General features: G+C 30.9%; 2 protein-coding genes across 2 annotated transcripts; one reads left to right on the forward strand and one right to left on the reverse strand.

Annotated features, from left to right (window-relative positions):
• Nucleotides 1-2,695: 2,695 nt before the first annotated feature.
• On the forward strand, nt 2,696-89,395 carry LOC107162724 (uncharacterized). Its single transcript, XM_015509736.2, has 4 exons — nt 2,696-3,364; nt 23,860-24,440; nt 86,253-87,419; nt 87,526-89,395. The coding sequence occupies exons 1-4, from the start codon at nt 3,276-3,278 to the stop codon at nt 88,326-88,328; spliced, it is 2,640 nt and encodes an 879-aa protein (XP_015365222.2). The 5' UTR covers nt 2,696-3,275; the 3' UTR covers nt 88,329-89,395.
• A 13,072-nt stretch (nt 89,396-102,467) lies between these two features.
• LOC107162744 (putative multidrug resistance-associated protein lethal(2)03659) lies at nt 102,468-126,174 on the reverse strand. The gene is made up of 27 exons (XM_089222221.1): nt 126,135-126,174; nt 125,814-125,884; nt 116,886-116,969; nt 114,294-114,404; nt 114,089-114,223; nt 112,641-112,854; nt 111,312-111,534; nt 111,087-111,243; nt 110,856-110,994; nt 110,637-110,747; nt 110,228-110,509; nt 109,993-110,157; nt 109,682-109,803; nt 109,527-109,624; nt 109,374-109,459; nt 106,893-107,275; nt 106,542-106,831; nt 106,373-106,452; nt 105,494-105,644; nt 105,305-105,411; nt 104,142-104,265; nt 103,891-104,061; nt 103,672-103,799; nt 103,357-103,602; nt 103,053-103,225; nt 102,726-102,966; nt 102,468-102,659 (listed from the first exon to the last, which is right to left on the reverse strand). Exons 4-27 carry the CDS (start codon nt 114,398-114,400, stop codon nt 102,636-102,638), a joined length of 3,957 nt encoding a protein of 1,318 aa, XP_089078347.1. The 5' UTR covers nt 114,401-114,404; nt 116,886-116,969; nt 125,814-125,884; nt 126,135-126,174; the 3' UTR covers nt 102,468-102,635.
• Between the last annotated feature and the right edge of the window lie 5,113 nt (nt 126,175-131,287).

Consider the following 131,287-nt stretch of genomic DNA (forward strand, 5'->3'; position numbering starts at 1 on the left):
CAGTCCGTTTCATAACAATTAATTTTTTTTTTTTTTTTGCTTTACGCGCCATTTAGGCGCTTCGCAGCTTCTACCAAAGTTCTCCAAAGTTCTCGATCTTCTGCATCCACAATACTTGCTCCATTGCTTAATCTCTTCAGGTCGTCTTTTACTCGGTCCAACCACCGTTGTCTTGGCCTTCCTACAGGTCGTTTTTTATTTGGTTTCATAACAATTAATACCTATATTAATACTTCTAATATAGATTGTAATATACTTAAAATCACCCATTTAACCTGCAATTCTTAATGACTCTAAAATTCACAATATACGCTGTATGAAAAAAATATAACAGCTGGTTTAAGTCTCTTAGATATTATATGACGTGGGTATATATATTTTGTTTTTATTTTTAGTTTTGGCATTAGACATCTTGATTACACAAAATAGTAAAAAAATATTATGTTTCTATAATATCTATACTTACAAATATTGTATACTAGAATATTTCATAGCAAAATAATTTGCATAAAACATTCTAAAAATTGTATTGTTAATGAAGTCTATAATACAGCATTACATTTTTAAAACGTCGATTTATAGTAATGAGATATGATTTAGTATAAAAATCGTTTTTAAAATATAAGTTCTTGCTTATACTATAGGTAAATATTACATATACGTTCTACATATTATTTTGTTGAAATTAAACTGAATAACGAGTAGTGAATTTCTAGAGCTTGGGAACTAAAAACTGAGTACACAATGGTCAATGTATACCAACTAGATACAATATATCCCACATCATGTTTTATTTTCCATTAATTATAATTTATTACATACAAATTAAAAATAATTTACTTTCAACATTAATACCTAATAAAAATAAATCATTCACTAAATTCATAAACAGGACTTTTAATAATAATATCTAGTTGATTAAATATTGATAAATATATTTGAATGAAAACTCAATATAAGTATTTATTTTAATAGGTTTATAGATTTTACTTACAATAATCAGCTAATATCAAATATTCAAATCTGTTTTTGAAAAATTTATTGTAATATAAATAATATTTCTAGTTATAGAATAATATTTAAATGTTAATAGTTCAAAATTACTTTTTGGAAAACTAAGTAATATTTTCATTTATTGAGTATTGACTGCAGAGTTCGTATTCTACATATGGGATCTTAGCTGGTTGGATATAGACTAATCAGAGCTGTAAAGCATATATTTCATAGACATCAACCTTAAATATGTTTCTAATAAAACCATTAAAGTTGTCAATTGTATAACCAGAATTCCAATAATTAGATTTTTCTATAAGAGGATATCCTTTAAAATATATTAATAAATTGTTTATCAAATAAAATTTATATTATATATCGAGATTTAACATGACACATTTTCATGTATATGATATTCTATAATTTTAAGACAAAAAGTTAATCACTAGTAAATTTTGTAAAAGTGATAATAAAAATTATGTTCTTAAATTGAAGCAAATATACAATATCTTTTAGTCGTTCGAAAAAAAATTAGAAAATCTCACATTTCAATGAATTCTCGGACGCCATACGGGCTTTGTTTTCTCCGTCTTCCAAATGTGCAACATGGCAAATTTACGTTCTCAATAATACATTTTACTCTGTTATTTTTAAAATTAGATAGAATTTACCTTGTATAAAATTTAAAGGCAAGAATATTATCTGGGGTATCTCGAAGGGGTTTATTGATATTATTTCTAAGTAAGTTATGTACGTTTTAAAATGTACAAAAAAAATTTTAAATGGTCATAAGTTACTTAAAATTAATAATATCAATTAAATACTTCGAGACACCGTTGGTGATATTCTTGTCTTTAAATTTTAGAAGAGGTAAATTCACACTAATTTTAGAAATTGCAGAGTAAAACGTATTATTATGAACGTAAAATATGCCATGTTGTACGTTTGTAAGACGGAGACAACAAATACCCGTGTGGCACAATACGAATTAAGATATATAGATATATCTTAATTCGTGTGCACAACTAAACCAATGTAAAGCCATCTAATAAATATTAATATTAGGTTATGTGATTTACCTCTTACAACTATCTGAACTATCTGCACAAAGGCTGATGGATGATCACCGAAACACGGAGTATTCCAAAACGAGTAGATAAAAATATCCGATTATTCTGTCGTCTGTTATACTGTTTTTAATACGCATGCGCATCTAAAGTCTAAACCATAAATAATAACAATTAACATAATTATATAATCAAATATCAGTAATAGCAAAATTATTCTATTATTTTAATAAATACCTTTAGTCAATATATTTGGTTTGTTATAATTTTTCTACAGTCTTCACTGAGTATAGATATACGTAGAACGTGCGTACGCGTAGTAGTATTAAAAATGTACATTTTTTTGCGTTCGTAAGTCGTAATTCTGCCCCGATTGGCCACGGTCGTTTCGGTACAAAACATTATTACCTACCTACCTAAAATTATTATTACTACTATGATTACCGGGAGAAGAGTTCGCAATACCACGCAACCGTGCTACAGGTATATACCAGGTATATACCATATTACCAAACACTACATACATTACAATATTATACTGCGGTGGCGGCACATCACTAGCGCAGCGCGCGGCGCACGAAGGCCAGGTAACACGCATAGGTGCCGGTTATTCCCTATGGCCGTCCTGCGCACACCGCGCGCTGACCGAAACCGATTCAGTACGCCATAACTCGTCCGGCTGTTCAAGTTGTTCGTTCTTGCGCGCGCAAACGAAAACGCACACACGTTGAATCTGCTCACCCGCGCTCACGTAACGTCGTTCGGCCGTCGGTTTTTTAAATTTTTTTCGTTAGTTTGTTTCGGAGTTTTGCCATCAACAAGAAAGTGTAAAAAAAAAATTATAAGACGTCGCATCGCCAACGATTCGTGGGACGAAAATTCGCGAGTGCGCTACATGTTTGCTCTCGATAGTGGTTGGATAGACGAAAGATAGTTAATTGAATTTATTCAATCGAATTCCATCGTGACTTCGTTGTCACCGTGCCGTTTAGGAAAATAATAATAATACTGTGGTAAGAACTTTTGTCTCATAGTTTTAGCCGCAGTCGGAAACATAATATTATACCCGATACCGTTCCCGCGGTTTTCCGTCACATATCGGGTCGTTTTCGATTTCGTTTCACGGGGTTTTCCTTTTTGATTTTTTTCTCACCGTTTTCGCGTAAGACATGTCGTTGACATGACCGCGTTCCCACAAGATTTTCGCCATCAACAATGTCTTCTTCGTCTGGTGTCGCCGATCCCGAGCCGGACACTATGATACAGGACAACATCGCCGCGGCGTACGCGCCGTCCGGTTACTCGTAAGTTTTTTCATCTTTTATCTAGTCATTTTTACCAGCCACTTTATAAGCTGTACTCTCTGCACCAAAACATAGGTACCCTTTACTATGGCTTTAGAAAAATAAAAAAGGAACGTTATCGCCCGACTTCTCGAAGTTCAACGCCTGACCACTCCCTTCACACTAAAAGTTTTTTTATAAAACGCGTTACCATTACCGCCATCATATCGATAGAAGTTTTAAGTTAGGTAGGTTATTAGTAGTAGGTTGTCAATTAATAATATTATAATATTAAGTACCTACGGATTTCAATTTATGATCATCGCAGAGGATACTATGATTTTTTAGGCAATCAAATATTATTATTTTCCTATTGCAACTACTGTTTGTTTATCCCATGAAGAAATTATGGATTTCGTACGCGTCTCATGGAATGCCGGTGGACAGGAAATTTAGGGTTGACTTTTTTGTATAGAACATTATTTTTACATCATCAGTTGTGAGTGTTGTGACTAACAATCAATATTATACGTACCTACTTGTTATATTTAACAACAGGTGCGGTATTAAATTTATTTACTGTTTCGTTGCTATAATTGATTCGCTTATCAATTCGAATGAGACTGATACCTATAGAGCTGGGTCGTGTAGTAAAATTCCTTCTGATCTTAATGATGGCCAATGTAGTCCAACGGTGAAGTTATGTTTTTTTTATTTGTATGCATTAACGTTTAAGTCGTTAAACTCATCAAAAAAACAACACCGACGAAACGTTTATAATTACATACAAGATACTATCATCCATAATCTTATAAATAAAAAAACAAAATGAAACAAGCATTTATCACAGATTAAGGAACTCGGTGAAAGGAAGAGTGTTAATGTGTTGTGTATAATAAGTATGTGGCATTTGTGTACATGTTCTCTTCAAGAACGAAATTCCCGATGACCTATGATTTCCATTAAGACGTCGTAGGTATACTAAGCACAAATAATTTTTTCTGGGTCAGTATTGTAACTTGTAAAATACTCAAATGTTAATGTCATTGGAATATTCATAGGTTTATTTTATCAAATATATATAACGTATGTATTTTAATCAAGAAACTATCGCTCGCCGTGTGTAATACATAAACATAAAAATTATAATAAGTAAATGTACATACTATTAAAATGTTTGTCTCCCATTATTTGTATCATGTAAAACGTAAATTTATAAATTTTATCTCAACTTGGCGTACAGTCGGTACTTCTTTTAGCTGAAAATTTTGTCACGAAACTATTTTTAAGCATACCCGCCAAGGCCAAGTCTATACCAGAACTAATTAACCTAACATGAAACTTTTATCTTGTAACGATGTAACGCCGTTAAAAGTGCAGTTCTTTCCAACGTAAAATATAATTCCACAAGAACAACCATAAGGTGTTGGTTTTTTTTATTGCTGCCGTAAAGATAATTTTATTCGGAATCATAAAACCGGCAACCAGCCAATCGTCACACGACGCAGCTTCCATTGGCCCGTGTTGTATAATTTAATCAAAACTCGTGAAAATATACAAATCTTGATTGATGCATACCTAATTGTTTGTCGGACGAATGCATATGCTCAACTATAGTTATGCTCGAAAATAAAAATTGCTTTATTCATATTTACATAATATATCAATGCTAACATATTATTATATTATTATTATTATTAAATACACTCTCAAGCTCTTTCTCAAAATTGTAACTATTCGCAAAGTCACTATCAGTAATTGTTAAATGGTGCATTATAATATTAAGTGTATATACAGTATGCCTATATATAGTGTATACACCTTTAAATATTGGGAAACTGTTCGATATCATTAGTTTAGTTACATCCCATATTCAAACAAGTACAGACAACAGTACCTACTTATAAACTAATTCCATTTATACGATTTTCATCACGTGTGTAAAATACATTTTTTAACAGTGATGATTCGAACCAACCGGTGTACCTATAAATAATATATACAAACGAGATGATTTCAATATTTCTCAATCTATATACAGTGTAAACACAAAAGTAGTATGTATGGTGTATACCTACGCTTAGCCCTAAACTCTATATATTGTGTATACTGATTACTGGGGTTTATACTCATAATTTATCGCAACCACTGTGTGTAGTATAAATTTCACTTTAAACATGCATTCGATGTTTTTTCTTTTATCATTAAAACAGCGCCACATACACTTTCGTCATCGATATGTTCTTTCGAGCCAGCGAGAATGCGTAGGTAACGCGTTATCACATTTTCGAATAAAAAATAAAAAATATAAAAACAAACAATATCACACTTCCTGTAAACATGCGTCTATCTTTGGTTAATACCTTATTGACCATGTTTTCATAGAACATGATATTATTATATTCTACTTTTTATAATAATGTAGTAATACTACATTACATAAATATTCATTTATTGCTTAACATTATAGATTATAATATTATATCCTCCTATTTATAAATCACGGTTGAACATAACTGCAGTGTCTATCAAGCGACAACAATAACATGCACGATGCGCCCATGTATTACTCTATTAGTATAATATACGGAGTGTTCCATTTAACGTAAGACACTTATTATTTCAGAAAACACTATAATTTTTGAAAATATTTTGTTTATATAGTTTTCAATAGTAATAACTCATAAATAAAATAACATTTGAAGGAAAAAATTATATATTTTTATTAGTGGTCGGGTTATTAGTTATTTTACTCCATTGAATGATAAATTGATAAGTGATGAACTGATGACATACATTTATTTTCCTATTCCAAAGCTAGATCCTAGATCTTTTGAAATTAGAGTATTCCGATCTTTAAAATCAAATTTTGGAAAAATGCTTTTAGTTTCGAATGCTTAAAATATTTTTGAGCTGAATAGTCGACCAACATTTTGCAGGGTATAAGTACTTTTGTATTGTGCACACCATTCCATTCCGCGTATCAAAACTATAAATATTTTTAACATCCATGAAATACTTGCCTGAAATTGTATTTTTATGCATCGAAGTACTTCAAAAAAAATATGCTCCTTTGTAATTAAAAATTAACATCACATGTTGTAATTTAAAAATAAAAATAAAACAATAACGATAAAAATGGTAAAACAAATATTTTCTAAAACTATTAGTTTTTATGAAACAATTAATTCGTCTTACGTTAAATGAATTATCCCGTACAGGTATTGTCTTCTGAAAAAATTGCCCAACCACCACACATGTATAATACACTTTTTTTTGTTAATCTTACAATAAGAATAAATATGACGGGAGTATTGGCCTGACTCTTGACCTCTATTATTAATCTCGAAAAAAAATACCTGATAAGTATCTAGTAATTATGCCGTATTATCCAATGTAGGCCTTTTCGTATACCCTTTCACTCATTCCCGTGCAGTTGTTATCTTCACATCGAGTTGCGTCATTGGGAAAATAAATCATTACACTTTTAAGTAACATTAATTGTATTAATAGGAAAAGGATCAGTAGGAATCGTAAAATTTGAGCAACATTATATGTAATTAAGATGCATAGCCGCATGTATTAGATTCTGCTATTTTAATTTGTTTTAATAATTTAAGCAATGAGTTCCCACAGAATTTTTATTTCTAAAATTATTTGCTTTTATTTAGTTGCAAAAAAGGAAGAAAAAAATAGTTGTTATTCTGATCAGTTTTCAATAATCAAAGAAGTAAGCGGATTTCGATCTGGGAGCGTGACGCGTGAGCGAAATAGTTAGGAAAATTATAACATACGTATTTTATATTTGTATTACGTTCCTACTAAAATTACTTTCTTGCGTATAAGTGAAAACAATATTTGTATTATTTTAATATTTATATTAAAACATATTTTTAAATATTCTATCTTTTGCTGTAGACTGTGGTAATTATTTTTTTTTATTAATCATTATTTAGTGTTGATAATTTGTATTTTGTAGTCAAGTTTTTTTTGTTTTTACTTTTGACTTATGTGTTCCCTAATATAATATGGTCTATGGATACATCAATACCTAATCATTATGATAATTTATTATTATATAATTATATAATATAAATCATTTTATTTAATTTCATTTCAATACAGTCCGTGGCCAAAGTATAGATAACAATTTTACAAAATTAGGTTTATGCAATTTAAAATGCATTATAGGTAACATAATTCAAATTCGTCAATAATAGTCTTCAATATTCTTATTCTTATTTTAGACGATAAATGATAATATTAAATTTAGTTGTTAGTTATAGGTTATAATTATTATTAAGATATTATTTACTTTTTAAACTATTAAAATTAATGAATTTAAAATATAAATAAGATCATGTATGCTAGTAAAAATGCTTATAAGCAATATTTTTATAACAATATAGTATTATTATGTATTTGATTTTGATATCACTCAGCTGTTTATCAACTGTTTTATCTAAATTGCCATTATTCGAAACGCTCGCATTTAATCGAACACTAGCTCACTTGTTAACGATGTCATATGCAACATTATAAAGCTATTATAGATGGAACAAGTTGTGTCTTTTTTATATATTTTTTAGTTGTAAAAATTTTCTATGTACAAATAATTTTTTAAAACATCCAGTCATAAACATGGGTGTGTAATTTTTCCCAGTGAAATTGCTACACGGGTATGATGTAGTGATTATAATATGATTCTATAAAATAAAATAATTTAGGGACATCTGCGATGTTTAATAAAGGACTACTGTTTCAATAGTAAAGTTGTGTTTAATTGCTTTTTACAAGTTAAGCTCTGCAAATTGGTTTTCATTTAATGGATTTGTGTGCTAATATCGGCAATAATTATAGATAAGTCGCAACACTACACATATTGGAGCGAAAATGTGTAATTTTCATTGCTTATTAAATTATGTAAATGCATGATAATTGCGTTTTGTTCACGGACACGAAGTACATATTTCCACGCATTTTAGCACTCAGTTTATAGTGTTTTTCGCAGTCCATACTGATTTAAAATAAAAATAATAATTTATGAAAATAATCATAAAAATGTCGAAAAAACCATATACCTACGTATTATTATTTTTATTATAATAATAATACCTCAATGAAAAAAAAAACAGTTTGTCACAATGTGTGTGTGTAATGTGTATGCTGTAGTTATCGTCGGCGTGTACCCATATAGATGTATGTGCCACACGATTCGACTATCTGTTACGCACCGTCGAGCGTACTAAGTAAAACGAAATGTATAAAAATTAGACTAAAAAAAATATAAATAAAAAACGAGTAAAAATTTAAATCTCGTTGTAACTTAAATTAACGTTAATTACCATCGGGATCCCGTGTCTAAAGAAAGTGGCTCCAATGTAAAACGCTTCGTTAAAGTAATGTGGATTTTTTTCTTTTCATTCTTCCTGATCTAATCATCTGAATCTTTCATTAATTTCAATCATTCTAAAAAAAATTTGTTTTCACCTTCCGTTAATCCGACGAGACAAAAAGAAAAAAAAATGCAAATCTAGGGAGAAAAAAATACTCAGAAATTGTTCGTATCTGTGACTTTATCAAGAATACAATTATATTATATTTAGTGTTTCAAACTGTCATGCATGCAGACTTATTAAGGTGGTATATGTGTGCATAAATTTAATATCAATATTTACAGTGCGCTTTTTTGATTTAAATACAAAATACAATATATCCATATTCCATATACATCTATTAGATATTCAATGTAACATTAGTAAATTATTTTGAATCCCATGTGATGGGGCTAATTATTTGAACACTATTTACTCATATCACATGCAGAGCTAGATAAAAAAATATTATAAGTCTAAAGTTAGAATTTATATTGTCAGTGATTACAACAGTGTGTACTATACTACTATTATACACCAATATCGTCAAATACACATGTATCAAAATTATAAAAATATGAAAAAATAAATATTTTTTATGAAAATTAATGTTAATCCGGGTCTTATATAACTATTACATTATATCGTAAAATACCACCGTTGGTGAGAGCAAACCTCAGCATAAACAAAATAATATAATATATCATACCTATTATAAAATTACATTGACCAAAACCGTATAGATTGTTTGGTGCGCAGGCAGCAGAAATGCCGACAGTAATGATGAATGAAATAATAATGCGACAATGATAAATCGAATTTGATGATTATTCGTATTCCCGCGACCCCGTTCACGGTGGATTTCGATCCAATTTTCGTCTCGGACGCGTCTCAGAGACGTGTCGCACGTGTCAATCACATAGTCGAGATTATCGACGGCTTGTAGTATAATATGCTCGTACGCTAACACACACACACGGCATATTATTATATAAATTTAGTATTAATATATCCTCTTGAACATTGCACAACTTCTCGAGTGTCACATAAGCATAATAACCCATATTATATTATATGGTCGCCGACGACTAAAACACGAAGTACTGCACGTATTGTATTCGCTGGTACAACAGCTGATGTAGATGAGTACCTGTTGTACCTGCATGATTTCGCGATGTCCACAGGCATGCTCAGTGTTTAATACTCAATCGTAGTGCACACTACACAGACAGTTAGTGGTCATCGTCGTTGGATGATATACGATATATAATATATATATATATATATATGTATTATATTGTATTAGGATATATTGGATATAATCATGTAATTTTTATCGTCGATAACGACCACCGCATAGTGTAAGTGTCAAGTGCTAGGGTATCGCATGACTTAGTTATATTGTTATGATTACAACATTAAAACCTAACGTTTACAAACGAAATTTATAATTTGGGTAGGATAATTTTAAATTTGTAACCTATACCTACTAAATTTAGAATTTTAAACAAACAGTTCAATAAATATGCTCCGTATACCATGAATACTCTTCAAACTTGAATCAAATATTAAGTATTAACTACATTAAGATTCAATATAATTTGAAAACTCGTGAAATATATACTCGCATATAGGTATATCATATATGTAGGTATGTACTTCTTTCTCGGGCTGTGCTGGTAGAAAAAAATTAACAAAATAACGTAGACCACATAATAATAGTAATATCGTCTAGGACACGCACATGGCCGTACACACGCACACTATGCAGTGTATAAACTAAAATACACATCGTGTATGTATGTATGCGTATGACGATGACAGCTACCATGTAACACAGGCGGACATGTCCTCTCGGTGGTCATCGCACCAACACACATACTCACACAGACACACCATATAATAATATATAGCATACCATGTGTAACCATGCAGAACCATTACGCATGCACCGTAAAAATGACACCCTCCTCCCTCCTCCACTCATAACTATCTCCCCCCGCGACCTACAACCCGTTTGACCGTTCACTAGTATACTGAGTGTGGATAAGACCGTTAAATTGCCGATGGTTGAAGATTTCATAAAAGTTTTTTAACGAATCGCATGTATATTGTATAAATAATATTGATTATATGATTATATCCAATATATCCTAATACAATATTCTACATTAGGTATAGTCTATATTTTATTTCTAGCAAAAAATCCAGTCATAATTTTTAAATTTGAAGTGCACGCTAGTCACAGAAGTACAAGACTGGCATTTATTTTACGTTAGTTTATTTATTTTTGACCATATAAAAATCGTACTCTGAAATTGAGAAATATTTTTAGAATAAACTAAAAATATATAAATTTAAAGTATATCATTGCATTGATATTTTGATTTTTGTTTTTCACAATTAAAACAAAAAAGTTCGGCTATCGTTGCATAATACAAAATAAACTATTAAAGTAGGTATGAATATATGAGTATGCTTGTAAAAATTTAAAATGTTATAGTTACATCAGAAGATATAAATGTACAGGGTGTTCCACAGAGATCTGACATTCTGACAAATGAAATAACTTTTGTTCTAATCAATATTTTTTAAAAATTTCTTTTAAATATAATCCATAGACATTTGCGCTACATTTTTAGAATACATTTTTTTTTTTTTTTTTTAATACTGAAAATAAAAAACATAAAAATTGGTACAATATTTTTTCGAAATATTCAATATAGCCAATTTGTAAATTTGATTTTAAGAAAAATTCATATGGTAAAAACACTTATTTAAGTCAAAAGGCTGATTTTTTAAAAATTTTTAAATATCAATATTTTCGTTAGGTAAATGTATTATAGTAATTTATAGTTTATACATCACATATTATTAAAATAAATACAATAAAAAAAAAAAATTAGATTTTAACATGCACTTATTTAAAAATGTTCTTATAAAATATTTTTAAAATACTTTATTATTATTTGAAATTACAAGGTTTCTAACATGAACTAGATCGTAATTTACTTACGAAAATATTGATATTTAAAAAATTTTTAAAAAAATCAGCCATTTGACTTAAATAAGTGTTTTTACCATATACATTTTTCTAAAAATCAGATTTATAAATTGACTATATTGAATATTTCGAAAAAAATTTTTATCAATTTTTAAGTTTTTTATTTTCAGTATTAAAAAATAAAAAATAAAAAATGTATTCTAAAAATGTAGCGCAAGTGTCTATGAATTATATTTAAAAGAATTTTTTTTTAAATATTGATTAAAACAAAAGTTATTTCATTTGTCAGAATGTCAGATCTCTGTGGACACCCTGTATATTATTTAATTTTTATACCATATCATGAAATTATCCAATTATAGGTAGTGTATACTACCTACACATATTGTTAATTATCGTATAGGTAATACAATTTAAAACAAATTACGTAAAACATCCAAATTATGAGTTCACCGGTGACTTTTGAAACACAATTATATCATGCCCGTAGCCCATGTTACGCAATCATATACTTTAACTAGTTTAACTGATGGGCTTATCATTTTACATGGAATAGGTACAGTACGAGATGTTTAAAAAGTTCTAGAATCTATTAAGTTTAATAAATAATTCCATCATTTATTTAAGTATACGTACGAATGTTTAAATTATATTATTATAAGATATAATGGAACTTGGTTAAATGCTACGCTTTTTTATCCAAATAAATTTGGAAAATTTAAAAATGTGTTATTAGAGTTATTATATTGAGAAATATTATGTACTTTGTCCAGCGAGAGTATGCGCCATGGATCGACCACAATTGGTTTTTCTGCGCATCCACACGTGACATCCTGCAGCCATAGGAATCTGTATTGTTAGGGAGTTTAAATAAGCGGTGGATGCGCAGAATCAGCGCGTTCTCTCGCTGCACAGAGTATATATATACCTATAAAGTATAGTATTGTTTAAACGATTCCCTTCCCTTTGACTTTGTCAATATGTTACGACGTTTTCTAGCCAATTTTCCACTAAATCTACTGTTTAACATCATCGTGTCACTTACTCACTCTACATTTTATTTTATGCCAGCAGTGCGGTATAAAATTTAACTATACTGGAGAAATGTATTTTAGATTTCTTGCTATTGGGAAACAATATGACTTATACGCGGAGCAAAGTCAATAGTTCATGGTAGGAACGTAGGTATATTACATTGTACGCGTATGTTAAATATCATATACGATTCGTGCGTATGAACGCTAATATGCCGTAACATACCAGAAAATATTCTTGGAAAAAAATTTTTAATCTTCGGAAATGGAAAATGATGAAAATTTTAATAAAAAGTAATTTCGTGATGTATTGATATAATACCTATACATTGTCTTATGATTAATAATATTTAATAACTATATCTAAGTACCTTATAGGTAAGGTATATTAGTTATTAACAGAACTTGTCAACAAACCACTAAATCCATATCGCTTAAAAATAGATAAAATATGAAGGTCGATGTGTCGCGGTGAATTTCGTAGGTGACCTCAAATTTATGGCATGATCAATATTTTCCAATGGGCAATACCAACTATTTGAGATTTTTCTATCAACATAATTACGGCATCCGATCTTCCTCGGTTAATCATTCTTCCTTCTAATTTCTTGTATGCTTCAGCAAGAAATAGATTTAAATATTAATACTGAATAGGGACAAAAAAATGAAATAGCTATAGTAAATTATCGAGCGGGAATAATTTTTGTTTGTTACTCATAATTTTCTCGTAAATTATAAATAAAATATAAATAGTATGGGTACTTGAATATTTATTATATTATACGCGGGTATAAACATATAACACTTGAAAATGCATACATTTAATTTTTTTTTATCAATATTTCTGTATTCTGTTCACTTGTTATTAGTATGGTTGTATACCTAGTTATATTTATTCATGAATATTAATTAAAAATATCAAGTTTGATGGAATAATGTACGTACACCCTTACCCTATCACTTTTTGCAAAGTTAATTTTAACTGATGAAAATATTTGATAATTTATTCACTCTATTATTTTTATCATAAAATGTTTTATTCGAAAATTTTACATTTTTATACCTATTTTATTAATGTTACTCCAATCAAATAATTTATATATTATACGTGTTTAATAGACGTTTTTATTACGTTTGATTTAAATCTTTACAATTGTTGCAGTAAATTTATTTGGATTAAGGTAATAATAACAGGTTGTAAAAACGTTATATACGAATATATTATTATTGCTAACTATATTAACAACTAAATCCTGACTGGTATCCCCATAGGTAATACCTTTTAATCGTTTATTTATAACAATATCTTTTTATACTAATTACCCATTATAATTTCTATCGATAGGTACAGTATTATATAGGATTTAGTGCACGTGTTGTTTTTTTTTAACTATATATAATATATATATTATAATGGCACACTTCTCTAATCTTCATTAAAAATTTTTTTATTAATATTTTTATTTAATAGTGTCAACATAGATACTTAGTGCTTTTACAATGTTACAGTAAAAATATTAAAAAGTAAATAACACATACAGAAATATCTTCTTTTTAAGTTGTCTAGTTTGTCTTCGTGGTTTTATCTTAAAATAGTATATAATATTATATAGCTTTAATCCGGATTCGGAGGGTTTTCATTGATTTTGAAGTGAGAGCTCCTTTGGTTTTATTTAGTCTTTCATGAAAATTATTAAATGTTTTTGTTATCTATATTGGATATTGATAGGTATAGAGTAATTCTGAGACGTTAATTAAGAGGCTTTTAATACTATTCTTAGGAATTTATTTTGGAGAGTTTTTAGCTTTTAAATTTTTGTTTGGAAATAAGAATAATAAAACGTACTTCTCAAAGTCTCTTGTTTTCTAATTATCGTGTTGAATTTCACTATTGATTCACTATGGTTTTAAGAAAAACAGCGAAATTTAGATAGAGCAGCAAACTTGTATTCCGTAAACGGCTTAATTCGTTAAAATGTCCTGATGTAGATGTCTTGACAGTTTACACAGTGTTTGAGATCATTTTTATTTAGAGTACCTATGTTCGTATATTATGATAGTATTTTAGACGACGCACTTGGACGTAATATACTTTTATCGTATTATAATACGCGTATATATTATTATAATGTATGCGCGGGAAGAAGTAGAAGAAGGGGGTAGGTATAAAGTACGTTAACAACAAAAGCAACAAGCCGTAAAAACAATATTATATATATATATTAAAATAATATACTATTGCGATAATATAAACATAATAATATTAATATTATTATTAGTAGTATTGTTTTTAATTGTCCATATTTTGCACCGTGTTAATATATACGTTCGTAATCGGCGTAACGCGCATGTAAAACTGTAAAAGATAACAATAGGTACGCGATAGCCCGACCGGATAAACGTATTATTATAACCCGTGTATATGTAAAAAAATAATAATAACAAAATAACAAATAAAAACTTAGGTAACCGTAAAACCCTTCACATATGAATAATTTTATATTATATTATGTGTGCCGTATCGAACGACGGTAAAAAAGCGAAAATTATATTTTTAAGAAAAAACCATTAAATTGGATTCTTTTCAATCATTAGAGATAGATCGCTATAATATCGCATAATCTTATTAGTTTTGTTATCGCGCATGTAGGTACTTATATATTATACATCATATATATCATATCACGTTATATATAGGTAGGTATACGAGTCGAAATTTCAAGAAGTAAGTTTTAAAAATTTCTATGGCCTTTTATAATTTATTGTTGTCAATAATAAAACAAACATACTGTATCATACAATATTTCCCAATGTATGATACTTTTTGAATGACAAGACTGTTTTTCGAGTCCGATTCAGAAAACTGTTCTTATTACAAGACCACGTGTAGCAGGTATACTTTTTATGTACTATATATTAATATCTATATATGATATTATATAACTAAAAATAATAATATATTATAGTGCTGCGTGTGTGTGTGTATATGTACAGGCTCGCATACGCGTGTGAGCGTGTGTATACCTTGTTGATAAGACGCCCGTGTGTAAATCGTAAAGTGCACTATGAGCGAAACGAGTTTATCGCTAAAATAATAATTATTAAATGATAAGCTTTTTTTTTTCGAGGATTGAATGTCAAACGTGACCCGTCGGAAGCGTTGGCGATAAGAAAAGAAAGAACATTATTATTGTTATCGTTTTTTTTTTTTTTGGACAAAATTCGTGGGCAAAAAAATACGTTGTATATAAACGCTGCTATTTACGTAATAATACATAAACATCATTCTATATATATATGAACGATATAAAACTGCGAATTCTAACGAAACTTACGAAACTCGTGAAATTGGTCAGTTGACAAGCATAGTGACCAATGGCCAATGGGTGATTACCTACCAAATACTAATGAGACGATTTTTTTTTTGCTGAATTGTTTGAATCGATCGTTTTGTTATACGCATTTATTCGTTTTACTCGAGTCTATTGTTATTATGCGTATTCTGGGTACCATATTTAAAACGCCTCTACAATGTCACGATTTAATGAAATATATTCTATTTTAATATTAAAGTAGTTGGATACTTGAACGTGCTACCTTACATATAGGTACTTATGTGTTGTGTTTTTGTACAACGAAATTGTCTTGTTTTGTATCAGCTATATTTAACAATTTTAATAATTTACAAAAAAGTTAATCTTAATCAGCTAATTTTTATTAGCTAATTGTATTATATTTACACGTTCATTGTCATTTAAATTCTCACTTTCAATTTTTATTCTTGTTATCAAACAATTAGTTAAAAAAAGCTACTTTAATGATTTATGAGAGCTTCAAATGTACCTATACACATCATATATAATTTGTGTTTGTAGATCAGTATAATGCAGCATATTTAACATTCTATACTAACGGATGTATAATAGGTCTTCTCTGTTAATCTAATATTGTATATTTTGATATTTAACAAAGTTTTACCTTATAAATCTTCCATACTTTACGTTGCATATAATGTTCTCAATGATCGAATCGGCTTTATATTGGTAAAATATTGAACTAGGTAATACACTTATACATATACTGTAATATACACTTTTATTGTGTTTTAATGCAGCAAAATGACACGTGCACACTTTTTGTCAAAATAATTGTAAAAAAAAAAACATTGATTTTGCGTAATCGTACACCATAGGTTATACCTCTCTGTCCTTTTGCTCTATCTCCCTACCTCTATATATATATGTATATAATATTATGTATATTATATATTGTCTGCTGGAACATTTTACCCAAGTCATCGGCGTGACAAATATTAAATGGCCGCGTTCCGCACTGTTCGCATTGGCTGGCCTTCGTGTTGTGTTGGTGAGCGGACGCTATTGGACAAATATCACGTAAACGGAAAAATCAGTCAAAATCGAAGGGCTGAAGTGACCGGATCGAGTGTGTTATTCAATAGGTATAAATGTACAATACAACAGGAAAATTTGTGTTTATTATATTTAGTAGAGATATCGAAAGGCAACAAGAAATCGACTATTATTACAAGCGAATATTATATATTTATATGATATACAAATTATTGGAGAACCTATATCGTATTATAGTGTTAACATTTTTTAGTTAGACATTGCGTGCGTTATATACCTATATTAAATGACTTAATGGATGATTTTTTTAGTAGTATGTATGATACAAATGAGAAAAAGTCATAGACAAAAGAGAAAATGCCAAGTCAAAGTCCATGAAACAAAATTTAAAAATTGCTAATTTATAATTTTCATGTTGATTGTAATTATCACATAACTCAAAGAATGGTTGAAATGAGCTAGTGATTTTTAAAGGCGTTTAGACGTTAAGATTCATTAAGCGTGCGTATAGTCTGTGGAATTTCTAGATTTCACGTTATAAGACTCGTAAAGCCTAAAAATAATGTCATTTAATCTAACCGCCATCGTTTTATACGAGTTACGATAATATACGCACGCAAAATAACTTATCGAGACAATTTTGAGATTGACGGTTACATGACTGGTTCAGCTGGTAATCGAGGACACGGCGATTACAAAACAATTTTGATCTTGTCGAATAATAATTATCAACCGCTATATTATTGTAATAAGTGTATTATATAGTAGTATTGGTTATAAACTTATAAACGTATAACTGAGTATATTTTCATATACATATAGGTACTTTTAAAACACGAAATTTGTTAAAAAAGATTAGGTCTTATTTTTGTGACTTATTGATATAGAAATTTTCCAACGTATGTGTATACCAATAACAAATAGATTTATACAAACGAAATTTAGTTTCGAAAAATGTTGTACATTTTCATCTTTTGCAGACATTTAACTTTGCTCACAAGTAATAATATAATATAATATAATATGGACATTTTTATAGAATAATCGACCGAAAACTATTTGATTCCAAAATTCCCAAAATACATTAAAATCTATTTTTCATTGATTATTTTTAGTATTATAATATTCCAGTTATATACTGGAGTAGTGGAGTCTGATATTATCATGGTACTTTAAAGAAGTTGTTCGAATTCGTGACATGTTATAAATATTGACAAGATATATTTTATTGATTAATTTTAATTTTAATTTATTTAAGGGGCAATACTTTATAACGCATTTACCTATATAGATAATCAACGTACAGTTTGTAATTTAGTGGTATTTTTTAATTATTATTACTTATAAGATGAATAAGCTTCAACAACACAGGTTTTTAACCTTCATTTTATTAAATTTGGTGGTATTTACGCTAAATATTAGACTTAGAGAATAATAATTTATCATTATGTCCTTGGCGCGTTTTTGCTGTTATTTAAACTGTGTACGTTTCGCACAGAAAATATCAATTATATAGGATTAAATACTCACCTAATAACGATTGTGCATGCTGTACCTATACAACATGCACAAGAATATATTGTTGCTCTATTTTTCATATATTCAATATCTATTCTAATTTATGATACACTCGGTACCAATAATAGCAATATTGCACCCGTGTCTAGCGCGGAGACAGTGTTGTTATTATTTAGAATGAATGCGAACGCTTTGTCTACGGGTATTTATGCAATGTTAATGAGATGCCAATATTATATACCTATAATTACAGTTTGTGCAGCGGTAGGTACAGACAAATAATAATGAAATAATATGACAATGGTAGAGGTTAATTTTACTGATAAGAAAGTAGTTTTCGGTATAGACCGCATTGTAGGTATAATATTATATAGGAATTAAGTATAATATTATATAGGAGGCCCCATCGGTAATAGGACGTTAGTCGTTAGGTAGGTATATAATATGAGATATATATATATATATATATATATATATATATATATATATATATATATATATATATGTGTGTGTATGTGTGTATTTATATATAGTAAACGTAAATTTTAATACACTTACTGACAGTAGTACTTATTAGTTATTACATACAAAATATAAAAATATATATACTATCGACTTTTAATAGAATGCTGTTCAGTCTTCAGCATAAATAAGTATATAACGTGCGTTGTTATTCGTATAATATTATTATCCCCAATGCTGTTATATTAACTAAACTATTGCACGTGACTCATAAATTTTTTTAAACATTAAATCATGCTTAACAATGCGTCAGTTATATTAGAAACATTTCGAAAGCCACTCTTGAATTGATCTACAGTTGAACAGTTCATTGGACATCAGAATTTTACCATACATAATATATACAATAAATAATTAGCAAAAAACGAGTTGTACCTAATGGCTAATGATGAAATCATTTTACGTCACCTCACGCGTTATAACGTTTCCTCTGTTATTCCAGGGTACATAGTATTATAATATGATATTATTATTTGTGTGTTGTACTGATGTGTTTGTATATCGTTAAACTTAAATAAAATATAGGTATAGGTAGGTTGATTAATGATTATAATACCGAGGACATTAACTTACTTATCAATGGTTTGCGCCACGTTGGTTAATAGAAGTTCAATGTACATAATATTGTACATACATCTTTGACTTTCTGATTTACTTATTTAATTATTTTTATACAAATAGTCAAATCACTATTCTTCGGACCTTACTGAATTTACTGTAACGATAAAAACGTTGTGATTAATAATGTACTATGCACATTGTATATATTTTAGATTCTGAGCGGAGCGATGAATGTATTGATTTTACCATGATGTGTGTTTTTTTTTTTTTTGTGTCTGTCATCACGTTTTGGGGCAGTAAAAATGCTTCGATTTTTGACTTCAGTACCTCGTTCGATCAGAAAGTGAATCTAGTTGGTACTTTGGGGGGTCAAAAGTAAAAAATTCTTAATACTTTTCTAAATAATTGACACATAATAAAACAAACTAAAAATTAAGGGAAAAACGGGAAATTTTACGCACACTCATTTTTCGACAAAATCGATTTTGGTTTTTGATGTAACTTTAAAACAAATGACCATAGATACATGAAATTTTCACCTAATGTTTATATAAGTATATTATATCCACCATGCAATTTTCAAAAAATTTCGACTTAAGTTGAATCATTATTAGTTTTTTTTAAATTAATATCGATAAAAATTTATTTGTTGGGCAGAAAAGCTTGAAAATTTAATACAACGCTCTTAACATATTGTTACAATAGCAGTTGAAAAATAAAAGAAATTCGTAGTCAACATTTTTTTATAAGCATTCAAAGTTTGAATTTTGACAAAATACGTAAAAATCACGAAAATTCACAAATTATTTTAAGCTAGAAATTCATAAAAGTGTTTCTTTTTAAATCTAAGATTTGCAAATTTAATACAAGGTTCCTTACAAATTTGTCAATATTTATCACAAGAAAAATGTCCGCCGGAAATTCAAATTAAATTTTTATGAGCATTTGAAATTTAAATTTTTACAACATTGGATTTTCACTTTTAGCGATTTCCTTATTTTGGTGTAACTCTAAAACAAATTACCACAGATACTTGAAATTTTGACTGAATATTTATATAGGCGTGTTATATATTTGATAAAATTTTCAAAATATTTAGATTTGTTTAGAGCTCTTTACTGACATTTTAATTTTTCAACTTTATTAGTTTTTTTTTCTAAAAATATCGATAAAAATTTATTTGTTCGGTAGAAAAGCTTGAAAATTTATTACAAGGCTTCTAACACATTGTAACAATAGAAGTTAAAAAATATTAAAAATTCGTGGGCACAATTTTTTTTTATAAGCATTTAAAGTTCAAATTTTGACTAAATACGTAAAAATTACGGCAATGTTCAAATTATCTTAGATAGAAATTCATAATAGTTTTTCTTTTTAATTCTAAGATTTGAAAATTTAATACAAGGCTCCTAACATATTTTTACAATAGAAGTTGAAAAATAAAAGAAATACATAGTCACAATTTTTTTTTATAAGCATTCAAAGTTTGAATTTTGACAACATATGTAAAAATTACGAAAATTCGCAAATTATTTCAAACTAGAAATTCATAAAAATTTTTCTTTTTAAAACTAAGATTTGAAAATGTTTAATAATCTATAATATATCCTAGACAGATAAACCGTCTTCGTTCAGAATCATTTTTCGTATACAATGATATAATATCATTGGATTCAAATTTAATTCCATCCATTACAGTAACCCACTTGTAACCTACTGTACAGCAGAGCGACATACGCGACTTACCCGCTTTTTTACTATATTATTACGTTTGATGCATTGTTTTTAAATAATTGGGGCAATAATATTAATCTTTAAGCTTAGCAATTTATTGTTTGGTAGTACTTGACTTACAATGATAGTATCATATAAATATATTACTATACGAATGACAATTAAAAAAAATAATCAATACCTAGATTAATATTAATATAGCAAAATATGTTACGTACAGACACTATTCTGTCAAATGACAAATAAAATACGTTCGTCTCACATATAGGTATCTGTGCATTATTCGAACGGATTTAGCAACGGGCATAACATTATATAGTATTATGCGTCATTTGACAGATTGGTGATTAATAATAGGTACTACAAAGCAGAGTGTAAGTCAAAAAAACTAGAAAATATTTTTTACGCGTAGTTAAAAATCACAATATTGGTAATCTAAACAATCTAATCAAAATATTTTCTAATAACTGTATTTTTTGAGTAATATTTGAGTTTATATATTAATAAAAAATATTTGGTGTATATAAAAAAACATTCGCGTGGTTCTATATGAAAGTCGATTTATTGTATGCAAACATTTCATAGTTTCCTAACGAAAAAATAAGAGGTAGATTAATCGTTCACAATATATTCTTAACCTACCTATTCATTTGGTTTAATCTATAGTAAATCTGGTTGGTGCGTTTGGGAGTTCAAAAGTGCCAGAAAAACAAAAGGAGAAATTTATATTAATATTGTTTATTATGCTTCCTACATTTTAAAGTATTTTGACTTATCTTGAGTTATTTATAAGCATATTAAATTTGTAAATTTGTAAATTAATAATATTATAGGTTATTTTTAGTTTTTTTTTTTAAAAATAAATGTTGATAACATTTTTTGCTTGCTTAAAAAACGAAAATTAATGCAAGGTTCTTTGTAAGTTGTTAGTAGAAATTTAAAAAAAAGTTGAGCTTAAATTCACAATACATTTTTATGAGCATCTAATTAATTTCGAATTTTGACAAACTATGTAAAAATCACGAAAATTTGCAATTAATTTTGAGTTCAAAATTCAAAAACCTTTATTTTTCTATCCAAGATTTTAAAATTTAACTCAAGATTCCTCATAATTCTGTCCATCTTAATAAAATAAAAAATATCTACAGGAAAGTCAAATTAAATATTTATGAACGTTTGAATTTCAAATTTAAACAACATTGGATATTCACATAAAACAATTTTCCTGTTTTCCTGTAATTAATTAAAAAATAACTGCAGATACTTGAAATTTACACCTAATATTTATTTTATTATTTCCTGTATTTGATAAAAATTTTACTTATATTGATATGTTAACAGATATCTTAACCGATGTTTTCAGCTTTAAATTTTGCTGATACATTATTTCAACAGTAATTTAAAATTATTAAAAACTCATGGGGACGATTTATACTTTATAGGCATTTAAAATTTAAATTTTCAAAAAAATGTGACAAATTGATAAGTAACAAACTATTTTTTAGATAAAAATATATTCTATATTCAATTTTTATACCTAGATTAGAAATTTAAATCAAGGTTGCACGTTAGTAGTTGGTTCTGTAACCAAATGTTATGAAGACAGTTTATTTTTATAGTTATTTCGAATTCAAATTTGGACCAAATTGCATATTAAATAACCAATAATTATGATTTTAATTATATCATTATAATTTAAAAATATAATTCGTGGGTACTTGAAGTTTTTATAGTATATTTTATACAAACATATGATAGTATGCAAATAATAGTAATCCAAGCTATTGACTACAGTAATAATATTATAATAACAATAATATATAAATATGATATAAAATATCCCAGGCAGACAAACCATCTTCGCTCAGAATCTTTTTCCGTATACAATGAATACCATTCATTACAGTGACTCATTTGTAACATACTATACAACAGAACGTCATTCCCTTATCAGTGTTATTTTTAATTATGTACTAATATTTAGTGTTTTATGTCCATTATAATGTTCTTTTAAACAGCAGGTACCTAAAATATATTTTTAACTGATTACCCGGAAGTAAAATATTTTTTTTTTGAAAATGTTATCAAAATGAATAAGTTTAATTTTGTTTATCAATATAAAATGAAAAATGTAAATAAAACGTAGGTAGTAGTTTTGAATATTAATTAAAGTCTAGTAAATGTACCGATACCTATATTATATTCCTCAAAATCATAGCTCGGGTATGATAACAATACAAACAAACATCTATAGCTATATCGATCGGTATTCATTGGCAGCACTTTGTGTTAATAAATGTATAAGTTAGGTAATTACTAATTACTACCTATGACTAATAAATTGATGGTCGATATAATCTGATAGTATTAATACGTTTCTCTTTGTTTCCCTCTGTAGGATAACTGAAGACTTTAAGTTACAAACCCATGGTCTGGACTCACCGCATCATCAGGGCTTGTACGGAGGCCTTGGTCACTCACCCACTTCCGGTTCACCTTGCTCTGTGTACGCTTACCAGCCGTACCACCGAAACTACGTCGCCGGCCAGTTCCATCAGTCGACGGCCGTCGAAATCCAACAGCAGCAACAGCAGCAGATACCAGTAACCCAAATGGTGGTACCACCTTCGCTGTCAGCGCAAAAGTCTCCGGACGATGCGGCTTGTTGGCTGCAGCATAATGGAGGTGGATCGGCTTTCGAACACCACCTGCACCACCAACAGCAGCTGTCATCGGCGTACCAATCTCATCATCAGCAGCGGCAGCAGGATACCAACGGTATGACTGGAAGCAGCCAACAGCAGCAGCAGCAACAACAACAGACGTCTAAGATGACGCAGCAACAGCAACAGAAGGCGGTCAAAGAGCAACGGATCCGGAGACCCATGAACGCGTTCATGGTATGGGCAAAGGTGGAGCGGAAAAAGTTAGCTGACGAAAATCCTGACTTGCATAACGCTGATCTCAGCAAGATGCTCGGTGAGTACCTTAAAATTACATTCGGTAGTTGTAGGTTGTAGGTTGTAGGTTGTTAAGGAGTGAAAAAATGATATAATATAATTCATTAGTATATCGTTCTATGTTATCTTCAGTGACGTTGAAGTTGTGAGGCTACTGTGCTACTGTGAACCCATAACAGCACGTTTTCTTAGAGACCACCAATGATCAATATCCCTAATAATCATAATATTATTATAGGGTCGTGCATTTAGTTATATACCTAAAGATTTCATATTGGCTATATAGTAGTGACTCGTCGCCTATATAATAATTGTAGTTGTATTAATATTTATGACTTATACAAATACGTCATGACGCAAAATAATGGATGGTCATGTTATTATTTTATAATAATATTATATTGTATTTTCGCAGTTGGGTGTCAAGTAAACTGCTATAAAGTCATTAAGAATGCATCTTTAGGGTTAAGTTAGTGAGTTCATAAAATATATTATAATAATTAATAAATAATATAGTTTATATTATATCCTATTATTGTAGTAGCGAAACCTCGTCGCATATTAGTTAGTTACGCAAAGCATATTACAAGCATTCGGTGTGTGTAACAATCTCAAATTCTTGTCATCATGATTTCTGCGTGTATTTTATTTTGTTGTTTGAATTATGTATTATAAATATTAATTCAATATACTTTCTGTCCAGAAAAACTATCTTTCGTTTATGTTACTTTACATACGAAAGGCAAGTCATATATCTTGGGGATAATGAGAATATATATTTTAGACTCTATATTTACAATAAATAAAAAAGTGAAAACGTGCATGTTTAAGACCACGTATATACTGAGTGTCTCTCGTGGATCTGACATACCTATTTATATATAATTTAAACATAGGTACATCGAAGGACTATATAATATTTCGATTGCATCCGGTCGTCGTCAATCAACTGTATATACCAATATTTTATCGAAAATTCGTTCACCTGCTTCACACAACGGTAATTTTTTTTCCTAAAATTCACTTCGCCCCCACACGGCATTTTAGGTAGGTAACTATTGCGACCCGTGTATAACAACAGTTCCGTCGCAGCTGTTTTCGGCCGCAGCGGTGCTATAATATATACGCGCGCGGATAACATCGACGCACACCTGTTACAATATTTTTCGCCGGTAGGTAGCCACCTAGCCGAGAATTGCTGAATAATATAGGTCCTCGTGCTATACGCGTGGCCAAAACAATAGGGTAGTAAGTCGCTAAAAGTTGCGCAAATAAAAAAAAATATAAATAAATAATAACAAACACACGGACTCGTATATACGACCCGTCACGCATACACATATGCACATGCGTCATTATAGGTACATAGTGTGTACACATTGTCTTTGTCCTCTATTATTTGTACAAAGGCGATATATATATATATATATCATATACCTATACGTATATTTTTACTGAGCAACACGAGCTCGGTATCTTATTGCGCGCGCCAAACCCGACATATCCATATAAGGGCCAAATGCATTAACCTCGCGACGACGGCAGAACAAATAGAACAAAACGCCCCTGTTTGTATTTAAATCGTGTATCCCTTTTTCTTTATTATTATTACTATTTTTATTTTCTTATCTAACTTCACTTTTTATTTTTAATACGCTCGCCCTTCACTCGTGCCGAACTCTTCTGCCTGCACTACTGCCGCCGCCGCCACCTCGTCTGTGCCGTTCGTTTAAACGTAATATCTATATAATATATAATATAATATAGTTTATAATATAATATATAATATAGTTTTATATTTTATTAGAACGTGCCGTACGACGACTTTGCTAATGTCAATTAAATGTGCGGAAATTCGTATAATCACTGCAATATTATTTACATTTACAGTCAAACCGGTTGGTTACCTTAGAAAATTCGATATATCGCACTGCCACCGACGTTGTCGTCCTCATATCTAATCCTTGCACAAAGTCGTTTTTATTTTTTAACGCAATACCTATATGATCACCCTCACGTATATATATCACGTACAATGATAAAACGCCGTCGTTTATGACTTATAAGTATAATTATATGTATAAAAAATAAAAACAAACACAATTCACGATTACACTCTGTGAACATAATGTACACAATCGTTATTTTTTTTTTTATTGAAATGTGTCCTACACAAATGTTTATTTTTAAGTTATCTAACACGTGATTCGATTGGTAAGTTAAAACTGTTTAATAACTGTATCGTACTTCTGTAGCTAATACTTGTTACAATAATATAATTGTTGAGAGTAAAATTATGTTATTAATTCGTGTCTTGTATAAATATTCAGAATATTTTAAAAACCAAGCGGATGTCTAATAACACAATAGATGGTAATCAAAATATCTCTTGTTCGACTGTGCTATTTGCTCGTTTCAATTAAAAGCCATACGCATTAATAATATTGATAAGATCTTCAACAGTAATCGTTGTCCGCTAACATAAAAAACACACTACCGAATACAATAAAAAGTGATATATTCATTGATATAGTATAACACACTTTTTTTTTTAAACTATCGTACAAGCGATTGGCTTTGAAATGCATCTGGATGTACATATAATGAAGTTCGATTTAAATATATTATTATGCAATTGGAAACTCGATTTTACAAAATATATAATTAAATAAATGTCTGCTAACAGTTATATATTCTTAAATAATAATAATATAAACTTGTTTGCATACTGGTGAATTTATTTCGTTATTCGATTTTTTGATTGGTGGACTTACGTGAAGGATTTCAATATCATACATGACTTACAGTTTAGTTTAAAAGGCTCAGACTTAAATGGTATTCCGTTCCAATGCAGAACTTTACTTAGGTCTGTATTATATATGTAGTTACACATTATAGTTTCTTCGAATTTTAACTCGAATTCCCAAACAAACCGATTGTTCTTACGTTGAAAATATATAGCAAATGTGAATATTTTGTAGTACCTAGTACCTTCATAGTTATTAATGATATTATGTATAGTAGCAGACTTATGTATCGATGATTTAGTATAGGTAGTATCTAATTTTGAGTACATCGATTTAGTCAATCACAACGTTTGTGGCATTAGTATAGTCATGTTATGTATATTAAATTTAATTTTTGACAACAATTGCTGGTACTGAATTATCGTACATTCGTATGTAACATAGCGCGTTAACAAAAAAAGGTATTTCCTCATATATTGTTTTTTATTCAACGAGATATGAACGCGATTCAACACGTTCAGCCTGTCCAAGACTCCTCGAAAATAACCGTCGCCGTAGTGGGACAATGATCGTGTAATGACGTGTACATTATTGTTTTACCGTTTAGACGTTTAGACGTTCTACTGTTTTTACGAGCTGACTATATATATAATATATTATGTATTAATATGTACAAAATGAATATTCGAAACGCACCGAAATGTCAATCGGCTCGTCGACGTCATCACCACGCAGTCTCATGATTTCGTTTTGTTTTTTACCCTGTTCCCTTAATCGTTTCGACCGAAATGTAGTTTTTATTTTCGGCACACGGAGGAAACTCGTAAAAATATTGTAATAATATCGTAACTATAATCTATATGTAGGTATACGCGTAATATCTACGTATAATATAACCTATATTATATGATTTCGGCCAGCTGTGAAAATAATAAATAAAAATGAAAAAACGCTTTCCGAACGCGTTAGACGTAAAAGTCCACCGCCGCCACCACATAAAAAGATAAGGAGGCGGTTGAGCTGTTTTTTACCATATATATTATATATTATAGTTTATAATATAGGTATATAATATGCTACATATTATACATATATAATATATAGTAAGAGGCGTTGGCCGAGGCACACACGATGCGTATGCTCCAACAGACCGACATTGGAGTTCATAGGTCACCTCGACTCGTTATGTTTTATGGTTCTGGTTACATTTTGCGTTGTTTTTTTATCTTAATCCTTTTTCGCGCGCGCTTTGACCGCAACTCTGGTAATGTTATTAGGTATATATAAGAATAGGCTTAAACGCGTCTTTTACTTTCGCCCCACTACCAACACTCAACGAACACATTTTCACACACATACATACAGGTATGCTCAGCTGTGGCTTCTTCGGAGTGGGTTTTTATTTATTTTTTTCAATTTGAATGTTCGCGCTTCTCACTTGACTACCAAACGCTGCCGCCACAGCCCCCCGCGGGGCATATATAGGACCCGTGGGCGCGACTCCTGCTGGTGACAACAAGCCTTCCGGCATGTCCTTTATTTTATGGCTCGAAAATGGTTGTTGTTTCTTTATTTTATACTTTCAGTAAATTTTTATTTCGTTTTTTCCCCCAATATTATCGCAGTTCGAATCGGAACATATTTAACCGTCTTACAAATCCGTCGTACATAAGTTCAGTAGACAACATAATAATTTTGTCCAAACTTGTTTTTCTCGAATTTTTATCAATTTTTCTTAAATAAAATCACGGAGTTCGTGTGGTTTATTAAATCTCGTATCTCAAATGCGACAACAAAAAGTTCGGATCACAAATATTTGAAACGACACGCGGTCGAGATACCCATCTAGCATCGACTTACAGACTTACAGATCTCATATTATACATAAAATAACTCGCTTTTTTTCTGTAAATACCTGCCATCAGTTCGTTTATTTTTTACACGGAAATTGTTGTTTTAAAATACTCTCGCGGTGATGACGACGGCCATGTTGAAAAGCAAGAAGTATCATTAGATTTATTTGGAATTTATTTTTTTGAAGCTCTCGCACAAATCATATTTATTAGTTTTAAACACGTGTTCGGTGTTATAGCAGTATACGTATAAAATTGTGTAATATTAATATTTTAACTTGATATAGAACCGAAATTAAATTTTTACTCTTGCACTTTACCTACTGTTGTGTACTATTGTTAAGTCATGCAACAGTATTACGAATCGTTTTGCTATGTAATAAAATAGTAGATATACAATATCGTGAATACCCAATAATAATGTCTGCAGGTATAGGCCATCGGCAACTAAAGGAGTACACTCTCAAGGTCCGAGATTAATTAAGACGCCCGGCTGAATCGGTTCGGTTGGATAGCGCAAGGTTATAGACGAGTTACACAACCATAATATTATAATATATGGACCCGCCGTGGTATAAATGTATACATACCTAAGTATTTTTTCTCCTCTTTTACGTCAAAAATTGATTACAAAAGACTTGAAAACAAAAAATATTAAACCCCGACAGTAGTGTGACGGCCGTTGGCGACGTTTATATTTTTATTTTCATTGGCGTTATTCTTATCATTGGAAATAATAATAATAATAATTATTATTATTATTATTTTATTTTTATGACAATCATAATATTTTACATTATTTTTATATTTTTATATTATAATATCATAATGTATTAAATTATAAATACATATACCTATCGTCGTCGTAGTAGACTATATTAAATTATTATGATACCGTCGTCGCCGAAAGGCCCAGCGCGTACGGCTCCTGTCCCGGACATAAACACCGACGAATGTGTGTACTAATAATCTATTAGTAAGTCTGGTGTAGTAATAACTGAAGATTTACCGGTGACGATAATGTATACAAAGAAACCGCTATTGTGTCCGGAGCCACTGCGTAATTTATGGTTTTAAAATGGGTTCTATCTAGAAGCCGGTATATATGTGAGATGAGATTTATAATATATAAACATACCTACAAACACACACACTCACACACAACACACACAACTACACAAGAGAAGAAACTGAACCAGAATAAGGTACCGTTTGCCGCCAGCATGTGTTGGGGTGTGTGTGCGCGTGCGCGCACGCGCTTGTATATATACCAACTCTAACATGACAATATCGCTGACAGACCGCCAGAGGCATGGATTCGGCGGCAGCGGTCGCGCGGCATATATGTATACGGTTTTCTTTTCATGTATATGATAATAATATTTGTAATTTAAATCAGCATTATAGTATAAAAAGATCTGGTTTGTGTGCGCAAAAAAAAAAAAATAACAATATGGGTATACACATTATTTTATAATATATACCTATAACCCAGCTGAACCTCTCGCCACGCAGCAGTAGTATCGAAAGAAAGATAGTCTTGCTGGAATAAAAATGTCAATGTATGACAGTCTCTGGCCATTTGTTCGCCGATCGTGTACATTGTGTATGTATAATATGTGTTTGTGCCTGTGCATTTTTTCTATTCCGTTTGTATAATCTAATAAAGTTAAATAAACGGTCGTCTCTTGTTATTCGATTAATCGTAAACGTATTTGTATAAAATGTATGTGCTTATATTATAGATACCTTTTATAGATTATTCAGATTTTTTTTTAGGCATTTAGATCGTCTGTTTTATAATACAGTTATGTATATGTATAATATGTACTTTATCTCTTATTTAACGTTCGGCTCATCGTACTTTTAATTACATTTAATATTTCAAATGATTCTTTGAATATTAAATATTTGGGATTTTCAATGCATATCGGACATATTTCAATGATAATAACCTATATGACTATTGTATTGGGTTTATATATGCGATTGTAATAAGAAGTACGAGTTTATATATTAATAATAAACTAGTAAAGATCTTATTTGATTACAATATATATTACCAACTATACCTACCTATAATATAATTGATTGTGCGGCTTGGTGAGGCGCGGTCGTACGCTCAATCTGCGGAAACGCACTGAGCGTACGTACCGGCCGCAGTTGCTAGCTCCCGGATGGGTGACCACCCGGTATTTTTAGCAACATATCCTTTCCACACATACACAAACACGTGTTACAACCCTACCCTCTTAAAAACCTACAAAAATAACCCCTACCGTACCACCCCACACCCAATGACCTATGTTGTCGCGGGTTCTCTTAAAAAAAAATATATATAATTGAACATGACGTTAATAAGTTAGAATTATACGAGTGTATGGTACTTTTGGGATTTTTTTTCAACAGGGTATTGAGAACCGAGGGAGGGACTGCTATTGGCATCATGTCTTTCATCGGATTTCACTTGCAGGCTAAATCAATTGTCCAATTTATATTTTTAATTTAAAATGATGAATATTATACGTGTTATACCTTTAATCTATGTATATATTTTATTATGAATAAAATATTAATTGAACCAAATTAAATTCAGTACATAATGTTGAAATTATCTAGATACAAAAACATATTTGCATTAATTTGAATGATGTTAATAAAATTAGAGCATTATTGAGTCGTGGATACTAAATTAATAATCGTATAATCATCGCAAAACTTAACTACATACATATATTTATTATTTTTAAAAGGATATGCATGCACTTGTTTTGAATACAGAATAGCTATACATCGACTACAACGTCCTTATATATTCTTCGGTTCACAGGTTAACGAAAAATAAACCTGTGCGATATTCATCATGTACCTATAATTTTATATTATTTTTGTTACCGTCGTTATATTTGTATGAAAATCTCACGTTATCTCAGTTCGTTTCGATTCCGGATAATTGTAGATACTTGTATACTAAGACTTATATTTTAAATCGATTTCAGTGTAAACGATTTGTGGTCGAACGCGTTCAGTTGACATTTGTCATTTTTTATTTTGAATCAATGCGTGATATTCTGTTGTGTGATTTTTTACTGAATGCAAAAATACTTAACCGTTGTTATTGGTGAACAGAGATGACCATTCTAAAATGTAAAAAATAAAAAGTCTAGAGCACGCGTGTACGAATCTTCCACTGCAGACGGTTAGCCGCCGGGCACTCCACTTGTTGCGCGCCACCTGTGCCTTTACAACTCTATATACACGTCACGTTTATTGTGATTGACGCCGAGTACGCGGCATTCCCATCGTTCAGTTTTACAGACCCCTTTCGGATTCTTTGTTATTACTCATTTGATCATTATAATAAATACGAAATATGCGGTGATGGCGATGGCAGCGTTGGATTGTGCAGCATATTATCGATTGGTGATTTACGATTATTTTAGATGAAATAACACCTCTCGGCAAAAGGTTCAAAGTGAAATCCCACCGCAAGTACCTCTTTTACGAGCATCAACTACTTCTGCCCCTCTCTCGATTTTTCGAAAACTCATGAATTCCTACAGTAATTTACCTAACTCAGTTAAACGTTTCACGCTGATTTTCTTAACATTTTCGATCATTTTAGAATAAATCCGCGTACCTATCATCAGTGCATTGCGTATATTGTACCGCCCATACATAGTTTCACAGAACGTTATCGCTTTTTAAAATTCGTAAAGACTCAATAATGGTTTTTGTGTTGTTGCCGTCGTTGTGGACGAACATGAGTGGGTGCTATTTTTACAGTATAATCTAATAGTGCAGCGTAACTACAATTGAGTAATGTCGCACATTGGCGACAGACTAACAAATTAATCCGAATAAATGACTATAGATTAACGTTTACGACTATATGAGTACCTCTACATCATTATCGATGGCAAAACAAAAAACAATTTACATTTACGTATTGTCCTGCTTAAAATCATTACTGTCAAGGTTTTTTCATGCCGTGAGATGTAAATATATATCATATTATATATTATATTGTAGCTTTGAGTGCGAGAGTATGTGTAGGCTTATGAGATTATGTTTATTGTTTTCGAGGGACTTATATAATGTTGTATATAATAATATTAACAATGGTATTCTAATACCCACTAAATTATTTTAAGATTGAGATTTAGTGGCAATTTTTTTTATAGATCACTTAAACTTCTAATACACAATATTATGCAGTAATACGTTGTAATTTGTAGTATACATATATAATTATTTTAAAACATGGACGTCACATTTAATATAACGTCGATTAAAATTGTATTATTGTACTGAAAAATTATTTGATGGAATTTATCTTTTTTCAAAATATTAAAAAAAATTTACAGAAACCTTTTTTAATAATTAATATATAAATATATAACCTATGTAACATATATAAATGTACACAATTGCTTGATTTCTATTAATTTTCAATATATACTTATTTCTAAGGACTATATAGGTTATATTTCTTGAAAAATTGCAGCTTAAAATGATTCTAAATTTCCGAAGTTAAGATTATCATCGTATTTAATTTAAATGTATGCATATATTATAGTATATTGCATGCAGAGTGTAGTTTTATTTAAAATATAATTTTAATACATGGTATTGTAGTTAGGTATATACCTAACTACCTAAGTCTTGTATCAGCATATAAATTTCAACAATACCTATACGCATTAAACAATATCTGAAATCAAATAGTTTATTTAAGTAAACCTTAATATTAGATAGAATTTTTAGAACGAACTAATTTTCAAGTAATTAAAATACCTACCTAATAAATGTACTCGCGTATACGTTATTTGGTACGTACTATATACCTACTATACAATACTAATGCCTTTTAGAACCAAAATCGTGTCAGGAAAGTGTTTAAGAAGGTACATTTTCGGAGCATTGTACCTATACCGATTAATTCAAAAAACACGTAAACAATAGAAGTAGCTGCGGTGTAAGTATAGGTATTATACAAAACCAAATTATTTAATTCTTTAATATTTACTTGCACCATGGCATAATAAATTGTATCTGCTTGATTCACCAATGGATAAAACTATAAACGCAATACGCATTCACAAACAACGAAAATGTGAAAATTTGAGAATTGGACAATGGAGACGGTGTGGAGAAAACTACTCCGACAAATGTTATTTTATCTGACCAACGGAAACTATCGAGATATTCGATCTCCCCGAGAATTGTATACAATATAATATTACGTCAATAGCCAAGGCGACAGTGTAGCATGCTTACTGCAATACTGCAATCGAACCACGCAGGCTTAAAACCTCACCGGAAATAGGCAATAGTTTTCCATTTGCGTCGTTTCGCGGATCACATCGTGTGGATGTTTATAAGCCTACGGTCTTCGCTATGCTGAAAACCTCGATAAAATTAGTCGAGGCGATCGTTGTCCAAATCGTTGTACACGATATATCTACTCGTTCATTCCGGTTTTGCATTATTTCCCATTGGTTATCAAAATTATATGAGAATAATGGTTGAACGCTTTTGGCGTCGCTATTTTTGAGTAAGTGTGAATGTGTGTATTGTGTATGTGTATGTAGTGTTGTGCATTGTGACCAAAACTACGAAACGAAATGCACGTTTACAGAGTGTAACAAAAAATTGAAATAAAAATAATATGGATTTTATATCACAAATGACACAAACTACTTCTATATTATGCATTTGTTTCCCGTCGTATAGGAATAATGACAATAATTACATGCGACGTTTATTTAGAATTTATTGTATATATTTATGTAATTACGCGTATAATCTGACTAGGTACTTGAGTAGATATTATTGTAAAGGTTTGCAAAATCTAAGTAAAACCTTGATAAAATAATTATAATAAAATAAGCGTAAATATAGTAGTGTACACCCATATATACATATATTATTTAGTTTAATTGTGCAATTTTGAATTTTATAATCGCTTCGTTTATTATTCATAAATTATACTTAGTGATGTGGATTCTCTTTATTATTATAAGAAAATACAGAATTGGGTTCCCGGGACAAAATAGAATGTTCAAATTGGTTTCCATTATAATATATGACTTACCATCATATCATTCAACTCATATGATGGGCAAATAAAAAATATCGTTAAATCTTCTGACTGTCACTGTCCATCAAAAATGTAAGCAGAATTTCCATCTAACTCAGAACAAACTACATATTATTAATGCGAATCATTTGATGAAAACTCTATCCAAAACTGTATTTTATTCCCCCTCTCTGAAATACATTTTTGTTATTTGAAAAAAAAATCCAATATAAAACATACCAAACTAAAGTTAAGAAAAACAATTGAAAATTTTTGTGAAAACCGTATGTATTGTAAATCTCAATATTTCATACCTTATAAATTATTTTAATAGTTATTAATTTGAATTAACTTCGACTATTATTATATAAATATTTTATTATTATTTTATATTATGTCGACCATTTGGTATGTATTTAGGTATTAAGGTAAAACTTAATGCTTATAATATCTATGTATACACTATATAGATTGACTTGCAACGCAAACGTTTTAACCACAATTGTAGTTGAAAAAGTTAATTTTATTATATAAACATATTATATAGTTTAAAATAAAGTTTTATCATGATTGTGGTTTATAAGGTTACAGCGTGAATTCTGAGAGGCTTAGGAATTGAAGACGAAAGTTCTCATAAATAGTACGTTTTAGTCTTTAGATAACAGTGTATGTAAACTATTATACCTAATATATTATTATTTGTTTGTATAGTAGTACAAACATAGCTTTTTATCGATATTAATGTAGTTTGTATGATTAGGTAATTCGGTGCTTGTGTTATAATCAGTACTCAGCGTCTCAGCTGGTATACTACATTTAAAAACTGACTACCGAGTTATATATTATAACAATAGGATTGCTTATAAATAATAATAACTATTGATAATTATAAACACATATTAAATATTATAAATTAACAATTGTATGAATATGATGATTTGCCTGCAATTATTTAATATTGTTCCAAACAGGTAGGTTACAATAATTGTCCTAAACACCTACGCAATTTATTACTATTGATCAAATAGGCAATAGCGTACTTTGTCTTATTTCATTATATGCTTATTAATTATATCTAGTAATAAACTTAAACTGCAAAGATGATTTAATACTGATTGTATCGATGTTACGTTTACATTATATTAAATAGGTATTAAATACGTACCTAACACTACTTATACTATATACCTATATGTTTATAAGGAATAAAAAAAATTCAACGGGCACAATTTACACTTATAGTGGATAAATATACGTGCGTAAAAATAAACTCAACAAGTGTCGTCTGCGTGGCATGGCTTTTGTAACAACTTGTATAATATATGACTGTACCCGACACTCGTATAATATATATTTACGTAAATTGCTTGCCGACAAAGGAAGGGATGTCTGTGGTCATTCGCGCGGTTATAAACCCCGTCGGCGTATGATTATTATAATATATTGTAAATGTAGGTATAGTATGCTGTTTTATAATGTTTTAATTATTTTAATTGTGCTGATTTCCATATAAAGCCATATATATATATATATGCAATATATGTATAGGCATATATATTATATACATTATACCTATTATACCTTCCTATAATATTTTCCTCTATTATATCATTGCAGCCGCTGTATCTTTATAGGCATCGACTCGACTCTTTTCCGTCGAATCGCCTATGTATAATATAATTATATAATAATATTAGTAACACAAACCCCAAGGTGACGGCGGCGTCGGCGATGATGATAATAATATAACGTTTTTGTATATCGGCTCGATGCACTGCCGCCGTCGTCGTTCCATACTTAGACTTTGGCGACTATTATATATTATATATACGACGTGCGTGTAGACGTTTAGTTTGTTTGTGTGTGTGTGTGTACACTGCTCGCGCGATGAATATTTATAAGGGATATATTACGATTTGCATATTATACGTTTGGAAAAAAAAAGTAACCGTCCATCTGTCCTTGGTTGCGATTGGTCATTTGAATAAAATTTCCACAGTACACTATTTTTTTCCGTTCTCAATTTATTTCACCTTACCGACGCCGCCGCCACCGCTTCTCTTCGGGTCGCCTGCAGTCAGCCCTATACAGCGTGCACCAAGTTCGCAGATTATAATAATAATAATATGTCGCCACCGCCACCGACGGTTTACTGGGTTCGCATTTATTTATTATTTTTTTTATTATAATTTTTTTCTTCTTGCGTTCTCCGCTCGAATGGTATCCGTCGGACCCGTCGACAGACTCCGCCGCGTAACCGGTTACACGGACGCCGCCGCCGCCGATATTTGTGCGTGATTCCGTATAGGCGGAGCTTGGGGGACGGGTTATGCGCAGCGTTTTTCCCCTACCCGGTTCGGCGGACGACCTCCTCTCTTCGGCAGTGGTGGCTGTCGCCTCAGCGGCCTACGAAATCTTGCCGCAAGCGCACGTGCACACCGCCAAACCGATATCATTATTATTATATAATTAAAATATATTAATATTCCTATTTATTATTTGATTGCATCTGTACCTATATAATACAATATAATATATATTATTATTCGCGTCATATGTGCCCCGTATACTGCAGCCTACAATCGTTGAATCTTTTAACCACTCCCGGAGAGCCGTGCAGGCCAATAATAATTATGATTCCTCGTATAATATACCCTTCGAAACTCGATAGTAGGTCTAAAATAATAGGTATATACCGAAATCGACATAGATTTTCTGATAAAAATTAATATGATAACGGTTTATCAGTTGTCACGATTTGATATAATTCGTTAAATGGTTGATTAATAAAGCATATTGATCGCTTTATTTTTGAATTTAGCTATAATAGGTATACAAATTTTTCTATATAGGTATATAAAACTATAAGTTCTTACGCTTTTATATGATATTATAGATACAATAACAAAAATTAATTATGATGGGGATTAAGTTAATACAACTTTTTTTTAATCATTGAAGTTATAATACTTGATATTACCCATCTCTTTATTTAGGTATACGGATATAGATTATTTTAATTTAAACAGTTTTAATATCATCTATATATAATACATAGCTTAGATATATACGGTATACTTTATATTATGTATCTTCTAAGAATCAGTCTTCTTTAGTCCTTCAGTATTTGTATAATATGCATTTTTGCTGCCAAGTTCCTTGATTTACTATTATCAAATATTGGTGAACTGTTTTTATTTCATTAAAATATATTCGCCATACATGACGAGTAACTCTATAATATATTATTATTATATATAATATAGGTACGCCCGTTTATCCATATATATCTTTAAATGCACGCACTTATTTTATACGTAAAAATAGCCGTCGTACCTATTCGTTACAATATTCGTTTTCGACATAATTCCTGCAATTGCATGTCTGTCCACGTTTGTATATGTAAATTATATTTTGTTAATAACCGTGTGCAGCTGACCGTGTAGTATAAAATTGCTTTAACCATAACCTTCGGACCGATTCGGCGCGTTTTAAAGCTATGTAAAGTTATGTAATATGTATATCCCTATAACTATTGCTGCTTCTACCTGTAAATGTTTATAGATTAAGTATACACTTAATTTTCACCATATTATATATCTTTTGAATTTCTTCTTTACGCGTGATTTTAACAATATTAAATTATAATACTTAATGTCTGATAATATTTAATAATTCTTGACAATTTCGCCATTTCATGAGATAGTCTTAGTTGACTTAGTATGATTCGCATGATGCTATAATTCTGATTTTACGGTAGTAGTATTTTATAGTAGCAGTGCTTATATTCTAAGCTATATTTAGCAAAAATGTATGTATTATCCTTTCAAACGACGATACGACTTTTAGATTACATTTAAGAATAAAATAAAATATTTAAATGGTATAGGTAGGTATAGAATATATTATTTAGCTTAAACGATGTATTATTAAAATTTTATCAATGAGAATTACGTAATATTATATGTTGATAATTATTCAGTCATTTTCCTATCCAAACTTGACCTCAGTTATCTTATAGGTACGTGTTTATGGTTTTTATTTACTTATATGACTGAGTTTAAGTTGTTTAATCATTTTCCACAAGTATATTGTATGGATAATACAATATAATATACTACTACAGGTACAACGTATATAAGTTGTATAACTATTATAATTTGAGTCCCTTAAAACATTATTTTCGTATTTATATACATATATCGTATATATAGCAATATGTATTATTCAAAAACCAAAAGACTTTATAACAGTATCGATATACAGGTATAATAAACATGTACCCGGGAATCAACTCCTATACTGCAAACTACCTTAATTTACTTCACTTGATTGTTTACGTATACTTAAAACAATATTATTCCGATTGTTAATTTATTCGTTTTTTGCGTTAGCCTATTAATATTATAACTACATTATCATATTATTTTATAGGTAAAACCATTGATTATAAATACTAGTAATAGTATTTATAATCAATGGTAAAACCTATAATCCATAAGTAATATGACTGCTATGACGCTACGAGTGCATATTAAATTATTTTATATCCAAAAGTATTGTTATAGCTGCGTACTTTTTTCAAATAAAATTATAAAATTGTTTTTAAATTACTTTTAATGGCCGATTTGGTTGATTAAATCCTACGCGCAAGCTTTTCTCTGAAAAAAAGTAGATAGCCCATAATTAAGTTGATTTAACAAATAACGGTATACACGGTATTTATCTATAGATTTGTAAATTATTATTCCTTTTAGGTTCTGAGTGGAGCGAGAAATGTATTGATTTTACCATGAAGTGTGTTTTTTATTTTTATTTTTTTTTTTTTGTGTCTGTTATCACGATTTGGGACAGTATAAATGCTTATATTTTCGGCTTTAGTACCTATTGTTAGATCAGAAAGGGAATCTAGTTAGTACTTTGGGGGGTCAAAAGTAAAAAAATTCTCAATATTTTTCTAAATAATCGGGATAAACAAACTAAAAATTAAGGGAAAACTGAAAATTTTACGCACAATCAGTTTTCGACAAAATCGATTTTGGTTTTTGATGTAACTTTAAAACAAATTACGATATAGATACATTTATAGGCATATGCAATTTTCGATCATTATTAGTTTTTTTTTAAAATTAATATCGATAAAACTTTATTTGTTGAATAGAAATGTTTGAAAATTTAATTTAAGACACTTAACACATTGCTACAATAGCAGTTAATAAATAAAAGAAATTCATAGTCACAATTCTTTTTTATATAAGCATTCAAAGTTTGAATTTTGACAAAACACGTAAAAATCACGAAAATTCACAAATTGTAAAAAATCAGCCATTTGACTTAAATAAGTGTTTTTACCATATACATTTTTCTAAAAATCAGATTTACAAATTGGCTATATTGAATATTTCGAAAATTTTTTTTATCAATGTTTAAGTTTTTATTTTCAATATTACAAAATAAAAATTAAAAAATGTATTCTAAAAATGTAGCGCAAGTGTCTATGGATTATATTTAAAAGAAATTTAAAAAAAAATATTGATTATAACAAAAGTTATTTCATTTGTCAGAATGTCAGATCTCTTTGGGACACTCTGTATAGCGCACAGTACTGATTAGTTTGCTCCGTATTATTTAATTTTTTTTCTTGTGTAATAGTTATCCATTTTTTGTGATTTTTATTTCATTACAACAATAATAGTGAGCTTACAGACTTGTGTTGTTGTCGAGTCAGTCTGTCCAAAATCTCTTCCCTTTCAGTTTTCTTCGACACTTAAAGGTACAGTTTCAGTTATTTTATTTCTTATCTTCCAATTACAGTTCGTGTTATCGTACTGGTGCGTGTTATCACATTTTTTTTTTATAAGTATTCAAAGTTTGAATTTTGACAACATACGTAAAAATCACGAAAATTCATAAATTATTTTATGCTAGAAATTCATAAAAAATGTCTTTTTAAATCTAAGATTTGAAAATTTTTAATAATCTATAATATATCCTAGATAGATAAATTGCCTCCGCTCAAAATCGTTTTTCGTATATAACAATAATATAATTATATCATTGGACTCAAATTAAGTTCTATACATTACAGTAACCCACTGTACATTAGAGCGACATCCACGACTTTTTTTTAAATTAAATTAATTTTTTTGTTTTTCTTCAAGCACCGTAAATTGCTATTTTTTTTCTATGTTGTTTCAAATTTTAAAAATAATACATGGACCAACGTACCGATCTCTTTTTTTTGTTTCTTTCATCGTGTTCATCGCGTTTTCCGTTCAGCTGACCACGTACGTGTCAAACGTCCGTCGCGCGAGATGACATTACATTATATAATAGATATACACTTATACCTACATATTATACGGGGCGGTGCGGCGGCGGTGGTGGTCATTATGAATTACGACGGTATAAAAATGTCATAAAGGTGTGATCGGAGGAAGGGCGACGCGGGGTCGGATGCACACGCGCTGCAGACAACGGACGAGATGAATAAGAGAAGAAAAAAGGAAAAATTCGTAACGGTCGAAATTACCCCGATAATTATTGGCGTGGGGTATAAAGGTGAGTGCGTGTAATAACTACAACGACAGAGACCGTGCGCGCGGTGCAGAGCACGTGACAAAAACGACCCGGACGATTTGTATGCAAAACTGTGGGTGCTTATAATACACACAAACATACATATTATCTATTATATAGTAAAATAATAATAATCGTAATCATCACGAATCCCGAAAAAAATAACTCATAGATCCCGAGAACAATAGACGATCGCAATTAGCTGTTTAAACGTCCGTTTAGAGCCGCGTGGATCACGACTTGGAGTTTTATGTACACGCGCATGTAAAGCATTAAGGAAGTCGTGGAATAACGAAAATGAAAAATTTAATACACTATAATATTATTATAATAATCGATTTATACGTTTATTATACACACGCGCGCGTATACTATATAGTCGTATTATGTATATGATGCGTATGCGTTTTCTTACTCGCTGGACGAGGTGCGCTCCTTAACCCACTCGGTCGGCATGTACATATAAATTATTATTATTATTATACACATATACATGTATATATATATATATATATATATATGTTCATATATACCCCTTGTGTCGTATATATATATATATGTATATCATGTGTCGCTAGCCGCTATATCCCGATATTAGTGATTTCGTCATTCCGACCACGAATCCGACAGGAAACGCCTTTCGTCGCGCCCAACAAGCTCTCTGTGGCGGCGACGGCGGCGACGGGCGCATCATGAGCAATATATAATAATATTATATCTACGGAATAAATTATATAATATACACAACGAGTGCGGCCAAATATTATATATATTATATTTATGTTTTATTAATACTGTATATCATTATACGCGTATATCGTTATGTATGCCTATCGGTTTTTTTAAAATTTTGTTTATATTTCTTATAATTTTTCCGATGTAAAAATAATTTTGTAATTCTCGCACATATGCCATGTTATATGGTATGACGGCGGCGGTGAATCAAGAGAGAATATAAAATAGTATTCTATACCAATGTGTGTGCGTAAAGGAATAGCAGTGCGCGTATTACCGTATAGGTGGAATGTCGTATTGAATTTATCGGCATGGAAAATGATTTTGACACTTATCTGTTCCTATAATGGGGATATAAAAAAAAAATCGATACGCCGTTCCGCGATCAATGGGCCTTCACGGCCGGACTTTATGGAAATTCAATTGACTTATTAGATAATATCTTACCGATAGTTGTCATTATACCTATATTGGTAACATTATTACTAATGGCGTCAATGCGTCATGAGTTTTTTTTTTAAATTAATTTATTATGTTTGTGTAATAATATATTATGTACACATACTACTATTAGGATTTTTCATTTGATTTCATAAGGTCGCGCGTCGTAATAAAATAGTTGATAATTGTTTAAATAAGGTGGAATATGAACACGTATTATAAACGTTTTATCAACATTCAACATTTACAATTATAGTTTGTTTTTAGTTTTATATTTTCGTTTTAAAACTTCATACTTACATATGACGATCTTTTCGATATTTTTGCGCATATCAATTTCAGACATAGTTTTCTAATAGTCATCTAAAATAGCTATGTGTGTATAATATTATATTTATATACTATATACATTTTAAACGTGCGATTTGGCATTGTTTTGTATTTTAGGTGTTCTTAATGAAATTGATTACTTATAACTTATAAGTATGATATACATACAATTTATAATGTAATTTTACTTCCTTCTAATAGTACCTGATGGTAAAGAATAATACAAAATAATAATGATAAAAATATCAACTTGCAGGCTACTGGGTACTTTATATTTAATAAACGCAGCGTATACGCGTCCACTATACGTGACTCTACGCCACATAAGCCCGAGGCCGTGTCACTGTGTATAGTTATATATATATATATATATATATATATATATATATATATATATATTTATGCGATGACGTCCTGCCATGTGTCTTTTCATTCTATCTCACTCTATCTGTCATATATGAACGACCAGGAATTCTGCTGGTGCCGCCACCGACCCAGTGGAAATTTGTCCTACGGATAGGAAAAAAAAAAAATTCCACTGTAGCGCCGCCGCCTCGCGTCCGCCACACGTTTGATACCTACCTTACGTGTGGAATAAGTGACGATGAGCGATCAGAATGTTCGAGTTTTTTATTTTAGGTTTCCTTTAACATAAAAATTAAGATTTATATAGAATCCAACAGCGTGTATTTTAAAATCTATCTAAATGTATCTATTTAAATTATAGTATTTAATTTATAAATTTATAATTTTGATATTATATGCACAACGTACGTAATAATAATATTTTTCGTACGATTACAAATCTTGATGAATTTGAACACTAATGTTTTTACTTGAAATTAATTGAACATAAGTGAAGCAATTACAATACTTTCGAGTTACGCGCCGGTTAATGTTATGGCCATATACCTAGATTTATTTTAAAACAAACGTGATCGTATTTGATGAATCATCAAAAATTAAGAGTTAATGGCTACGTTATGCTTGTGATCATCGTATAAATGCATTTATGACGATATTTTTTGTGTTATGATAATTTCGTAATTGTTTTATCTGTTCAATTATCACATACTTTTTAAACTTTACTTCATACTTAAAAACAGTTTATTAATTAGTGAAAATATTCTATACATTGTATTAAAAATAATATTCAAAGATCAAACTTAATACCTACTACAGAAAATTGATGAATAATATTATAAAAATAAAAATCTTTGAACTCGTATAATAATAATTAGGTTATGAATTGATAATAAATAATAATTAATTTAAATTGTTTCTTATACTTAAACATTTTCATCATACACGTTATGTAAATCTAAAAAGACGTGTGTATTTTTAAATAATTATTTATTGTAAAAGCAAAAATTGTTTAATTTATTTATTTTTAAACTATTAAAATATGTTACCTACATAGAATATGTACATATAGTTAAAAATTGCAAAAAAAAAAAATTTCTTATGTATATAATTAAAGACATAGATAACTGTGATAATCAAGGTTATTCAGATAGGACCTTATATTTAGTGTACCTATATACGGCTATACCTATCTTTTTAACATTAAATATTTATTTATTTTTTCAAATATGTATCTTAATAATTTTAATAAACCCATTCATTGTTTATACCATGAATCTTTATTCTCCGTGTGGGTTGACTGGAGGCTATCAGAAGATTTCAAATCATTATAAAGGATACCTAACCTGCAATGATTCAATGGTGTAACTTCCAAAACCTAAGTCGGGAGTATATATTTTTCCGGGACTTATACAATATTAATTAAAGACATAAATTATGAAAGATTAAGTAAATAACATTTTAAAGTTTTAAACAGTTCAATATTAACTCTTACATCACATTTATTTTATTCAATAAAATGATACTACATGAATTCATGTTTACCATTAATGTTAATCACAAACGTCGCACACATTTTATAAAAACAAATAAAAATATTTATTAGAATTTAATAATTTATAACTATTGACTAAAATGTGTATGATTGGTCGAATGATCAAAAAATAAAATATTATTTAGGTGTAATTAAAATACCTATTGACTGCGTGATGATTTTTGAGATATTTTGTAATCACCGGTTTAAAACCATATTTCACGATGGATTTATTATTATTTAGTTAATTAAAATACATTGCATTATTATATCCTAATAATACAAATTATATATTTTTTATATTAGTTTTATACACCTTATGGCTACATAGCTTTAGGTCATGATATCGTTTTGTATTGTGGTGCGTAACACCAGTAGACAGCCGCAGCGGACGGCCATCTCGAACCGGCCCAATAATAATGGTCGTTATCAATCATATTAATATTATACCTATACAATTTCGGTGTGCATGTATTATTATTATTATTATTATTATTATATGTATACGTATACGTTGTATTTCGGAAACCGGTAGCACAGGCACGTGGGGAAACGATCGGCGCGCTAGACGACTATAATAATAAGAGACGACGTCCATTAACACACGCGTGCGCGTGTTCTCTCAATGTGTATCTTTCTCACTCACCTCTCACTTCCCTCTCTCTCCCTCGGAGTCATGAATGGGAAGTAAAAAAAAACCTAATAATAGTAATAATAATAAATAAATAAATAAATATACACACTAGCCGAGAAGCGTATATCCCGCGAAAGGTAGAAACCGAAATCGTGTAGGAGGACCGACGCGGTTACACTGTATCTATAACTATATATACATCATACACATTATACGTTGCATCGAAGACGATAATAATTATTATTGTCGGGGTGACCCGTAGCCGTCGAGTGATTCTCCTTGAGACAATAGACCGTTATAGAGAAATAATAATAATGATAATAATAATAATGTTATAATATTATGTCCTGCGTGATTTTTCGGAGGGGAACGAGGGGCGCCGCCCGACAGCGGTGCCCTATTATTATTATAACGCGAGCGCCGTTGCCAAACTTCGGATTCGAAACGCATCGCGGACTGTCGCGTGCGCGCGAATCAAGTTGTGTATGGGAATATAGGTAATAAAATTATAATCTACCCTGAAGCACGATAATAATATTATTGTTATTATCATTCCACACTGAAACATTATAACCCATCTTTATAAATATCGTTGTAAACAATTATTCATGCATATTTTTTTAACTTTCTGTAACTAATGGCCTTTGCTGTCGATGTTTTTGTGTGATCAATAAAAAAAAAAAAGAAACATTATCGTACAAATATCCGGGTGGGTATCTCCGCGGATTCTTTTAGGTGAATGAAGCGAGTAAAAGAAATATCCGTTTAGTGTATACCTATATCGGTAGGACCTACTAGATACGGACATATATCATTTAATATAAAATGGCACTGAATAAGCGAAAATCCTGCGCGTTATATATATATATATATTTAATAGTGGATATAAACCACATGAGACATGACAAATACATAAATAAACATAAAAAAAATACAGTCTTGCAATTTGCGTACCTATTATATGTGATTATATAGTGATTTCTATGTACAATAACTCTGAACTATAAACCTGCAGTAGAGAAGGGAAGGCAATCCTCAACTGACTACTAAGCGAATTAACATTTCAATTAATACACCAGAGTTCAGTAGAATTTAATCATGTAAAATAATAAAAATGTGTTTTCGGCATCAAGTATAGTAGGTATAAATGACGTGACGTGACGCCTTCTTAATTGATTTAAATACTAAAAAAAAAACATAATTTAGTATTTTTTAATATTTTTTTATTATTATTTTTTCATTCCCTTTATAGAGTTTATAGGTATAATATGAACTTTGGTAATATGTATTTTTATGGCATATATTTTACTTGATGTATTTAACCACATAGCTTCTAATTTCCTTTTAAGTATAAAACGAGGTTACAAAATTGTTCATTTAATAAAAATTAATGCCATGAAAAGCTATACATCTATATTCTCAAGGGCAGTCGAAAATCGGCTTCCGTTACGCAAAATATAATTAATAATAATAAAGTTACCTTCTATTAGCGGACAGCTACTCAGGATATTAATTAAATATTTATTTTTATAAGTATTTATGAAAAGAAATGAAATAAATATTTATTTTAAAATATATTTTTTAAGAAAGTTAAAATACTTTTTATTATAATTTTGTGATCATTCTCATAATTACATGGTTTAATATAATTTTTCATAACATTATGCATTAAGTAATTTATGTTAATACAATTGTTTTTTTAATTTCAAAATGTTAATGAGTTAAGTTTAATTAAATTTAACAAAAATAAAATTATCAGTTAAGTACTCTTTTTTTATTTTTTATTTTATTTTTTTGTACTAATTTAAATGGAATGCAATTATACATATATTATATATTACAACTTAAAACTCTTATCTCTTAATGATATGTACTATACATATATTTATGAAATTATTATTCTTATAAAAGGATGTGACAAGGATTTCGCTATCCATTTTTTTTATTATTATGATCATTATTTAAATATTTTATCTGCTTGAAATAGATATTTCTCTCTTAACTGTTGCTAATGTCGAGGGTTTTAAATTGTTATTATTTTACAATTGTTACATTATTGTTATATTGTTTCTGTATACCTACCAATTTTTTAACATTCTTTTTACCATATCACATTTTTTACAGCTATTCTTTATAAAATATGAAATTATAAATGAATTTGCAAAAATGTTATTTCATCATCTCAATCGAATCTTTAAAATAAACCTAGATTAGACAAAAAATGATTCTAATTCGTTTCCAGTATATTATAGTTAAATAGTGAATGGCATAAACCAATAATTATTGTTCTTAAATATTGAATAAAATGTTGATTTTGGCTACAATTGGTAAGGTACTCGTTAAACGGTCACATGGATAATTAATGTTTTTCCTATCGTAGTATGACGTTGTTACCATTAGGTATTTTTTTCTATAGCGTAGTTTAGCGGTGATATATGAGTCTTATTTACGCAGAGAAGTGCGAATACGTATATTGCACATAAATATGCAGTTATAGACATAGTATAATATATTATTATAAACATAAAAACGCAGATTATCATTTTAATCGTCTAGGAACGAAATTCGTACCTACATATTTATTATAAGTATAATATTATGATTTATTCTATTGTATTAATGTTGTGTGCAGCAGACGTACTGATGAATTACGATTAGATGTCATGCGCGTGCGCGTACTCATAAATTTGCATGCAATTGTACGTGCGCAGTGTGTATAAACAATAATAATGAATTTGACTGACTAGACGCGTCTAGTTCAATAATAATAATTATTATTATTACTATCATTATGATTAATAATATTATTGTTATATAAAAGATTATTGGTAAATTTATACCAGTCTGAAACACGGTACACGGAAGGGGGGAGGCGGAGCTGTTTAAATGAGTGACGGCAGTTGATACGTGAGATTAATAATATACCATACTTTTTGGCGAGAAACATTCTGCAGATGATGTATGCGAATATTGAAGTTAGAAAACAAATCGAATCGATAATAGTGGCTGAAAAACTAATCTAGTACACGTGACGTGTAGGCGTAGTGCACGGCTGTTATATCGGGTGTCCGTCGCCGCTATGTCTGCCCACCAAAAATCGCACGACGTCAGTGCCAAAATACTATTCTATTCAACATCCATTCAACACACTCACACATATTATAAAGATACGATCAGATCAAAGTTAGTTAACCTTTTATGTATCTATATATATATAAAATACAAGGTTTCAAACCACAATCGGATTTTCGTATATCGTTGTCCACGTTGTAATTACATTGGGATGAGACGTCTCACGTATAAACTGTACATATAATTATAATTATCGTAATCTCAGAATGTTTATTTTATTGAAATCGCGAATACTAAACACTTATATGTATACGCGCGCACTGCAGTTAGTTGATGCAACGAAAAATGTATTACGAAATGAGAAAATTCCAGCTTATTTATAAATGTACCAGAAATAATTATATACATATATGTATATGTGGTATTATGAAATTCTGCATCGTATATTATACGTATATTTTAATGAGAAATTAATTCATGATGGCTTTGTATTATGTAACGTATGATCGACGTGAAAATTTATAATTACGTTGAATTTTAAAGGAAAATGTATAAAAGTATATCTCTACATAATATTATATTTTATGTATAATATAGACTACAGATATTGTTTATAAATAATCCATGATATTATATTATGTATATACACACCTGGTGTGTCATGTATATAATAATACCTATAACTTCTAAAATTAGAAAAAAATAGATCAAAATTATTCAACTCTGAATATATTTTTTTCAGATTTCTCTCGCGTACAATAGGGGTTGACTACTTATAAGTATAATCTTGTCATGTCCCGTCGTCCACGCCTCTTCAATCTCCTTTCCTTCGTTTTAATCGATGCCACTCCCAAATCGTGTATCATTTTTCACCGTACTACTTCCTTGTCGCTCCGCATCTATACGTGTGTACAAAAGCATAATACAATATACTCATTTCCGGTGCGTCTCCTAACCAACCAAGCAATCGGTTTTTGTTTTTTTTTTATTTACATTAAAATATTATATGGGTCTGATTTTTTACATATACACCAGAAACAGTTTCTCGAGTGTAGGTATATACATATACTCACACACAACTATATTCAACTGACGCCGCACACCGTAATCACTATAATATAATATGGTTACCTCTATGTAATATCGGCCGCCGGCCAGTCGAACGTGACATTTATCAAAGCGTTATTTATCTTATTTTTTCTCCCTTTTATTTCGCCCAGTACTCGATTCATATCGCGTAGTAGTCGCGCGCGCACATGTGTGTGTGTGTGTTTATATATAGTAGACGACAAATAAACGACGCCGCCGACCTTCGGCAAATTTAAATATTGTGAGGCACATGGCAGAGAGAGAGACAATCGGGCATCTGCAGTGCGCAACGATTTATTGGTATTGGCCGGCATAAAGGAAACTCCCCGCTCGCATTCCGACCAGTATCGATCCCAGAAGTTGTCGCATACACATATAAGAAGAGAGACGGAGGAGAAAAGATGTGTGCATGTGTGTGTATGCTTGTATGTGTGTACTATGTGTGCGAGTGTGTATAAAAATAAATAAAATGGAAAAAATAACAGAAAAAAAGAATCAGCAATACCGACTCCCGGGATTGAAGACCGAATACCGCGTCTCGTCGTCGCTGCAGTGTGGAGACTTCAACGGTCGTACATAAGAGTGACTAGGATTTTTTTCCTCTTTTTTTTTTTATTATTATTATTTTATTCTTCTCCTATACATACTCTCCTCTGCCGTCCACCATCGTGTCCCGATCCGGCTTGCGGGCGGACAGATCGCAATAAATTTAATTATGCCAAACTCGGAGAGAAGGAATATTATAAGACGGTTTAAAACTCATCTTGCCTCTCTGAAATAGAATTATTATGCAATATGCTGTGGTTTTTTTTTTTACATTCGTTTTGACTACGATGCCGAAACGGGTTCACAAAATTTCAGAATGACGTTGACTAAAAAAAATAAAAATAAACATACATTGATTTATAACATAATTTCCGCTTCCTCGGCGTGTGTTCGAGTGTGCATTTGGTTTGTATGATGTGATTTCTTTTTTTTTTGTCCTATTTAATCTGTAATTCAGATTACCGAAGTGGAATTAATCGCTGTTACAAAAGCCGCTCGACTCTCATGTCGCGTGAGATCGTGCAGAGAATCGATTAGACGTCCCAATAATGACATGTGCTGTTTTAATTATAGACACTTATTCTGATGTAATTGAACCGATAAGTTACACCGGCATCGTCGAATGTGACCTCTTTTTTTCCAGCAAATAACACGGTAAATCAGTTTTATTAATGATGAGCAAGAAACCCAACGGTGTCCGCTATACTAGGCGGTACTTGATGGCAGTCATTTATTTCCGTTTGACGACGAATCGATCAATCGAAAATCATGAGTGACATTTAAAGTCTAAAGATACTTAATTATTCGAAATAAATATACCGTTCTAACGATACATATTTAAGTATCACATATTACTGTGTTAAGCGTCAAAATAATTTATAAAAATAAATAATAAGAGTACCTTTACAATAAATTCTCGATAAGTGATGTCTAATTGTTTTTAATAGAATTATGCATCGTGTACATAACAGCCGATTTAAATTCCTGCAGTGTACATATATATTATTTTCATTTATCATATTATAACATTTTTCGTTAAATTGAAGTTCTAATCGTTATTTTAACAGTAGGTACGATTACCTTTACCTATACATAAATTGGGATAAGTATATGCTTTACTCAAGACCGAATACATTTTTTTTTTCGTTGCTAAAATATAATTAACTTAAATTATAAAATTTTCAATCATGTAAAATTATAATATAATATATATATAACCAATTGAAATTAAGTCAAACATATATAATTTTTATATATATTCGAACGCGCGCTGCATTTATTACACAGAATCAATCGCGTTATCAAATACGAGTACATAATCGATATTGAATAAAACATAATAATATATCAATTGTAATAATTTTATTATGGGGGGTGATTGGTTTAAAATAGTGTGTATTGTATAGATATAAACTATAAGATATACAATGTTTATTTCGCTTTAACATTATTGTCATAGAAACTTATAGATGTATGTTATTACAATAATAGGCACAAAATTCAGGAAGCTCACGTTCCATTAAAACATTATCTTTTTGATTTATGTTTTCTTTACATTTGAGTTTGGTCTTCCTTCATTTGATGCATATAGTTGTATGACAATTATTATCATACTATAAGCACTGTAATAAATAATAATATTATTATCGTAACACATGATGTACACATTATTATGGGCCATTCAAATTTTTAGGGTGAAACTATATAGAGACAGTCTCAGCGATATTCATTATAACGGGAATAGCGATAGGCACATATATATATATTTTTAATATACTATACATAGGCAGTCTATATGGCTGACTACGCCCAATGGGATCTCCCCTCACAGTTCAATATCCGGTAATGGAACCGGTGGCCGACCGAAGACGTCGTTTAATTGCAATGAAGGTAGCAGTATAATAGCAAACACCTGTGTAAATATAAATACGTGCATGTATAACACCAATGATAGAGGAAATTGAGAGTCATTAATGAAACCACGAATAACATAAAAAGTATCTAGTATATATATAGGGATACTTTCCTCGCAGTTACCTGCAGAGGTTGTATTAAATAAGTATTAATAAGCTAATATCGTATCGGTACATCCGAGTTGGGTACCAAGTACTGTGGAGGCTAATCCTATGGGTACTACACAAATTGGGTTTTTCAGGGTCCAAATTGGTCTTTAATATTTTTGGTGCATATTTCACAATATTAACATTTTAATTGCCATTTAAAGTGATTTACGAGTCTAATACCTATTTATACCGAAGGCATGTTTAAAAATAATTTTTTTTCTTGCAGCTATTAACAGAATATTACAAATTATGATATGAATACAAATAATGTAAATATAATACCAAGAGTTAATCTCGTATACATTTTTACCAACTCAAAAGCAATTTTTTTTCTAAATATTTTATTTTCATTTATACTGTTTGATGATAATAATAATAATATATTAATACCTTTTTTTTTCCGTTCAAAAAACCAGGAATGGGTGGGAAATGTTTAGCACAATACTGCCACCCGGTCAATATATTAATACCTAGGAGGCTACGTATGCATATTTAGATTTTTTAATTTTTTCTTGTTATAGCACCTATACCTATCTCTCAATTTGTAAAATTCTTATGATTCATATGCTTTGTCAAGTTTGTCATGACAAAGACACAAAAAAAACATAAACTAGATAAAAATCTAAGTAGGTATAGAAAGTTCTACGTCTATTAAAATGGAAAAGAAAATGTGAGTACCTACACTAGTATAGTCACCAAAAATTATTAGGGATCCAACTAGTGTAATACCTATGTTATATACCTGTGGTATACGAGGATATATTATGTAATCTCTAAGTACGTATGTTTAGAATTGATTACGAGAATTTTTTAAATAAATAAATAAATATAATAAAGTAGTGGTCTACGATGAATGAGTATGCGCGGATGTTATTATGTAGAGCTGCAGACCGTTAACTGTAGTACTCTGTAGGGTGGACGGTGTGGGGAGCCCTCCGACGCACCTTTTTGGGGCCGTGAGTCACGACGCACCTGCGATAATTAGTAATCATATCGTCGTCCGCATTCTGACCATCTCTTAAATATATATTATGCCAGCCACATAGGTCATCGTGACTCGAGAGGGTGCATATTTTACTTCCGTTCTTATATTTACGCACGATGTTGAGACGCGGAACGAAACGTAGATGAACGGATTATAATCAAAACCGTATACACTTTTAAATTAGCCCCTAAACTTAATAGTATAATTTCTATTATAGTATCTTTACAAATTATAATATTGTATGTGTAGAATACGATGAAATAAAATAATGTTGTATAATATAATATATTAAAATTACATTATAGACCATTCCTATCAGTAAATGTAATATTTATTAGTTATAATCGTTATAGGTATCTCTATATTACTGATTATTAAGTCGTGCAACTTGCAAAGGTATAATAAAAAGTATATAAAACATTTATATATAAATATATGTTACAACTCGAGAACGTTCAATAAATCCCTATGTGATAAATGATAATACGTTATTATAAATGATAAATTGCTCGATAACCGCCGCTGTTGTTGTTATCTTCGGAAAAAACTATCCACGAGATAAGAGGATTAAAAATTACTGAGTGCCCGCGATAACAATATATATATATTATGAGCGTTTTATTGCTATGGTTCAAGCTACGGCATTGCGTAAATGACGCATTCGCACGCTATCAATGATTTTATATACGTTATCAGTTATTGGCGATGATTATTTGTTGTATGTTGTTATTACCTATTTATTACGTTATATATTGAAATGTAGAGAGCTATTTCCACCTTAGCGCTACCCCACCTTCGTTCCTTCAACGAATATGTTCGTATAGTGTATATATATATATACACGCATGCCTGATCAGGTTTGAACTGGACGTCGACCGTAGAACAAATATTTTATTATAATTTTTGTTGAATTATTTTCATCTGCGACGTCATAATGTACATCGGATAAATATTGAAGTCCGCTAACGTTATACGATAAATATGGTAAAAAAGTCGAGCCGGTTAATTTCCGATTGTCGTATACGCGAGTCTTCCACTTCGAGAAGACGTCCTTGTTGAAAGATTTTTTCTCTCCTTTTAATCGTCTTCTGTGCGTGCGCGCGTACTTATACAGTAAAAATTCTTTCATGTCGACAAATTTGATCCGGACTCTTTTACATCACCTTGATTCCCCTTCACTGCATAATACCGCCGCCACCGACCTTCTGTGTTTGTGTTTAGTATTTACTATATGTATATAAATATAGATATATATATAGATATAGATATATATTATACACATTTCACACACACGCATACGCACACAGAATCACATAAACATTGAACACTCACGCTTTATCTTGATTAGACTTATTTCACAATTATTATAAACATTAAATATCTGATAACAGGTGTTGAAAAAATTTGACTTCACGCAGTGTTCCTCTGGTACATATATTATATTATATACCACCTACCTATTATATAACCGTGCTGGAATTAAGGATTATTTCATTTATTAACTTATTAACGGTCGACTCACTGATTAATTAATAATAGTAATAATAAATAATAATTAAGCAATTGAAATACATTTTACAAATTTTTTTACATTTTTTATGCCTGCAAATGTACACACACGACGCTGATATATATATAATATATAATAATATGTACCATGCATATTATTATTATATAAACTGGTTTGCAATACTTAATTATTATTGTTATTATTATTTGCAATGCTATTTTTTAATGGCGCGATTGTCAAGATGGTTTCCCACATTCTCGACAACATTGTTGTTTATGACGGTCATTAGACTGAAGCTAAACGGGTCAGATTTTTCACCGGGCGACGTCCCTTTGCATACGATCCATACACCATATTACACTCATTTTTTTTCTTTTCTATACGACATATATACTCATTATCGCACTTCGTAACTGCTCGACCACTACATAAATATATATATATATATTTACACTATTTACTCGGACACGAGGGTTTTCATTATTCGACTTTCTTCCATGGGAAAAATGAATGGATCCTCCGTTATTATGTCTCATTTCCCTTTGGCCACCGCCGTGCATGCATACGTTTTTGAGTCTTAACCGCAATTAACAACAGCTAGGGGGGCGTCTATAATATGAACACAGACCGCCACACATTAATAATAAATTAGAAACCGACGAGCTACTTTTTCATGTTCATTTTCGCAATTGCTCCTCATCGCCGCGTGTGAGAACTTTTATTCACGCTGCAGGAAGCGCGCGTTCTCCATTTCGACCACGCGTATACCTATAATATATACATCGTCACATAAGCCACTGTTGCAGCAGTATAATAATAATATGATATGATATAACAGTACTTGGTTGGAGAAATTTCGTGCACTGTAGTCAATAAGTAAGTTCAAAAGAATTTTTTTCTACGTTATTATAAAAACATTAAAAAAAAAAACACCGATCCGGGGATATAAAAGTTACAAAAAATGCTGTCAAATTGGTATTTATAATTTAACAAAAATATTATATTCTATATGATAATATATAATATATATAGGTACAGCTGTAATATTTTATGCATTTTAAGTTATGTCGTCTTAAAAGAAATATGTATATTATGTAATAATTTTTGTAGGTAGTTTATTTGATGAATTAAATCAATCCGTTAGTCCGTTCGTAATCCCCGCTCATTAAGATAAAAACTAATAAAAAACAATAATATTATAAAAATTCAATTCTAAAAAATATATTTCCATAACAATTATCATACAAATAATAATTATGATTTATTAAAAAAAAATACAATACACATACTGACATGATAATAGTTTAGTCTTATCTCACAGTCTTTCATTTAAAATTAAGTACCTATACCTATACGATTTATCAAATTCATGATAAATTGTGTACTATTTAATTTATAGTAACATTTCATTAGAATACGGATGATGTCTATGCTTAACGTGGAACCTTAACCTTGAAGGAATATCTCAAGACCTATTTGCTTAGCGAATTAAATAAAATACCTCCCCTATAATTTAACCTTACATAACAGAAGACAAAAACCAAATTAATAATGTTGAGCTTAATGCGTACAATAAAACAATTAACAATTTACGTCTTCAGCTAGTTACGTACTTAAACAATGGCAAATGAAGATTGGGACGAAATTATTGGATTTGTGAAGTATTAATAATAATTATATTTTCTGACGAAAAACAGAATAATAAAAATATATCATTCGAAAGTACAGGACTTAGTATAGCAAAAACGTTAATCAAAATGTAACACTTAATTTTTTTTCTCAGAGAATAAGCCATATATATATCACATGGTCAAACTCGACTCGATTTTTTTTTTTACATCGAATACGAATCATCGTTATTGCATATCCCCAATCATATCAGAATGAAAATTTGAATCGTGGATAAGATACACATACAAATGTACAAAATATATATGGGATCTGCACGCAGACTGTAAACACGTAAATTATCATTAATTTTTCCTTTTCTAAAAAAAAACTTCAGGACGATAATTAATCGTTGCTTTCATGAGCTCAGTTTGACGTTTTCAACTGTGTTGAACCCAAAATTAAAAAATAGACGCACGGGACATACAAGTTAAAATGAATCAATTATCAAATGTTTATTGCCTTCGTTTTTCTAGACATGTGTGTGATTATTGAAAAAAAATCAAATACCCGCAGCGACAACCTCAGACAGCATACCATTACACTTCAACTGTTATAAATCATAAAAAAAATTAGAATATTATATTATTGTAGTAGTATTTTTTTCTATTCCTCTTCTCTCTGAACACGCGCGTATGTCACATTACAATAATATTATACGTTTTCGTCGAAGCGTCTACACTCTGCATATATAGGTAATACGCGTATATAAAAAACGCACTGATCTAGTTACGTGCTCCCGACACCACGGCCAATGACGACGACAACAATCATCATTATAATAACAATAATAGTAATTGTCCGGCTCAAAGATCACTCCAGCACAAAGCCCACCCAGCGTCGTTGGGTTGTACGTGCGATTTTCCTATCGCTGGGAGTTCGCGTTGGTGTTGTATACTTATACACAGCATACCTCTATGTGCATGTATATATATATATATATATGTATGTAATCGCAAACCGTAAAATCGAAGACCGACCTACCTGCACACTATATATTAGTTTTATAATATGCGACGATATAGTATTATTATGTTTAGGCGATGACCAGGCGGACCGCAGACAATGACACCGGACATTTTAACGGGATGACTTTTTCAAATCATAAACGTAAAAGAATTTTGTGCGGAGCTCGTTTTTTTCTCTCGCGGGCCATGGACGCCTCTGTCGTTCTCATTTACGCGCGCCAAGTCTTTTTTTCCACCTTCCATCATTACCGTCGTCTCCGCCGCCGTAGTCGTTCGTTATCGTTCCTATAAACGAATATTTTTATTCTTCCGCCCGAAGACGCGATTTTCACATTCACGGTGCGTTTCGGATGCATATCGTTATATACAATATATATAAACTTATACGTAAAACGCATTGGACACGGCTCCTCTCGGTACACAAACAATACCGGACGCCGGTCGGACGCGCCGCTGTGTGTTGGTATATACATCTCTGTTATACCTTATACCTGTATATTATATTATATTCCATAATACCGTTTATATATACCCATCCTCGCCGAGTTCTCATCATCGTGATGGCGATGGAAACGCGACCGATGAACGATGATCGGACGCGGAGTGGAGAAAAAAATTTTAGAAAAAAAACTTTATGACCGCCACCGTCCATTATAATATATACGTTACATTCGTGGTACGGGAAACGCCGCCGACCCAGTTTTATATTTTGCTATTATTATTATTTTTTTTTTTTCGTGGAAAGATTTATTGTCGACACCTCTCGGGTGACGCGACTGTTAGGTCTGTGTGTGTGTGTGTGTGTGTGTGTGATGGGAGGGGGGAGATTGGGGGCAGAGGTGAAAAACGCGACCGTTACATATACGCCGTATCAATGATATGCAAAAAATACACATATACGACGCATATTTGTTTTTCAAGTGTCCTTGGGCGTGATGATCTTTTATCACCAATTTTTATTATTAACATTTAATACCTATGTGTAAATAATAATTGTGTTCTTTGAGACAAGACTTTATTATGATATATTATTAAGCAAGACACATTTAGATGTCCCGAACATCACTACCCACCGGTACATATATTTTACAGTTTTACATGCGAAATACCACGAGTATAGACTACGCTACAAGTATATATTATACATTTATACCCATAATATAATATATATAACATATTATACCTAAGCGTTTGATGGTAGACGTCGGTTTTATTTTCATGACGTGATCTAAAAAAAATTATATTAAATTGACACCATGATTTTTTTTCAACTCGATGCAGTTTTTTTTTTTTTTTTGCTTGTAACGTTAAACCTCGCCGCAAGTCTAATCGTAATTTCATTATCGCAGTCCGATTAATATCCACTTACCTGACGATCAATGGAGAGTTGTTTTTCATTCAAAACGTCTGGCTGATTGCACGTTGAAAAAAACGGCGCAACCCATTTGCGCCCGAACCAATTTATCGTAGCCCAAAACCATAGCCCATATGCGCCCGATTCAGATCAGGTGAAAATCCTGCAACGTTGCCATTTATTGAGTATATTAGTGTGGCTATCAAATTTAAAATAATATTTGATCGTTTCTCATGCTAATCGAAACCAATATCCAAATCGATAAAGATTATAATATTTTGTCTTCAATCTTGCTAATCGAAATCGTAAAATCCCAATCGATAGAAACTGCATTTATCAGTTGTATTGTATGTGTCGAAGAGTGAAAAACATAGAGTGAAATAACAACGACTACTGACTAGTATAGGTATGTATTATTTATTTTGGATCTATATACATTTAATTTAATACAATATTAATAATTTAGATATATTATAATATGTATACTGTGTAGTATTTATCATTATTTTGAAAATTATTACTTTTTTCTGATTTGTCTTAAACGATTTTAAACAATAACTGACGGCAACGTTGCATGCAAAATAGGCGCATTTGGGCTATAAATCAGGGTGTAATTTTGGGTGCAAATGTCCATAACCCTCGTGGCGCAAATGGGCTACAGCTGATAAAAATATCGGTGATTTTGCGTGCGTGTCCTGTTTTTACCGTAATATAATCGTCTTATACACAATATATTGTAGCAGATTATTTTAATAACGGGCATGCTCATCATAATATTACATCAACACTGAATTCGGAAGCATTAAACAGTTATTATTTCAATTCACATTAATGATAATCAATTGCTGATTATATCGTGTATATTAAGAAAAATATTGAAAAACGTGTATCATAATATTATTATCAACTAATTATTAAACATACGTCAGCGTAGTACCGTGATTCAAAAAAAAGAAGGTATTTATGATCGAGTAGTTATTTACTAATCTCTATAATTATAATCATACAGTTATTAAGTGAACCTGCAGTATAATTATTACAGTCGTTTCCGGTTATTAAGCATCGGCACGATAGTGCGAATTATATTATACACGCACAATGTGTATAGGTACAACAGTAATCATTTTTTTAAACATTGGATTTCGTTAAAACTGTCAAATTCTATTTTTATTTTTATTTTGTTCATTGGTCCTAAAATTGTTGGATAGTTTTTAATCATAATTCAATCTTCATTGTCACATACACAACATGAATTTTCCGTTACTGCCATTTCTCGTTTTTATTGAGGAAAATTTGCAAACAAATCTATTAAGTTATTTAAATAAAAATACTCACTTAATCTTACAGTTTATCTTACTTAATAAAAGATCATGTTGTATAATCCGTTACGACACGTAATGATTTGCGTTGTATGGGAATATATATTATAAACATCTTCTCTACCGTTGCAATCATTGTGATCGATATGTGGGTGCCGCGTGTTTTCATCCCGCTTACATGTAACCGTGTAGGTTATAATGTTATATTATAATATGATGAATATGTTAATATGTTATGGCGTAAATTGTCAGAGTTCGTTGGCTCGTTAACTCGTCGCGTGGTTGTATCCATACACCTTTCGTCCTTTCCCATTTGCCTGCAAATTAATACGCGAAATCATATGCTTGGTGGTGTTAGAAATCGTGTGTAAAATCTGATAAAAATAAAAATAATAAAAATCCGGGGTTAAACTAGAACACACGAAAAAAAAATGATAATTACCGTCTACGGTGTATGTATAGTAATGTATATACTATACATATATATTTATATAGGTATAACCTAAATAAATTCAGTAGGAAAAAATAAAAAGAGCACTAACGAACACATCCTCCTTGTTTTGCGGGTAATTATTCTCCGGGCGGAGGTCGTAACAATAAGGGAACGCTTATAATTTATAAGTCGTGGGAGTTTTCTTGTGGGAACTCTTTCGGTACCTAATACCTATACTATATAGACTATTCGAAATGCCCGGGTTGTGCAAAACGTAATAAGACGGAATTATTTTCATAAAATATATTCGTCCGTTATTATATTGTTGTTGTTATTATTATTATTACACCATTAAAAAAAGAATAGCAATAAACATAGCATAGGTATGTGTGTGTGTACTCGCGATAGAGCCACCACAGCTTTCTTTCAAAACCGGCGAATTTCTTTTCAGTCGTTCACTAGCTTCCGTCAAAGTATCACACCACTTGGGATTCACGTAGTCTGTGCAAAACTGTGAGTAAACACCCTATTAACACGATATTATGTAACTAATATTATTATATCGATATTTACCTATATATATGTCATATGTGTTATTATGTTCCCCTACTGACGTCTATATTATCATTATTACACCCGATCTCGTCGGGCTGTGTGTGGTGTTGGGTGTGCGCGTGCCACCGTATATATATTACACGTATATTATTTATAATGTTATGTAGGTACAACATATTATAATATGCCACCGACAATAATGCACATAATGCACCGCACGACCGTTTGCCGTACAATATATTATTATAATATAATATTGCCGCGCGCAGCCACTGTAGCCTGTAGGTAGTTAGGTACCTGCAAAGTATAATATCCCATCTATACTTATATACATGGGTGGTACATCACATCCTATCACCCTCAGGAAACCCATTATACACTTTATTATACGTGGGCAGATGTTAACTTTATTATTTTATTATTACTATGTATTTTTTTTACTTACCCCGCGTCTGCGTCCGGATCTTACTGTCCGTGACGGATTCCATTTAATTACATTAAAAATCGAAACTCCTTATAAAACCACATATATACGACCGCAATAACCGCGTATAGTTATCCCCCGATGTGTCAAATCTCGATTTTGACCTTCGAATGAACGACAATGGTTGCGACGATAGTTATAGGATCTAAAATCGACATCGCCTCCCACCTATTAATTTTATTTTTCTGTATCAAGTTATGAAGATCTGCATTTTTATTATTATCGTTGTCTCCAAAAATTGGAATATTAAGCAATATTAGGTATTCGTAATATAATTATCATTGTTGGTATATTGCATGAGTTTAACACGTTTGATTTATCATTTTACCATAAGACGTGTACATCATACACTGTTGTTTATATCTGTCCACGCGTAAATTTGGTATAAATTAATTGAAATAAAAACGTCGGGATATCCTCGGAAGGTTCATTCGTTTTGACACTACAATATGTTTATCTTAATTTATGAAACTTATTTATATATGATAATATTATATACCTTATTATAATCGTAAACCGCACACTATAAGTTAAAATGTTTATTTTATAATTATTTTGATTGGCAGTGGAAGTGGCGATCGGATGTAAAACTGTATATAATATTATATATTATGTTAGCGGGCTCGTTGAGACACACCGGAACGTTTCTTTTGGCAACGCAAACCGGTTCAATTAAATGGGCGACGCGCCTGAATACAATATCAAAAACATAGTATTTTTCTTTGGCTCGAACGCGTATAGTAATCGAGTAAATGCATAATAATAATACAATATTTTACAAACATTTTTTTCATTATTGGATATTAATTTCGGTCCATGTGCGTCTAGTGGAGAGGCTAACCTATGTTCTCGGCCTCGTGACATCATTGCACCTTGTTAGCGCACATTTTTTATCCAAAAAACATTATAACTTGTAGTGCGTATAAAATGAAAAAAAACACTGTTTATTGTCAAAAAGTGGTTATTTCCCATTAACAGAATTTAATTGAGTGTACTATATATAAGATACTACAATATAAACTTCGATAAAATCATTAGCAGATTATGATTGATTCTTGAGATGAAGCAAATGTCAGGCGCAATGCCCACTACTATCACATTATAATATTAATTATTCATTGATGTATCAGCCTAGGAATGACATTTTATCATTATTACAATTTGAGTCTCCCCTCTTCCCCCCTCACAGTGCCGGAATATATGAAATTGACTAAGTTACGCTCATGTGTTTAATGTATCGATCGAGTGGTGGTTTACAACTGTAGTTAACGATTCGCGGCGAAAAGACGAAATTCAATGTCGGAGAGGCTGCGCGGATCGTGAAACAAGACACTCCGCGACAACAAACCTAAAGAAATATCGCTTTTGCCCGCGGCGTGACGTGTCAAATCGGTTTGCGCAAGTCATACGACGTCAATGGGTGTGGATCGTTGAACACGACGTTCGGTAAGTATAGTGAGGGGCCGCGAGGTGACGGAAAAAGGAGAAAAAAAAGCGCACGCCGTCGACGACGATTTCAGTCATCGGTTTTAATCGCCGTGTCTTTCGCGGCACGTGGGGGCCGTCGTTAGGATTGTATTGTTTTTCAACGGGCCGAAAAATGTGCACGCGACAAAATGCTGCAAGACGCGACAGCTGGTACTCACCTCTACCTACCTATATAATGTGTAATAAATAATAATATATTAAACTGTCCGGACGAGACGTAACAATAATATTCTTAGGCCGCCGTCGCGCGAATTTAAGTCGTCTCCTTTCGGGACCATTCCATACTATTATAATAGTCCTCACGAACTGGTCTGTTTCCGTTTATTTACTATGATGGTGATAACAATAATATTGTTATAAAAGTAAGATCTTAAATTATCTTGCATCTGCACTCTGCTGTATGTATTTTTAATTAATTCGTTCGCATTGTATCACGCGAACTCTACGGGTCACCGTCCTCGTTTTACGGTTTCGTCCGCGTGGGACGAGCTTTTATTTCTTGAGGGGCGACTCGATTAGTTTATTTTTTTTATTACGATTTCAAAACTATTGTTTCGGTGACACTCTATCAAAACGGCTGTCACGCTGAAATATATTATATACTGGAGAACGGTGTTTTTTTCACGCATGTTGGTGTGCGAAAACTGCATTTTGACTCTTATAAAAGTTTATAATTTTTATTGTTATTCCATATGCCGTTGTAGTACTACTAGTACACTCAGAAGTAGTAGGTACAGCGAGGAGTTGGGTCAATTTTTTATTTTCCGAGTACTTTTTGTGTACCACCTACAGTGTGAATTGTATAGTGACTGGTCGGCCGTTTATTACTATAGTTAATCGAAATAGTATTATTGCTACAAAAAACTACTCTTTTTTTTTGTACTTATTTATTATGTTTCGTGAAAATGACGTGAATTAATGATGCGAGTTCCGAGGATAATGTTATGCATGATGAGCCCTGTAGCCTGTAGGTCACGTATAGGTCTCGATCACGACAGGGATGCTAATATATTACTTGCCCACACTAGAAATATACTCGTATATTACATTATCAAAATTTGTCTGAACCCAATTTGCCACATCCAGGTATAGCTCGAAACAGCAGGAACAATCTTCGGACAGTCTTCAGGTAGCAATCAGCATGTATAACTTCTGTGAATCCACTTACCTAGTGAATCAGTACAAATAATTCTGTATTTTATATTATAAAAAAAGAAAAAAACTTTTTATAAACTGAGAAAAGCAAATCTTTTATTACGTTTTTACAGGAAAAACGAGTACCGTTTTTATATAAGTATTATTACTTATAATGTTAAAAGCAAACACTTCAGGGTGAGCACCGTATGTGAGCTATGGGGCTAGTTGTGTACCTACTGTACATGAAATACTACTGTAAAATAAATAACTTAAAATAACTTAAACAATACATGCATTGCTCTGTTAGCTCTTGTCAGAACTATAAAGACATATCAATATATATATAGGTAAATTATGATTTATTACCTACATACAATTAAACTGTAATATTTAAATAACAAATAAAAACAAATATAATAATTGATGTACTGATGATGATATATACTATACCAGTGGGAATTTCTAACATCCTATATTATTTATTTAACGCACATATATATGTAATATATTACTATGAGAATTTGACCCACTCAGATAAACTTTTTGCCCCCTTCACGAGTGAACTATAAAGAAACTAAAACTTGTAATAATTTTTAATTATGTTTTGTTTATTGATATCTTACATGCATACTGATATTGGGTGACAAGTAATATTAAGGATAAGTTACAATTACGCGTAAACTAGCAGCCGGTGCGTTTTTAAATTCTGTGCATTGTTTAATATTATAATATACCTAATATGATTAAACATTAGTGCCTGATGCGTATCAACTATCAAGTTTATATCAAGTGACTATATTCAAGTATATTGTGAAATGGTATTTTGAATGCAATATAATGAGTATAAACATTTTCTATACCTACCATTCCTAGAAAAATGAAAATTCCAGATTATAAATAATTATATTAGCACTTTTTTCGGTTTTGATAATACTTAAACAATGAAACGCAAAAAATGACAATAAATTCTGGCACGATGGAAAAATAATGTATTAAAAATAATAAACAAAATCGCCATATAGGTAGTTTATTTTTTGCCAACGCATGTGTATTTAGGTGGTGCGGTGGTGTTGGTGATAATACTGTAATATCCCTTCACCTCTTTACTAAGAATTTTGAGTAAACAATAAATTGCACTCAATGCGACCATAAAAAATATTCCTGTAATAGGTTTAATTTTTGTTTTAGAAACGTTGCACTCATACGGCCGTGCCGGGCTGGTCGTCCATTGAGTAAATGGCATGGCGTGGGCTTCGGAAGATCTGTTTATTATAAATATACGCTTCGATTGTACAACATAATACACATACACACACACACACACACACACTACACATACATATTACATAGTATATACCTACACATATATATATAAATATGTACACGAGATGATAAAAGGCATTTTCTAAACCGGGACATCGCCTACATCGTACGCCGGTCCGCGGGGGAGGTGCTTGTACACGCATAAAATATATGTATATATATATATATATATTTAATATTATATATATTAAGTGTGTATTCATTGTCTCTTCTACACGTCATCTAACAGATGTGTCATCTCCTTTTGAAATCCGAGACCTGTGATATCTGAGCATTCGCAAGTCGCAAGTCGCAGCTGCGGTGGCGCACTTCTCGTTCGACGCGAGTGCGCCTCATCATCTCTCGACACACGTTCGATTCGCTAGTAGGCGGTGGTGGCATTTGTCGCACGATATAATACTTGTAAATATTGCGTTATCGTTGGGTCGCAGACAAAGGCCGGACGAACCGCGTGCGCATGTCATAGAATATATTATTACGATATCGGTGGCTGCAACTCGTGGGTTTGTTTTCACCCGGCTAGAAAGTCTGCTTAAACGCGTGGTCGACGAGTTTCTCTCCCTCTTTAGTCCTACTCATCACTCACCGTCTACAATACAATTATACCTACACTGCTGTAATATTTTATTACATTACAGAAAACTCGAATTTCAGAGTATATAGGTACCAATAATATTATACATGACTGTTATACATACCACTGTTGTAGAAATCGATAAAAATGACCCACGCAAATCTTAATACACAAGCTTAAATATATTTAACCATTCATGGACTTCCAGTCCTTATAGTTTTTAAAATTTGGTTTAAAGAAGAACGAAATGAATGCTTCCGTTCCGTGGGATCGGCCATATATGGTTCTGAAAAATAATAATTTCAATTAATATTTTTCAAAATTGAAAATGTCTGTTACAGTGAGTTCTGATACCTACTGATGTCAACCACAGTGCTTTTGGTACTCGATATTAGTTACTATTGCTAAAATCATTAAATATAAGAGTCCCAACAATAATTACAATATTTTTAAATGATTCTAGTTCTTGGCCCCTGTGGTATGCATATTATTTATTTATATTTTAAGCACAGTATTGCATATATATCGCAATCATATTTAGATTTTTTTCTAATAATGTTTTATAATTAACGTTACCATACTATATGTAATTCATTTACAATCTACAACTTGTTTGATATTTCACATTTTTTAAAAATTTTTTACATAAATAAAAACATTTATTTTTTTCACGTACACTGATAGAGAGGAACAACGATATAATACGGTAGGAAAATATAAAACATATCCGTTATGCCGTTGTCCACCGGTTTGTAATTGAATGTAGTGCGATGGGAACTTGGTCATTAAAACATATTTCCTCCAATCCAATTAGGTGACAACTTTTTTTTCACGAGTCAGACAAAAATCATTATTTTTGTCAGTATATTAATCAGATTCATTGAAATTAATTTTATCGAATTATTTTCTTATTATTTTATTCGATACTTTTCCCCCAGATTTCACATAGTAATGCAAATGGCATAATATCAATTATTCCGAAATATTTTCAACAGACCTATGCTTTATAAAGGTTAGGTTAGGTTAGATTAGATGCAGAGAGGTATTATTATGATCGTGTACATCACGGAAATAACGTTGCACGGAGATGACTGATAGGTTATTTGTATGCGTTCACCTTTGTCGTTTCATAGGTGCATGTCTTTTATTAAATTAAATTTTTTATTCAACGAAAGTACATTTTGGCCTAAGCACATCAGTTGCGGGTTTTATACTTTTATCAATCCCAGTTTGATATGTTATTGTGACATTGAACAACGGAATAACCGTATAGGTGCCCGCATACGCCGACTAATTATAAAATTAATATGTATACACGTGAAATTAAGTTGAAAATAATTGCATTTTTTCGCACGGTATATTTAAATAAATTATAATTGAGAATTTAATAGGAGTAATTATTTTTACGCGGTAACGAATAATATTACTAAGCTCAAATTAATTAAACGAGTGAGTAAGTATTCTATATTGGAAATAATAAATTGTGATCGCAGTAATTGCGTTGCCAATATTAAAATATTTATTATAGAATAAATATAGAACATAATAGTGAAGTGTAGAGTGACGAATTGATTACTGTTCCTTTAGTTATAGTTGTATTTTTTGATATCAATATTTTTGAAAACTAAAATTAATCGCTGCACGAACAAATCACGTATTAATGTATTATACTATAATACCGTTATTATTTAATTTGTGTATGAACATATAATATATTTATTATTTACGTATAGTAATTTAAAATAATATGGTATTTTAATTGATCGTATCCAGTCTTTGTAAAACTATTATTTGAATTGAAATAATTCGCACATTTTCATATATTTCTATGATATATAATGGCTGTACAACAATTGTATAACATAATACACACCTATAAAGATATGCATGTATGCGTTTATTTTACGTACACGTATAATATATACACTAAATTATATATATTATATACATCTACATGATGCGACATTTTTTCTAAGTTAACCGCAATAATATTCATTAGCATATTTTCAAGAACGTAAAGGATTTATAGGTTTTGCGCGTAAGTATAATATATTATATTATGCATTCATTAAAAATTCCTATTTTGAATTTGAAATTTAAATTTATGTTTATCAAATGAAATCGAAGTGTTTAATAAAACGTCATAATAAACTAGAATGTATACAGACCCTATATACGTAATGCATACTCGTATACGATATACCTACACCTATTATATGTAGGAAATAAGAACAAACAGCATGTGACATTTGTGGAATGAGTTCATTGCAATTTTTCAACGCGCATACAATTAGTTTGGAATTTTCCGTAATTAAAATATATCGGAGCGTTACGAGTATTGCGTTTGACCAACGAATTCGCGGGTGTAACAAACATATATATTTTTTTTTATCTCAGTTGGAAATCATTCAAAGCGTCTATTGTATTTATTAATCGTCTCGCACTTTTGTGGCCAAAAAATCACTGCTTCCTAGTTGAATCTAAAACTCTATATAGTCGTGGTTTTTTCTGGTAGTATGATAAGTGAGATTGTATCTTAGAAAATTATGACAAATTATCATGAATAAAATATTAGTACCTACTCTGAAGAAACATAAAAACCACTTAAAGTATAGTTATTAAACATAAAAATGCCGGACGATACGTCATGACGTTATGCCGCAACAATTTCATTGACATGTTATGGTAGGTATACTTACATAAAAAAATAAAAAATGTACCATAAATTATCTATCTCCTTTAAGCTAAATAAAATGATATATCAATCAATATCTTGTTCTCTCTCTCTGTATAATCTTATTAAGTTTTTATATTTGAGACCTCCACCCTTATACATCGAGTTTTGCATATTTTACATTGTTATGTGAAAACACCAAATACATTTGCATTTGGTGTAAAATTGTGAAAGGCCGCCAGGTTCGGTATGATAATTATCAATATAATACAGTTCACTTATACCGATATAGTATATCCTATGACCTATATACTTGTCCGTATGACTATATAATATGGTATATGACCTGCAGAAACCGGTACTCTCCAAACTTAAACTGTATATATACCTAATTAAACCTCGATCTCGGTACTCTCAATCTGTGGTGCTTTTATGCACTGGGTAAAATATTGACGTTAATACCTATTGCGCAGGAGGAATTGTGTTCGCGTGTATAGTAATGTTGCAGCGGCAGTAGCTCAAGTACGACACCCCAGCCACGTGTCGCGTATAGGTATAATAATTATTGTCGTCGTCGGTGTTGTGACACCGGGGAACTTGTTGACGGAGACTAATATCCACGTGTACCGCCACGGTGTCGTCGTGGAGCGGTTTTCCGGTGTTGGCCTGCAAACGATATTAATAACGAACACAACTACACGTCGACACACGCACGCATATAGGCTCTGATTTGAATAAATGTCAGAATATTACAATAATCAACGGACAGCGGATCGGTGTGCCGGGCTGGGCGCGAGCTTCGTCGTACCTTTTATAATAATATTATATATTACAGTACGCATAAATGATATCTCTCCCGGTGAGGTTAAATATAATTTATCATAGACGCTTATGTGTGTGTGTGTGTAATAATGATAATAGTAAACGAAAAGGTTATAAGGACGTAATATATATACACATAGCGTACATAGGAATATATCTATGCGTCATAATAATAATAATATGCTTACAGAAATAATAATAATAATATTTTTTAATAAAAGGAGTGCGCCGCGCACAGGACACAGCGGTGGCGACGGCGGCTGCCCACGCGGTCGCGGCTCATCGTGTGCGCCTATTTATAATAATAATATATATTATTTTATACATTATACGTATAGTATATTATATGCGTGTATCCATTGTTGTTGTCATCGTACAGTCCATCTTCTCCGGGTCGTGATAAACGCTTGGGTGGTGACAGGGGGGATGGAGGGGAGGTTTCCTGATTTCTAAACAATAATCGCGGGAAATCGTCGTCGTCGTATAACGGCCCACAAACGCGGCCGGCCGACCACCACCGCTTCCGGTCGAACTTGAGTTCGTCGTCACCCTCGGGGCGCACTCTGCATGTGCTGCCACTTCTTTTCATATCACAAATTCACAATACATTATAATAAAATATATAATATAGGTATTATGATTCTCGCGTATATATCGTATATGCCGAAATATTTTATACCTAAAAGTCTATAACGACTAAAATTAAAATAACAACAAACAATTGTTCGACATATTTTACTTAAAACAAATAATTTTTCCAATTTTTGTATGTTCAAAAGTTTTTAATATCTATGTATCTTAAATTTACAGCCCTGAATATTACAACATCATAACCTATTAAATACCGTTTATAATTGTATTTTTTGTTTTCACGGGGATCAACTCTATTTCACGGTTCATCTATCTTAGAATATAATTATATATATCGTACAGGGGCAGTGGCGCGCATGATTTTTCCAAAACGGATTCGCGGTCAAATGTTTTATATATGAAGACGTGCTTATTAAAAAATAATAATAAAAACAAAAAAACATGAAACACCTATCATCACTATTAAAATAACAGCTGCGGATTATCCTGCTTTTCGTACAGTATATACCTGTTTACGTACATCCGGTCGATTTACCGTATTTAAAACGTTACGCACCCGAAACGGAAAGGAAAGAACAGGGCTGCACATAAAACGACCGCCATCAAGTTTGACACGCATTACTATACAAATTAATTCTAAATTTTTATTACCATAATAATATTTGTACTCTCAGCGCGTGCTTTATTGTCACGTTTGTAAATTTCGTCTTGATAACGGGTCAGGCAGTAATTGCAGCATTTCGGTCTTTTCGGCGCTGTGCCGTCACGAGATATCTCGGTGATCTCTCATATAAGCAGTCGGCGAGTTTGTATAAATTATTGTCGTAAAACTCAATGAACACGATTGATGCAGTATTAATCGACTGAATTCATTATTGCAAGACAATAGATGAATTATTTCGTGTTGTTTGTGCAGACACCTAATCTGATTGCCCCGTACGTTTATACATATACATATTAAAATAGTATAATAATTTGTATAATCTGATTACAGCAGTTATATTCGAATATAAAAGACGTTTGTAAACGAATCGTTTCTATGTACTATAATATGTATTTATTTTATGAATTTGCTTGGAAGTGTGTACGTTTTATTTCTCGTCCAACCTCATATTAGTGTAGAGCAAAATTCAAAGCTGCAAATTTTAATCGACACGTGTAGAACAGCATAATTCGCGACGAAGATAAGCCCATATATACCTGCTGACTTTCCTAGAAACGTTGTACGTACTATTATGTGCATGTAAATCGAAAATTCGTAACCTGCAATACAAAGTACCTATATTATTATATTGTTTCGAAAATTGATAAATTTTATAAATTTTTTATGAAAAAAATAAAATAATTACAAATGTGTAAGAACAGGAAATGTGCGTACGATACGTAATTTGTTAATTGCATTAATTGCTATAAGTGTAATAATTACAATTGCATACGTTGTACATCATGTATTATACACAGGCGATGGAACGTATATATTATATTATTATATTCTTTTTAATTACCATATTATGGCGATAAACGTCGACAAAGAAAACGGCTGACGACGATGTAGTTGGCTTTATATGGTATATTTTTTTTTTATTATTATTTAAAGAAAGAAACAGTCCGCGGCAGCTGTGGCCATTGGATGTAATATTATACATTTATATCATTAATTATATGGGATAATATTATATAGTATTACACGCTGTAACTGTTGCAATAATATTATTTATTAATTGTTATCGTCGTAACACAATTATATTGCTGTTTACTGCGCGGTACTACAAGGATATTTTTTTACACGTTTCAGCTAATAGTTGTTACTTAAAACTAAAAAAACTCGTACGAGGCGTAATTTTATTTATATTATAATAATTTGGTAAAACATTCGTATAGGTAAAATATATTATACCGTGGTATAATAATTGCAATATAATAGGCATATGTACGAAAAATATGCGTTTCGTTTGCGTGCGGGTGCAGCGTGTGCGGAGTTAAACTATAAGGTCTGGATGCGAAAACTAAAAGCCGTTTTCAACGACGATCGTCGCGAGATATAATACCTAATAAGTAATAATATAATACATATAAAAGCAGTAATAATAATAATAAAAATAACTCCGAACGCAAATCGGTGGCGGTGAACTCGGTAATTGCGTCTTTGGTCCTCCACGCACGTCGTGTATTAAAACCATTAAAAAAAAAAAAAAAAAAAACCGCAAATAAATATTTTTCCTTGCTCGTCCTCGCACGACTCTCCGTATATATATTGTTACCGTCGTACTCGGGACGCCGTACGACTCTCGGGGCGCGAGTTCTACATCTCCGCGAGAATTTTACGATATATATTATCATTATTATTATTGCGGTCTGCGGCACTGAAAGTGTACTAAAGTTCGAGTACACCGACGCCGCCGACGGCACGTAATTACCGACGTTTGGTCGCGCCGTCGGAGATACAGATCTACGCGGGGCCGTGTTACGCGCTCACCAACGCCGCCGCGCTATATATATTATTATTGTATATCGGTACTTATATATCTACGTGTGTGTGTGTATGTGCGTGTGTGTATATATATGTGTGTGAAATGGGCGCGCACACGATAATAATATAATGCGCAGACGCCGCCGCCACCGCCGTACGACGGGGTTGTCAATTAAAATCGGATTTTTTTTCCTATTTTTTTTTTTCATTTATAAAACGAGAGGTGAGTAGTGACCGGGATCGTGTGATAGAGAGAGAGAGAGAGAGAGTGTGATAACATTATACAAGATGGGCGGCACTGCACAAGGTTCGCCGCCGACTCGATTGCGTCGGGATTAAATGATTATTATAATGATTCGACCGACAATTTTATTATTATTATTATCCAGCGGTGGTGGACAGTGGAAGGAAAAGTTTGAAAAAAATAGACGTATCGCCTTCAGAGTGTTCGTACTAGCACGGTTGATGCGAAAGAATCTAAATATATTATATATCCTGCAGTTTGCATATACCTCTATGTGTACCTATATAGTATACGTATTACGTATATATATGCTAATCTCACGGTCTCGCTCGTGTCCGAGCCAGTAGCCACGTGTGTGTATGATAATATATTATGTTATTATCAGAACTGCAGTGTACATCACTTTTACAGTCCCATTCGATCACTACATAATAAACGTATACCTATATACATCGTGGCTCGAGGTCGTAAAATATTTGGTCCAATTTATTGGCCGACGCGCGTTGTGTGATTTCTCGACATCGCACACACATCAATGATTATACCGCGAGCCACTGTTTATATTAGGTATATACTATATACACACATATTATAATAGCTATTATAGTGAGACGTCGTATTATATTATACGTCAGAAGAGGCGGCGTTTGTCGATATTTAACGTTTTTGTATGTTGCCCTATAGGATTGAGCTCATCTACGGTTCTAGAAATGAATATTTTTGCATGCAATATAGATATTATCAGCTCTCATTAAATATTATGATTTACACGCTGTGCGTCTATAATATATCATCATACTGGAAGTGAGGTATCTAAATAGTGGCATTTTCGTGGAGATTCCAATAATTCAATTTCCTCCAATATTATATTGGCGACGCGAAATTTGAACGCCACAATCAATTATACGTGTAGCTTATAAAAAATAAATAAAATATGATCACAACAATAACATTATAATCGAACTTAAAAAATTCAATTTAATATACATGCGTAGGTATATTGTATATTATTCTGTGTTAAAATAAGATGAATCCATATTGTAGTAACGCAATTCTTGTTTTGGTTTGTTGATGATAACCATTAAAAAATAATTTTTATTATTGAAGTACAAGTAAAAATTTGACTCAGAATAAAAAAAAATTAATTGTTAAGTTAAAACCGTTGGACAATCTCCATATCCAATCAAAAAAACTAAAAATGTATTAAATGTAATATATTTTATAAATTATTTGAATTAATACTTTAGGTTTTATACGAATTGTTTTTAATAATTTAAAATATTTAAATTTACGTTATATCAATTTGTGACACGAAAATGTCAAAAATTTTCTTATATATATATCACTTAAAAAACGGAAAGTACAAAAAATACGATATAATACATAAAATATATATACGAGTATATCGTATTTCATATAACTTTATAAATAGGGTTTATCTAATTTAATTGGGTTACATTTATTTATTATTTTTTTCTACTTTTACTCGATTGTATAGATTAACTCGACGCGTAGGATTGCATTATGTAGAGTTTATAGAATAGAAAATAATTTATTATTTTTATGATTTACATATTGAAATGACTGATGAAGTGTAGGAACCGTAGAAGATTTGATTGTTCCGGAAGGGATGTTATCGTACAATATAATTATCAAGATTATAATGCAGTTAATATATAAATGGAACTACGTATTACCGTGCCTACAATATCCTGACTATCTCTATAACATTTAATAAGGTTACCAGAAGATTATTCGATCAGAGCAGTAGGTAGCCAGGTACAGGCATTTACGTAATAATAATATTCTGGTTCATTTTTTCTGTCGTATTGTGTAGGTATTTGATTATCGAGTTTAATGTACAAGTCACCAATTAATATTTTTGGAAGACCACTTGTGGAGCTCAGAAGGATTTCTAATGCCATCAAAATTTAATGTACATGTTTAACCAATGGAAAAATAAAAATAATTTAAAACTATATGAAAATCTCATATAATTTACCATACAAAATGTATTATAATAATAATTAGAAAAGTAAATTTCTTGTCTGCGGGCTAGATAAATATTTATTCTTGGTCCGCCGTATGTGACTCTTTTTATGGTGTATCATTTTCGGCGACGTCACTCACCGTGTATTTTCGAGTGAAATAAACCTATAAATAAGCGAATATGTGCGTTACTACACGAGTACACGAGTGATATTATTACGAGTGGTCGTATAAAATGTGAGTTCCTTCACGGAATTAAAAATGGATGTTAATACATGCAAATTCTTAACTTCAGAGACAATAATATATTTGATACGTAAATCATTTTACAAACAAATACACATTCCACGTTAATCACAGACACATTGAGACTGAAAAATATGCGTAAGTGATGTGTGAAGTTTTTTTTTTTGTGGTGCTATTTTAAGTAGTTCTACAACTTTTAATGACATTAATCGACTTGTGAAAGACTTGAAATATTTTTCTTCTTGTGTATAATCTTATCATTTTCCACCTATAATACTCGTAACACTTAAGAAAAAAAACATTAAATCGTTAAAATAAAAAAGGCTCAAATTAATTTTTGTCACGCAGACGTCGCTTATAGGTTATTCTGGTGGATAAGGCGAGGTGTACGCATGTAAGTAGGTACTAACAATAATAATAATAATAATGTGTCACATTATCAGCGGTAGTGGTTTACATATTATGCATTCGTCGCGATTTGTTTATTCTTCGAAATGATTAAAAATCCTAAGGCTATATAGGTGTAGACACGCGCAGTCTCGATTATTGTAACATAATATAATTACGGAGAATTCGATCGCGTATATACGTCAATGATAAAAACGCGTGAGTGTGGACGTGTTGTGATGCGTTTTTTTTTAAAACTAATCAATATCACTAATATTTTTCCACTCACGTGCGTTTGAGGGATTCGATCGATCCGTGAACGAGGATTTTTTTAAACCATTATATTATAATATTATGATTGAAACGCACGTTATTTATGTATACCGACACTACCTATATACGATGCGCGAAGCATGTGGTCCTAACCTAACCTGTAGCTGAACTTTCTGTGTTGTGTATTATTTAAAAATATATTTTATTGTATTAATAACTATGATATATCAGTATAAAATTGCCTATTAATTTCCTAATGGATATAAAATTTTTACTTAAAAGTTAAAACGGCGTTGTTAAAACACTATACCTACAATAACACACGAAATGATAATATAACAATTACCTAAAAAATGACATAAAATTAAAATATTTTAGTAAATAGGTTCAACTGTAGTTCTAACGTATCGTTTACAATATTTTTGTCCGTAAATACGTTATAGAGCTCACAGACGAAACATATAAGTAGTTAGTAGTAGTTACACATTTTGGCGATATGATGTTTTACGTCCCTCGAAGCACCGATGTACACGGCACAGACGCACTAGCTTAGATTATATATACAAGGTTTATGATTTAAGCGCATTAATAGTTACAATAAACGATTGCTGTTATCATTGTTTTTATTCGCTACCCAATATATTAACTCTAACTCTATGCTAATTCTCTCGAACGTACCATACTACTCCGTTAAATCTAGCATTTTCCGTCTATAAGTATTAAGTCAATATTACCGTCGGACAATCAGCTGGTCTTCGCGGTGTGGTACGCATTCGGACGGACTCGACGACAAAGCGGCGCTCAGCGTGCGTCCTCCGCGCCGGGTGGTCGGTCCCTACATCACACACACACACAACATAATAATATATTAATATATGTATATGATACAGGTGTGTATGTGTGTTGTGTGTGTGTGGATAATGGGTATCGGCACGCGGCTCTAGCCTGATGCCCGAAAACCATTCCGTCGATGATGGGCTTTTTCTTCTTCTTTTATACCATAAACGCCGCCGCTTTGTGTTTTAACAATTTTTTTTTGTTCTCGCCGAAGACGCGTACAATAATAGTAATAATAATTATAAGGTTGTGATGGGTATTACATAATATGACTATCGTAAATCGTTATGCTGTTTGCCAAACGCCGTATAACAACAACAACTACACAATAACAACAACAATAATAATATAAACGTACGCGTCTTGAAGAAATACCATATACAGGTATCTATGGCACACTGTACGTGTTATTTTATAATTTCTCACCATGTCGACGTGTATTCGACATTCGTAGTATATTTGTAGGTATAAGGTATAGGAGATTACGGATTTGCGGTACACGTGGTTAGAGGTTGACCAAGGACCTTTATCCAGGTGTGAAGTGAGCCAAACAACAAAGTCAAAGTTTGAAATAGTGGAATTTGTGATTTGTCACCATATTATTATTAATGTATAATAATAGACGTGTGATTTGAGTAAAAGAAACGTAAAGGCCTTTCAATTTCAAAGTATATTATTGATATATTTTTAAATCATGTGATAGTGTGTATAAACTGTTCTTGCTATATACATAAACGGTACAATAAAATCGTATTAAGATCCTTAAATATTTACGAGACCGACAGGGACACGTCATATTTGACGAGCGACGTTCTCCTCGGCTCATTAAAACCATCTGTTCCGGCGCGTCGTCTGTTCCGATTTTTCGCGATTTACGCGTACCGCACACGCATCGATTTCATTCACCCCGACAACGCGGCAGCGGCCAATCAAACGCTCAACGAAGGCCAATTAAACGAGCACGTCACGTAGGTTAAACGACTGCGCGACGACGTCAAATTATTATTATTCGATATTATTATTATTGTTGTTCGTCGGCGAAATATCGTTTGCAAACATATTATATATACATATTATATACACACGCAACGTCGTCCTTGGCCGGTCGAGCAATAATTTCAGAAACAAACGACTGGCATTACGGGGCCACACAGTTCGCTCGCGGCAAGCTGACATGCAATGGTACCTATATATTTATTTATATACATATAGACTTATTAGTAAAATTATAAATACTCATTGCACATGAAATTATTTGCATAGGCGTAATCTGGGGGAGCTGCCTCCTCAAATGTTTAACCTAGGGGACATAAGTGCATTTTTCCTCCCTGCTGTCATTGGTTAAAATTGAATCTATTACTGTTTTGTGTTAGTCTGTCAGTACGTACCTTTATGTTTTTGATCTTTGTAATTTTATACTTTTTGTTTTAATATTTGCAGAATCTTGTCTATATTTTAACTATAATACGTACTAATTTGTCTATTGATAGGAGTAAAGCCCCTTTTTCCATACCCGTACAATATAGACTTTACTGCAAACTGAAGCCTCATCCCTACCCCAAAGAATATATCCCAGTTTGGTCGGTTTACGCCTATGAATTGATTATTATAATAAATACCTACATTAAAATATCTACAGAGCGGCATATTATATTTATGTTTCCCAAAACCTGCGCCGCGTAAAACAAAAAGGACTTTTTACAGCCTTTCCTTATCACGTTGCCGATATTTTTGTCTCTTTCGTTCTAATAATTACTTGCAAGTCAACTCTGCTGCAACAACGGCGACCGTCCCTAAACCGCGATTTCTACATAAAGCAAATTCGCGATATGATTTATACACTGTGCTTTTAACGTTACGGACTACATAATATTATTTGGATTTAACAAAATCGAGACAATTTTCGGAATAGAAATTTCACTATCGCTTCAACCCCCATCATGGCATCATGGCCCCGTGGCATGCAGAGGACGCCTCTCGCGGGCCCGACATGATCTTCGGACTTTACTCGCGCGGGCGCCGCCTAGTCATCGTCATGTAATAATATTAAACTTAAACCGTGTATAATGTATACACCTAATATTAATAGTAGTTATTACCTATAACGTAACTCGAGAGGAGAATCCAAATACACCGCTATGACAAAGACCTATATAAACGCCTTGTTTGGTCGGTTATATTAGGTATATAGGTACTATATATATAGGCATCCCACGGTGTCCATTATTAATGATCCGCCGAGCGTCCGTCACATATCATACACGAACATACACTTCACACCTATCCGCCATCATCGTCGTCTAAGCATATAATATACGCCAGTCATTAAACCCATCTTCCGAGCGGCCCGGTGTACATAATACGATGTATAATATTTATAGATGTTATATTATATATTATCGTTATAAATGTTACACGAAATATTAATCCTGTATATATATATATATGTACAATGTTATTATACCAATAAAGTAGAATTTTTTTTTTCTTCGCCCATTTCGTTTTCCCAAATCAATTTGTTCAATAATAATTATCGAGGAATTCGTATCGATCATCAATAGCATAATATCATAACGCCGCCGCCGCCGCCGCCCGACCGACACCCACAACGCTCGTCTAACCCCGTTAGTGACCTGTGACCGGCTTGTTCATTTTAAATGATATTTTTTTTCCTCTCGTCTTCTTTTACTACTAATTTACAACGACGACCGAAACCGCCGCAATAGTTTTATTTTTCGTGTAACCGAAACAAAAAATGTACTCGACGACCCACGGAAATTCGTAACGTGCAAACGGTATATTTTTCATTACATGTTCATTTTCGCGTTTCGTTCTGCACATTTCGCCCGTTATTTGTGTCTGTTTTTCATCATCACTATCGATATTCGATATTTAACGAATAACCGCACTAAAGTCCATATTTTATTTATTAACTATGTCACTATATTATGATGTTTGACGCCAAAGTAACAATTTATTAAAATATATCCCTTTATAAATATTATGCATATGCGCTGTAACTGTATACCAAAAAATATAATCAACCCTCAAAGGTAAAAAATATATCCTTCCACTGTTTATGTTTTCATTAATTTAAAAATACTGTTGTATTAAAATAAATTTAATTTTGCACATCAAATAATATATTGTGTTTAGGTATTAATAATTTTTGTTAGGCTGTGGGCTGCAATAAAGTGTGGTTGTATACGTAATAAATAATAATAGTCGATATAGTTATTATTATAATTATTTATGTTGTAGTTATTTTATAGTCCATGGCTATTTTATTTTCTTGATTTTTATATGTTAAATAGATATGTACACCTACAATATTTATTTAATTTGTGCTTTTTTTAATTTAATTTACCCGTGCAATTTATACGTTGTTTTACTGTTAAAATCAGTGTCTTCAGCATTATTTATGTTTATATTACATACAGTCGACTCAGCTTTATTGAGACACATTGGTTAGTGTTATTTTGTCCCTATAAACTGAATAAAAAAAGAACATACAAATTTGTTGAAAAACTAATTTTAGAATTCCAAAACATATCAATGCGTACTTATATACATATACGTATATTATATAAATTATTTTATTAATACAAGAAAAATATAGCATACCTACATTAATTATTTATAAAAAATAGGCGGGTACATAATAAATTTATTAAAATATTTTTTTATTTTATTTAGTTATTTTTTTTTTTAAATCCAATAAAATGGGATGAAAATGTCCCGATTATCCGGATTCATGGGCCAAATAAGTGGTGAACGTATACACTACAAACTATGTATTTGTTTTCGTAATTAAAGAATTGTTCCGATTAAGCGGCGTTTTTATTAAGCGGAATCGACTGTACCCACGTTGCTACTAAACTGTACATAAAATCTAAATCAAGGAAAAGTGGTGGGATGATTTTTTTCACGGTCGTTTTGGAGAATAATAATCATTTTAATATGTTATCTATTATATTAATGTATTTGAAAAATATGTCTTAAAGTATAGTTTCGACGACGATCGAATACTAAATTATTATTTTTATGAATTCTGTGAGTATTTCGGCTCAGACTGTCTGAACGCCGGCATAATCTAGTGTGATATTATCATCGTTCAATCCCATAGACTGAATACTTGTTACTTTCGTTTGATTTGAAGGTCCGGCGACCGGCTCGTTGTTTTCCAAATCGTCATCTTCGAGATCTACGTCAAAGTCCACACCCATAGCACAACGGAAAATAGTCAATAGAAAATTTAACGTACACAAACAACTTTGACACCACAATAATACCTGTAACGAAAAATTTTAGTTTTGAGTTCGTAAAATGAGTTGGGTCGGACTTTTTTACACCACATTATTGAAAGGGCTTTTTAGAATCGTATCACAGTACTTAAAAATATGAAATTTTAATAAATTTATAGTATTATGTACTTATTACAGTATTACATGAACTATTTTTTTCTCTGACCAACTTGCAACAGAGAAAACACACTTATGCAAGATTGTTTTTTATCAATTTTTAATAGTAGGTATAATAGAGTAAAATTACTAATTACAAAAATGTTAGAGACTAAACTTTTTTGTTTAATACACAATGAGTGATTTCTTGAACTAATATTATGGTTAACGTTAACAGAAGGTTTAAATTGTATTGTATAGGTTAGGTTGGTTGTTCTTAGGAAAGCTAACATAATATACATTTTATAACATCAATATTTTGTAATTTACAATTATTTGGCTTTATATTTGATTATAATAGAGATCAAAAAAAAAATATATATAAAATTAAATGTATAATATTTATTTGATTAAATATTTTTGAGACGATTAGACAAAATTATATATCAAACCCTAAAAACTATTATTCTTTGTACTCTTTGTACTTTTTTTTTTTTTTAACAAAGATCAAAATCGATTTTGCGTGTTGCTAGTGGGCCAAAGAGAGAGAAAAATAACGCGCTGATAATCATCTTAATATTTATTATTAAATTATTTATCTTTAATCATTTTCGTATTATTTTTCGTTAAGTTTTTCATGGTTAAGTGATTACTATTTATTATAAAAATAGTTGCAATTGAATTGTTCTGGTCTTCCACCTATGTAGAAATCTAATGCTAAATTAAAGTTTAATATTATATTCTATTGTCTAATATCTATAGGTTGTAAAATGAAACTATTTGCACCAGACCGGCTCTAAAACTGTTGGACCGTATTGACGAATAACCTTCAATACTTACTATAGTTTTGATGTAGTACGGTTTCTCAAATTTTTCACTGAAACAAAATACCTAATATCAAATATTCAAAGTCTCCATCACAGCAGGGGTGAAGGTTAATTTTGATACTATACTTTACTTACAATCGATTGCGAATGTAGTTGTCCGCCGGTAGGTGTAATAGGGTGGCGACAAATAATAGATAGCCGTTGGTAAACTGCGAAGAGACCAAGTTCGAATATATGAAATACCAAAAATTGAAACAACTGGCGAAGAAAACCACTTGCCACTGTCCGACCATGTCACTGTTCAATAGGAAAAAAAAATAATAAAACTATACGGACGAGTACAGAAATTGTTTCGTGCGGGGGTATTATGCACTCGAAGAGTCCTCGGGTACTATAGATAACAGTATAATATACGATGATAATACAAAATATTTTAATTTGATTTACCAAACTGCTAAATACAATTGCATGTAAATATTATGAGAATTAACCGCAAAGTTTATGCATGATAAGAATGTATGTACAGAAAAATCAACAAACTCTGTAACTGCAATCACCATGAATTCTCCTCTCTCAGGCAAGAGCATTTGCAAACATTCAATTTCAGCTGTATTTCAGACCAACTCCCCGATGACTCCAAAAACACTCACACACACGCGCGTATTGAATTCTTATGTATAGGCACTAAAATACGATGGTGTTAAGTTAGGTGTGTAGCCCGCTCAGAGTTATCAAAAGAGGTTAAAACAACGACCTCGGACCTGAAATATTTGCTGTGATCGAACTCGGAGACTGAAGATCCGCCGCGGCCGAACACCAGGAACATACTCATCCACACGACCGAGCTGATGCAAGCTTTTAACGAAAACGAGAACGTGTTGTAACAATATCTGTTCCGGTACCAGACCTGGTCGTCCGACAGGAGCGTTTGGTTCATTTCCCGGGACAAGTCCTGCACAGTGATAGCGGCGTTGTATAGGTAACAGCGGTTACCCGACTGGACCATGGCCAGGTAGAGCATGACGCTACTGGCCAAGCCAACCACACTCGACAACGCGTATCCGGCCATGTGACTCGCTTGCCACACGACCGGCACCAAATTCGCGTCTCTCAGTCGGACGGTGATCATGTTTTGCAGATCGCTATTGCTTTTGTCTTCTGCAGGCTTTATCATAATAGTTGCAGGTTTAGGCGTCCTTATTATTATTGTATGTTATTATTAATTGTTTATAAACACAATTCGGTATTGTTATGGTTGTCTGTTGTCGGGCAAACGGTCCAAAGTGTGTGCGCAGACATGATGGGCTAACAATTTTGGCGGCTGCACCTTAATAATAATAATAATAATAATATACGTGACGTACACTTATAGGTACTTCTGTTTAGAATAAAACAGGTTTAAAATCAGTGTGGACTACAATGTAAAGAAGTCCTAAATTATATTTTTTTAACTAAACAAACTACGTATGTATATTATTATTACAATATATATGACATAATATTATGAGTTTGTCAACCGTTGCTCTACATCGCATTCGTTTTCTTCTTAGTTTCTACGGTTTTTTTTGTTGTATGATATTATGCGTGTTATAATAATGTACGCGCGCGTTATTTGAATGATAAATACGTAGGAAGTACTTGTTTTTTATGCATACCTATATATATATATATATATATTTATAATATATCATAATATTATATATGTATACAAATATTTGTGTCATCGGATTTACATTTAAGTTTTCTAAAATAGGCAACTCATATATTATTATAATATACATTATATACGCACAACACGTCAACACTGCTCTTGTATATTTTATTCGAATTAACGTGTCTCGGGGACAACTATTTCGATGAACTCTATGTGCGTTATATGATTCGTTGAATCTGAAAACTTAATACACGCTGCATATATGATTTTGATTAAGCTGTGCAGATAGTCGATAGTTATTATTATGGATCTATCTATAGAAAACAAAAAAAAAAAAAAAAAATGAAAACTCATTTCGAAATCTTTGTCAGTTATACCGTGTGTGATAATTATCGGGAGGCTCTCATCATACGACGGTTTAATACGCGTCATGCGCTCCGATGAAAGCGGCGCGAGTTCATAAGGGATCGGTCCCCCGTGGTTTTTTTTTATTAAGGTTTTTTATTTTATAATCTCTTTGCGGCATTAAAAACGAAAAGCAATTAAACTTCGATAGGATTATTTATTGAAATCTCGATTGTCGTTTCTAGGTGAATTATTTTTCACGAGGCGTTCTGTATGGTATACATGATGATATACGTCATACCTAGCTATATTATAATATAATTATATACAAATCGGTCGACCAGAATACACTTTAATTAATTGTTACATACATTTTATCTTATTGTTTACTATTCTAAAGGTATTACTTAATCGCACCGTTTTATTTTACTTGTATTTCAGTTTAATTAGCGTTAAACCTAAGTAACTTATATTATGCAGATCTTTCCGTCTCATAAATCATAATGATATAGATGGTTAAGTGCACACAAGTGTTTAATACACATTAATGTATTTTTCAAGAATCATATTCAAAGATTTATAGGAATGTATGTAGAAATAATCAAAGCAATTTCCTGTAAAATATATATTTAAAAAAATTTTTTAACTTCCTGTGAACAAAAATACATTTAAATAATATTTTCACATAATTCGGAATGATACAGTAAAAACAGTTACCTGTTTGACCTGCATAAGAGAATGCATAAAACAATTTTAGAATAAAATGGTTATTGTATTACATACATATGTCACCTGCTAGTGCCTTTCAATCGGGACGCCCACGAAATCGTCTTACCACGAGAGCGCGAGACAACATCGCGGGAGACACTATACACCGACACTATTCTAGCCCCTCCGAGTCCCACACGCCACCGGAGACTGCAGTAGTATACCTTGTTGAACGAATATAATATTATTATATTATACGCGCCTTGTACACAATAATATGATATTATACAATGTACATTTAATACCAATATGCTATGCGCTTAAACCGATCCCCTCGACCGAGTTATTCTGTTTTTGTCGCTCTTCATCACACTCGCTCGTGACATCGGTCGCGTACGATACCTAATCGTATTATTGTTGCTATATATTATTATTTTATTATGATAAACGCGCGTTGAGACTGCAGCAGACCGGTGTCGCGGCGGGATGACGATAGATATCACCGACGATAATGATATACGTATAGGTAATCCGTCCGGTGCTTCTGGATTTAGTTTTACGATCGGCAGTCGATTAAAGTGGAGGTGGTCACACAATGATAATAAACGAGTGGTGCGCCTGCCTAGACCGGACTACCGTCTTGATCGTAATATTAATATTATAATATTATCGTCTGCGTCGCAACCCAGCAGCAGCACTCTATAGCAGCAGCTATCCATCAGTCTAATACCGCCGCTCCGGATCTGATTTCTCCGATAAGACGATTATCACAATGACCTTTGAGATTTATTCGAGATGGAGTTTTTTTCCCATCATTTTCGATCCGTACTCTAATGACAGCCAGTGTCTCAAATATAGGAATGGTGGGTGCAATATTAGGGTGCTAAGCGCCGTAATAAAAATAAAAATAAATCCAACGAGCCCCTTATAATACTGAATACATTTCACCCCACTTTCTAACAAGATTTGTCGAAAATAACGTCCATAACGTCTGCGTATGATATAATATTTGTGTACGGAACTCGTGAAGCCTTACCTCGGCCCTGTATTAAGCTGCCGTCCGCTGCTCACGGTTTGAACAACATACGTTTGGAAGTAGTAAAATAATATCGTTAACGATCGAGCGGCCAATTTGTCGAAGTCGTATCCGATCGATGGGAAACGCAATGATAACTGAACTATAATATTATAATATGCGTCACCTATATGTGGTTTTTACTCACACAATATGTTTATAAGTATTCATCATCATCGTGTGTATTTAGCGGGACCGTGTGGGATACTCGATATATTCATTATTACTTCGTGTTAACTTGCAGTTGACGATTAAATAAAATCGAAAGGATAACATTTTTTTTAACTTTAGCCTATACTCACTCCCGACTCCCTGGTAGAAAAGTTATTTTTAAGATAGTTAAATTATTATTATTATTATTAGTTTATTTTACGTTTTGAAAGTAAACGATCTCTATAACGTGACTTGACGCATATGTTTCAGGGAAAAAATGGCGAAGTCTGACGCCACAGGACCGTCGGCCATACGTGGAGGAAGCTGAACGGTTGAGAGTGATCCACATGCAAGAACACCCCAACTACAAGTACAGGCCCCGACGCAGGAAGCACAACAAGCAGCGGGCGGGCTCGCCGACTTCCGTGGTCGGTGTGTCAGCGGCGGTGGCGCAGGGTGGCTCCGGACACTCGCCCACGTCCCGGCGCCCCAACTCAGCGGGCCAAGTCAAATTGGTCCAATACCCGTCCAGCTCGCCGTACCAGAGCTCGTCGTCGTACTCGTCACCGGCCATCCACCAGCAGCAGCCGTACGCGTACCAGCCGTACAGCCCATCCAAGACGACGTCGCCGTACTACCCAAACAGCGAGAGCCCGTATTCGCCTGTCCGCGTGTCCGAGGTCATCACTCCCGAGTCTTCGCCCACGTGCAGCCCCGACCCGGATAAACCCACCTGCCCGGCCGCGGCCATCGACGAGACGGGCAGCGGCGGCGGACAGGCCCCAGACGGTGGACTGCTGCAGCAGCGATCGGCCAGCAAGACGCCCACGCTTCCCACGCCCGAGCTGTCGCCCATGGAACCGGCCACGGGCGCAGGCAAAGACCCGCACCACCACTCGCTTCACCATCAACACCACGGCCACCAACACTTGCACCACCCGTATCATCGGACCGACGTCGTCAAGTACGAAATCGACGACTTTGGCGGCTATTACGGTGGCGGTGGTGGACAGAAACAGCTGAACATCAATAACAATCACCACCGGCAATTCAACAACAACATTCAGACGTCGTCTTATCAACCGGCTCCCGGTTCAATAGCAGCCATGGGTGTGGCCAAGGGCATGGTGATGATGTGCACCAATCAGCGATTGGCGTACGAGCACAACAACATCGTGACCGGTACGTTTTACCCTCCGATAGCCACATCTCAAGATCAGCAGGTTCTAGGACCCAACTCACAACACCACCAACAACAGCAACAACAACAACAACAACAACAACAACAACAACAGCAGCAGCAGCAGCCGCATTACGCCAACAGGCCGTTCTATTCGACAAGCGGACTTCACGTCGCTGGCACTGCCGTTTATACGAGTGGCCTTTCGTCGGCCGCGACCATCACGGCCGGCAGATCTCCATCTGATGGATACCACGGTAAGTGTGCACGAACTGCTTGCGGAGTCTAAACATTTGTTGTGCCAGATTTTCCGTCAATTGTACTTATCAGTATTTCTCATATTTTTCATGTCTCGTTTTATAGCCGCCGGAAGTATATTGCAGCAGCAGCAGCAGCAGCAGCAGCAAGAAGACCACCACCACAACTTGCAAGGCTTACAACAGCACAGACAACAGTCGACGGGCAACGACTTCCACGGAGGCGGTGGTGGCACGGGACGAGGCGGTGGTGGTGAAATCATCGATATGAACTTCGACCATCACCAATCGCCATCAGAAATGTTGTTGGCCAACCTTCAGCGGCCCAGATCTCAGCAGTCCGACATCGCGGTTGACGCGTCGTCGTCTGCCGGAGCCAGCTCCGAACTCGATCGGTACTTAAAGTACATGGCCCAACAGCCAGACAACAATCACAACTATCAGCAACAGCAGCAACAACACAACATTATGTTTGCCGGCATACAACAATCGCAGCACCAACAGCAACAGCAACAACAACAACAACAACAACAACAACAACAACACCATCACCATCTCCAGCAGCAGCAACAGCAACAACAGTACAACTCTTACTACGCGCCGGCAGTGGTGCAACACGTCGTGCACCAGGACGTGCACCATCACCACCAACAGCACCACGGTGCGTCTTATCTGCTCAACAACTGTGGTATAAAAAGCGAGTTTGGCGGTTACGCGACCCTGGACGGTCTACCGCCCCAACACTATCCTGACGTGCAGAACGTCCCGGCCACGGCCAATATGCAGAGCGTGGCCGCAGCCGCAGCCGCCGCGGCGGGACAAGTGTTGGCCGCTGGCGGTGGTGGCAAGCCGGACGAGGAGTTCAGCGTCATTCTTGCGGACGTCCGAAAGACTTGCTACAGCAGCTAGTTGAAGCCTTCTAACGATATCTGGTTGGCGGGCGTAAATCGGAAATCCGGCCGAAATCAAACTTTACGCGTCGTTGTTGTTTAGTACGTTCTTCTCGTAGGCGAATGTTATCATATATTATGATTTTCTATTATTACTATTATTATCTTATTTATTTCCGTAAACGTTTACAGAGGGAGAGCCTATTTTCACGCGAGAGAGTGAACTTCATATAACACGTTTACTAATGTACTATAACGATTTTTGTACATGTACATGATGTATATTCGAAAACCACATGGTTTCTGTGATTATTCGCTTTATCTTCGGCGACTCTGTTTTATAATTAATTAGGTATACATATATCTGTGTTTATATAATATGTAATACCTATTATATTGTAATATTATGTTATATTTATATCTTTACGTAAGAGTAGTATTTGTTTGGCTAAAAGCAACAAAAAATGTGTTATCAATAAAAATGCATAATGTATATATTATAAACTATATATTAATGTTATTACTTAGCTTTAACGTATTATTATTATTGATTATAATTACAGGGTTTGTTATAATATGCATTAAGTTCGTCGTTTTGTGATTAAATATATAATGTATAGACTATTATTATATTGTACATACGTAAAATTTTACGAAAGGTTTAATTTTGAATTCCTCTTTTCGACCACTGCAGTCTTCCTATGATCTGTTCACCCATATTGACGCTATACAATAATTTATAGGAATAATCGTGTCACGATAATATTATAATATATTGATATGTACATTTATTTTGCTATACAACTCATTTCTGTACATACTATTAATAACAATTTTCGGTTGTATTGATAATTATATTATTTTTGTACACCGTTCTAATACCATGCTTGTATTATTGGTTATATATATATATATTATATATGTATATGTGTGTGTATACGTTATACTCGCATGTGTTGTAATTATATTCTATTCCGTTATTCAGTGTAATATGTATTATATGTGTATTTTATTTTTATATATTGAATTTTGTAGTACTTAAATATTTAATTATACATTAAAATCGCACATTGAAATATTTTACAACGAATTGTTAAATAATATCAAATTATTGTTGTCGGGTCGTCCTGTACCTAGTACTTTATAACTGTCCTACTGTCCTATTTTTATAGGCGTTATGTCATTTAAATATGCAATGCGAGTCCTGTGTGCTGTGTGATGCACCGTATACTACACAAATAGTATTAAAGGTGGACAAGTTTTCGAACATCATAATCATAGGCGCCGACTCCGTGGTGGCAAAGGGGGCGATCGCCCCCGTACACTGATTTAACGGGGGCAAAAGTATTATTTCGCCCCCGTGCCCTGTTGTGTACTATAATAATTATTTGGTTAAAATACCAGATTATAACATGAAAATATTGAAAATATTCATTAGAACATCGACGATTGTATATTTGTATATTACCTAAATATGATCTATAAATACTATAGATCGCTCGACGCTCACTACTATTTGGTTTTATATTTTGTCTAAAAATACATCTGTCATTTCAATTTTTCCCGAAATATGGAGACGGAACTGATTTTATTACCATTATAGTATATAAACTAAAATTTTTCAATTCAATTAATATTATTTATAAATTATAAAACAAATATATTTATAGCACCCTAGAGGAGTATTAAAATAGAGTTAAGGGACAATTTGGTAATTACTCCTCCCGGTAAGCAAACTACAGCATACTATAGAATTCTTTTCACTTAATAGAAGAGTTTGCCCCCGTGCTAATATCTAAAAGTCGGCGCCTCTGATCATAATTAACTCAAGTTAAATTAAGAGGACACGAGATCGATAAGTCAAAAGTTCACTTATCATAAATTAAACTCGATAAGATGAAAGTAAATATGAACAAAAATGAATGGAGCAGATAATTTTTTTTTGTTGATTAGTACCTATGTGGATCACATAAAGAGTGACTGCGTTCTTATGGTGATCGGATGCCCACTGTATCTGAGTATGGCTATACAACTTGTACACCGCCGCCGCCTACGGGCCAATATCAATCAGTCCGAAAAATGTTTACACATGCAACTGCACAATATGTACTTTCTGCTGCACCTGTGCGCAAACCAATGTATGCACGAAAACAACGCCCGCCAGTGATATGATTTTTATTATTGATCATACTGAAGCCAAAAAATAACCGTTCCACATGACCCTCATGACGAAACCGAACTCATAGCACGACATACATTATAATATCGTTTTAAAATTCAAATGTTGACTTTGAGTAAAATTAACGGGCTTAAAACTCAAGCCCTGTGCTCAAAATAATATACGTACGCGGTGCATAAAAATCCGTCAACAATTTAATGAGACTATCACACCCGCATATTATGTCACGTATATAACGTCGATAGGGTATAGATTTGAGTTCAGCCATTAATGTTGTGTTATTATTGGTACAAAAATACGAGTGCATTGACCTATTATCTATCGTAAAGGTGCTCTACCCGTTGTAATAGGTAACTCAACAATAGAAAATAAAATAAATAATATAAATAATATAATTTAATATAAATTACAAATATAAATTAATACAACTATATAAGAGGGCTCCTACCCAGTATTTATATTAAAATTAATTATTATAGGGAGTTGATGTAGTTATTGGTTCTGTGTCGTTCTCTACTCTTATAAGAGCTGGAGAATATGATACCAGATATAATAAAAATGTTGAAATATCCAAATTTGCGCCATTACCTTCCTTCTGATCGTCGGAGCGCTTTCGAGGTCGTGATTCGGGAATATGATCAAATACACCGTGGTTATAAAATATTGATGTATAAATTATTATAAAAATTAATATAGATAATATAATGCTCTCACAACTCACCTTATTCGCAACTGGTAAAACGCGATTGAGCATAAAACGATTGAGCATAGAATATTTTATGCGATGTTGCCACATTCACTTTGCCAACATTTTGAAATTTATTATTTTCACATGTTATTACACCAATTATTATGATATATGACGCGAACCGTGAGCCGAGCTCCTCGGTTTTATCGACAATGTTGTCGATTAATAAATTAGTTCCGGAGCAAAACGACATTTTAGATATTTAGCATCGGGGAAAATATAAGATAATTAAGTTACAATTCCAAAATTATTAAAGAAATAATATCAGCGTTCGATCACCTATAGTCGTGTATAGGTATAGTGCGTTTCGTATAAGTGCTTTTATAGTTTTTAATATGGATTTAAGTGATATAACAATTATTTTATCAGAAAGAGGCAAATAATTAGCCTAAGTGAATTTTTACAATTATAAATTAATTGGAGGGCGCAAAAAAGACAATCTTTTAAGATGGAGGTGTACGAATAATAAATGTTCAGCAATAATGTTCTCAGGTTTAGATAAACGTAAAGTGATTGAAACTGCTGGACAACATAAACACGATCAAAATTCTATTGAAAAAATAGAAACACAAGTTTTGAGAGAAAATTGCAAGAGAAAAGCTGAAGAATCAATTTTTACACGGCCACTTAAAATTATTCGCACCGAACTTATTTAAATAAATATTTTTGTGCCTATAATACAGTTCAAAATTGAAAATGGCAACGTTGCAGAGTTTTTTATGCTCAATCGTGTTGGTTTTCTTTTGTATTTCAATTCCCTTTGATACGCCGACAATTTATGCTCAATCGTGTTGCGAAAAAGGTGTTTTATGCTCAATCGTGTCGCAGCCCTCACGAAATAGCTCACACGTATTGCGCCAAATGGTCACAACCATATTACAGCGTATAAGTTCCTATATGTGACCAAATAATGCAAATCTTTCCTTTCATCAGTGAATAATGGTGTTTTTTTGGATTTTAAAGGTTATCTGTGTCCGACAATTTGACCGTTATTTCTTTTATTGAATATTTAAACAACACATAAACACGATATGTGGGCATATCATTACTCCATTTATAACAGTATATCTGTGTGTGTACGTTGGTATTTTGATTTTTAGTGAGTTCTGGATAGGTTAAATAGGTAAAAATATTGCAATTTAAAAAAGCTCGGTTAAACATTAAAATAGCTCAATCCAGTGCCTACTAACTCTTAACATTAAAAGCTAACAACTGCACAAAATTGATTTTGTTGAACTCGAGTCTGTAATTGCTGTAGGTTTTTAAGCCGCATACAAAACTCTAACGATTAACGAAGAGCCGCGTTCTAAAAGAGCGCCGAGGCAAAATTATAAAGCGTTAAAACTGTAAAAGTTATCGTAATTCCTAGTTAAGTCACCATGCAAATATTCAAAAATAATTTTACAAGAAAACTGACCACACCTCGTAAAATAGTCAAAGTTTAAGCACTTTTTTTTTAATAGAAAAAAATGTATAGAGGCTGTATAATTAACTCTGATTTTTAAAAAACTTCTTAAAAATATTAAATACATAATAAATAATATGCAATTAATTAGATCTTAATTACAATTCCTCTAGTATCGCCAAAGGTGTAGATATATAACTATGGTCTATAGATGTAGCTGTTGATAGTCTTAAATAACATTTTGTTTGGTTCATGGACATGACTCTAACGTGGAAGGACGAATACTGGGAACCATAGAAACTATAATTTGAAACCTGTTGAAAACAATCGCCGAGAAGCAGAGAGACACAGTCATACGCTTTTCTGAAAATAATTTTATCAATAAATAATATTTCACGCATACAGTGTACACTGTACATGCAGACTATCCCAATAATAACATTTGTGTTTGGTTAGAATTTATACTGATCTGAGTTCACTTGCAAGGACTTTTTTATTTATTTTTATAATTATTCTTTATATACTATAATATTATGTTTTATATACTTATTTTATTTTCATAAATAAAAACCATTTTTAAGGTTATACACGTTTGAGAAACTCAAATTCGGGGTATCGTCTTGTTGGTTTTGACATTATTAAAATAATATATTCATAGAAATATTTTCGTAACAGATGATAGGGTTTTAGACAAGTTTGGCAGAAGTAGACGAACCAGACGTTTACAACCCATTATTTGTTACTGTCATTTAGTACTTACTTAATGTATATTAATAAATTGTGATAAATTTTATTTAATGAAACATCAAACATAATTTTTAGTTTTCTTTTCTTTTTGACAATGTTTATAAATTTTGATTATTTCAACATTTCAATAATACATGAGCATAATAGTATATAAGGAACCTATCTAAAAAATAATATTTGAACGTCACCGTTGTACCTACGTCACATATTATGTATAATATAATATAATATTGTATACGAATACAATTTCATACGCAACATCACTACGTCAGCCTTTACACGGGCGCTTATCGCATTCGAGTCCGTTTTTGATTTATAACGAAATTCGTTTCCGGTGACTTGGATGATTTGATTTTTTTTTCTTCGTGTATTCCATCCAACACCATTCTCGTCCCCGCATCGTCGCCGCCCACAACACCTGATATCGTGAACAGAGATATAGACCTATAGCCATAACAATAATAATGCGAGTGAGAGAGAGATATACAAATAATATTATGTATATATTTAAAGATAGGGAGGGAGAAAGGAGTGAGAGAGATCAATCCACCTCGGCGGGACCGGCTAATAATCTTGGCCCGCGCAACACGCGATAAGATCGTATTAATATAATAAATGATCGTTTAAACATTAAACTTAATATAATATATACACACATACATCCGTTTTCGATATCTGGAAGTCCATCGTGTATACCACACACGAACATTATGACCAGACATTTCTGCCCCAATCACATAGGAACCTAATAATAGTAATAATAATAATTTTATTATTATAATACGACTCGCGCGGTGTTGTTGGTGCGTTGTTATAATATTATTATTATATACGGTGTCGGACGCACGATGATAATCGTAAAACATTATTAGTTAATATTATTATAATAATATTACTTATTGGTTGTTATTTTAAGCCATCGACGAAACGAGAAAGAGAACGAGGCTAGAGAAAAGACAAAAAATAAAAAATAAATAACAATCCGCGTTCAGACTTTGCGCCGAATTGCGTGTGTGCCGCGGTGCAGGTTAGGTATAACATAATATTATGATAAACAAGAACTATATGTTTTATTTTTATATAAAAAAAAGCTGGTAAGTCGTGGATGTCGCTCTGCTGTACAGTAGGTTACAAGTGGGTTACCTATACCTACTGTAATATATATGAAATTAAATTTGAATCCAATGATATTATATCATTGTATACGAAAAACGATTCTGAGCGGAGACGGTTTATCTGTCTAGGATATAATATAGATTATTAAAAATGTTCAAATCTTGGATTTAAAAAGAACAAATGTTATACATTTCTAGCTTAAAATAATTTACCAATTATCATGATTTTTACGTATGTTGTTAAAATTCTAACTTTGAATGCTTATAAAAAAAAATTGTGACTATATATTTCTTTTATTTTTCAACTGTTATTGTAAAAATATGTTAGGAGCCTTGTATTTAATTTTCAAATCTTAGATCTAAAAAGAAAAACTTTTATGAATTTCTATCTAATATAATTTGAACATTGCCGTAATTTTTACGTATTAAGTCAATATTTGAACTTAAAATGCTAAAAAAAAAAAAATGTTGCCTATGTATTCTTATAATTTTTTTATCACTATAAGAATAACTTATGAGGAACTATGTATTAAATTTTCAAGTATTTTGATTGGGCCAATCTAAATAACTGGTGAAATTTTTGAGTATCTACGACTTATACTTTTTGAATAATAACAAATATTAAAATCGTTTGAGGATAAATCATTATCGTTACGCTATTTCGTAAACATTTAAAATTCAAACGCACTTGAAATTTTTCCTATAATGATGCTTCGACTTTTCTCTATAGGTACTCGAAGAAAAACTTATGGAAAGTCTAGTGTTGTATTTTTAATCCTTAGTTATAAACACAAAAAAATTTATGATTTTTCAACTTCAATATTATTTGAAAATTTTAGCGTTTTCGACAGATTTCGTAAAATTTGAACTATAAACGCTTATGAAAAAAAATTGTGACTAACGATTTTTAATTTTTTTTAGTTAAAATAAGAACAACTCATAAGGAACCTTGTATTAAATTTTCAAGTTTTTTTGGTCATCCAAAATTTTTTTACCGACACTTAAAAAAAAATTCTCATAAAAATCGAAAATTTAAGTGGTCTATTAATAACTCAAAAAAAGTCAAAACATTTTGAAAATTAAACCGTAAATAGATAACACTAACATAAACATTTGGTGAAAATTTCAAGTATTTACAGTGATTAGTTTTTGAATTTACAACCATATAAAAAATCGATTTGGTCAATAACTGGTTTTGCGTAAAATTCCCGTTTTTTTTTGTTTTTCTCGATTTTTTTGAAAACTGTTGGAAAATGTTTACTTTTTACCTCTATAATGCACCAAGGATATATTCACTTTTCCATCGGAAACCACCCCCAAAGTTTGAAATTGAAGCATTATTTCGACTAGTTATGCTGTACACAGACACACACACAAAAAAAAACACACATTGTAAAATCAATACATCAATCACTCCGTTCAGAATCTAAAAAAAAAAATAGTTAATAATACTTAACGTAAGTACGTATATTATAATATTGTTGATATTACAAATTACAGAATAATGTCGTGGCAGACTTCATTTTACCGTGATCGCTTTATACTGCTGCTGCAGTGTGTAAGGACTTTAACAGATGGATAAGCTGCAGTGGTCGAAGTGGCACAAAATAATTGAATGATGGTTGTTCTTGAATTGTATAGACTTAAAGCACTCATGTATGACTTAAATAGTCATATACACCTTTGACGGACAGGGGAGAGTTTCACTCCTATACACCTTTTTTTTTTTTATATAATACAATTTTATACACGCATAGTATAAATTTTAGTTTTTTAGCTTGGTGTCTTTTACCTACCTAAATACCTGCTACAATTAAATATATTTTGAATTTAAGATATAAAAAATATTACACATTTTATATTGTATGTATAAAATATGTATATACATATAATATTATGCTTAAAGCGTTTCTTTACATACGACTTATAAATTCTAATGACTGCTGTGTGCATTATACAGAAAGTACAAACAAATAAAATTCAAAGCATACAAAGTGGATGAGGGATCCCATCACGTGCCACAGTTTCTAACTCAACCCATCACCCACTTTAACCGCCGCAGATAAGCACAACAGGTTTGGTGTTTGGAACTCTGGATAGACGTGCCGGGCAGGGGCCTCTGGACCAACATTTTGAAGTAGCAGGAGATCAAAAATCGTAAAAGACGCACTGCAGTGGTCATCTGTTGCAGGAAAACACATTTGGGGATCGCAGTACGACTGACAGCGTCCGACTGCTCGTCCGGCAGCGCTGTTTTCCCGGTTTTATATTGTATTTTTTTCGGCCGTACGCTGTTCCCGACGATGCTTCTCGCCGGCCTGCCTGCACGCGTGTGTTGCGTGTCAGACAGAATGGCGATCGCGGACATGATGTGCAGCGGCCTGGTTGACGTTTCTGTTGGCGGCACATACGCGGCGCTAAACACCGCATGACCGCATCGACCGGGACATTCGCCACGACAAGCGGCTCGAGGGCTTCACCGTCCCGTCGGTGGCCGCGGCTCGCCAGCAAACACTCGCAGCCCTTGTGGTCGCCGCAGTTCGCTGGCCGGCAGTGACCTCATCGGTCGGCCCTTACGAACACGTATTATGACCGCAATACTTGCTCTGCAGGCCAAGTGTCCATTGCAGCTCTCCGATTATGAACACCAGACTTGTGTATCGACGTACTGGCCCATGTGGCCCACAACTGCTCGACGGCGTTCGGTTACTGCCGGCGGTGACCCCGAGAATGGGCTCAAAACGATTACGATGTCGTAAAACAAACTCGAATTTACAGGCTTAAAGCGATATGTCGTATCGCCATGTCGCGTGTCGTGTCGACAATATCGAAATTAAGATTGGAGGATACCTACTTTTTTTTTTCATCATAATACATATAATAATCAAGTTGCAACCGGATGTACAAAAGATTGAGTACAGCTCAACTTTTAAATCAATATAGGTAACCAGTTGTAACCATATAGATACCACGCTGACGCACGACACGCTTCTGCACGATGTACGTATAGTAGTGAATATGGCTTAAGCAATAATTATTTATTATGTTATGTTAATAAGACGTGTGTCTGTAATTTGAGAACCCAGAACCGGCTATAGTATAACCATGGTTGAAATATACAAGGTTATTGCATATCGACAAAAATTGTTATCATCAGATACAAAATGGCTGCGTAAAGGGATATCACAAATTACAATTATATCAATTTTTCTTATCATAGAAATTGGAAAATACGCTATATAATGTTCAAAATTACCGCGCATATATACTCGATTATGGCTGGCTCCCTTTACGCTGCCATTTTTGTTATTATCATCAAATATTTGGTAGAGAAGGGGTATATATGCAATAACCTTGTATATTTCAACCATGGGTATAACTGTATAAGTGGGACTCCTTGCAGGGTGTCACGCATTTGTATGATATTTCGAGTCTTGCAATAAAAAAAAATTATATTTTGAGGCCTTGCCACCAAAACAACCCAGGCCTCCCTCGCCTTAAGGACGGTTCTGCTGATATATACTTATTAGATTAGTTTTTTAGATAGATAGTAAATATGCATGATAAATCTACGTACCGAATTCTTACTTTAGACCTATTGTCTATTTATAGTATTTATACACTTAATATATTTAATAAAATTTGCTTTAACGGAATTTGTAGAGAAGAATATAAATTGAGCAACGAGTAAAGATTTATTTTTTCCAATTATTTAGATACTATAAAATAATTCAATTTTTAAATTCAGTTACTCGTATTCGTATAAATTCGATTTAAAATAATAATAATAAAATAAATAAATCACTCAAACGCGCAGAACATCAATATACCTATTTAATAAGTGAGTAACTTAAGCCCATAAATTGTATATTGAAACAATAAACATGTTATTTTTTTTAACAACACAGGTTTTTAGCTTACTTTTTAATAAATAGCTATTATACTAGCTGATCCCCGTGCACTTCGTCACACCAAATCTATATGATTTAAATTTTGTCTTTAATTGGTCGTTCAATACCCGACTAGTCATATTCGAAACTTACCGTGGATTGATCCTATCTTATTCTATTTACCCTATCTTCACACATTTCTTAAAAATTCTTAAGTTTCAACTTAACCTGTGGACTTTCTAAAAATGTTATACAGCCTTACTCGATAAATGGACAAACAAAAAAATGTTTAAATTTATTCGAACCGGTAGTTCCTGAGATTGGCGCGTTTAAACTTTTTTAACTCTTCAGTTTTTATAATATTAGTATAGATATGTTAACATTTCTACTCTTTATGTGTTTATTTTTTTATATATATTGTTCAACTTTGTTTTTTAAATTTAAATTAAGTTTTCATATCATTATAGTTTGACAAATAAAAGTTAGTATTAAAAATACTAATATATATATATATATATATATATATATATATATATATATATATATATATATATATATATATATATATATATAGAGAGAGAGAGAGAGAGAGAGAGAGAGAGTCTATAGTATACAGTTACTATATATAGACGTTATAATATGCACTCGCATGTTGAATTATAATATAATTAACAATTATTATATTTAACCTTTGAAGATGTTTACTTCTCGAATTCTCAGTTCTCATCAACCCCAACACAATTAATAAAATACATTAACAAGGCAGTCCATTTAACTTACAACAGACCTACAGCTCTAGATAGTAAACATGATATATCTGTGACATAAATGTATGGGTATGGAAAATTAAAAATATTGAAGCTGAGCACAAAACAGATGGTGAAATAATCAAAAAAATGTTGTGTGAATTATAAATACCTACCTGAAAAATCTTTAGATCGATGAAATTTGATAAGCACAATATTATTAGAAATTACTCGATAAAATACCTGAGAAAAGTGGTTATTGAATTGCCTATTTTGTGATTGTTAGGAGTAATATATTCGATGTCCATACAAAAAAATAATCCCATTGTAGCATTAAATTATCATATAAACTTTTTGTGTTATTTTTTTTGAAATGCAAAACGCCTCTGCTTACTTGTCCAAGTAATTCAATACCATAGCTTAATTATACCAAGGAAACCGTTGAAAATGTATGTAAGTGTATATAAGAAATGAACCCTTCAGAATAAATACTAAACTGTATTTATATACCAGCTATTATCTATAGGTAGGTACTGTCTTTTATTTACTTATTATTACCTACTAAATATTAGTTATGTATATTAAGTACATGATATATTATTCATAAATACATCGATATGAAACGGAAATGGACAAGTTGAGTTTTAATTAAATAATTTTGCTTTTAATTTATTGATATTATTATTTTATTCGTTTTATTTAATATAACATATATACAAATGTTAATTTACCGTCTGTTATTCTTAGGCAATAAGGCCTTATATGCCTTGTATTAATAGAAATCTGTGATATCGAAAAAAAAGATCTTATGAACTCGCACTTTATTTTTGATATAGGTTGTTATATCTTTTTGAATAACAGCCCACAAAGTTAATTTCGTATACTAAATAAAAATATAAATATGAAATAACGAACGTATAATAGTTTAAGATTATGTAGTGAATTATTGAACTTACTTGGTACTTACTGGAGCATTACTACAAAGTACAAGTAATAAGATTCTTGGTACTTTTCAACTGGGAATGACTACAGCATACCAAATTAAAATAAGAATATTTATACGCAATACCACTAACACCAATTTTTGACAAAGTCAATTAAATTTTTTTTTTTGTAATAAAAAAAAACCGTAAGCTCTCGTAATAATTGTAATTAAATATTTATTTTACACATTTTTATTTCCTAGACATCATTTTTTAATTAATAATATTTAATAATACATTATTACAATTTAATGTAGTATTTTCCCGCTTTTCAAAAATTTTAATTTTTACGGTTTTGTCAAAGACAATATTGCGTAGGTAGTTAGGTATACCTACTTTTCGATCGGACGCATATTGAACTCTCTTAAAGCCGCTTAGTCGTAATTATATACGCACTTACTTAACCTAGTCACTGCTGCGTGATGTATGCGTACGAGTATACGATGTCGTTTCGCTTTACCGAATAGAAACCTCTTGATGCACAATTTTTACACGCCGTGACTCAAGGTGGGGGACAAATCGATGATTTTTTTAAGCCAGTTTAAATTCAGTTATCCTAAACATTTTGATATTTCAAAAGTTGTAAGTTAAAGCCGGGTAAAGGACTAAACGCAATGATGGTTGTTCAATATAAACTGACTGCAGAAACCTGTACGGGCTGTAAACCAAAACTATACCCAACATCGAATTTTAAATGCAAACAATAATTTTATATTGCACGTTTTATATTTGTAAACCGTATTAGTTTCCCGGCAAATCGCCTCGAGCAAACCGAACGGCCGGGAAGTATACACGGACAAGACGGACGCGCAACGGAAGTATGAGATTACATCGATATAATATTATTAATTATTATTATCGTTTCTGAAACAATATCTTGCTGCGATCTAAAATAATGTCATGCATTTTACTTTCTTATCGTCCAATCCTAATTTATTAGCTCATATTATATTAATTATTACATGTTAATACTATATTATGCCGTATAAATATAGGGCGCTGGTAAAAACGGTATATTATTTTATTTTAACGTCTTATATCTGAAAATAATATGAATCATTATTATTGTTTTAAATTCTTCGAAACGAGTGAAATCTTTTATTGATAGCAATTTCAAAATCAGAAAATAGTTCTACAAATTACGAGTAAAGTAAAAATATTAATAATTTAATACAACAGTTTTGAATTCAAATGATCGTGTTGTAAATTGCAATCCATACTATGATTTTATTAAATTATTAAAATAACATAAATATGTTTGACTACGGGATATCGGATTGCTATTTTCTGCCTTCCAATCCGATGATGCGCGATTTTATACTCTAATTTCATAACCAGAAATTTGTCGTGACGGAAACACATAGTGTCATAGTCGGTCAATTCCGTTATCCCCCCCCCCCCCCCCCAAGATGGAGACAGTCAACAACGTCCGGTGTAACGTCATCTCGATAACTCTATATAATATTAAAGGTAGGTACGCGCGTGACCCCGGGGGCTGTACTTATCCAGTATAAAAGTATAATAAATAACAAACAAAACTCTTCGTTTCGTGTATATACGTTTAAAAAAATAAAAATAATATTAATAACACACGCGTGCCTGCACTGGCCGTGTACAATAGTATACGTGTGTGTATTATAATTATAGCATTATTATAGTCTACGCCAGTGCCGCCGGCGAATAATTATATCGCGAGCCCTTAATGAAGACGCGCGCGGACCGATATATCGTCGTCCGGCGAGCACCTCCCACGAAACAGATTTCCTATACCCAGATGCCGTTAGGATAATAACATTATTCATTAAAGTATTACATTGCGCACACGGCATAATGAATTACTTTATAAAATTAAAATATAGCTCACACTTGGGGCGGCCCCGAGGTCTGTTATTGGAGACTCGCCGTTCGTCCCCAATCGTCTACAATAATCGATTTATGCTTTTTGAATAACTAATCGAAAGACTTGTGCAATCGACGTACTTCGATGCCAATCCATTAAACATACAGTTAAAAATTATCAGTGAATTTCCCAAGAATCATGTCTCTGTCTACTCAGCACCGTAGCAATTTATTTTCGTTTATAGATCATAGGCGTTACGAAAACACTTCCAACGATACTGCAGCAGTGCAACCGACGACGAAGTTCGACACTTTATGCTTGCAACGAGTTTTTTAATTTTATTAATCAGTCAAAACTAAACTTAAGGAATTGTATTTTTGTAATCAATGACATCCCGAAGTGTGACTTGATAAGATCTACTATTGAAATAAAATGATTTAAAAACAACGATGGGTATATTATTGCTACATAATATGTAGAGCTATATAACAAAAACAATTTTAGATTTGTCTAGTAAAATAAGAATTTATATTATCACCAAAGACTCTATAAAAGTTACACATTAATATATATATGTCATGTACACATATAAAAAATATTAAACAATATTTTTATTGAAGACCGCAGGTGTCTGAATATATTACCTTTTTACAGTTATATTGATTGCAAATTTTCATTTCATCTGAACTTTAAAACTCTAAACAAATAAATTAAAAGTCATAAAAATGCAGTTAGAAAAAATAACAAGTAATTCAATAGGTACCTTGGAAGCTATATCATGCAATAATTCAGATGTAACTATTCCCGTTTTTTCTACAATTTTGTAAAAAACTCCATCTTTCTTTTTCAATAAATTATATGGATGATCAAATTCAACTACTGTACCCGCGTCCATAACAAGTACTCGTTCAGAATCCATAATAGTATTCAATCGGTGAGCAATTGTTAAAACTGTGCATAATTTAAATTTATTCCTAATTGTATTTTGAATCAACACATCGGTTCTGTGAGACAAAAAATGACATAGGATATAAATAATTATAACTATAAAATATAATTGACAATAACAATTAATTGGAGTATTTATTACTGTGGATCGACATTGGCAGTAGCTTCATCCAATATTATGATTTTATTATTTCGAATTATAGCCCTGGCCAAGCATAATAACTGTCTTTGGCCAACGCTGAAGTTAGAACCAAAAGTAGTCATTTTTGTGTTTAAACCACCAGGCAAACTTTCAACAACAGTTTTAAGTTCCACCTGTAATAATAATAAAATAACAGTTTTTGATCATATTCAAATTAAACTCTATAATATTCAAACTCATTACTCAATGTAAACTGAAAAATAAAACATTTAAATAAATATTAAACAATATAAGGTATAATTACTTCATATAAAGCGTTCCAAAGAACCAGGTCAGGGTATTCATCAAATGGATCTAAATTTGTTCGCATTGTTCCTGAAAACAAAACAGGTTCTTGGGGGATGATGGAAAACTTAGATCTCAGGTCATGTAATCCCAACTTATGTATCTCTATATCATCGATAATAATAGATCCTTCATTGAGAGCAAATCTAAACAATGCTCCGATAATGGACGATTTTCCTGCACCGGTCCTACCAACGATTCCTACCTAAATAAATGTAACATAACCATTATATTACTATATTGAGTAAAAATTAAATGGAATTTCTATGATTACTTTTTCCATCGGCTGTATTTGAAAGTTGAGATTTTTTAACACGTATGGTGAATCTAGACTATAACGAAGATTAAAATTTTGAAATTCAATTTTTCCCAAAAAAGGCCATTCTTTGGGAGGTGTTTTTTCTGAAGAACAATTAAACAACAATAATTTATAATAATGTAATTTATAAACAATTTGGAGTATTATTTTATAAATTTTATCATAGGTAGGTACCAGAAGGAGTTTGAAAATCAGCTTCCTGTGGTAAATTTGTGTATTCAAGTATTCTTTCGACAGAAGTCATTTGGTTTTCTAATACCGATAATTGTCTTACTCCCCATTGGGTTATTCCAGTCAATCTAATCGTTTGAGTAATAGTTAGACCAATATTTCCTCCATAATGATCTAAATGAATATATAGAACAACCTTTATGAATAACAATATAATAAATGACATTCATTTGTCTAAAATATTTCAAACACACCTTGTTCTACCGCGAAGAAGCTGAATATTACAATACCTATATAAATAATGCTGAATAGATCCAACCAAAATCCAAATGCTTGATTCGCACAAATAAACATATCCCAAGCTGAAGAATGTAAGTCCTAAATTGTGTAAAAAGTAATTATATAAAAATCAGGGGAAGTTAGTCTGTTGATATAATAGAGGTTTCGACTGCTGAGTGTAACTCGATATTGAGTAGATGACTGTGACGAATGTGTTAATGAATTTTAATTAATTGATAAATTATTTTATACGGTAAAAATCGATTCTGACTGGAGACACTATAATATAGTATATTTTTTATTGGTCATAAACATCGACACTATGGCCATTAGCATTTTGTTGGGGGGGTCGCAATAAAAATAACTTATGATGGATCAAGTATTAAATTGTCTAGCTTTTTGAAACGAAAAAAAATTTAAAAAAAATTTAAATGACTATAACTAGTGTAACAATTATAATATGTTACATGATACCTAAGTATATGTATATGTACTAAAACGTCTTCACACTTAACATTATGTACGATCAACTGCTGATCAATACAATAATATTAACACACACTCATAATTGTAAGGCCTATGGCCAATACAGGCAATACACACCATGTATGAAGTAAGTTAGTTCGTTGTGTACCTTAGACTTCATCACCTCAACGCTCAATGAATATCGAACTCCGTATATATAACTACGATACAGTAAAATAGTAGGATAGAATATAATTTATATAGCTTGTGAGTATTATTATTTGTAAGTGTTTAATATATAATAAAACTTAATGATAACTGAAAGGATATCCTAGTTATTTAAATATATTTAAGATCCTGTTTGTATATACCTATATATATCTACCCCTGGCGGCCTGGCTACGGTAATTATATCTATAATAACCGACCACGTTACACTAGATTAGCACTTGATTCATTTAGATACCATTTAAATCCAATTTAAATAACTCCAGAATATAAGAAGTGTCTACAGATACAAATAAAAGCAAAAAGTTAAACAACAAACATAAAATACACATTATTTTAAGAAAAATACACAATCATCACTTCGCCCTAATTAAAAATGATTAACTATTATAATAATATATAATATATACATACAATTAACTTAGTGTATTAACTAATTACTCACTTGATGTTTGTCAAATTCATTGGTTACAATTTGTTCTACTTTGTGTGCCCTTATCGTTGTTAAACCTTGTAATGTTTCTTTCATATGAGCAAATAAAGGACTTCGTGCTATTTAAAATTGTGTAAATAAAAATTACATGTTAAATTGTCAAATAGTGTTGATTATTTACTATACACAAAATATACTTACTAATTCCTTCTAACCGTTTGATACCTCTTGACGTAGGTAAATAGAAAACTCTAATCTTATAAAATAATACTATCACAATAAATGTTGGTACCATGAGATAAATATTAACAAATCCAACAATAAATATGATACCCAAAAGTAACATTAGTAGCTAGATATTGAAAATATAGAAAAACAAACAATTAATTACTTCAATATGCTCTGTATTGTATTATTTTATATTTTATATTTATTAAATATATCATTTATAGTGAGCATATAGGTATGATTGGCGTGTTAAGGGATTCAAAACCAAGTGATTTTTTTTTTACCAAACATTCCCATTTTCAGCGTTATTCAAATAATTTGATCATGGGGAGAGACTAATTTTATAGCTGTTTTAGATTTTGATTTTGATATCGAAAATTGTGAATAGTTTTATCTTAATAAATACTTATATATAAAAAAATATTACTATTTCTATAATTTTTATAAGTTTTGAAAACAAAGATTTTGAGGGGGGATATCCTCGTTTGACCACCCCTGCCATATTTTGTTCATAGGCATACAATTAAACTAGTAATGTGATACAAATCTAAAAATGTAATCGAAATGAAGGTTGGTCATCTCATATTTTAATTTTAAACTTTTTTATTTCTTATTTAAATACATTGAGGTAAAAATTATTACTTGCTAACTAAAGGTTGGCTTATTTTTTGAGTGCATACGAGAGGTATATGCTGCAGTCATTGAGTTTTACTCACTCAATCATTAAATACACACACATTTAAATGACGCGCTTGCAAAACATAGGATGATTTTTACATATTGAACTCCTTCAAATAAACTATTAAAAACAGTCGGAATCACACAATCTTAAATAAAATATTTAATATTTACTTGCAAACAATCAAAAATAATGTATGGCAAATGTTCATCGACAGTTCCGATGTCCTTTGAAAAACGATTCAACATGTCACCTGAACAAAAAAAAATGTACATATGACATAATACGCTATATTCTAAACCGTTTGAAATATAGTTATATTAGGTAAGGTTAAATAATTACCAGAAGACTTCGTGTTGAAGATAAACATCGTGGCTTTAATAAACCTATCGAACATTTGATTATGTACATTTATTGAAGCTCTCATACAGAACGATACGTAAGACAATGTCCTAACGATAATGATTATAATCAAAAAAAATATTATAACGGCGTATAAGATCATGCAGTTTTGACGAAAATTTGACGAAAACATTGATGTACTGGACGAATCATTTGACGATAATGTACCATTATTATTTGATACATTATAACTAATTGTATCATGCAAAATATCTTCTTCACGAGTTATCCTAAAAATGCACATACATAAAAATAAATTTGTACATTTTATTTCTTTAATCGTTACAATACCAAAAGCTAATCCAATAATCACAACCACTGGTCAATAGTTGGGTAAGAATAAAACAAAAAAGTAAAAAAAATACTTTAATAACACTCCTGTTAGCAGATAAATACGATTTATAAACATTAATCGAAACACTGCCAGATGACCTTTTGTCCGTATTATTTAATTTTGCAGCTAGAGCTCCGCTAATATTCATATCATTTTGAGACGATGAAATACTTTTGTTAGAACCATCAAACAATGTTGAAACCAAATGTTCATTCGAACTGTTGATGGTATCATATTTTAGCTCATTTGATATTGTATCATCCGAAGATCCAAGTAATTTTGCAAACTCAAAAGTGGTGGCTTGTAGTTCTTGATAAGAGCCTTCAGCTACTATGCTTCCCTAAAATAAAAACAAACAAAAAAATTGTAGGATTAACACCCTGAAAATCAAAAATCCAAAAAATGTACATATTGTTTTTACTTTTTAAGCTTTGTAAACAATTTTGAACGAAATGTTTGGTACAAAATTGTATACATCTGCAATTACGCTAATCAATATTTTATTTTTATTATCAAAATATAATTTACGTATAATTTTAACATCGAAATTATCCCACTAAAACGATGATATTATATCATTTAATTAAAGATTAATATATAAGCATAATACATACTAAAGGAGATGTTTTTCAATTAAAAATTTACAAATTAATATTATTTTAATACAAAAACCGGGATGTCACTCTACTGCTTTTGAATGTAATTTAACATTCAGATAGTCACTGCACTCAATGTAAATAATATATGTGTTAAATTTTAGTTAACAATGATGAATCATTGCATACAAAAAATTGTTTCTGAGAAGAGACGGTGTGCTCTGGCTTCTACACATTTTCTAAAAATATTTTATAATTCATATATAATTTGGATAGGTGCCTGTTCCACAAGAGTCATTTACTTTCTATAAGTAATAGGTAGATATAACTAATTTTAGCCAAGACCACGGTAGTTATTATAAAATAATTATCTGTTAATTATTATGCCTATATATTTGTCTCAAATATTATGGTTTTGAGTGAATTTCGACAAATGTTGAACTTTAAAAACACTTATAAAAAAGTGGGCAAGTGGGTATCGCTTTGCTGTATAGTAGATAGATGTGTTAAATTTGAATGCAATGACAGGTATCATTATATACGAAAAAAAATGAACGGAGATGATTTGTCAATCTAGGATATATTATATTACCCATGTTTAAACTTATTATATGTTATACGCACACAATATTTAAATATACATTTTATACGCTCACAAATGTTTTCTATATCGACTCTGGAGCTTATTTTTTACAGTTATTTGAAGACAAAGTTATGAAGAACCTTGTGTTGGATTTTTCACCTTAGGTAATTTTCAACTTCATAATTCCATGCAAATTTTCACGATTTTGACATATTTCTTAAACATTTGAATTTTATAATAAATGCTTATATTAAAAATTGTAACGATTTTTGATTTTTTTTTTTTAATACGACAAGTAAAAATTATAATAAACCTTATATTAAATTTTAAAGATTTTTTGGATAACCACATTTTTTTTTATAGGCATTTCAAAAAAAAAAATAATTTCAAAAATCAAAAATTTCTTCTGTCTATAGGTAAATAGTTTTTTTCTGAATTATTTTCAATACAGTTCAAATTAAATTAAAATTACTACAGGAAATTATAAGTACCTTGTACCTATACTTTATTATATTTAATTATGTATTGTTTGCTTAGAGTGATTATCTTAAAGTTAGTATACTATTTAGTATCTTTATTATCTGTAAATATTCAACGGTGCATTTGATTTATAATTTAAGAGGATCAGCAGCAGATAGTTATTCTAGCCAAATCATACCAATCTCTATCCATCATATTGATCGACCTAATATTATTATAGTATTAACTTTTAAAACTGATTTTAATTTGCTATTGTATCTACTTGAGATTGGTCAGCCCACTTTTCCAGTTTCATCCCCCAACAACTATAAATTTAGTTTGAATATTTAGAAATTCCATAATTTTCAAACGTTAATTATTCGGAATTTAAATTAGAAATCTTAAAATGTGAATTGACCGATCTCATACAAACATTGTAACGAATACAGATCAACTTTTTAAAATATTATCACATTATTATTTATTAGATCGATCGGTTGGATAGACAAAAAGTACATGTAAATGAAAATATTAAATTGTTTATACTGTTCACGCACGCTCGCCGAGGTGGTGATATCTACACGATGATAGTGAGCAAGAGCGCCAAGAGCGTTCTGTTATTTCTTTTGCACGCAGTCATACACACTAATTACCTACTGCCTAGTGCCTACACATTTACAAGACTTGCATTCATGCAATTTGAAAATTGCCTAATTTAAACACATTAAAAACTGTCCGCCACCGATCCGCTTAAGATTTTCCGGTGTATTTGAGCGTTCTGTTTTTAGGTATATACTAACAGTGTCCATTATAATTATTTGACTGACATCAGTCAAGTATTGTACTTGGTGAGTGATAAGAACGCATGTTTTTTCTTTGAGATAATCTATTAAACAGAAATAAAATTATTGTAGTGTTAAATTAAAAAAAAAAAAAAATGTATAAAATTATACCTTTGATGCATTTCTCAAACAAATGCCTGCCAACTGCTGTATCAACTGCCGACAAAGGATCGTCCAATAAATATATATCCGCTTGTTTATAAATCGCTCTAAACCCAAACACGTTGAAGTTATTATTTACAGTTTATTTTGTAATTGTTACTCACCTAGCTAAATTTACTCTCGCTCTCTGGCCACCACTTAGGGTAATACCTTTTTCACCCACCAAAGTTCTGTCACCATATGGAAACTGTTTAAAATCAGTTTTTAATGCACATACACTTACAACCTAATTCATAACCAATTTGTAAGAAGATGTATTATTGTGAATATTTTATATAATATTTATATATAAATACTTATTGGACATTTGGTAAAAGGCTTCAACTATATAAATTGTTAGCCTACATGAACTTAGTTTTTTAATATAATATTAAAGTTAAATATTTAATATTAATTATTAACTTTCAATTTTTACTTGTTTATAACGCTCATTATCCATCGGTGAACCAAAAAGTATATTTTGTTGAACAGTGCCGGCAAACAGCCATGGTTCTTGTGATGCATAAGACACTTTACCGCACATCGATATTTTGCCTGCTGTAAGCGGCAATTCACGTAAAACCGCTTGTAATAATGAACTCTGTAATCATTTTTTTTTTTTTTTATAATTAACAGTTATACAAATGATAAATTATGCAGATTTTATGCACTTTTCCAGCTCCTACTGGTCCGATAATTGCTACCAATCGTCTTGATTTGATATTTAGATTAATGTTTTTTAAAGTATTACACGTTTGCGTGTCTGTCCACTTTGCACTAGCATTCGAAATAACTATACCAAAACTATTCAAACATTCACTGTTTGTTTCAATATCAAAATCAATATTATCTGTATTAATGTCCGATTCTATAACATTAATTATTAATGGTTTGACTGCAAATTTTGAGAGATTTGCGACTTCGCTATCTTTTTCTTCAAGCAACATAAATTTCTGCACAACAATTTCATAAAAAATGTATAAATAAGAAAATTATTATAATTAATATGCATATTAATTACATACATCAAGATTAAAACATACATTCTAACCATCTGAAAATTCATATCTATTTACGTACCTGTATGCGTTTTACAGATATTTTCAGTTCAGCTAATTGCGATAAACCTCGACCGAATAACTTCGACATTGGTTGTTGCAATACAGAGTAAAATGCAGTTACGACAAAAACCTAAAAATAATGAGTAGGTACCTATAATTTATTTATCTGTTTTATAATAAAATAATAATCGTTAAAGGTACACTTTCGGTATTTAGGAAATTATTCATAGCATTTTACTTTTCTGATTGAGATTTCGTTTCCAAGTAACATGAATGATAAAATACTAATGAAGAGTTGAAGTCTAGTTTGAACTATTTGAAACGAAAAATTTAAAACTCCTAGAAATAAAGCCCTTCGAATTTGTTTAATTTCCTTTCTATAGGTAACAACATCAATATACGAATTAAAACATGTATTATTATAGCAAAAATAGAATAATAATTAATATTTTAAAATAATATCACAAACTTTCTAGAATGCTGTATAAGTTTTGTAAAAGGTTTTTCCCAAGTGTACATTTTGATTATTTGTATTCCCGAAATTATTTCGTCCATTAAATGAATTCTTTCATCGGTAATTTTAGCAGTCTTTAATCGATATTCGGACAATTTTTTACCCAACCAACCTGAAAATGAAATAAACAGTTTGCTAATAATTATTACATGGTAATTTTCCCAATATTTTTCAATGTACATTGGAAAGGAATAAAAAATAAAAACGTAGATAATCCAATTATTGATGATACGCCAATTTCCTTCCACAAAAAATATGTGACCACAATTGTTTGCATGGGACCAATCCATATATAATGCATTGATGTAAATGATAAGTCAAATCGACTAACATCATTTGATATTAAATTTATTACTTGCCCGACAGTGATCTCGCCAAGAGCAGTTTGACTTAAACACAATGCCTGGTTAAAATAAATATAGTAAATAACAAACATTATTTTTTATATTATGTTATTTGTTTTAAAAATACAACCAATAATACCTCCGTTTATAATATAATATGAAAGTACAGTTGAAGGTATCTAATAATTTACAGTAATATAAAGTTATAATGTAATTATACCTTATAGGTATTATAATATTAAAATTGTTAGACATTATTTTTTATCAGTTAGATGTTATAGACAAATATATTACAAGGGTGCGCAATTTAATTTTTGGTGATAGGTGTGTGGTAATACATTTTTAGCTAACAAGGAAACGTTCTTGAAAATAATCCATGGGAACATGTACCTACGACATTTTATCTCGTTCACAGATACAATAATTTTCATTGTATAATAAGTTGTGATATATAATTTTAATATTAATGTCCATTTTTATTTTATTTGTTTCTTTCTTTCAAACATTCACGAGATCCATAAGTAGCTACCAAAATTAACCATAACATTATAATCATGAAATTACTTAATCTTGTCAAGATTCAAACATTAAATCTCCGTCAAAAAATGTCAATGGTCGATTTATAATATCATTATTGTCACATACAGTTAAATAAATATTTGAATGGTTTTTTTTTAAATCGTTGGATCAACTTGATAATTTACTATAAAATATTAATATATATGTCTATATTTTGTCATTTGTTACACGTCAAAACTACATAGATATTATAATAAGACAATTTAGAGGTCTCCAACCTTTGTTTATGATGGTCCAAATCTGCGATACGCTTCGGCATCAAGAGCCAAACATTTTTAGATAGGGATAGAGAAGAAACGTGATTTTAAATGTGTAAGTATTTTTAGTAATTCATAATATTCCTATATAAGATATATTTAAAAAAAATTAGCTTGGCGAGTCGATTCGAAAAACTGGGTGGACCGGAACCGGCACGCGGACCGTTATTAGGTTGAAGACCACTGAGATAATTAATCAACAAATAAAATATTACCTATAAACACGCTAAATAAACTGTTATAGTTATTAATGTTTTTTAAAACTTTGACTTCGAAATTCCAATATAATTGATACTTATCAGTTATCCTTATCACAATATGAGATTTACCTTTCTGTATATGATAGAACAGCAAGCAACTCGGATCTTCATCGCACATAATAAGTTTTTTTCAATACTTAAATGTTTTAATACCATTGTAATTAACAAAGAAAATAGTATACCAGATGCATACATGTATGCATGTCTCAAGTCAGTAGTACTGGAACCATCATCTGGGTTGAAATATGCCAATAACCCGCCAACTAGTAGTGGCATAGATCCTCTATAAACCATATAACAACAGGTTGTACATCACACGAAAGCGTCATAAAAATACTGAGTATCCAGTGGAGGCTCGTGTATATGTGCACTACCTACCCAAGTCCAAGAAAAATTTAAAACATAAATCATAATAATACAACTAAGTACCTGTATTATTAAGATTATTTTTCAAAATATAATAATATAAATTAAGAATATTAAGAAAATAATATAATATTTGGATTGGGATTTTTCGAAGCCAAACAGTCAGCAGTCAGGCGGTTTTCCGCGACGGAACGACATCGGTGTGTATTGAAATGGTGCAGTAGTGCACACAATCGCTCTGCACATTTGTACAGTGTAAAATTAAAACCAGTCAAAATACGCAATCCGCGTTATAACGAAATTGATGTGCATATTTGTTTTGTGCACATAACCAAATAACTTGTTTTCAGCGAATTATTTTCGACGTCGCAATGCCGTTGTACGTCGGCATTTATCTATTCTGTGTCGGCATAGACATTATAATTTATTTTTACTCTCATTCATTAATTATATTTCGATTATCAGCTGATAATGTTACTTGATCATTATTCACTATCAGAAATTCAAAACAACAATCATATTCAACAAAATAAAAGGTATCTAATTTGTAAATAACTAAAATTTGTAAACAATTTTTTATTACGATTTATAATATTTATGATATTGGTAATATTTTTTTGGATATGTACTATTTCATTAAAAACTCACGAGCCGCCACTGTGTATATCATATTTTACAGAAAACACACATAGTACATAAGAAATACGTCCGCCAGCATAAATAATGGGAAACAAGTTCACAAAATATATGTAAGTATAATATGCACCTACGTCCTACATTATTATAAGCAGTGGCGTAGCCAGGTATTATCTAAGGGGTTATTTATCTTTTGCACATCAGGACATCACTAAAATCGTTTAACCGTTCGGATTCGTACTTCATTTTCGTCATAGAACGTTCTATGTTTTTGTGGTACCTAATGTATATTAATGTGTTATCACTGCGACACTGCATTATACGATAAAAACTAATGAGTTATCACTGTATTATTTTTCTCTTAGGCCAAGGGGAAGGGGTTGAACCCAAACCCCCCATGACTACGCTACTGATTATAAACAATAATATCAAGCACGGTCGCCGGTAAAGCCTAATATCTATAAATTTCTAGACTCTATTTATTAAAAAGTATAACAAACAGACATGGTTCTTACATAAAAATAATTTCATAGATAGCAAATATAAATCCAATAAATATATATTTATAGCCAAACATTTTAATCAAAGTTCTCAGTAGATTAGGGGTACGATTCTTAGAGTATGCATTGGTCAATTCTAAACGCCATTCCCTAAAAACAAATCAAAAATTAATTTTATCATAAATATAAAAAATATGACTTTGAATTTCAATTAATTTACTTTTCTAATTTATCGCCTAACGATGATGATATCTGATCGTCCAATGTCGTGTACAAATCGGTTTCATCTAAATCTCTGATTCGTCCGGTTTTAAACAGGTCTAACATCCATCTAAACAAAACCTAATTAGTCAAATTTCATATTAACTTGATTTACTAATTTTATTTATATAATTATTTATTGCAATTATAGAACAAAATCCACATACTTAAAAGTAGGTCTAAAATCTATAATATTATACTATTAGCCGTTAAGTATCTATAATAGTAATAAGTAAAATTTATTTCAAAATTTAAAAAATAATAAAAAATAACGGCTAGGTTAATGCGAGACAAAATATTGATGTGCCTATGTAAAATACTAAATGCAATTGTATTTCACTTATATAGATTTATATATTATATATAATTAATAGATTTAATAATAACTTATAAGTTATAATAAATCATTTTAGTTTAATTTGCTTATAGTTTATTAAATAATTTCTCTATTAAAAATAATAATTGTCTATACGTTTATTTATAAAAACATTATATAAATTAATCATCTTAAAAAATAATATTTTACTTGGAAAAACTTTTAATACAAATTTAAAATTAAATTTAAAACAAATAATAATTTAATATCAAAGAATCATTGATGTTTATTGAATTTTTTATGGTTACTCATTAGACAGTAGACAATAATGATTAATGGGTATGGTATTGGTGAGGCGTGGTCGTACACTCAATCTGCGGAAACGCACTGACCGTACGTACCGGCCGCAGTTGCTAGCTCCCGGATGGGTGACCACCCGGGATTTTTAGCAACATATCCTTGCCACACATACACAAACACGTGTTACAACCCTATCAACTTAAAAACCTACAAACAAATATGCAAAAATAACCCCTACCGTACCACCCCATACCCAATGGCCTATGTTTCCACGGTTTCCCTTAATAATAATTAAAAAAATAATGGGTATACTAATACAAATCGCATAATATGAAAATGTAGGTAGTTATTATTATTATCAAGTGTTTTGAAAAAAAATAAACCTAGTGCTTTTAATCTTGTATTCAGAGTCAAAAAGTATAAAGTATAATAGACGTTTTTGACGATGAATAACAACAAGTAATAAAAAAAATATATTAACCTGTGTTTATTATTTTATTTTAATAATTACACTATTAAAGTAGGTATTATCTACGTACTACTATTTCTACATCATAGATTAAAAAATATTAATATTTAAGGCGTTCGCAAATTTAATGCATCATATATTATCATAAAATATAAGGTAATAATATATATAATACATATATACCTATGTATAAATAAATAAATAATACCTTATATAGTTATATACTTATATGTATAAGCACTAACGCACTCACATATAACTGCTACGCAATGGCGCTGAATTCCAAAATGTTTATAAAGTGAACTAAATCCAATCTATATAATGAATTTATACCACCCATAGTATCCCACCTACCGACGTACCATACAAAATTTTACGATACCATAATATATATAATAATAATAATATGAATTATGAAATTACAAATATTAAATACTATGGTCTTTTTATGTTTTGGGGACGATCACTGATTTTAATTTTGAAATTATATACATAATATTATGCTAAGTAATACTACATATAATAGTGCTTTGTTTTTAAGAAAATATGAATTGTACAATTTAATTTAAAATATTATATTTAAGATACTTAAAAAAAAAATGTAATCAATGTAACATTTACGACTATTGGCCGTTGTCGCCGATGTCTTTTAATTAATAATAATAAAAAAAAAAAATAGTGCTTTGAAAATTGTAAATAATCACGATACGCATATATATCGATAACTGATAAGTTATATTGTTATAAGTATATTACTAGCGAGTGATAACTGTCGATCACGAAAATATATAACTCTACTTATTAACTATTATACCCTAGTAGATATTATATAGCTCACATTAGTTATGTGATTTTTATTAAATCTATAGTTTAGTTGTACATATTTATTTGACTTGTTCATTTACTTCATGCATATTTTTACTATTACATTTCAAAACATTTTAATATGATCGACATATTATGGTTTGTTTAAACAATAATTATCTTACATTTTTATGAAATGAAACCTAACCTATGAAATGAAACAAAAGTTATAAGTATACCAGAATAGATACCTAGTACTTACTTGACTATAAAACTGATACTTTTACAGATAACTAATACTCTATACTTACCTCACTGTGATTTATTGAAATTTATAATTATGTAATTTTATACATTACTTAATGTATTTATATTTTATTATAGTTAGGTTATGGTAATATGTACGTGACGATGACCATCAGATTAACTTATTATAAAATATTAAGACGAAATAAATAAATTAGTATAAATATTTTACGTATGAGGTGTTATATGTCCTATCATAAAATATATTCATTGAATATTTTTAGTTTTATACGAGTACTAAGTAAAAACCGTGCTTTTTATTTACGAGGTCTTATAAAAGTAATTGCTATTTAAATGGTTAAATGCACCTTACAAAACAAAATATATTGAAATATAATATAACTAAATTAGTTTACCTATAAGTAATGATTTCAAATGTATTTGCATTAGATCTTGGATTAAGAGGCCGTTTTATTTCACTATTTTCATCTGTTATAGACCTAAAACAATAATTAATAATAATTATAATTGATAAGCAAACGAATTCTAATGAATATTTAAAATATTTTCTACAACTAACCTGTTCATGGCGTAGATGCTCTATTAATTGCACTAGGTATTATGAAAATAGATTTTCTTTAAATGCCGTTTTCTAAAATATATATATATATATACATATATTTAAATTTATATTTATTTGCGTATAGATGTAATAACTAATATATTACACTGTTGATCGTATTATAGTTATAACATTTCACATTTGTATAATGAGAACGCTACTCGCAAATGTATGGCATGGTAAATTTTACGTTCAGAAGAAACTATTTTTCTCTAATAATTTTAATATTAAATTCAATTTACTTATTATCAAAATATAAATTAAAAATATTATCTAAAGCCACACCACATAGGCTATTTATGACCAACTAGATTATGTTATAGTATAAAAAATAACTTGCACACATCAATTATATTTTACAAAATTAACAAAATAAAAAATATTTAATCATACATGTAGAATTTTTGTTACAGAGGTAGAGATAGTGATTGGTATGTTTTGTAAGATAACTGTCAATCACCAATTCCCTCAACAATATTTGCACTGTTCGTTGTACTACCTAATAAAATAATGTTTTGTGCGGTCCGTTACATTAGCACCACCATATCCGAAAATCCAAAAAACGATTATACTAATGATTGTTATTCCATCTATACACATTTGTCATCCTAATATAACCATTCGTACTAAATTTTAATTTAAATGTTATGTTAAAATAAGGAGAATTAATCAATCCATTTATAGAAAAACTATTAGAATACATATTGATGGAAATTATTTAACTAAATTAAGCTAATAAAAAAGTATATTAATATACACAGCAATATAACCTATGTCTGGAAAGTCCACAATTGACGTATACGTTCTCCCTCCCCCAAAGGAAAATCTATACAAACAAACTATACAGATACTTGGCTAAATTTAATTCAATAATTTTTATCAATACGATCGTATATATAGTTCTTCTATAAATGGATTGACAAACTCTCCTTATTTTAACATAACATATTGTACAGCAAGGTAGTCGCGTGTATACATTTTAATTTTTATGGTTTGAGGATATCAAAGTAGTTGATTGTGTTTTATAGTGGTTTATTATATTTATTAGGATATTTTAAACAACATTTTGATAAGTTAAAAGAACTTTCAAATATACATTTGATATTATTTTTTAGTATACGATTATTTATTTTGGTTGAGAGACATGAAGTACTGTCCTGTAGATTATAATTTACATGTTATTATGTTATATACAATTGATTTTTATACGTAACATAATATACTATTACACATTTTTTTAATTTGTCAAAACAATTTCCATTAAAATGTAACTTGTTTTATATTTTATATAATAAAATATAGGTAATTTTAACTCTTAAACACTTTATGTTAACTTTTGTGAAGCACTGTAAAATTCAACGCCGACATTAATTATTATATATAATTATTATTACCAAATTTAATTTAATTAATTTAAATTTAAAATACAATTTCTTAAATACCCTCGAACTTAGATCGAGATGAGAAGAAAACCAAAGGCTCAATAATAGGAGATTATAAAATTATTGATGAAAATAAACAAAGTAAGTAGGTATACTTTTTTGCATGAATGAATTGTTGTAGCTTAAAAATATTATTAATACTGAATATTACCAATACAGAAATAAATGCCAACATTAATTTTTATTGATTTAGAAATAGTTGGAATACATTCGGATATTTGGAAAAAAATTGCATCTAATGTAAGTTTAAATCTGGTTGACAAAATTACTCCAGCATCCATTCGTATGCATGTAGCTCGGAATAATGGGAATATCTTACATACATTATTAAGTCCGATGCCATTAGCAAATCCATGCAGTGAAAAACAACAAAATGTCGAATCTAGTATTCTTAAAAATATAAATTTTATAGAAAAAAATCTATTTAGCTTAACATAATGGCGAGTATGAAAAATATATAAATTTACCTAGTTAAAATTATTTTTGCTGGATTTAGAGAGTTGAACAAAAGTTTATATTAGGATTACAAATGTGTACAAATTAAATAACAATCGTTGATATAAATTTTTTTTGGATTTTAGATTCTGAGCGGAGCGATGAATGTATTGATTTACCATGATGTGTGATTTTTTTTTTTTTTTTGTGTCTGTCATCACGTTTTGGGGCAGTAAAAATGCTTCGATTTTTGACTTCAGTACCTCGTTCGATCAGAAAGTGAATCTAGTTGGTACTTTGGGGGGTCAAAAGTAAAAAATTCTTAATACTTTTCTAAATAATTGATACATAATAAAACAAACTAAAAATTAAGGGAAAACGGGAAATTTTACGCACACTCATTTTTCGACAAAATCGATTTTGGTTTTTGATGTAACTTTAAAACAAATGACCATAGATACATGAAATTTTCACCTAATGTTTATATAAGTATATTCTATCCACCATGCAATTTTCAAAAAATTTCGACTTAAGTTGAACTATTCATAGGCATTTCAAATTTTCGATCATTATTAGTTTTTTTTAAATTAATATCGATAAAAATTTATTTGTTAGGCAGAAAAGCTTAAAAATTTAATACAAGGCTCTTAACATATTGTTACAATAGCAGTTGAAAAATAAAATAAATTCATAGTCACAATTTTTTTTTATAAGCATTCAAAGTTTGAATTTTGACAAAATACGTAAAAATCACGAAAATTCACAAATTATTTTAAGCTAGAAATTCATAAAAAATTTAGTTTTTAAATCTAAGATTTGAAAATTTAATACAAGATTCCTTACAAGTTTTTCAATCTTTATCACAAATAAAAATTCCACCGGAAATTCAAATTAAATTTTTATGAGCATTTGAAATTTAAATTTTTACAACATTGGATTTTCACTTTTAGCGATTTCCTTATTTTAGTGTAACTCCAAAACAAATTACCACAGATACTTGAAATTTTGACTGAATATTTATATAGGCGTGTTATATATTTGATAAAATTTTCAAAATATTTAGAGTTGTTTTGAGCTGTTTACTGACATTTTAATTTTTCAACTTTTTTAGGTTTTTTTTTTCTATAAATATCGATAAAAATTGATTTGTTCGGTAGAAAAGCTTGAAAATTTAATACAAGACTTCTAACACACTGTAACAAAAGAAATTAAAAAATATTAAAAATTCGTTGGCACGATTTTTTTTTATAAGCATTTAAATTTCAAATTTTGACTAAATACGTAAAAATTACGGCAATGTTCAAATTATCTTAGATAGAAATTCATAAAAGTTTTCCTTTTTAATTCTAAGATTTGAAAATTTAATACAAGGCTCCTAACATATTTTTACAATAGAAGTTGCAAAATAAAAGGAATACATAGTCACAATTTTTTTTTAAGCATTCAAAGTTTGAGTTTTGACAACATAATATATGTAAAAATCACGAAAATACAGAAATTATTTTAAGCTAGAAATTCATAAAAAATTTTCTTTTTATATCTAAGATTTGAAAATTTAATACAAGGCCCATAATATATTTTTACAATAAAAATTGAAAAATAAAAGAAATGCGTAGTCACAATTTTTTTTTTACAAGCATTCAAAGTTTGAATTTTGACAACATATGTAAAAATCACGAAAATTCGCAAATTATTTCAAACTAGAAATTCATAAAAAATTTTCTTTTTAAATCTAAGATTTGAAAATTTTTAATAATCTATAATATATCCTAGACAGATAAACCATCTTCGCTCAGAATCGTTTTTTGTATACAATGATATAATATCATTGGATTCAAATTTAATTCCATCCATTACAGTAACCCACTTGTAACCTACTGTACAGCAGAGCGACATACACGACTTACCCGCTTTTTAAAGATGGTAGTGCTAATGTAACGGACCTTGTTTTGTGATCTTAAGTGTTATTCAATTCAATAAAATGTCAACTTATGAAATATTAAATGAATAGCTAACAATAATATTTCTTTCAGTCTTTCACTGTTATGTAATGATTCATTAATTTATTTATTTAGGAAAATACGAAATTGACTTTTGTATTCCGTATTAATCTTAAAATCAAATCGTTTGTCACTTTGAGTACTTTTGTCTATAATGAATCTGATTGGGTCTCAACACATTTTCCTATAATTTTTCCTCTTGCTGATAAAAACAAATTGTCCGAGTAATTTTCTTGCACTTTATCGCCTTTTGTGTAAAAATGGGTTATCGTTGATTTTTATAAATTTGTAGAAATATATGTATTCTGTGAAACCTGAATTAATTAAGTGAGTATGTTGCTTTATACCATATTCCGATAGGTGATTAAAATATTTGAATTAATGGAAATACTATGGAATCAAAATCAGGTAAGTCCCCTGCTTTAGTGTTTTAAATTTTGAATATTAATGGCAATACCTACTTCTTTTTCTGAAAAATGAATTTATTATTACACCCTATATATATGTTGAATTACTCTTATTATTGTACTTTATTAATTATATTCTATTTTATGCATCTATTAATTTTAAAAGTTATATTATTATATTTTAATATTTTATTTATATTTATTTAAATTATTTTCTTATTATGTTTCCATTTAAAATTGTTATTGAGCTTTGCCCGTTTAAATTAACAAATAAATGAATAAATACATTATCACTATTCTTGGTATATGTTTTTAATACATGGACTCGTTGATTAGTTCTTTATCACAGTATATCAATATTTATTATATTATTTTGCTATTTTTTTTTACCAAAAGCTACAAATTTACTAACACCATTGAATTTGTACACATTGCTTGCTTGTTATATAATATACGCCATTGGTTTTTGAAAAAAAATCATAGAAAAATAAATAACTTATATAAATACAAATCATATAATAAAAATTATTTAAATAAACTAAAGTACCAAGGTACTATAACAATATGCCGACTGACGGTTTCTAAACAGAATTAACAAATCTGTAGTTATTAAAAAAAAATCAAACAGATACTACCAAATAGTTCTATTGTAGTGCTGTGAGCATGTGAAGCAATACCCACAAGGCCACAATTGATAAATTTATATGACTTCACTTGCTATGATTGCAGAAATATAACAATATGTATACTTCATTAAGCAGATTCACGAAAACAATTATTAGTGAACAACAATTAACTAGTATAGCAATCTCTAATATAAACTGTCTTGCAAAGATACTCGTACAAATGTAGATTTTAAAATCGTTCCTGTTTAATGCTCCATTTATCTGTTCAAAGAGATAAATAACTTTTATGTCCCATACTCCAATCGAACTATAATAATTAATATAAATATACTATATATAATTTTCTCAGAATATATACATTCTCGGAGTTCTGGGTGTCATCACAATTTAACCTTGCATTTCATATTATTGAACGATTTGCTCATAAATACATATTGTCCAATAATATATAATTCCATATATGATATTATGTTTATACGTTAATAAATTGTATTGATTATTTTTTTTATTAAAATTATTTACTATGTGTGCAGTACAAAAAATATAAAGAGTACATTTAAAAATTAATGATTGCTGACAGGTTAGAATAAGTTATTAAAAGAAACTTAGCAATGCCACCTGAATAGATAAATCGCGTATTCATTAAAAATACAATTTTAAAGTAAATCAAAATATTTCATAGTGGGACCGATAATTTTTTTAAATAAAAAAGTCGTAGAACAGATCTAAAATTATTCTCATGCTTTGTGGAATTCTGGTAATTATACTATAAATACATAGGGAGTAAAGTTGTCCTGCAGTACAAAATAATCTTTACTATGTTGTACGTTTGTAAGACGGAGACAACATAATTTGCGGGTGTGGCATCCTCGTAAAAAGATTCAGTATACATGTTACCGGCAGAGACATTTATTTTATTTATGTAATATTAGGTATAATTTATCTCATAATATTAAAATTCTGACTCAATTTAAATATTTCACTACAAAAATTTATCAACATCGTCTATCAATATTAAACATAAAGGTAACTCCCTAGTCAGTAGTCACAGTAGTAAATGTGTTAACATAATATTTGATTTTTACAACGTTGCTTACGTTATCAATTAATTCCTATGCGTTCACGATATTGGCTAGGCATTCATGTTATTACCAATTTACATAATTGACATTGACATTTTAATTTATGTAATAAAATTGTACAAATGCTGTTATAACAAATTACCATACTTTTTATTTTTTAGTAACGAAAATGAAAATGAAAATAAAATAATTTTGGAGGATAATGAGAATCTCTTTTGTCCTCTGATTTATCGTTCTCAAAAATATTATAAGGAACCTAAATACTAATTACAAATGATAAGATCAGAGAATGAAATTTATTCGAGCTGAGTTTATTGTAGACCTTTGAGCCTTGAGCCGAGTTTATAATCATTCATATTTACTGGAATATATACGAGACACGAATGTATATGTACAAATTATATGTTTAATAAAACATAAAATAAAAGTGACACTGCAGTTTATAAAAATAAATGTAAATAATTTATTTGTATTATTATTATGATATTTGTTTTGTTTAATGCATCATCTACAAATTATTCAATGAATTACTACTCGGTATATTAAAAGTAAAACTACAACTTACTAGATTTTTAAACTTTTAATTGAAAATTGAAAATTAATCTTAGTGTATGTAAAAAAAAAAATATGTGAACAATAAATAAAATAAAACAATTATTTACCTCTGTGGCTCTGTTTTCCAAATATCAATACCAAGTATACTATTATTTGCTGTAAGTGTAAACATAATATTGATAGTATAATTGTTATAATATATGAAATCTTTTCTCGGAAATAAAGTCACATCAATATTGTAATATATTAGTTGTACTAAAATAATCACAGAGACGTCTAAAAAATATAATACAATAATCATATAAACCAGGAAAACCATATATTTATAAATATTTACTTTAGTATACTTGGATAGTTAGATATAACCATAGAATAATATTATAATAGAAGCGACAGTCAAGCAGCTGATTGATTTGTTTTCATTTTGCCGGAGGTTCGGCATGAAGTTGGCAGTGGAGGCTCGGCATGATGACGTTGTAACCGTATTGTAATTTAAAATCTGTAGCATGTCCCGACTGTTATCACTTTTTTCTGTGATATTGATAATTTAAATTTTTAAAAATAATTTTTAATTATTAAGCAATAAATTAAGCATTGCGATACGGTTACAACACCATACCGGCCATCTGCTGCCAAAATCATGCCGAGCCTCCAGCTTAAGGTCAACACTTCAACAGAAATATTTTTCGGTGATCAATGGGATTTTGATAGCTGTCGCTTCTATTATATTTGATGATATAACAAATGAATTTTATTATATATTCATCAGTCCTCACCAAAGAACAGAATCTAAAATGCAAGTATGCTATACGATAGCCATATAGGTACGATCATATCGTGATCAAATGCGAAAAATACTTAAGCACCGAAAAATCTTAATTAACTTCATTGCAACATGCATTCCACGAAACTTAAGAGGACTACACTACACCAGCCATGTGTTCTCTCCGTCTTACAAGTGCGTACCCATTAGTTAATAACTTAAATACATTAACGCTTCCTAATAATCCTCAACGATACCTGAAAATAAGATGATGAAAATATCTATTACAATAAAAATTCACATAACCTCTTATCTCTCCTAATCTCTTGTATATCAACATTTACAATCACCCCTCATGCTAAGAGGTCACTAGTGCGGGTGACTTCTTAATCACGTCTACTATGTAATTTTTAAGTCACTTATCACATATACCTATTGTGCTACTAAGTATAGATTGTATATTTCTTATAAAAAGAATTTAAAAAAGGATTAAAATATAATAAAAAGCCTATGATAAGCCACCCTAGATAATATGTTACTTTTAATTTTTGTGCGAGGTTAATTTACTCACTTTTAAACTAACAGATCTAAAAATAATAAGAGGACTCTACACTCGTATGTGTTATCTTCGTCTAACAAATATATAACATAGCAAAAACTGTTTAGCACGGAAAAATCAGAGAAGGCTACAGACATAACTAAGAAACAAATCCCCACCTCATAAAATAAAGAATTTTGACTCTGAAATATCGTTTTTAATTATCAATATCGGAGCTACAAAAAAAGTAATTCAAGTTTTAAAAACACAAAATTAATGAATTTTGAAACAAAAAGAACCTTTTTCATATTAGTGATATCAACAAAATTAAAACGATATTTCACAGATGTTCTCAACTACTTATTTTGTACATCTATTTAGTTCATTACAGCCCGAATGGTTATTTCCCGCGCAAAACAGTCTTTGGGATGATGTACATATTTTGTTAGACGGAGATGACATAATATGCTGATGTAGCGTCCTCATAGTCTATTGTCTATATAGATATTTCAACAAATAACATTATACGGGTAGGTAGGTAAAAATAATATTCATTCATAATTATATTTCAGTCATTCTGAATGATTATTTTTTAAATGATAAAGTAAAAAAATCAATTTAAATGTGTAAATAAGATATAAATTGAAAAAAAAACGAATTTTCATATCATGGCCATTATATTATTATTCTGTTATGCACATTAGACATTTCGTATTTAGTGTATTTCCCGAGTAAATAAATTGTACAAAATTGTAGTTTCTCTCTGCGCTAATATAGCATACCTACCAAATATTATATATACATCATATACTTCATTCGTCCCAACACTTGAAACAGAATTATGGTCTATTAATAAACTTATATTGGTACTTACCGTTTTTGAATCTGCCGGGTGGTGCTGACGACCGAACGAACGACGAATGATGGTATTACAGTTATAAGTACCTATTAATGTAATATTTTTATATACTATATTATATTTTATACTATATTTTTAATATATTTTATTTTAAGGGTGCATTAAAACATGTGGACAATTCCTACACTCGTCGACAACATTGTTGCGAATCAGAATTTTATTCAGAATGTAACGAAATCGCGAAGTATAGGTATAGCTACAGGAAACAAATTTCTTTGGTCGTGTCCGAAACCGCGATTTGATTCCACCACAATGATAAAAAATAGCAATACAAACCGATAACCCGTGCGCCGTGATTGCCGTTATCGGAGACTTGTAAATCTCTCAGTGAAAACGTGTTGAACCTTGAACGAAGCTCAGCAAAGATTACCACCATTGCATCTCGCAGTTGGAAAGTGCGGTTCGAGAACTCGCAAACCAAATAACCGGCGCGCAGGCGATCCCGCGACTGCCGGCTGCTTAGATCAGTGAGTGAGAGAGAGTGAGTGTGAAAGAGACGAATGCAAGAATATTTTCGATAGTGGCGTACGATAGTGATTGACACTATCGAATTATTCGATAATCCAACACATTCGATAATCGATAGAATACATTTTCATTCATTAGATAAGTATTTAATATGATATGATCATAATAAATCAAAACATACGTAAAATAAACATAAACTTACTATTTAAAAATAAATAATGTTGTATAATTACATAATTAATAAAATGAGGTATTATTTAGGATAAATAATATCAATGCTATTAGTTATTCAATTCAATATATTGTAGAAATATTGAAATAAAAAAATGTATGTAGTTATCACTTATCTATCAATAATTATCGTAATATATATAGACATATAGGTATACCTATAAATTATTTAATGAATCGATAAAAATATAATTCATCTACATTTACTTGTCGTGATCATGATATGGTATCTTCTGGATGATATTCTCAAAAGCAAAAACAATTTGCACCCTATTTGTGTATTACTATGATAAATAATTATCCATTATATTGTATAATCGTTAATTAGATTATATTCAATCAAACAAAGATCTAGTATTGTATTTAAATCATAATGCAGATATTTACAAATGATTTGATATATTTGAAAAAAACAACTTTGCAATCACATTAAATTATACCTATTTAATTTTGAGTTTTAATCATGAAAACTATAATCTTCATAGTTTTAACAATAATAACATTTTTAAATTTATCGAAATCACTAAATAGTGTAGGTACTATAGTTATACATATTGACATTGTACCAATGTACTATGGTGTATCCTTTTTATACACGAAAAACGTACCTATCTTCGTTCTTAACATTCTTTGTTTTCCATTTCCTCGTAGAATTTGCAACTTCCCTAAGGAATAGAAAATCTGTCATTTGTTACATTATCCAGTTGAAGTTGTCTTCGCTTGTTCAACCTATTATTTATTTTATGATTTACAAATATAGCAAATATTTCTTTTTGCAAGTCTCCTCCTTGATTAAAAACAATCAATCAAAATAAATATTACTGGATATAAGAAATACCTATATTAGACTTGTAAGTAAGCATAAAACATTAAAACCCTAAATAAAAATTATCTATAACGACTATATCAAATAGTTAGCAAATTAAAAAAAAATTATTATTATTATCTCAATTTTAGGTAGATAGGAGGTATAGGCACATGTATTATCTACTCTACTGTCTCTACTCGCCTCATTTCATCTCAGTGCAGGACAGTGTTGTAGGTTAAGTAAACCACCTTACCTTACTAATTATTATTTTAAATTTTAAAATAATAATAAAGGAATGTGTCATAATAGTTGTCCTACAGCTGCACGGTAGATTACTTATAGTTATAATAAACGTGAATATAAATGAATTAATGAAATGCAACATTAGGTATTAATTCATTAGTACATTTACAATGCTCAAGAAAACATAATTTATAAATAAACTTGTTAAATTTAACTATAATAATGATTGTTAATAATTGTATAAAAAAAATAAATTTTTATTATATGTTACACATTGTGTTAATTAGTTTCTATTACAACCAGCAATATGATGATAAGTTACCAAGGTCTGATTACTGATTACTGATTAGTGACTCGACCAAATAATCTATGCCAATTCTATGGACAAATAAATATTAGTATTGAGTATTTTATATTGTACCTACAATATATTCTCATTGACATTATTAACTATTATAGAATGATGTGATTAAAGAAAACTTCTATACTTGTAATTTGTATTAAAATAAATAATGATTTTAATAGAATGTAATATTGTAATAGAATAAATAATAATATTCGTTTTGCTTGGTGTGGTGTATGGTTGTACGCTTAACTGCGGAAACGCTCTAATAAGTGTACGTACCGGCCAGTAGGTATTACTAGCTCCCGGATGGGTGGCCACCTGGTTCTAAGCAACAAATCCTTGCCATAGGTATACCTACCAAAATTGTGTTCCAACCAACCGTACCTTTCCATACAGTTGAAAAACAACCACAAAAATATGGTCACCAAATGGCCGATGTTGCCGAGGGTTAATTAATATAAATAAAATAATAATATTTGTTATTTAATATTGTTTGCATAAGAAAAAGAAGTTAATCATTCTGCGATTTCTGTATATCATTATTTTCAATATATTGTATAATTTTATTTTTGTTTTATTGTATTCCTATTTATATTGTATTGTATATAAATAATTAAACGCACTACACACGTCAGAATGTGTTTGCCGGTAGGCTACGCACAGTCCTTTACACATTATGAACATGAGATAATAATCTTAATAATTATTATAATTATTATTATTACCTTAAAGTATCTACTACCTAGTATTCATGTATTTCTCCTATGAATCTGAATTTTATAATACAAAATATATACATATATATATATTATATATATGTCATTAGCTATAAATATATTGGCTATTAGAATTTGTTCAATGTTTAATTTTCAAAAATTTAACATTTCAACAATTTTGCATAATAGCTAGGTATATACATTGTCATCTGCCATTAATTTATTTAACAAAACAATTGTTTTTAAGTTTAAGTAGTTCAACTAATATAAATTATAAGTATGTAAAAAAATGAAAAAGCGGCTAAATGGGTAACGCATTACTATACATTATTAGCTGTCTAAAGAGTCACTGTAATAATGGTTATGTTACTTGGGTTACTGTGTTACTGTTAGATTTTAATTCAGTAATCATTGATTACGAAAAACCATTCTAAACAACACGTGGTCTATAATCAGTCTACATAATAACACAATAATAGTAATTTTAACTAGTAATAAAAAAATGTACAAATTATAAGACAATTGAAAATTGTTTTCTTATAAACCTGATTTTTGGAATATTTAAATTTTCTCGAAGACCATTCTACAGATTTTAAATAATCGTATTTATTGCCATAAATTTAAGTAGTTTTAAATTAAGTTATGGAAACTTTTATTAATTAAGTCAAAATACATAATAGTAACATTGAACAATATTTGGTCAACGATAATAAGCACAAAAGTAAATTTATTTAACTATCATGTATAAATAGTCACTTCGCTAGGTACTTAACGATTCATAATAAACTTATGAAATTAAAAAACTTAATAACACATTCCTAAATAATAAATAAAATAGTATAAAGTTGTACAAAATACAATATAGAAAAAAAACTTATTCATACGTACCGTAATATAATTTATTATAATATATCCCTTAATAAATAATGGGGGTTCGAATCTCGGTCACGGGCTGCATCGCTCTTTGGGCATTTCGCGATGTCTGGAGAGAGAGGCCGCCGGCCCCCAACCGGGCATGGCAGAAACCCACGGGTAGGTTGGTAGCCCATTCAAAATTCTGCCAAAAAAACCCACGAGTTAAAACCTTTCAGTACCTTCCCCTACAGTTCCCCAGGCTAATGACCTCAGTTGTCGAAGTCCTAACCATAAAAAAAAAAAAATATATATATATATATATATAATATTCAGAATCTTTTTAATTGGACTTTGGACAACATATAAGATAAAAAATATTTTTATTTCTTTACCTAGTTATAAATTTGTTATAATATGATAATAAAAATCATACTTTCATTATTACGTATCATAATAATTAATGTATGGATATAGTCGCACATACCTATAATACAAATAATATAAATGATATAATATTATATAAATTAAATTATTAAAAAATAATTTAATTATTTTGGTATCACATTAGGAACCTCACTAAGTTAATGTTTTGATCAATCATCAAGATTATAAATATCATAATCACTTGAAATGCCAAAGAAATTATTCCAAACGCATTTTAAGCTGATATTAATTGAATATCTTTTCTTTACTTCCTTTTTCATACATTCCGGAGTACGGTTTCTTTACGTGCAGAGCAAAGGTAAATACCTATATCACCCACGGGCCACACCGGTACCTAGGGAACATAATGCAATTTTCTTAAAGATAATGGTTGATCTGAATATCTGATGGAAATCAAGTTGCTTATTTTGTTCTATAATTTTGTGTAAAGCGTTATATTTTGAACACTCCACTGTCACGTCTTATTCTCCTTTGGAATCCTATATTCGCATACCAAAAATTGTAATTATTGTTCACCAAAGCAAATAAAACTACCAACATTATTACATTAAGTGTGCCTTGGTAGCTTATGAACTAGCATCACGCCACCACCATGTACCTATATAGATGACACTATGACAGGAATCAGAATAACAATATTTGGGTGGGGGGGTGGTGTTAGGTTATATACCATCTCATTTTTATGTTATAAAAATATATTTATTAATTTTCTTCAAATTTCGGGAAGGGTTTGAACCATTTAACTCCGAACTCCTCCAACTACCATACAATAGGAATTGTGGGAAAACTAATCAAAATTTAATTTTGTAAAATTTATTTCTTCTTTAGAACTCGGACTGCGGAAACGCATTTATATAGTCCACGTCGTACGTGTAAAGACGGAGAAAACACACGCGGGTATGGCACTATACTCATGGGCCCATTCAATATTTATTATTCTCGTTATTCGTTCACCAATCGGAAATCAATTTTGTTTAGTGAAGTCGTTACGTCTTGCACATCTAAAAAAAAGTTGTCATAGTAACAGACGCTTATTTATATTATTTTGATACTGGACAATACCTAGTTGGCTAATTAGTTGTCGGCTGTCGTGGGTTTTAACTATTAAAGGCAGTCCCTAAAATTGTGTGTAGTACGACACACTTTGTGTAGTACGAAAAATTCAGTGTGTAGTAGTACAAAATTTAAAAGTGTGTTATAATAATATTCTATAAAATTTTAATATAACAATATTAATTCAGGATATCAGAAAGTTCTTCGACCACAAAAAATAAAATTTAAAACTATAATTTACATACTTATCTACATAGGCATTTTA

This window comes from Diuraphis noxia, unplaced genomic scaffold, assembly GCF_037042655.1.
Source record: "Diuraphis noxia isolate RWA-SAM2 unplaced genomic scaffold, SU_Dnox_SAM2 contig0003, whole genome shotgun sequence".
Classification (NCBI taxonomy): Eukaryota; Metazoa; Arthropoda; class Insecta; order Hemiptera; family Aphididae; genus Diuraphis; species Diuraphis noxia.

Bases quoted from the DNA above. Each gene is read 5' to 3' on its own strand.
- LOC107162724 (XM_015509736.2), top strand. From the start codon at position 3,276: ATGTCTTCTTCGTCTGGTGTCGCCGATCCCGAGCCGGACACTATGATA. The intron at 24,441-86,252 runs GTGAGTACCTTA...CATATGTTTCAG, and splicing joins TGATCTCAGCAAGATGCTCG to GGAAAAAATGGCGAAGTCTG. The intron at 87,420-87,525 runs GTAAGTGTGCAC...CTCGTTTTATAG, and splicing joins TCCATCTGATGGATACCACG to CCGCCGGAAGTATATTGCAG.
- LOC107162744 (XM_089222221.1), bottom strand. From the start codon at position 114,400: ATGTTAGACCTGTTTAAAACCGGACGAATCAGAGATTTAGATGAAACC. The intron at 105,412-105,493 runs GTAAGTATATTT...AATTTTAAATAG, and splicing joins CAAACGGTTAGAAGGAATTA to CACGAAGTCCTTTATTTGCT. The intron at 102,967-103,052 runs GTAATAAATACT...TTTGTCTCACAG, and splicing joins ACTGCCAATGTCGATCCACA to AACCGATGTGTTGATTCAAA.